Source organism: Ranitomeya imitator, chromosome 2 (genome assembly GCF_032444005.1).
Source record: "Ranitomeya imitator isolate aRanImi1 chromosome 2, aRanImi1.pri, whole genome shotgun sequence".
NCBI classification, from domain to species: Eukaryota; Metazoa; Chordata; class Amphibia; order Anura; family Dendrobatidae; genus Ranitomeya; species Ranitomeya imitator.
In genome coordinates, this window is record NC_091283.1 from 146,350,448 (window position 1) to 146,472,343 (window position 121,896).

The 121,896-nt window shown below is 45.4% G+C and overlaps 1 protein-coding gene across 1 annotated transcript; it reads left to right on the forward strand.

The window, feature by feature from the left end:
• Window positions 1–65,776: 65,776 nt before the first annotated feature.
• On the forward strand, window positions 65,777–120,663 carry LOC138662153 (heat shock factor protein 3-like). The gene is made up of 13 exons (XM_069747355.1): window positions 65,777–65,966; window positions 75,472–75,580; window positions 83,900–84,027; window positions 85,281–85,405; window positions 96,120–96,195; window positions 98,341–98,402; window positions 101,470–101,554; window positions 107,502–107,656; window positions 107,755–107,946; window positions 116,143–116,248; window positions 119,335–119,400; window positions 119,504–119,564; window positions 120,307–120,663. Exons 1-13 carry the CDS (start codon window positions 65,856–65,858, stop codon window positions 120,585–120,587), a joined length of 1,557 nt encoding a protein of 518 aa, XP_069603456.1. The 5' UTR covers window positions 65,777–65,855; the 3' UTR covers window positions 120,588–120,663.
• The last annotated feature ends 1,233 nt before the right edge of the window (window positions 120,664–121,896 follow it).

Genomic DNA, 121,896 nt, shown 5'->3' on the forward strand with positions numbered 1-121,896 from the left:
TCAACTTTCTTTTGCACTAGTTACAATTTCCTTTTCATAAATTTACTATCAAAATTCTTTATAAAATGACCAAGTGAACATCATTCGCAATTTAAGATTTTAAAAATAGCTTGTCAGATGCATTTGTCTTTCTAATCTTACAGCATGGTGTGGTGTCACTTGGGCATGCGGTAACCTAAATCTCTCCACCCTTGACATGATTATGGTCATTTTAGTATTCTTCCATCGAAATGTTAATAGGTAAAGTTCCCACTTGAGTGGTATTCTGTAGAATAAATACTTGCATAGGTTAGGAGAATATCAGACAATGTTAGTTAACTGTTTTTAACAGAAAATACATGATAGATCTGAGATGTGAGACGTTCATATGCTGTCCTTTTTTTTCTTGGACAGAACAAAAACCCACATTGTTCCATACACACATTCGTTTAAAAAAAACGATCCATATCTCCTGCCCATGAGACTCAGAACATGTCCTATTCTTATCCATTTTGCAGATCAGACTCGACCTTTAACCCCTTAAGCCCCGAGGGTGGTTTGCACGTTAATGTCCAGGCCAATTTTTACAATTCTGTCCACTGTCCCTTTATGAGGTTATAACTCTGGAACGCTTCAACGGATCCTAGTGATTCTGACATTGTTTTCTTGTGACATATTGTACTTCATGATAGTGGTAAAATTTCTTTGATATTACCTGCGTTTATTTGTAAAAAAAAGGGAAATTTGTGGTGAAAATTTTGAAAATTTTGCAATTTTCCAACTTTGAATTTTTATGCAATTAAATCACAGAGATATGTCACACAAAATACTTTCCCACATGTCTACTTTACATCAGCACAATTTTGGAACCCAAATTTTTTTTTGTTAGGGAGTTATAAAGGTTAAAAGTTGACCAGCAATTTCTCATTTTTACAACACCATTTTTTTTAGGGACCACATCTCATTTGAAGTCATTTTTAGGGGTCTATATGATAGAAAATACCCAAGTGTGACACCATTCTAAAAACTGCACCCCTCAAGGTGCTCAAAACCACATTCAAAAAGTTTATTAACCCTTCAGGTGTTTCACAGGAATTTTTGGAATGTTTAATTAAAAATGAACATTTAACTTTTTTTCACAAAAAATTTACTTCAGCTCCAATTTGTTTTATTTTACCAAGGGTAACAGGAGAAAATGGACCCCAAAAGTTGTTGTACAATTTGTCCTGAGTACGCTGATACCCCATATGTGGGGGTAAACCACTGTTTGGCGCATGGGAGAGCTCGGAAGGTAATGCAAAATTGACAGGAATTGAGATGGGACGCCATGTTGTGTTTAGAGAGCCACTGATGTGCCTAAACATTAAAACCCCCCACAAGTGACACCATTTTGGAAAGTAGACCCCCTAAGGAACTTATCTAGAGGTGTGGTGAGCACTTTGACCCACCAAGTGCTTCACAGAAGTTTATAATGCAGAGCCGTAAAAATAAAAAATCATATTTGTTCACAAAAATGAACTTTTGCCCCCAATTTTTTATTTTCCCAAGGGTAAGAGAAGAAATTAGACCACAAAAGTTGTTGTGCAATTTGTCCTGAGTACGCCGATACCCCATATGTGGGGGTAAACCACTGTTTGGGCGCATAGCAGAGCTCGGAAGGGAAGGAGCGCCTTTTGACTTTTCAATGCAAAATTGACTGGAATTAAGATGGGACGCCATGTTGCGTTTGGAGAGCCCCTAATGTGCCTAAACATTGAAATCCCCCACAAGTGACACCATTTTGGAAAGTAGACCCCTTAAGGAACTTATCTAGATGTGTGGTGAGCACTTTGACCCAACAAGTGCTTCACAGAAGTTTATAATGCAGAACCGTAAAAATAAAAAATCCTATTTTTTCACATAAATTATCTTTTCGCCCCAATTTTTAATTTTTGCAAGGGTAAGAGAAGAAATTGAACCCCAAAAGTTGTTGTGCAATTTGTCCTGAGTACGCTGATACCCGATATGTGGGGGTAAACGACTTTTTGGGCGCATGGCAGAGCTCGGAAGGGAAGGAGCGCCTTTTGACTTTTCAATGCAAAATTGGCTGGAATTGAGATGGGACACCATGTCGCGTTTTGAGAGCCCCTGATGTGCCTAAACATTGAAACTCCCCACAAGTGACACCATTTTGGAGACCCCCTAAGGAACTTATCTAGATGTGTTTTGAGAGCTTTGAACCCCCAAGTGTTTCACTACAGTTTATAACGCAGAGCCATGAAAATAAAAATTCTTTTTTTTTTTTTCACAAAAATGATTTATTAGCCCCCAGTTTTGTATTTTCACAAGGGTAACAGGATAAATTGGACCCCAAAAGTTGTTGTACAATTTGTCCTGAGTACCCTGATACCCCACATATGGGGGGAACCACTGTTTGGGCGCATGGCAGAGCTTGGAAGGGAAGGAGCGCCATTTGGAATGCAGACTTAGATGGATTGGTCTGCAGGCTTCACATTGCATTTGCAGAGCCCCTGATGTACCCAAACAGTAGAAACACCCCACAAATAACCCCACATTGGAAACTAGACCTCCAAAGGAACTTACATAGACATGTTATGAGAACTTTCAACCCCCAAGTGTTTCACTACAGTTTATAACGCAGAGCCGTGAAAATAAAATAAAAAATTTCACAAAAATGATTTTTTGCCCCCAGTTTTGTATTTTAACAAAAGTAACAGGATAAATTGGACCCCAAAAGTTGTTGTACAATTTGTCCTGAGTATGCTGATACCCCATATGTGGGGGGGAACCACTGTTTGGGCGCATGGCAGAGCTCGGAAGGGAAGGAGCGCCATTTGGAATGCAGACTTAGATGGATTGGTCTGCAGGCGTCACGTTGCATTTGCAGAGCCCTTGATGTACCCAAACAGTAGAAACATCCCACAAGTGACCCCATATTGGAAACTAGACCTCTGAAAGAACTTATCTAGATGTGTTGTGAGAACTTTGAACCCCAAAGTGTTTCACTACAGTTTATAACACAGAGCCATGAAAATAAAAATTCTTTTTTTTTCACAAAAATGATTTTTTAGCCCCAAGTTTTGTATTTTAGCAAGGGTAACAAGAGAACTTGGACCCCAAAAGTTGTTGTCCAATTTGTCCCGAGTACGCTGATACCCCATATGTTGGGGTAAACCCCTGTTTGGGCGCACGGGGGAGCTCGGAAGGGAAGGAGCACGGTTTTACTTTTTCAACGCAGAATTAGCTGTAATTGAGATCGGACACCATGTCGCGTTTGGAGAGCCCCTGATGTACCTAAACAGTGGAAACCCCCCAATTCTAACTGAAACCCTAATCCAAACATACCCCAACCCTAATCCCAACAGTAACCCTAACCACACCCCTAACCCTGACACACCCCTAACTCTAATCCAAACCCTAATCCCAACCATAAATGTAATCCAAACCCTAACCCTAACTTTAGCCCCAACTCTAACCCTAACTTTAGCTCCAACCCTAACTTTAGCCATAACCCTAACCCTAACTTTAGCCCCAACCCTAACTTTAGCCCCAACCCTAACCCTAACCCTAGCCCTAACCCTAACCCTAGCCCTAACCCTAACGGGAAAATGGAAATAAATACATTTTTTTTAATTTTATTATTTTTCCCTAACTAAGGGGGTGATGAAGGGGGGTTTGATTTACTTTTAAAGCATTTTTTTATAGCGGATTTTTATGATTGGCAGCTGTCACACACTGAAAGAGGCTTTTTATAGCAAAAAAGTTTTTGCGTCTCCACATTTTGAGACCTATAATTTTTCCATATTTTGGTCCACAGAGTCATGTGAGGTCTTGTTTTTTGCGGGACGAGTTGACATTTTTATTGGTAACATTTTTGGGCATGTGACATTTTTTGATCGCTTTTTATTCCGATTTTTGTGAGGCAGAATGACCAAAAACCAGCTATTCATGAATTTCTTTTGGGGGGTCGTTTATACCGTTCCGCATTTGGTAAAATGGATAAAGCAGTTTTGTTCTTTGGGTCAGTACGATTATAGCGATATCTCATTTATATCATTTTTTATGTTTTGGCGCTTTTATACGATAAAAACTATTTTATAGAAAAAATAATTATTTTGGCATCGCTTTATTCTCAGGACTATAACTTTTTTATTTTTTTGCTGATGATGCTGTACCATGGCTCATTTTTTGTGGGACAAGATGACGTTTTCAGCGGTACCATTGTTATTTATATCTGTCTTTTTGATTGCGTGTTATTCCACTTTTTGTTCGGCAGTATGATAATAAAGTGTTGTTTTTTGCCTCATTTTTTTTTTCTTACGGTGTTTACTGAAGGGGTTAACTAGTGGGACAGTTTTATAGGTTGGGTCGTTACGGACACGGCGATACTAAATAAAGTCGTCCTGGAAGCACTGAGACCCTGGACCTGGTGAACGGTCAGTGTTGGATTGTCCTGGTATGGGCTGGAGTCCTGGAAGCACTGAGACCGTGAGTCCTGCAATAGCCTGTGTGTTGGATTGTCCTGAAGTGGGCTGGAGTCCTGGAAGCACTGCTGAGGCTATAGACTGAATGCTCGAGGGTGTTGGATTGTCCTGGGATGGGCTGGAGTCCTACAAACACCTGGTAACAGTGTGAGTCCTGGAATAGACTGAGTGTTGGATTGTCCGCGGATGGACTGGAGTCCTGTAAGCACCTGGTTAGATCATGGACAGATAGCCTGTGTGTTGGAAGTGCCTGTGACTGGTCTTCCTGGAAGCTCATGGAAAGGCTGCATCTACAGAGCCTGGGATGGTTTCTGTGTGGGGGGGAAGCTACAGTTCCTTCGGTGGGTCTGGACTGACTAAGATATGCCGACAGGCAAGTTGGTGATCCCTGTGAGGCAGCTTACCCGGAAGAGACGACTGACAAGGAGTCAGCAGGTGGAGCAGGAGCTCCCATAAGGTACCATTGACTGTTGGTGCTTGTGATGTTCCATGAACTGTGTGGTCTCCCACGGTGACTGAATGGAGTGAGGTTCGGCATGTTTAGAGACTGCGACCCGGTGTCATATGCGCTGTATGTGACTTGGGACATTGGTGAAGTGTACGGCGTACAGACACCCATGGTAACTGGGCGAAGTGAGAGGTCCAGCATGTTTAGTGTCTGTGAGACAAAGCCGTAGCTGAAGTGTACAAGATAAAGCTGCAAGTTAAAATCACCAGTTGGTGCCTATTGTGTTCTATGGAATGTATAATATGAACTGCATAACCCGGTTTATGACACTTTAAAAAACCGTATGGACTGTTTTGAGTTCAAAAATCGTGCCTGACTACGTTAATCCCTTGCCAAGCGAGTGTCCCCAATACACTTAGTGAGAGCAATCTTACATTAGATAAAGAAATGTATTTATGGGAATAATATTTTTTTTTTTTTTATTTAGGAATTTTTTTTATTTATTTTTTTTACACATGTGGAAAATTTTTTTTTCACTTTTTCACTTTGTCCCGGGGGGACATCACAGATCGCTGATCTGACAGTTTGCACAGCACTCTGTCTGTTAGGAGTCGAGTTTCCTCTGCTGCACAGGGGGAATCTCGATCCGTCTCCGCTGCGGTCTCCCATTCTCCTCCAGCCGCAGTGGAGCCTGCTCAGTGGGGACGTCGATCCCAGCGTCTCGCTCAGTCTGACTCTGTGAGAAGAGTTACTGCTGCTTCTCCAACTTCTGCCTGTAAAGCGTATACTGGTCAGCAGCGAGTGGACTTCTCTGGGACTAAGTCCTTGTCTGCGCACACTGAGCATGCCCAGGGCAAGATCTCCCGTTGGAGATCGAGGGTCATGTGCTCAGACTCTGCAGCGCATTCTATTGGTCCTCTTGGCAGGTCTTGGAAGGGCAAAGTTTCTGTGGCCGCTTCCTGTCCTGCAACTATATAAACTGCGCATGACCGCACGGCCATGCGCTAGTGTACAATTTTATACGTGTGTTTGTTGTGAGTGCAAGTCGTTCTTTAAATACCCCTACCCTATTGTATGATTGTTCGCGTATGGAGTATGGCTGCTATCTAGCGCCCGACTTATCACTCAACGTGTCACACACGTGTCAGCGTCTACTGCTGTGACCGCCAGTGCGGTGCCACGCGCCAGTGTGCGCTTCCTGACCCACGTCTGGGTGCTTAGTGGTGCCTGCCAGCACGGCACAGTTCGCACTTTGGTGCCTTAATTATATTATTCCTTTCACACCCAGTAGCGGTGTAGTGCCAGCAAGGGTCTAATCGGACTACAATCCCTGTTGGGGTTTAGTTCGCTGACCACTTGCTCGCGCTCTATGTGCGGTACCGCGGTCCTGTGACGCAACAGGATCGCTTTCTTCACGCTGGGTGAGGTTTAACCCACGCGTGTATACTTTTGAATACCGCCATATTGTCTGTCATTTCCTAGCAGCAGGTTTCACCTGCACGGTGGACCCCGGACTGCGAACGCATCTATATCATCTCTCTTGGTGCGTTCCGCCAGTCCTAACACTGTCAGATCAGCGATCTGACATACAGGACTGCAGGCTTACCAAGCGCCTGCTTTTAGCAGGCGCTTGGTAAGCCACCTCCCTCAGAAACAGCTAATATAGAAAAAACTCAGAAAAAATACATACCATAAGATACGGCCTTCCCAAAACCCTGTCTGATGACAAATGCACACTTAGCAGGATGCAGCAGGCCTCCACTGATAAAGGCTAGGAGCGGCACAGGTGCAAACTACTTGATAAAAACAACCACCCCAACCAAACATTGCAGGGGTTGGCTGCCTAGCAGAAAAAAATGCACATTGATATAACTCACATAGGACGCCAGTCACACTGATAGGTGCGGTGCACAGTGTCTGTATGCAACCTATTGATGACGCCCCTCGTATTAAGAGGCGGGCTGCCCAGCACTATAAAATGCAGCGCACAGTGAAAGACGCCCCAGAAAAACCTAGCCAACACAAAGAGGCCTGGCCACATCCTGCAGAAAAGGATATGATATAGTGCAAAAAAATGCATGCATATGATAAATACATACACTATATGAGGTATTGGTTTAATATTTTGGCCAAAATAAAGTAAGCCCGCAACCCAACGTCAAGGGTCCCCATAATATTGCGGGTCCTAACACTAATATCAAAAACAGATATATCACATCACGTTGCTGCGGGGTCTCAGGGAAGCCTGCAGGGAGCCGCCTCCCTGCGCGATGCTTCCCTGTACCGCCGACACACCGCGATCATGTTTGATCGCAGTGTGCCGGGGGTTAATGTGCCGGGAGCGGTCTGTGACCGCTCCTGGCACATAGTGCCGGGTGTCAGCTGCGATAGTCAGCTGACACCCGGCCGCGATCAACCGCGCTCCCCCGTGAGCGCGGCTGATCGCATATGACATACTATCCCATCACTGGGAATTAAGTCCCAGGTCACCTTGACGGGATAGTACGTCATATGGGATTAAGGGGTTAAAGTGGGGATCTCCATAAAATGGATGAAATACAAAAAAACATACTTTGTACTTCAGTGTCTCTTCCGAGTTTCATCCGATTTTACCTGATCCATTGCTAAGAGTCAGTGAATAAAAATAATGTTCAGGCGGTCTACCGGCTTCAGTGTAAAGGGAACCTGTCACCCCGTTTTTTCAATATGAGCTAAAAATAGCGTTCAATAGGGCCTGAGCTGTGCTTTACAATAGTGCCTTTATTATCCCCTGATTCCCCACCTTTGCTGCCAAAATACCTTAGTAAACTCGCCGTTTTCAGCTGTCAATCACCCTGGACCGCGCCAGGAGCAGGTGAGTATTATTACACAGCTGCCGCTCCCCCTCCCCTGCCGACCCCTGGGAATGACTCGAGTATAAGCCGAGAGGGGGAATTTCAGCCTAAAAAAATTGGCTGAAATTCTTGGCTTATACTCGAGTATATACGGTAATTATTATACTTTTATTAGTGTTATGAATTATATTTATACATGAACCAATCAACTAGCACAGATTTAATGGTGAACCCTTCAGAAGAGACAATGCATTGTAAAATCTGGGGTAAATAAATTCAATAACCAATTTGTATAGCTGGATATTTCGCTGGTACACCAGCCCAGTGGAACTTCCCACTTCTTCCTGATCCTCATGAAGGTCCGGAGCGCCTGGAATAATGTCCTGTGTGTCACCTTCTACAGCAAGAAAAATACCAATGACAATTGTACATCAATATAGAGCTTCCTGTATAAATTGTGACAGAGTCACTGCTGAAGTGGAGGGGAGATACGAGTCACTGCGCATGATGGCATCAGTGATGTAAAACCAGAATTGTTTCCTCCAGCACGCTATGTGTTAGGTTGTTTTATTGAAAGTTATATTATTAGCTGGTTTTAGAGGACCTCCATAAAGCAGGAGGGAGGGGGTCCACGTATCTCCCCCTGCAGGGTCCTTAAGGGACCTATGTGATGTCAGGATCATGTGATCAGTCACATGATGGAGAGTCACATGGTCTGGCTTTAAATAGCTGAGCTCCAGGGTTAAGGTACCTTCACACTGAGCGACTTTAGAACGATAACGATAGCGATCCATGACGTTGCAGCATCCTGGATAGCGATCTCGTTGTGTTTGACACGCAGCAGCGATCTGGATCCTGATGTGAGATCGCTGGTCGGAGCTAGAAGGCCAGAACTTTATTTCGCCGCTGGATCACCCGCTGACATGCACCACCTGACCTGACCAGCCTGATTGACAGGCGAAAACGGCGACTTTGGTAATGTATTTCGCAGCATAGGTGGGGAATCAGGGTACACTACATACACTATTGTAACGCACAGCGCAGGCCCTATTTAACAGTATTTTTATCTCAATCTGAAAAAACGCGGTGACAGGTTCCCTTTAAGATCATTTCCACGCATGTACTTACCAGCCAGTCGGTTGGATAACTTTTATCAGTTGGATAATAGTGTTTTTAAAAATAAATCATAATTTGAAAACATTATACACATGTTTCACTTTTTGCTCATTTGTTTTAATTTTCCAAATTGATAATTGTATACCAACTATACTGTGGGATTTTGCAACATTTTGATGCCTTGTTTCTACTTACCCATGTATATTGTTTTGCGGCGGAATATCTAGGGGTAGGGCATGTCGGGTGAGTGTGTGCCTCGACTGCAGTGGGCAAGGGGATGATGGTGGCGCTGCTTTTGCCATGATGATCACGGCAGTTTAAAAATTCTCAGAGGGGCCGGCACTTTAGCCGAGCAGTCAGCAGTAATATCTAGCAGCTGCACATTTACAGGGAGAGACAATATAAGAATTGGGGAATACCCATGCTGGCTAATATGTGCAGCTCCATCACTGGGGGAGTCGGCAGGGAGAAGCTCCGCCCCCTATGCACTGATGACCTGGAATTAGAATGTCCCAACGGGTAATGAATTGCAAGTCCTATTTTGAGACAATGTGATTTGTGTCTTGTTTTAACACTAGATGTCCCAGAAATTTCGAGCTCCAAAATTTCCAAAGGTAGAAATGATAAATGACCCCTCTCTGAGACTTCTAGTGTTAAATTGATTTCCTTTTCATCAGTGCTGAAAAGGTTAAGGACTCTTTCCATGGTGGCAGGGAACATACAGGTGGCTGCTCCCAGCTGCAGTTGCTCACATAATCACATCTCCCTATATATACTGGTCCTGGGCATTTCTTCCTTGCTGGTGAAAGAATCTTCTTCCTGGGAAATGTTGAGCTGTGTAGAGTTGGTAGGAGTTATTGGAGAGTTCTGTGTGCAGTAGGTTTGTGTGATTTTTTTCTTATTGTCCTCATTCCTATTTGGTTTGTTTATTCCTCCCTTTCCCTACCTCCCTCCCTATTTTTGTTGAGTGTTTTGTATGATACTGGTTTTCGGTTATCCCAGTCTGACTTTGTGTCTGGTTTTCCTTACATTACTATCCCATGCCTCATGGGGTGGGAGTGGGGGATAGATTACGGTTTAACAGGAGTATAGTAAGGTCGGAAACTCAGGCCTCTCTAACATCAGGAGTACCACTGGGTCAGGGATAATTTGGGTCCCAGTTCTAGGAACAGTTTGAGGCCTCTTTCCATTACTTCAGACCATCACATCGTGACATGTACGCACTGCCAGGATTAAGCTCTGCTTGCCAGTTCCAACAGTATCACATGATCAATTATGTTTGATTTTCATATTTAGGTCGTAATTAAATGAGCGTATAAAGAAAATCTGTCCCATTCTCACCCAGGGGAGTGGGCGATTTTTTTCACTTTTCATCCGTGTGCTGTCCATGCTCTGTCCGCATACAATCTATTTTTTTTTTTACTTAGCAGCTATTAATTTTTTACAGGGCCATTTACAGTTTCCTATGTTACAGAATTGTAATGTATCCGTAAAAATTAGCAGGCCACACTGATGGTCTGTATGACATCGAATTTTTTTCTTGCACCCATCCAATTTCGAAGTCAAACAGCAAAATGCTACAATTTTTTTTGTCACGTCAAATACAGCTGGGAAAAAAAAAATGCAGCTCTGCACTGCCTCACTGAATAATATTGGTCTGAGTGCAATTCCTCTTTTTACCAGACTGCACTTGTCCGTGTGAGCGAGCACTTACCGTCACGTGCTGACTAGCTTCTCTTCCTGCTTCTCAAGTAAGCAGTTGGTGTAGTTTTTCACTGAGCATTCAGAGAATTAGGAAGAACACCTTGTCCGCACGTGACTGTAAGTAAGTAAATCACATATAAGCAATCACATGACTACTACTCAAATCGTTTAAGCTGCGAATAGGAGTGGCGCCAAATTGAATTCATGCCCCGGGTGCAGGAAAACCTAGATAGTCCTCTATGTTATGTGGTCGTTTTTGAGCAAGGAGAATTAATATGATTTACGGTAACCATAAATTTGCAAAGATGTGCATATCAAATCAAGACATTTAATTTTGCAGATCTTTAAAGGTAAAAAAAAGCAAAAAATGTGGAAGCACTATCTCTAGTTTGGCAGCAACTGTCCCAGCATTAGTAATACCAAGCGCAGGTCAAAAATGGCCTCCTTAACCCCTGACAAGGGCATTAATCGGGAGGGAGTGGAAGTCATAATTTAATGTACAGTCATGGTCAAAAGTGTTAACACCCTTTAAATTGTTCAAGAAAAGGAAGTATTTCTCCCAGAAAATTATTGCAATTGCACGTTTTGTCATACACTTGTTTATTTCCTTTATGTGTATTGGAACAACACCAAAAAAACATAGAAGAAAAGGCAAATTTGACATAATTTCTCACAAAACTCAAAAATGGGCAGGACAAAATTGTTGGCACCTTTCCAAAATTTGGTGGAAACAACTTTGTTTCCAGCATGTGATGCTCATTTAAACTCACCTGGTAACAGGTGTGGGCAATATGGAAATCACACCTGAAACCAGATTAAAAGGGGAGAAGTTGATTCAATCTTTATATTAGTGCAACACTAAACACTAGACATGATGAACAGTAAGAAGAGAGGAGAACTGTCTGAGGACTTGAGAACCAAAATTGTTGAAAAATAACAAGAATCTCAATTTGCAGACACTGTGTTTCGGGGTAGTGCCCCAGATCTCCACTTTGCACTGATGAGGGGCAGTACCCCGAAACACAGTGTCTGCAAATTGAGATTCTGAAGAGACAATTTGCATATTTCCCAGAGGAGCATTGTGGCTTTAAGTCTTCTCACCTCAACATGCTTATCATGTCACTCTCCGCAAGGAGAAACGATACTTCTTGGATCCCGGTCAGATGCCTCTCAATCAGCCAAAAAAGATCTCCACTTTGCACTGACGAGGGGCAGTACCCCGAAACACAGTGTCTGCAAATTGAGATTCTGGTTTGGCTATTATCCTAAGACATGTGACAAGGCTCGTTAAAGAGTCGACATTGACTGTTAGGATTGCTACTTCCAATAGGTGGCACTAGAGTTCTAGTCCTCTTCTTCTCTGAAGAGACAATTTGCATATTTCCCAGAGGAGCATTGCGGCTTTAAGTCTCCTTACCTCGACATGCTTCTCATGTCACACTCTGCAAGGAGAAACGATACTTCTTGGATCGTTGTGAGATCTTAAAATTGCTGTTTGGAGAAGACTGAGGTCTTAAACTAAGAATGTAAAGTAGCATTCAGTAAAACAGAGATAATAAATGTGCTTTTGAACTGCACCCTATTATACTTCATTTAAACCCATAATTCATCTTTCTTAGAAAAGAAGATAATGGCTCCAGTAATGGCAACAAAAATTGCAGTGGGATAGTGATTTAAGGTAAGGTCATCTAGGACAAGCACTTTATTCTGGTCTAGATACAGAAGGGGTCACGATCCGATGAAGTATGTGAAAAAGCAGAATTGATAGATAAATGCCTTCTGCAATATCCAGCTTTAAATTAATGCTGAAAAAGCTAAAAAACAATTTACTAAAAGCCAACAGAAGAGAAAGACTTTTATATATAGAATCCTCAGGAAAGCTTTTGCTCACCCTTAACCTTGCTATCGACATTGCTGATCCACAGCAAAGTAGAATCAATGGGAATGGGAAAAGCAAGTCTAGATACAATATATTGTGTACACAACAATTATGTGCAGAGAGGATACATATCACTTACTCAAGTCAAAGCTAAAAGATAAAGTGATCCTCGAATCAAAGTGCATATTTGTATGAATGTGACTTCTTGTCACTTCGTTTCAAGCAAAATGTTTAATAGAATTCATCTGTGTATTAATGGGACTAATGTCAATCTGTATGATAAGACTATATCAGGCCTCCTTCTGTCATTAAGTGGCGGTCTGAGCCGTCTTCCCCATTTTTGCGTTGATTTCCTCCCAAGACATACTGATAGGGAATACACATTGTGAGCCCCAATGGGGACAGTAATGATAATGTCTGTAAAGTGCTGTGGAAGTAGTGGCGCTATATATATATATATATATATATATATATATATATATATATATATATATATATATATATATACAGTTAGGGCCAGAAATATTTGGACAGTGACACAAGTTTTGTTATTTTAGCTGTTTACAAAAACATGTTCAGAAATACAATTATATATATATAATATGGGCTGAAAGTGCACACTCCCAGCTGCAATATGATAGTTTCCACATCCAAATCAGAGAAAGGGTTTAGGAATCATAGCTCTGTAATGCATAGCGTCCTCTTTTTCAAGGGACCAAAAGTAATTGGACAATGGACTCTAAGGGCTGCAATTAACTCTGAAGGCGTCTCCCTCGTTAACCTGTAATCAATGAAGTAGTTAAAAGGTCAGGGGTGGATTCCAGGTGTGTGGTTTTGCATTTGGAAGCTGTTGCTGTGAGCAGACAACATGCGGTCAAAGGAACTCTCAATTGAGGTGAAGCAGAACATCCTGAGGCTGAAAAAAAAGAAAAAATCCATCAGAGAGATAGCAGACATGCTTGGAGTAGCAAAATCAACAGTTGGGTACATTCTGAGAAAAAAAGGAATTGACTGGTGAGCTTGGGAACTCAAAAAGGCCTGGGCGTCCACGGATGACAACAGTGGTGGATGATCGCCGCATACTTAATTTGGTGAAGAAGAACCCGTTCACAACATCAACTGAAGTCCAGAACACTCTCAGTGAAGTAGGTGTATCTGTCTCTAAGGGTGGTTTCACACTTGCGTTTTTGTCTGCAGCGTTTTTTACCCAAAAAACGCATGCGTTTTTTTCCCTATATTTAACATTGAAAACGCATGCGTTTTTTGGTGTACGCGTTTGCACGCGTTTGTGAACGCATGCGTTTTTTTACTGCATGTGTTCATTTTCTAAAATGCAACTTGTAGTATTTTGAGGGGCGGTTTTTTTCCCCAAAAAAAAGCATGCGTTTACATGCGGGTTTTTTTGGACAAAAAATGCATTGGAGTCAATGGGGACGCATGCGTTTTTTTGGACATGCATTTGCATGCGTTTTTTTGACGCATGCGTTTTTTTTGGCACCATTGAATTAACTGTAGATAAGGATGTCTAGACACTGATAAGCCTCCCCCATAGCAGCAGGGTTATAAAAGGAAGGTTGGGGGAAGTTTCTGGTCACTTCTCATCAGACTCCAAAGAAGACAGCACCCTGCCCGGACACATTGTTGGACAAGACACAGAGCAATGTGAGTATATCCTATCCAATGCATTCATTTTCAATTTTTTGGATCTACATGTCCTAATTTCTTCAATTTTTTTCTTTCAACACGCATCAGAATGTCTTCTCCGGTTTCTTCGTCTGATGAGGAGTTCCAGCCACGGCAATCAGAAGTGGATCACGTGAGCGAGGTAATTTTTTTGTCCGTCAGCTTGGTAAGTATTGACTGTCACATCGACACATGAGGCAATTTTTTTTTTTAAATTTTATAGAGCACTTCAACTGAAGGACAGAGAGGGACTGAGCAGCGGAGTCAAGGTCCAGGTGGAAGACGGCAGCGGGTATGTATACCAGGCAGACTGTCCTTATTGTAATATTCTTTACTTTTCTGTACCCTTGTTTTTCTTTACATTTTTCTTGTATCATCCTTTTCTGAAAGTTGTCTTTCATATTCCTGCCCTTTCTCATCTTCGTGTCTTATTTTTTCCAAATGTGGTTGAGCAAACTTAAATGATTTTCTTTTAATTTTAGGTTTCACAACGGGACGACGACCGGATTGATAATGACCTGCTGATCAGTCTGGTCCAGGAGCGAGTCCCGTTGTGGGACAGCCGGGATCAACAGCACTCCGTCAATAGTGTTCTCCGTCGTTTGTGGAGTGAGGTGGCCCAAGCGTTGTGGGATGGCTGGGAGAATTCCCCGCCACGGGTCCGTAATGCATTTGGTAAGTATTGCACGGTAGTGTGAAGCAACAGACCTTGGCCATGCTCTCTTGACTGTGTGTGATGAAAGAAACTTTTCGTAGTTTCTGTCATCACACACAGTCACGAGAGCACGGCCAAAAGTCCTTATTCTGACCATTATATTTTATTGTTATTTCACAGTGGACAAAGTAAGGACACGTTGGCGTTCCATGAAGGACCGCTTCAACAAGGACCTGCGTGCAGAGAAGAGTGCAGCTAGTGGTTCCGGAGCAAGGCACCGGCTCTACAAATACCACCGTGTGTTGGCCTTCCTGAGACCGGTCCTTCTCATGAGAACGTAAGTATTTCTCACATGCCTCCGGTTGTATTGCATAGACATAATCTGTCATTTTTAATTCCACAGGATGTATCGTCTTGTTATAGTTTGGTATTAATTTTCTGTTTTCTTTTTTCACAGCACACACTGCACGACTGTCGCCACAGGTTCTGGAGCGGTCCTTCAGCCGGCAGCCACGGACCCGTCCCAGCCATCCAGCAGCGCAGCACCAGGTGGGTCTTCCACACTCACTGGAGACCAGGGGGCTGGCCCATCAGGTCTTCCCCTTTCGCAGTCCTCTTTCGCTGCACCCATTTTTGCGGGCTCATCCCGGCAGCGACAGAGGGCTTCGGATAGGTCCCTCATGCCCGAGTTTTTGCACTTGAGCTCGGTTTTACACGAAGCTATCAAGGCTTTAGGTGACAGAATGGATGTGTCCCATAACCTGTTAGAGTGCCGCATCCAGGATGTCGCCAAAAGCGTTGATCAAGTGAAAGCCGACCTCCAGAAGCCAGCTCATCATTTTTTTAATTAAATCGAACAGGGCATGTCGGAACACCTTAGCCCTGATCTCCAGCTGAGTGTGATGCAGGCCTGCAATGTTGCTTTTGTGCAGGCTATGCAGCAGAGTCAGAGTCGTAATGTGGCGGCATATCCAACTGTGCCGTCACTGTCACAAGTAAACACTATTCCTACCTCTGCTGCATACCACTGCACGGCCACCTCTATTCCCTCTACAGGTGTACTCCACTACAGCGCCAACACGATGACGAGTGCTGTTGGACATCCCACCGCCACCACCGTGATGACCGCTGCTCCGGCTTGGACCTCCTCCGCTCACACCACGATGACGCAGGACCCTGGCGTGGCTTATCGGCCCGGCACCCTCCCGATGCAGCAGGACCCATCCATGCAATATCGGACCGGCCCACCCCTGATGCAGCAGGACCAAGGCCTGGCATATGGGACCGGACCCACCCCGATGCAGCAGGACCGAGGCGTTGCTTTCCGGGCAGGACACCCCCCGATGCAGCAGGACCCATCCATGGCGTATCGCACCGGGCCCCCCATGATGCAGCACGACCAAGCCATACCTTTCCGGACAGGACCCACCCCGATGCAGCCCACCCCGATGCAGCAGGACCCATCCATGGCTTTACGTTCCCCCCCCAACGATGCACCAGGAACCTGGGAGGGTGTTATGTTCCCCCCCCCCCAACGAAGCACCAGGATCCTGGGAGGGTTTTTGTTTCCCCCCCCCCAACGAGGCACCAGGATCCTGGGAGGGTTTTTGTTTTCCCCCCCCCCCCCAACGAGGCACCAGGACCCAGGCGGGACTTTATCTTTTCCCCCATTGGACTCAGACATTGCCGAGCGCTCCACAATGGAGACTGACTGTTTAATTGTGGAGCCGGGTCCTGACGTGTCTCCCGCCTACACTTTACAACCTAGCCCCAGAAGACTTCCCCCAACCCGGAAAACCCAACGTAAAACTGGCAAAACTCATAAAAAACAAAAAACTTTGATTATTCCTCCCCCATCACCTACCGATGTGTCTCAACCTTCCAGTGTGTCTCAAGCCCCTCATGTTTTAAGCCCCATCCCCGAACTTCCAGACCCTTCAAGTTTTCTTGCCCATTCTCCTGCCACCTCTGCCTCCTCCACAGTGAGCCAGGCTTCAGTTCTGAATACCCCCCAGTTACGTCACTCAACCCCAAGCCGGCGTGGTTCAACCCGGCACGGTACCAAGAAATAAATTGTTGTTTTTCCTCAATAAAAAAAAAAGATTATTTGCAACAATTATGTTTGGTTTATTGTGTCTTTCACCGCTCTCAATACACACCAATAAAGTTTGTCACACACTTATTCTTTTGGCCTACACATATCTCCAGTAGTATAAAATACCAGACAACATCTATATGTGTTTCTTTAGTATACAGATATGAGTTGGCCAAAAAAATAGCAGTTATTTCCATACTCTTATTTTTAATTTTTAACTAGTGTAGTGTCACTGTCCAAAGAGAAAATGGTGGCAATCAAGTTCAGAAGTCAACTGAACCGGTCAGATGTCAAAATAGACACCTGACCTGTTTAGTTGATTACTGACTTGTATATTCACCCTATTCTATATAGCACATTATGTGACAATTTTTGTCAAACTGATAGGACAATGGTTGGCACACGCTAACTATCTATCCTCACCTGGGCAGGTGTAAGAAATTTTGAATTCATGATCATGTATATGTTCATCATGAATTCATTATTTCTTACACTTGACTTGACGGGTATAGAGAGCGTGCCAGTCTTGACGCAATGACGTCAAGAAGATTACCAATAAATAAATTTAAATCTGGTTACATTATTATAAGTATGCGTGTTTATATCATTCTTTGTAAACCAAAATAGGGAGTGCAACAGAGGTCAATTATGATTAAAAAAAAATCTAATTATTACCTCATCAACTATCACCCACTCCTGGTTTTGGATTACAAATTATGATATACATATCTACTGCCCATCTTTGTTCAACCTTTTTTTAGAGAGGAAAAAGACAGGAGACCTGGTGAACACAACAAAGTTTATTAATTAGAAAAATTTGTATCAGTATTTAATAATTGGTAAACATTAACATACAACAGGACATTTAAACAACATTGTCCTGCCATGAAACCCGTCCAATATCGGACACAAAATAGGCCGCAAATTGGTCCCGCATAAGACCAACGGCTGCAGTTGACCGCATCGGGTGATGCTGAAAATCTGGCAATGGGTGTGAAACTGGTTCATCAAGTTCAATGTGGGGTCGCTCCTTAGCCATTATATAATTGTGTAGAACCACACAGGCTTTGACCACTTCGTCCACAGTTTCCACTTTTAGATTGATGGCTGTTGCAAGAATGCGCCATTTAGCAACCAGAATGCCAAAGCTGCATTCTACGGTTCTTCTGGCCCTGGTCAGTCTGTAGTTGTATATTCTGCGTGTGTGGTCCAAGTCCCTACTAGAATAGGGCTTCAGGAGATTTTCACACATCTGGAAGGCCTCATCCCCAACCATAACAAATGGCAGCGGTGGGCCTTGAGTGTTGGGGAGAGGCTGTGGAGGGGGAAAATTAAAATTGTTGCCATATACCCGACGGCCCATATCCGAGCTCTTGAATGTCTGGGAATCATTGCCACGGCCAAAAACTCCAATGTCCACGGCGATGAAGCGACACTCCGCATCCGCTATTGCCATAAGCACTACCGAAAAATATTTTTTATAATTAAAAAACTCAGATCCGGTTCTGGCAGGTTTAACAATGCGGATGTGCTTCCCGTCCACCGCCCCTAAACAGTTTGGAAAATCACACACGTTCAAAAATGTTTTTGATATTTCCCGCCACATGTCCACGGTGGGTACGGGTATAAACTCCTCACGGAGTACATTCCATAACGCACGACAGGTGTCCACAACAATTCCGGACAGGGTTGAGATTCCAAGGCGGTATTGGAAGTGCAGGGAAGATAAACTCTCTCCTGTGGCCAGAAATCTAGAAGAAAAGGAAACAAAAACAAAAATTAAAATCTGCTCTTAATGGTGTTTTTAAATAAGAAAAAGGTAAAAAAAAAAAACCCAAAATACATGTCATAACCAAAAATTTGGACTGTCATTGGTTTAGTTTTGGAACGTACCGTAATGTCACTAACAGACGTTCCTCGGGTGGAATTGCTCTACGGAGCCGTGTGTCCTGTCGCCGTATGGAACCTTCTACACGAGACAGTAAATCCCGGAAAGAATCCTGAGACATTCTGGTGTAATCCTGGAATTTCTCCGGGCTGGCATTCAGCTCCGCATAGAGCGTGTGATATGCTCCACGGGTCTCACGCACTTCAATGATGGGGTGCCTCCAAAAACGCCGACGCTGTCTCCTTCTCCATCTTTGGCGGTTTCGGTCTTGCTCCCAAGCAAAAACACAGGCAAGGAAAATCTTGAAGCTGAACTCCAGTTTGAATTAAAAGTTCGCCATTGAAAGATCCATCATGACACCGTAAACAGTAGCAAGCTCTGAAAATTTCTGTTCCCCTAGGGTCTATATATTGATTGCCAATCATGTACGCCCTCTCTGTTCCCATTGGTTGTGTCTGGTAACCTTTTTTTTTTATTTTTTATTTTTTTTTTGTTTTTAAAATCCCCAAAAAAACGCAAACGCATGCAAAAACGCATGAAAACGCATGTAAACGCTGCGGTTTTTTGACGCACGCGTTAAACGCGTGCGTCAAAAAAACACAGCGTTTACACGCGTTTACATGCGTTTTTGTACCATGCGGTTTTTTTAAAAAACGCATGCGTTCAAAAACGCAAGTGTGAAACCAGCCTAAGTCAACAGTAAAGAGAAGACTCCATGACAGTAAATACAAAGGGTTCACATCTAGATGCAAACCATTTATCAATACCAAAAATAGACAGGCCAGAGTTAAATTTGCAGAAAAACACCTCAAGAAGCCAGCTCAGTTCTGGAAAAGTATTCTATGGACAGATGAGACAAAGATCAACCTGTACCAGAATGATGGGAAGAAAAAAGTTTGGAGAAGAAAGGGAACGGCACATGATCCAAGGCACACCACATCCTCTGTAAAACATGGTGGAGGCAACGTAATGGCATGGGCATGCATGGCTTTCAATGGCACTGGGTCACTTGTGTTTATTGATGACATAAGAGCAGACAAGAGTAGCCGGATGAATTCTGAAGTGTACCGGGATATACTTTCAGCCCAGATTCAGCCAAATGCTGCAAAGTTGATTGGACGGCGCTTCATAGTACAGATGGACAATGACCCCAAGCATACAGCCAAAGCTACCCAGGAGTTCATGAGTGCCAAAAAGTGGAACATTCTGCAATGGCCAAGTCAATCTCCAGATCTAAACCCAATTGAGCATGCATTTCACTTGCTCAAATCCAGACTTAAGACGGAAAGACCCACAAACAAGCAAGACCTGAAGGCTGCGGCTGTAAAGGCCTGGCAAAGCATTAAGAAGGAGGAAACCCAGCGTTTGGTGATGTCCATGGGTTCCAGACTTAAGGCAGTGATTGCCTCCAAAGGATTTGCAACAAAATATTGAAAATAAAAATATTTTGTTTGGGTTATGTTTATTTGTCCAATTACTTTTGACCTCCTAAAATGTGGAGTGTTTGTAAAGAAATGTGTACAATTCCTACATTTTCTATCAGATATTTTTGTTCAACCCTTCAAATTAAACGTTACAATCTGCACTTGAATTCTGTTGTAGAGGTTTCATTTCAAATCCAATGTGGTGGCATGCAGAGCCCAACTCGCGAAAATTGTGTCACTGTCCAAATATTTCTGGCCCTAACTGTATATACATATACATATATATATATATATATATATATATATACTGTGTATACAATGGGGAAAAAAAAGTATTTAGTCAGCCACCAATTGTGCAAGTTCTACCAATTAAAAAGATGAGACAGGCCTGTAATTGACATCATATGTGACCTTAAAAGGATGGTCCGAAACTCAAATGTATTTTCATTCCAATATAAAAGAAGGAAAGAAAGCGCAACATGTGCACATCAACCAAGACCACCAATGATAAAGGTTAGTCAAAGGCTCATCTTTAGTGGTTGTGCATCCAGGCACAACCGTGTGGTAAACGTGTGAATCAATAGGGCTGCTGCTCCACCCGCTGGATCCCCCACAGGATCCAGAACATGTAGGAGAGGGGGGTTTCTTGTTGAGGTGATCTTACAGCGCTACCGAGAAAGGCAGGTTTTAAAAACTTTATCTAAAGATAAGGATGTGAAGGCTTGTGTGGTCCTTCATAATTTCACTTCTAGATATGAACCACTTCTAGCTCAAGAGACTGGCTGTGAGTGTCAGTTAAAGGGAACCTGTCACATCATTTCAAGCATCTAAAATCTCCGCAGTGCGTTGTTAGTGATGCAATGCGTAGAGCGGAGAGCCACGCGGCTCCCCACTGGACACTGTGCAAGTGCAGCTTCCCTCTCGACACTATGCAAGTGAGGCCATCTCCACACTACGCACTGCACAAGCGCGGCTGCCCATTCAGCACTGCACAAGTGGGATTCCAAGCACACCGCACAAGCGCGGGATTCCAGTGATGCCAGCACAACCAGGGAAATGAATCAAATTGAGTGGGCAGCAACGGCCAAGACTGAACAGAAAATGAAGCACACCTCTATGGCTAATTGAACAGGTATGATCTAACTATATAAAGTGCCTTTTGGACACCATTACAGAGCTGTTTTTAATGAAAAAATGTGTTAATGGTGCACATTGCATCACTAACAACTCACTGGGGACAGTTTAGATGCTTTAACAGTTTAATGCATTCAGGAATTGGCCACAAGATTTACCATCATAGTTATGCAGAATCGTGAGGCTTTTGCAGAGGTGTAGCTAGGGTTTTGGTTCGGGGGGGGGGGGGAAACTTCTCAGTGGACCCCTAACCAGGTAACATTGATTACAGCTGGGTGACACATCCTAATAGTGGAGGAGAACCTCAGCAGATGACCGCGCTGTTACTGAAAATAATCTCTATATAAAGACCAACATGGATATTACCGCCATATGGTTAGTGGTAGATACCAGCCCTACAGAACATATAAGACATCACACCACAGTTACAGATAATGACTAAGGCTACGTTCACACTTGCGTACTGGGGCTTTGCAGACGGCTGCGTACTTCCTCCCTGAAGCTCTGCCCACTTCCGCACTTCTTCCGTTTAGGTCCACCCACTTCTGCATGCATCCTGCGTACCTATCTTTAACATTGGGATGGCCGGAAGTGCTTGTTATATGCCGTTGTCGGAGTTTGACAGCGACATTTAACTAGTTAATAGGCGCAGGCAGATCGCTATTCCGCCCGTGCCTATTGCGGGCACATGTCAGCTGTTCAAACAGCTGAAATGTCCTGGCTTTGATGCGGGCTCACTGCTGGAGCCCACATCAAAGCGGGGGTTCTGCCATGGGACGTACTATTCCGTCAGATGGCAGAAAGGGGTTAAAGGGGTTGTCCAGATTTGTCATGAAAGTCTGTAGTCACTGTATGTGACTGCAAACTTGTGAGTCTTCATATCACACACAGCGCACACTGTGAGGATTCCAAGCAGTCATGTATGCAATATGCGGACACCAGAGCTGCAAAGGAACAGGGAAAGGTAAGTATCTGAAGTTCCGAGGCACTGAGCAAGGGTTGGGCCCACTCTCGGCGCTGGCCCCAGGTTCCTCTGACTCACGGCCCCATATCGTGCAAGTGTCCCCAGCTTGCTTAGGACCCTAGCACTTACCCGGGTGCGCCGGGTGGTGACGCCAACCCTGTCTGTATCACAGTATATCATACACATGTCATGTATATACTGTCACATAAACAATGGATGCACTATACTTTTTATACTCAGATATATCATGTTGCTCATATATCATGTTGCATATATCATATGCTCTGGACTGATCAAACTTAGACCGGGCTGCAGGAAATAACATAATAACAGAACCAAATAGTATAATATATGAAGTCCTATAGGATTAGGAGTGATCAGCCAGTGCAGGATTCTGTAAAGTAGTGTCTGTGGTCGCTCTGCTGGGGCTCAGTGTGAGTTATTGCACCAGACAGAACTTTCCTCCATATGCTCCTTTGCCCCCTTGCCTAGCCCACCCTTGCTCTTCAACCGTAAGTAATAATTAATTATCTTTCATTTGCTTACCAGCTATAATTATTGTGGCATGCTATTCAGAAATCTTTTTAATTTAGAACTGTTAACTATGAATACAGCACTTTAGTCTCACACATCTACTTCAAAGTGTGTAACTGGGATGACAGACAGCCTAATTGCAGAATTTTATCAATTAATTTAATGAAGATTAATATTCTAAAATATTTCCTTCTATCAATTAGAGACATTAGTGGTAGACTGAATCTCCTGAAATGAAATGTTTAACAGAAAAATATAAAATTATACGCTGTGCTCATAAAGTGGTTGCGATGAGGGTGTCAGTGGTGCCAGGGCTAATCAAGGTAATTTTATTCATCTAGCAGGCCAGGGCATAACATGCTTAAATAAGGCCCACTACATTTTTCAATTATACCCCACACTCTCAGTATAATTTTCCTTCCTACCCTCTACTGCTCTCTGACCATATGTAAGATGTGTGTGACTGTCATACAGCCAAATCAGATCTCTTGCTTTGCACTAAGGAGGGGCAAAGCATGAAACATGTGTCTAAAAATAGAGATTCTGGTTCAACTTTTGTAGGACAGTGGGGGAAATAAGTATTTGATCCTTTGCTGATTTTGTAAGTTTGCACACTGACAAAGACATGAACAGTCTATAATATGAAGGGTAGGTTAATTTTAAAATTGAGAGAGAGAATATCAAAAATAAAATCCAGCTTCTTCTGTGCCGACAGAAGGGAGGATGAGGTATAGATTTCTGAGGGAGTGCAGGACGCAGGATTCCAGGGCCATAACTGACACTGATGGGAGTGGAGTAGTATTATAACGAAGAAAGGAGGCAGGGATTTCTTCCAGGCACCGCACGCCCCATAGCCTGGAAGAAATCATTAACATAAAAACAGAGTATAACATTTCTCAGCAACAAGACCATTAATATGAGGCATACAGGTAGGACTAGTGTAACATTTCTATCACCTGTATGCCTATATTAATAGCTCATATACGTCCCGGGGCGTGACAGATTCCATTTAACCAACACAATTCCTCATTATAATGCTATGATGTTCCCTTCTTAGTTAGAACATAAGAACCAATAGCGAATATGAAGGAGCAAATGATCAGAAATAATAGAAGTATATCAAATTTATTTTAGATATTATAAAACATAATTGATAAAAATATAGTTACTTACCGATAACTGTTTATCTCTGAGCCCATGATGGCACCACGGAGAGTGAGGGGATCTGCCCATGAAGGACAGGAAACGTATAGATAAAAAGGGTGGTACCTCTCTCCCACATCAGTTGTTTGAAGAGCACGAGAGGACCTCCAGGTTATTAACATAAACATTTAACATTACTATGAAGCTTAACAGAAAACACCATGTGACTACATATAAGCAATAAAGTTAACGAAAATAAGTGTGCACACCCACACGGGAAGCGAGGAAATGTACGGGTTCCGTCATGGGCTCAGAGAAATACCGTTATCAGTAAGTAACTATTTTTCTCTGTCCCCCTTGACGGCACCACGGAGAGATTGCAGAGATTGTACATTAGGGAGGGACCATCGCTTCCAGAACCGCAATCCCAAAGGTAAGGTCTGAAGAAAAGGCTAGATTCAGCCGATAGTGATTAAAGAACGTAAAGGGGAAGATCGCTTAGTGACTCTACATATCTGTTCTATTGATGCACCGGCTTTTTCTGCCCAGGAGGCTCCCACCTCTCTTGATGAATGGGCTCAATTTTCTCCGCGATGGCCTCTTCATGCGAGGAGTATGCCAGGCTGATGGCGTCCCTTATATCCATCTTGCCGGCATGCCCTTAGAAGCTTTTTCGCCCCTCTCGAGGACTCTGAAAGCACACAAAGAGAGACCTATGCTTCCTACGCTCCCGTTTGGCCGCTAGGTACTGGATTAGGCATTTCCCCACGTCTAGTGTGTGTAAGACTTTCTCTTCATTATCTTTGAGATTGGGACAAAAAGAAGAGAGGGAAATCTCCTGAGATCTGAGAGACCATGATGCCACTTTTGGAAGTTAGGCCAGGTCAATCTTAAGAATAACCCTATCCTTTAAGCTTTGTGTGAAGCGAGGGCTTGCTTGACAATGCCTGAATGTTACTGACCCTACGAGGTTTTATGAGAGCTACAAGAAGTGATGTGTTAAGGGACAGATTCCCAGTGAAGCCTCTGACAGGGGTTCAAAAGGAGGGTTGGATAGAGCTGTAAGGTCCAAGTTTAAATCCCAAGGAGGAGTAAACAGAGAGGGAATGGGTCTAGACCTGGCCAACGCTTTGATGTACCTGGATATCCCCCGATTTCCAGCTGGTTCGTAATTGTACAGGGCCCCTAAAGCCAAGACTTGAATTTTTAAAGTATTTGTGGCTAGCCCCTGTTCCAACCCCTTGTGCAGAATCTCTAAGACGGCTGTTATTGGAAACCCCCTCTTCTAACTTGGAACCTGAAAAGAAGTTCCTCCAGGTTTCCCCCATGCAGTTTGGTGGTTCCTATATGGTCTTCTCCACTCCTGGAAACATTCACAATCAATGTTATGGTTAATATGAGGAGTTGCACCAGTGAAGTCTGAGTCACCAGACTTTTGACCATTGCTACATATTAGGGCTCAGAGTACTGGCCCCCGACCACCTGCACCATATTTCCACGAGGAGAGGAATTGGAGAAGCGATCCGTACCTTTTCAAGCTGGATTACCCAGTCATGCACCGCAGCGTCTGCTCGCGTCATAGGGGCGCACTCACACCATGCGTGTGCACTAGCCTCCGGTCCTGGACTGTGGGAAGATCAAACCAATAACAGTTAGTACATTGATAATGGCAGAGCATTGGGATGTATGCACATTACTCATCCAGGAGATCATGTCTCTTTCGAAACCTTAGATGTCTAAACTCCAAGTAAGGGTTGGATATTATTGAAACTAAGGAATATGCAGTCTGGCAGGTAATATGTACTGACATTACAAAAATCGGTCTTCTCTTTAGAAGCACTGAAAGGGAAACGTGGATCATCCTGTTTTACTGATATTGCACACATATACATATCCTAAAAGGCATTCTTCTCAGTAATATTTATACACCCAGACAGCCATACTCTATGGATAGAGAAAAGTAGGTTTCTTCCCACCACAGAGGGAGATTATCTACTGTGAGGCAGTGGAACTATGGGATCTCAACTGTAAAAGTCCTGGATACAGTTTCATTTATCTTAGGAGCCCTAAGAGCAGAGAGTATGTGAACCTCTGCCACCTGACACAGTGCTGCTGATTCACCACAAGGTACCAAAGGCAGAGATGCCGTCCCTGGTAAACATAATTCAACAGACCTATAGGACAAGAATCTGTCTACCGGATGTTGATCAAGGCAACTAATCTGATTGCCGTATGTTGAGTCAGGAAGGATTCTTTCCATCCACCTCGTGGTATTTTCTGCTTCCAGGACAGTAGTATGTCCTTTTATAGGATGAACCAAAAAAAAGACATATGTCACCTTTTAAAGCTGATTAGACCTGCCTTTAGCACTCAAGGTAGTAGATCACTTGAGAGATCTGTTTCAAACGGAAGAGCTGCCAATTTACTAAGCCAATTCAAGCATAGCTGTTTGTTTGGCTAAGCCCTGTTTTAAAGAATGAAGCAACATGAGTTGGATCGGGATACAAAAACACTAGGACTCTATAACCAGAGTTGGGGCCCAAGACAAAAATGTGAAGTGGTAGGCCAACCATACAATGTGCAGCCACGCAACAAAACACAAGTCAGAAGGTCTAACCCAGAGGCAAAAAAAAGGCGCCAAGCCCGAGGTACAATGAAGCACAGTGGCACTATGACACACTAATGATACCCCCGGAGGCACAGGGGCACTAAAGCAATATGATGCAATAAGATGCACATAAGCACACATTTTGATGCATAGAGCCGCTATGAAGGCCTGATGCAATATGAAGCAAAAAAGCACAATGAAGCACTATGATGCAGTATGAAGCACTATGATGCAATACAATGCAACATGATGCATAAAGGCACTATGAAGCACTATGATGCAATATGATGCAATACGATGCAATGTGATGCATAGAGGCACTGTGAAGCACTATGATGCAATATGATGCATAGAGGCACTATGATGCTATATGATGCACAGAGGCACCATGATGCAATATGAAGCACTATGATACAACATGATGCACAAAGGCACTATGATACAATATGATACACAGAGGCACTCAATATGATGCATAGAGGCCCTATGATACAATTTGAAGCACAGAAGCACTCAATATGATGCATAAAGGCACTTATAATGCAATATGATACATAGAGGCACTATGATGCAACATGATGCACAGAGGCACTCAATATGATGCATAGAGGCACAATGATACAATATGAAGCACAGAGGCACTCAATATGATGCATAAAGGCACTATGATGCAACATGATGCACAGAGGCACTCAACATGATGCATAAAGGCACTATGATGCAACATCATGCACAGAGGCACTCAATATGATGCATAGAGGCACTATGAGGCAACACGATGCACAGAGGCACTCAGTATGATGTATAGAGGCACTATGATGCAATATGATGCACAGGGGCACTCAGTATGATGCATAGAGGTACTATGATGCAATACGACGCACAGAGGCACTCAGTATGATGCATAGAGGCACTATGATGCAATATGATGCATAGAGGCACTCAATATGATGCATAGAGGCACTATGATGCAATATGACTCACAGAGGCACTCAGTATGATGCATAGAGGCACTATGATGCAAAACGATGCACAGAGGCACTCAGTATGATGCATAGAGACACTATGGTGCAATACAATGCATAGAGGCACTCAATTGGATACATAGAGGCACTATGATGCAATATGATGCACTCAATATAATGCATAGATGTATTATGATGCAATATGACGCACAGCGGCACGCAATATAATGCATAGAGGCACTATGATGCAATATGATGCACCGAGGCACTCAATATAATGCACAGAGGTATTATGATGCCATATGATGGACAGCAGCACGCAATATAATGCATAGAGGCACTATGATGCAATATGATGCACAGCGGCACGCAGTATAATGCATAGAGGCACTATGATGCAATATGATGCACAGCGGCATGCAATATGATGCACAGCGGCTCGCAACATAATGCATAGAGGCACTATGAAGCAATATGATGCACAGAGGCACGCAATGTAATGCATAGCATAGAGCTACAGTCATGCTTGAAGATGCCAAACAGGCCCACAGTTACAAGCAAGAGAGCAATCTCTCAGAGATCCAGATAAATCTCCACTCTGAATAGTACATCTCATTTGTCAGACTGACCCCACCCGAAGGACCTAATTAATGAGCTGCAGCTGGAGGGCAGTCTTCATGGAGACAAAGTGCTCCATTAACACCATGTGTCCTCCCAAGGCATGGAGTAGTTAAGTTGCAAAAAAAAGTGAAACACCAGTTTATCGAACCAAAAAAAAAAAAAAATGAAAAGCATGCTTCCAAAAAGTCACTCTGAAGTCCAATCATAAGGCTCTGTGCAGACAAGACATGCAACTAACTGAAGTCAAATCATGAGATGTAGACTGGACATATGGCCCTTTTATAGCCTAGAGGTCCAAGGTCTAGCTGCGTTTATGTGAAAACATACCTCGCACAGGAGGCACTAGGCACAGCTTTGGCACAAAGGCATGAGACCATTAACAGAACATTCCACCATTCACTTACCTGTGCTGGCTCCATACCTGCTAAAAACAGGGGGAGCTGGTAATGCCAAGAGCCCATCATGAAGGGAAGCGGCATCCTATCAGGATTGCTGCATTGCTGTCAATCATTTTCTCTCCTGTGCCCCACGAGATCCAGGAAACTAGCCTGTTGCCTGTCTCGTTCCGCACTTACTACCGTGGAACGCAAGGCGACCTTATGCCCCGGAGTCCTGCTCTGACGTCAGCTAAAGTGCGACAGCCTTCTCCACCGCACGTCTTCTTCTCTGCCTCCTCTCCCCACACATCCTAAAGGCCTGCTGACCCCAGCGGTGGTGCCTCAGGATATCGCGCCAGCTGAGGCAGGGAACCCCCGCTGCCTGGATCGGTCTGGCCGAGCCTGGCAAGGAAAGTAGCGGTGGCTTGCCAGCGTCGGAGCCGAGAGCCTCCACTGTGGGAGGAAGCGGCTCTACCCAGGAGTCTCGTCCACTCACTGGTCTCTGTATCTGAGGTACCCCCACCCAGGAGGGTTTCAGCCCCGGGGTCAGCATTGGCATTCTCTAGAGAAGATTCTGGGAGATGCAGCATGCGGCACTCCTCTTCTCTGCCACCTCTCCCCGCATACCTAAAGGCCCACTGACCCCAGCTGTGGCGCCTCAGGATACCGCGCCAGCCGAGGCAGGGAACCCCCGCTGGGCCTGGCATCCCACGACGATCCTCAGGTATGATCCTTGTAGGTTCCTCATCAAGGACAGGAAGCCAACTGATGCGGGAGAGAGGTACCGCCGTTTTTATCTGTAGGTTTCCTGTCCTTGATGGGCGGATCCCCTCTCTCCGTGGTGCCGTCATGGGGGACAGAGAAATTGTATATTCAATGACACAGAAGTTTAGAACTTAAAATCACAATGGGACTTGATAGCAGGGACTATAAAGCAGGAACACACCTAATAATCTAAACCAGGGGAATTCACCACTATTGCAGGAACTGAGTTCACACTCTTGTCTGGACAAAAATGATTGAACATTAAGAGAAATCAGTCTGGAAAGGTCCAAGAGAATACGTATGGCCAGATAACTGATGTTATCATCTGATGGGGTAGTTATCTTTACAGTAATGGTGTTTTTTACATACCATGGTAATGAAATACCAAGAGCTTCAGATTTGTTAATCTTTATTCTAAAATTGGACCACTTCCCAAAATGAGACAATTCTGCCATCAACGAAGGAAGAGACATATGTAGAGTAGTGAGAGAGTGAGAAAGAGAACCGTGCGCACCACTATATGAGGTGCCAGGGTAGGCTCCAACACCGTTATCAATAATAAGAAGAAACCCGGCACTCAACTTTGAAGTGATCAATCTGGTAGTTTAATATGATTCACTGTAGTAGTCAAAAAAAGTTTCGGTCTTACATCAGATCTTCTTCAGTTACAAGTTACAGTGTTCCTATTGGTTTGATAGTGCCAATAGGTGCAGTAGCAGGTCACTGGATCCAGGGGACTGTGTATCCTGGAAAAAAAGAGTAATGAAGCCTGATTGCTGTTAGATGAGGAGTATGTCATGCCACAGTGGCTAGGAGAGGAAGCGGTGTCCCGTGGGCTCCTTCTATGAACTCAGCTTTAGCTCCTTCCATAAATGTTCTATTAGATTCAGGTCCGTGATGGGCTAGGCCATTCTAGCATCTTTATTTTTTTTCACTCGAACCAATTGAGTTTCCTTGGCTATGTGTTTGGGACTTAATCCCTGCTAATCAAAGGGTATAAATGTCCATCAGTAGCCCAGAGCACCTCCTTTCAAGCTGTGAAATTCCTGGGTCCCGTTTTGAGCCCACTTTAGCCTGCTCCTGCGTGCCCAGGGCTCCGCTACGTGTTGAGGCCTGTGTTGTCCTTCTCTGCTGGCTTTGGTACTCCGTTTGTCAGTCAGGACTTTGGTGGTGTGGGAGCCCCTGAGGGATAGATCTCCCTACAAATCTAAAACTGCACATGTGTAATGATATAAGTCTCTATATGTTACGTGCCAATTTGCAACTCAGGACTGATAACGGTCTTGATTTTACAGGTGCTGAAGTGGTGTGAGGTTTGATAATGGACAAAGTGGAATACAGATCAGTCATCAAATTCCTTTACTTGAAAGGCGCACACCAAAGGAGACATTCGATGAGATGAAAGAGGTTTACGGTGATGATTCTCCATCATATCATGTAGTCAAGAACTGGCATCATCAATTCAAATGTGGTCAGACTTCGGTGCAAACAGCTCCAATTCCAGGGCGACCTCGCTCTGCTATTAATGAACACACCATCCAGCAAGTGGAGGTCGTCATTTTGGAAAATCGCCGCATAACCATTCTCCACCTAGACCAAAATGTCAAGATTAGTGTGGGGTCCATGCAAAAAAATCATCCAAGACCATAGTTTCATTCTTAAGGTATACGCTCACTGGGATCCCTTGCTGCTCACACCTTTCCAGGAGCAGGAACGAGTTGAATGCTCTCAGGCGCTATTGATGATGTGCCATGGAAACCAGGAGGACTTTTTCAGCAGACTGATCACATAGGCTGAAAGCTGGGTCCATCACTATGATCCTGAGACCAAAGTCCAGTCGATGCAGTGGAAGCATCATGACTCACCGCCTCCAAAGAAGGCACGTGCCCAACCCTCAGAAGGCAAGGTCATGCTCACAGCATTTTGGGACCAGCATGGAATAGTATTGATTGATTTCCTAGCAAAGGGTACCATGATCACTGGGGCATACTATGCTTCACTGCTGCAGAAACTGCGGGAGGCCATCAAAACCAAAAGAGGTGGCATGCTCACTGAAGGTGTCTACCTTCTGCAAGACAATGCACCAGTTCACAACTCACATGTTGCGCAAATGGAAGCATGCTCTGTGAAGGACTAAATTAAGAAAAATTAAAGCGGGCTTCATTTTGTGCTTTTCAACTCCATTTTGCTGTTTTGAGATAAATTCTGTTACTAGGCTAAAGTTCATAGCTGTTATGAGACCTTGATTGTTTCAACCTGAACAAGATATGAGACTGAGGGTGTATTGTTCTACAAGACCTTGACATACAGGCTGTTATGTTTTTTTCTATGCCACATAGACACGGCCATATATGTAGTTTTCCGTTTTCCTGCATTCTTATAGGTTAAGAAATGTGAGCGTGTTCTTATGTTAATTGGCTGAAGTATAATCTGCAAAAATTATAAAAGTGCGACACAATAAACGGGATTAGGAATTTGACGTTGATCCCCCCAAACAGAGACATGTCTCCGTTTGGTCATTCTCAGTTGCCAGCAAGGCCCTGTGGATCAATTTGGAAATCACTGAGTCAACCGCGAAGGGTCACTTCAGATCCTCCCTCAACGTGGGGCCTCCAAATAGGAACGCTTCTGCCCCCGGGAGGACAACAAGACAAAGGACCCTCGGACCAGACACAGGCACTGGAAATTGACCATCCCCCATGACAACCAAGGTAAGTTGGCAGTTATACTGTTCAGACTGACCATTTGGTGTGGTTTTCCTGTGTTTATTGCTGCAAAGAGGATCTGAGGTTTGTCCCCGATGGTGGGGTGATTCTTGGGTGGAATCATATAGGGGTGTAGTTTCGTTGGGGGCCCAGTGTTCGAACCGTACCTCATAAGGGATGGATACCCCCGATTGACCAGAGATGTAATTCTCTTTCTAGTCAAAATATCCTGAAATCCTGATCACTGTTAGAATCAGGCGCGGTGAGGTGATCGAAGATTGGGTAGGATACGTAACTCAGGAATATATAGAGATATATATATATATAACCAAAGGTGTCCGGAGGGATAGTCTGAGACGCCCTCCTTCTTTCACTGACTACCACATTGGAATTTTGGGTTGTCCCAGTGGGGGATAGAAAGACCCTGTGGAACAGTCTGAACGGCCGCTCCAGTACTGTGCACAACTGAAGTAAGGATATTTAGCTCTAAAGGAGAATCATGTTTCCATGGCATAACCTATAATGTGAATTTGGACGGGGGAACAAATTAGAGTGGTGTTGCTTTCTGCAATGCTTTAAAAGTTTGGGCACAAAATGGATTAGCGGACCAAGCTACCTCCTTCACAGATGTCACACAGGACAAGGGGGAGACTGCCGAGAAGTTTTATGGACATCTTATGGTAGTGTTTAAAGATTTGGGATTCTCACTGTATAATAAAGCCCATTCACACCTTTTTGTGGCAGCTTTAATGTCTGGCCTCAAATCTGAATTGAAAGAGGCAATAATGTCAGTCAGACCTGATATTGAGACTTCCACTCCAGATGATGCATTGAAAATAGTAAAAAGTTTTCAGAAGAATTTAGCCCGCTCTGCATCAGCAGGAAAGGCAAAGGTTAAACCAGTAGCTGCAGCGATTCCTATTCCAACTCCAGCCCCAACCCAGCTACTAAGACACAGCTGGTTCCTTATCAGTGGCCTGCGCAGCAGCAGCAGACTCCAGCTCCTGCCCTCCTCCCGTACACAAATTCAGTTCTCTTCTCCAGTATCCCTTTTAAGCCTATGTCTGGGAACCCCCCTCCCCAGCCCCGCCGCACCAGTTCTTGCTTGCAGTGCTGGTGCTGTGGCCGACCTGCACACTTTTAGAGAGATTGTCATACCCCTGCTGACAGATGCTGCCCTCAGGTTCCCCGTTCCAGTCACAACCTGAATACTGGGAACTCTGGGGGATACTCTGGTTACAGAGAGCCCCAAAATCCTGATAATTGCTCATACTGAAGGGGTGGCCAACCAGGGTCTGCCATCACAATGTTCTCCACCAAACCTGGTGCCCCTTTACCCAAAGTCCGTCAATACCCTTTGAAACATGATCAGGAGCAGGCCTTCAAGGGGCAAATACAAACGTTACTCGATAATAGTGCCCTGGTACCCTGTGTTTCCCCATGTAACACGCCCTTGTTTCCCATTAAGAAAAAGACCCCACCCAGCCAACCCCCTGTGTACCGGAGGGTACAAGATCTACGGGCAGTTAATGCAGCTACTGTTCTGGAAACTCCGGTGGTGCCTAATCCACATACTCTTTTGTCCCAGAAACCTCAGGATGCTGCTTGGTTCACAGTTATCGACCCTGCCAATGCCTTCTTCAGCATTCCTTTACACCCAGATTGCCAGTTCCTGTTTGCATTCACTTATCAAGGACGGCAATTGACGTGGACAGTTATGCCACAATGGGCCCAAAACAGTCCCAATCAGTTTGCAAAAAATATGGGTGAGTGTCTTTTACCCTGGCAGTTAGATCACCCCTATGTCACACTGCTTCAGTATGTGGATGATCTTTTGTTGTGTGCACGAACAGAGCAGGAAGCCATTGCTGCCGCTGTTAGCCTCCTCAAGTACCTGGCAGATCTCAACTGTCGGGTTTCGGCCTCGAAACTTCAGTTCTGCCTTGGTCAAGTGATATTTTTGGGTCACTGTCTCCTTCAGGGTGTCAGACACCTCACAGAAGAAAGAAAGATAGCCGTCAGCTCCCTTCCTTTTCCGAAAGATGAGACTGAACTCCAGCGTTTTCTTGGACTATGTACTTAATGTCGTCAGTGGATACCGGACGCATCCCGCATAATGCAACCCCTTTACAATGCTTAAACTAGCCTGGCTTGAACAAATGGGTCAAAAACCAAAAAACCAAAAAGTACCAAAGTAAGCAGGTTTTTGAAAAAATGGAAACATTAAAACGTAACTTTTACTCTGTTACTCAATAAAAAGTGGTATAAACAAACCGTGCCACTAAGGTGATAGTGCTGACATATACAAAAACACAGAAACAGACAGACCATAAAATATCTCACTGCCCCGGATCACTCCAAAGGACCACGAAATGGTCACCATTCGGAAAGAAATGAACAGACCCAGCTAATAGTGGAGTCCACCGTGCCACATCAGAGGGAACCCCCCTACCAATATCATCAGATGAATAATAGTGATAACAAACTACCCCGTGAAAAATAGGGGCCACACACTGTAGAACGGTAGGTGTATCAGGGGATACCTCTCACGGAGCTCCTCTATGAGGGGTATAGAGTACAATATAGGTAGATCCTATAATGGCAGTGTACAAATGCGATATGCTGAATATGCAGACAGAAACATGACCTTACATGACATAGGTCCTGGGTGGACTGAACGTCTCCCAACAGGAGGCCACACAAACAATAACACCGTTTTCCACTGAGGGAAACCTCTTAAGGTGTGTGTCTATAAAGGTCACCTAGTGGGATTTATTCTTACGTCCACCTATTGAAAATATACTCATCTGCTTGTACTGGTAATCATCACAGTCCTCCTGCAGAGTTGAATATAACAGGACTCTCTAGCGGTTTTTTTCAGACATCCGCCTTAAGGTATCCTGCTTAGAATATGCCTCCTGACGTGTTTCTTCCTGAATAGATTCATCAGGGGATTATGGCATGATGGTGAGCAATCGCTGGTTTACTTACATGCTGCCAGCCCTTATAACAAAAAGTCACCGGCATTCATGGTCGCGCACTTCTGGACGCCGTGGTTCCTACTTCCGGTCTGAGAGGGCGCGCACATCCAGCGGCGGCGCGCACTCATGTGACCGGCCTTGTGTAACCCGTAGCACAACGTTAGAGTTCGGGTATGTCAAGGCGCATGCACCAAATTGTGACGCGCACAGTCTCCCTGGCAACCGGGATGCTCAGACCCAGTGGCGTAGCGTCATTTCCGGTTTTTTACCGCTCCTGAATCCCAATACAGTGGAGATCTGTGCGTACCGTATTCTTTAGAGATGAGGCGCACATACACGGTCATCCATTCATGGTGAACCGTTCACACCGTGCTGCCTCCCTCCACTATAAGACGGGTAAAAAATACCCCAAAGCCAAAAGATAGATATGTACGGGTAAAAAAGACTATCCCTAAAACACTGTTAATACCTCCATGGACAAAAGCCTCCATAACAGTACAAATGTCAGACGTAACCAAGACCCAGAATAAAAAAGAGAGACAAATCCAGCATAGAAAAATAAATGAATAAATAGATAAATACTCTATACGGAGTGACACGGCAGACCCTCAATAATGGAAAAGACAGAAAAGGGGTGAAACTACACAAAACCCTATTACGCCCTCCCTATCCTGATCCCTACATCACGCGGAGGTTGGCACCTTAAACCTGCGCAGTGGCGCCCCCACTCGACGGCGGCTGTCCCTAGACAAATTATGCCCTGATGCGCCCTGCTTCTACAGGAAGGAAGCTTAATTGGTCATTAAGACCATGTGGTGTTGTAGTTTTTAGTCGAAATATCCATTTACTTTCCCTTTGCAAAATGTTCTTGTCCCAGTCACCACCTCTTTGGGGCTGGTATACTCTATCTATCCCCATGAACTTAACGGCCTTCAAATTGCCTTGGTGTACCCTGTTGATATGGTTGGCCACAGGGGTATCTCTCCCTTTTATTGTGTCCCTGTGGTGTTCACCCACCCTCTTTCTCAGCTCTCTACTTGTCTTTCCAATATACTCCACTCCACATTCATAAGTCATCTTATAAATTACACCTTTAGTCTTGCAGTTTATGAAATGGTTAATGTGGAAGATTTTTCCTGTCACGTTGCTGGCAAACTCCTTTCCTTGGCACAATGCTCCACAATATTTGCAGCTACCACATTTATAGCAACCTTTCACTCTCTCGGCCAGCCATGTGGAATTCACTTGGGGAAGGGGGGAGATAAAATGGCTGTGGAACACTCTGTCTTTAATTGAACGGCCCTTTCTGAAAGTGATTTGTGGGGCCGGAGTAAGAATATCCTTCAAATCATCATCCATCTGGAGGATTGGCCAGTGCTTTTTTAAAAATTTCCTTAAGTTTGTAGCCCCATTGGTGTACCTAGTGATCAGTCTCACATGCTTATCCTCTTCCTTTTTAGGGGTAGGCGTTAAGAGGTCTTTCCTCTGTTTTGTTAGAGATGCACTATAAGCCTCCTTTAAAATCTTATCCGGATATCCCCGTTCTCGGAAACGTGCTCTGAGATCATCCGCCTGTTCACGATATGTGGAGGGCTCAGAGCAGTTTCTTTGGACCCGTAGGTACTGTCCCTTGGGGATACCCTTCCTGAGAGGAGCAGGATGATTTGACTCCCACCGCAGGAGGGAGTTAGACGATGTCAGCTTTCTGTATGTACTCGTGGTTAATTGACCGTCACAACCTTTTTCAATCAGGACGTCCAGGAATGGTAATCTGGTTTGGTCCATCTCATAGGTAAAATGTAAGCGCAGATCATTATTATTAAGGCCTCCTACGAAGGAAACAAAACTCTCCTCACCACCCCTCCAGAAGACAAAAATATCGTCTATGTACCGCCACCACATGACGATGTTGTCCTCAGTAGATGATGTTTCACTGAAGACGATATTTTCCTCCCACCAGCCCAGGAGCAAATTTGCATACGAGGGGGCACAAGGGCTCCCCATCGCAGTACCCCTGAGCTGGTGGAAGTACGTGCCGTCAAAAAGGAAATAATTTTCTGTCAAACAGAATTCCAGGGCCTTTTACAATGCCTTGAAAGACGGTATAATGAACTATAAGCCGAGATCACCTGTTTGTATGGAAAGCCTTCATCGTGCCTTCTCTGAATTAAAGCAGGTTATTGCTTCCGCCCCTGCCTTGGGCATCCCGGACGATACTTGACCGTTTCATTTAAAAATAATAATAATAATTTTATTTATATAGCGCCAACATATTCCGCAGCGCTTTACAAATTATAGAGGGGACTTGTACAGACAATAGACATTACAGCATAACTGAAATCACAGTTCAAAATAGATGCCAAGAGGAATGAGGGCCCTGCTCGCAAGCTTACAAACTATGAGGAAAAGGGGAGACACGAGAGGTGGAGAGCTTGAATCACTCCCGAGGGACCATCCCACCTACAGCCGGTGGAACGCAAAGATACTTGAATAGTAGGCTTACATTGATAGGTGGTGGTGGTGCACATGCGCTTTGGCAATGTACGGTGATGCCGGACTTCCGCTTTGTGGAATGCTTGCATTCCACAGGCCATAGTGGGATGGTCCCTCGGGAGTGATTCAACCTTCCGATGCGCCATTACGTCACTAAACATGGGCCAGGCCCACGGGCATAGGTGGATGAACGTTTGATTATTAACATTCTGATTCCTGATTGGACAATAGTCATTTAAAAGGTCTACTGGCCTCCTCACTAACACACGCCCCCGGAAGAAGAATAGGCGAAACGCGTGTCGGGGTGAGACGCAGCTCATCGGCACTTCACAACAGGTATTAGTATGTGATTTTGCACTTTATTTTTTAGGCACTTTTGCACAGAGACACCTTAGTATATCTATAGAAGGTGGTTGCTACAAACGGATTACCATTAGATGCAATGTTTTAGCACCTTCAGGTACTTTGAATAGATTTAAACAGAGGTGTTTTGTTGTTACTACAATATCACAATACCTATTCTGGTATATACCTGTATGTGAATTAAGGTGTCTTTGGCTGTGAGTCGTTAGTCGTTTAAATGAGGCATCCTGTTGTGAATTCTGTTGTCGAACTCCCTCCTGTGGTCATGAATGGTACTTCGGCGAGTTCTGTCCATGGACTCCCTCTGGTGGCTGTGAGTGGAGCTGCTGGTTCTGAGGTTCCTTCCACAGGTGACCTAGTTTAGTCTTTGGCTGGCTGCTCTATTTAACTCCACTCTGTTCGTTACTCCATGCCAGCTGTCAATGTTCTTGTACTGGTTCAGTTCGCTCTTGGATCTTTCTGGTGACCTGTCTACTCCAGCAGAAGCTAAGTCCCTGCTAGTTAATTTTTTGTTCATTGTTTCCTTGTCCAGCTTGCTATCATGATTTTGCCTTGCTAGCTGGAAGCTCTGGGATGCAGAGTGGCACCTCCGCACCGTGAGTCGGTGCGGAGGTCTTTTTGCACACTCTGCGTGGTCTTTTTGTAGTAATTTGTGCTGACCACAAAGATACCTTTCCTATCCTCAGTCTGTTTAGTAAGTCTGGCCTCCCTTTGCTGAAACCTGTTTCATTTCTGTGTTTGTGACTTTCATCTTTACTCACAGTCAATATATGTGAGGGGCTGCCTTTTCCTTTGGGGAATTTCTCTGAGGCAAGGTAGGGTTTATTTTCTATCTCTAGGGCTAGTTAGCTCTTAGGCTGTGAAGAGGCGTCTAGGTAGAGTTAGGTACGCTCCACGACTATTTCTAGTTGTGTGATAGGATTAGGGGTTGCGGTCAGCAGAGCTCCCACTTCCCAGAGCTTGTCCTGTGTGAGTTTAACCATCAGGACGTTCCGGGTGCTCCTAACCACCAGGTCCATAACAGCATCCATTATATACAATTTATGTGTTTTTACTGAATTTGATTGTAATAAACTTGAATTATTTTATGTACACTTCATGAGCCCTTTTCTTTTTGTGGTTCTGTGAAACAACTGTTATTTACAAAGTGTGACCTGATGTCTTAGGTTAATTGGACTAATATGTATATGTTTTTGCCTGACTACATCAAGTTGCATCGTTGTACTACAATCAACCCTGCTACTTTACTGCCGGTCCCCAAGAAAGATGGCAGTGATGAGGATTACCTCCAACATGACTGCTCCCAACTCCTGACTGAAGAGACAGCTACTCCATCAAATGTCAGCGAAAATCCACTTCCAAATCCTGATCTGGTGTTATACACGGATGGTTCAAGATATGCTGAGGAGTTTGGCAGATTCCACACTGGATACGCTGTTACTACGGAAGACACTGTAGTGCACGCAGCTGCGCTCCCGCCCTCACAGTCAGCACAAGAAGCAGAACTTCAGGCTCTGTCTACTGCATGTATTTTGGCCAAGGACAGGCGGGCTAATATATACACAGACTCACGGTATGCATTTAGTATTGCTCATGATTTTGGGCTCATTGGCTCTATGGGCCAATCGAGGGTTTATTACTACCGCCGGGACTCCAGTGAAGAATGCTGAAGCTGTTAAAACCCTCATGGACTCAATCAAATTTCCTACCCAGGTGGCCATTATCAAAGTTAAGGCGCATGGTCCTAGGAACAGTCCACAGACTGTTGGTAACGCCTTTGCAGATATGCAAGCAAAAGCTGCTGCTCTCCTACCCGTTGAACCAACCATAGCAGCTATGGTGACCACACACTCTCAGCGTAAACAGTTACAAGAAACACTGACTCTACAGGAACCTGATGATCCACGACAGAGTGAGGTTTTCTGTCGGACCCCACAAGACCGCTTAATGACGATGCAGAGAATGTCTCCAAAGGAAGAAGTGAAGCAGTGGAAGGCTGATGGAGCACGTATGGACAATGGTCTCTGGAAAAAGGACCAACTTGTTTGTCTCCCTAAGCGGATGTATCCTGCTATTGCCACGTGGGCACATGGGCCCACACATTGAGGGAAAAACCAGGCCCTTGCCCTGGTACAAAAATTCTACTGGGCTCCAGGTATTTCTACAGTCCTGACAACACTCAACCGACTATCCTTTCCAAAGGCTCCAGGTGGACCACATCACGTTGCCTAAGTCTGGAAGGTATGAATATTGTCTGGTGGTTGTCGACATGTTCTCCAGTTGACCAGAAGAATTCCCGGTTACCAACATGACTGCAAAAACCACAGCAAAGAAACTGGTGATGGAAGTCATATGCAGATATGGTGTTCCAGAAGTCGTTGAAAGTGACCAAGGCCTGGCCTTTTCTTCTAACGTGTATCAGGAGGTTCTGCCAATGCTTGGATCCACTGTAGCCCTCCATACTCCGAACCATCAACAATCCAGTGGGAAAGTTGAGAGGCTGAACAGCACACTGAAGTGACAATTGACCAAAATGATGCAGGAGACTACGGCTCCCTGGCCAGAGCTCCTACCCATTGTACTGTACCACATTCGTACTACCCCTATTGCAAAACATGGCCTGTCCCCATATGAGATATTGTTTGGTGCCAGGCCCCCAGTTGCAAATTTCCAGCCTCAGCAGTTATCAGAAGAAACTGACCGTGCTGTTCAATATGTTATTCAGCTTAGTAAAAATCTTGCTAACACCCATGTTCTAGTTTCTTCTTCCCTTCCAGATTCAGCAGAAACGACACTTGTCACAACTTGAAGCCTGGTGATTTTGTGGTCATGAAAAGGCATGTCAGAAAACACGGACTAGAACCCTTGTATGACGGTCCCTACCAAGTCCTCCTCATCACTCCTACATCAGTAAAGCTGGAAGGGAGGCCGACGTGGATCCACGCATCTCACTACAAGCTGATTAAACAGACTAGTGGCAGATAAACGGGCCTAATGTTTAATATTACTGTTGCTGTCCAAAACCAACTTATCATAGTCACTAATCAACATACTATAGTACTGGATTACTTAACAGCAGCACAGGGTGATATGTGTCAGGTTATTGGACCCACTTGCTTTCATTATATAGATCCCAATAGCACTATGAAGTTAAAGTTAGAAGACATTCAAAGACTTAGAGATCAATATAATAAAGACAATGATTGTAATAAGGACAGTTGGTGGGCAGACACCTTCTCCTTTCTCAGTCCAGCCAATTGGTTCAAAGGAATTGGGGACTGGATAGCTGGAATTTTGCAAAGTTTGTTACACATTGCTGCCTTTATACTTGTCATGTATGTAATACTAAAACTTGTTCTTTGGTGTATTTCTGTATTAGGAAATTCTGCACTAGGACAACTAATAATGATACCAAAAGCATTGCCACCCCTGCTCTTCTCTACACCGATTTCACAAAGTTACCTGATGAAGATGTTGAAGCCAAGTGCATGGCTACCTTCAAAAGATCTCCTCCACCGTCATCAAAAATTGTTATCCGTAAATTCTAGCATACAAGGGGGACGGGTATGCCGCAACAGCCATGGCTGGTAACATGGCACCAGTCATGTGAATACCGTACCCCTTGAGCTTATAGCTCGGGATAGTACCTCTGATGCTGCATATTAGTTAACAAAATATATCTAGGGGGGATTGTGAAGGACTAAATTAAGAAAAATTAAAGCGGGCTTCATTTTGTGCTTTTCGACTCCATTTTGCTGTTTTGAGATAAATTCTGTTATTAGGCTAAAGTTCATAGCTGTTATGAGACTTTGTTTCAACCTGAACAAGATATGAAACTGAGGGTGTATTGTTCTACGAGACCTTGACGTACAGGCTGTTATGTTTTTTTCTATGCCACGTAGAAAGGGCCATATATGTAGTTTCCAGTTTTCCAGCATTCTTATAGGTTAAGAACTGTGAGCGTGTTCTTATGTTAATTGGCTGAAGTATAATCTGCAAAAATTATAAAAGTGCGACACAATAAACGGGATTAGGGATTTGACGTTGATTCCCCCCAAACAGAGACATGTCTGGTCATTCTCAGTTGCCAGCAACGCCCGGTGGATCATTTTGGAAATCACTGAGTCAACCGTGAAGGGTCACTGCAGATCCTCCCTCAACAGCTCCTGTGGCTTTGAAATTTTACCGCATCCTCCTTATTCATCCGACCTCGCACCATCGGACTTCCGCGTCTTTCCAACCATGAAGTTATTTTTGAAGGGCAAGCATTTTCCAGATCATGAAACTCTGATTACCAAAGTCACAATGTGGCTTTTGGAGCAACCTGTCGACTTAATAATAATAATAATAATCTCTATTTATATAGCGCCAACATATTCCAAATTGCTTTACAGTATAACAGTTCATACACAACTTCACTTCAACAAGCAATGTGTTTACAGTTGCTTAAATAGATGGGAGCTGATGCCAAACTTTAAATATTTAAATGAGAATATCTTTATTCAATACATCGATAAAACCATATCAAAGTGGAGATACATATGCATACAAGATAGTGCTGCCATATACAGGTAACTAGTAACAGGACCATATAAACAATTTCCAAGTAAATGTAGTTGTTAATTCATACTGACATAGAGGCACATATAAAGAGCCCTTACAGAGACAATATAAAGATTCAAGTGAGGTCTATTATGCTATAGAGAGGGTATATAAATAAAGTTTTGCACCATATTCATAGCTGCATGCCTAATCTAAATTCCCTTCAAGTTAGCACAATCCAATAAGTAAAGCCAATAGTAGAACCATAGCTATCTCAAGTAAATACTAATATGTATACTAGCCTCACACAAACCTCAATGCCAGCTCAGATAGATAAATAAAGTTTAATACATAACCTGTATATGCGGCACCTTCCCCGACGCGCGTTTCGCGCGCCCAGTTAGAGGTGAGATGGATTATGAAAATCAACTCCATCCAACCACATGGTTTAAATAAAGTCCTTAGTTTTGCCCCTTTCCTGTAGTCTGTTGTTGTTTTTTAGCTCATGTTTTTATTTTACGGTTTTAATATATTCTCTTTATTTTTTAGTTTTATATGCCATCTATTTATATTATGAACTATTCTGCCCCTATGATGACCGGGAGGAAATATTTCTGGAGGGTTCTGGAAGGACTAGTCTATGATGCTTGGATACCATTCAAAACTAAGGAAAAGAGTATACATGTTAAAGACCTTGGGAATACTCATTTGGTGTTGTGCAATTTGACTACTATGTATATATACGCATTAATTTTTTCTAACCATGTGTGTGCCATTGTTATATGGCTTTTTAGATGTCAGTACATATATTCATGTTTTGTTTTTTTTGTTTTTGTTTTTTGTTTTTTTTTTCACAGTTTTATACACTCTTGTTAGGTGTATGAGAATATATATTTTTATATAGTTTTGCAGATTTTTGCAGTTTTTGTATATTTGCACTCTTTATATTTTCTTAAAAATGTGTGTTCATATACCCTGTTCCACTTTTGGTTTTTAATAGTGATCATATAGGTATTTTATGCACTGTTTAGCACTTTACAGTATATCTAATGTATTGTCTATCACTTTAGATAATTGTATATAGATAGATGTTTATATGTTTGCACATATTTGTGTATTTATTCATATCTGCACTTGTAGTATTATATAGTTATGCTGTATATGTTATGGCTTTTGAATGAGTAAAAATAGAGTGATCTGATGCACTGTCAGGCACTTTATTATATGTCTTATGCACTGTTAGTCACTTTAGTACAATGTTCATATATAGATGCAGTGTAATACTGTAAGATCTGCATATTCTTAGCTGGTATTTCCAACGTCTCTAGGATAGATTTATATTTATATAGTCTGTCCCTTATAATTAGATGTAGTCACCATAGTTTTCCTTTGGTTTAGTACCTGCGGGCAATGAATCAAGTGTAGCCGCGGTATGACTTACTAGTTTAGCGCCCGTCAGACCTATTTGTCTAGATTGTCTGTTTGTTTCCTCCAGTGGTGAGTGCGCTCCGTCTGTGTCCGGATGCCGGCGTCTCCGTGGTTACGCGTCTTTGCGCGTCATCTTCTCCGCCCCTCAATTCTGACGCGTCGGATGGGGGTGTGGATGGATGACGTTGGACGCCGATCTGCGCAGGCGCGGCGTCCCGGAACATGAACGCGAGCGCCATTACTATACCGCTGTCACCAATGCATTAGGTGGGCTATAAATAGAACGAGCGAATGATACACACTATACAGACCCCCTTAGAAGAAGCGGAACGCGAAACGCGCGTCGGGGAAGGTGCCGCATAAACAGGTTATGTATTAAACTTTATTTATCTATCTGAGCTGGCATTGAGGTTTGTGTGAGGCTAGTATACATATTAGTATTTACTTGAGATAGCTATGGTTCTACTATTGGCTTTACTTATTGGATTGTGCTAACTTGAAGGGAATTTAGATTAGGCATGCAGCTATGAATATGGTGCAAAACTTTATTTATATACCCTCTCTATAGCATAATAGACCTCACTTGAATCTTTATATTGTCTCTGTAAGGGCTCTTTATATGTGCCTCTATGTCAGTATGAATTAACAACTACGTTTACTTGGAAATTGTTTATATGGTCCTGTTACTAGTTACCTGTATATGGCAGCACTATCTTGTATGCATATGTATCTCCACTTTGATATGGTTTTATCGATGTATTGAATAAAGATATTCTCATTTAAATATTTAAAGTTTGGCATCAGCTTCCGTTTATTTATAAGGTGTACTTGAATTTGGGAAGTGCCATATGTGTAGCCAATCCCTTTATAGGAGATTTAAAAAGATGGGAGTAGTGTGTCCCTAGGTGGCACCCATGTAGAGAAGGATTAATAACTGTGCCAAGTTTCATTGCTTTCAGTCCACAGGAAGTGGGATATCTTAAATGAACGCCCATCGTAACTCACTCTCCTTCCTACCCCAGTGAATGCAATGCATAATATGATTCCTCCCTGAATTGTTTTTCCGGTACTGGGTAATAATCTCTGGACTGTTGGATAACTCACAACTGTCCTCATGCCGAAGCCTCGCAGAACAGCCTCTGCAAACCCTAACCTTAGAAATCGAGCCTCAAATGATCTTTGGATAACTATGTCCCTGAGACCACACTCACTAACCAAGTCCACCTTCTCCACTTCCCAAGACAGAGCGGACCCTGAAATGATCTTGGCAACCAAAATTAGGAATCCTTGCAACCTTCAAATGGACTAATCAGCTCTGGTATCATAATTTAAATTAATCTACACTCAGAACTGTCCAAAATGTCAGACAAACTGACTAACGAGCCATGCAAAGAAATGAACCCTTAAGTTCCAAGGCCATTCCTATGAACACTTTCCAGATCTGCACCCCCCCCCCCCCCACAACCATTGCGAAAAGGCGAGCCATGAAACCATACCTGGGAATTCTCCACTCCAAAACCCTGAAGTGCTGCTGGGGATTCTCATTGCAGCCGATTTTCACTCATGTGGACTTGGTGTCACGCAAATTGTAGGAAAGGCTAAGTGCATCACAAAGGGATAAGGGAAAGGGAACCAAACACTAGGGAAGGGGGAGTGGAGACCCCTAGACAGATCTAACGTCACCCTGCCTGCCCTATTGTCCCTATATAGGTTCCACACCTATCGCCAAGCAGGATACCTAATCCCTGCCTGACCCTGGCGATAAGCCTTGCATCGGGAAGGACAGGATGTGCGCAAGTCAGTCCCCACTTCCGCTAAAGACAGCTAGGATACACAAAACAATGGAATATTTAGCTTGAGTAGACTCAGAGAGAAACACCAGGTAGAGGTTAAAGTTTTATTCTCATGTGGGACTAGCTATCCCATTCTGTCTTGATCTCCAACAATGTGTTTAAGAGTATTTGAATAAAGTAAAAGTTTTTTATTATCAAGAAGATGTGCTGGTTCATTATGGATTAACTTTGTATGTGGGCTTGAACGCTATTCCATGCACCTTCGTGGATAACTGCACCTGCTGTGGACAATTCAAGGGTGAGCTGCTGAACTTTTTTCTTATATGTCAGAGAGAAACACCGTTGTCCTTCAAACGCCAAAGATAATGCTAGCCGACTGCTGCAGCTCCAAACCTCAACAGGGAATTGCAAATAGAAAATATCACTTGCAACTCCCAACAGCAAATTGGGAGTTATAAACACCCAGATCCAGGTGTGACCATTCGAGCCAGGGGAGGTAGCCATTGGTTCCTAGCGTCAGAAGGACCAGGCAGAAGCAGCGGTCTGCAGCCTCTGACACATCCGTGACCCTTGGTCCACACAGTCCTCTCTCCTGAAGGGCCAAAGGCTGTCTTACTAAACTACACCGCCTGGAGAAAGAAACCTTGTCTCCTCAACTCCCTCACAACATTCCAAGGATCGTCCCTCCAGGCCACATGACCAGCACATTCTTCACTGAATTTTAGGCAACTTATCTCCATTTTACTACATCTTCAGGATTGATAAGTGACCTACCTGTATTGAGTTACCACCTTTTGTAGACACTCGTTATGCCTTTCGGTTTACTTTTATATCTATGACCACAATTTATTTGTAATATTTGCGTTTACTATGCTGCCTAACACCCTTAGTTATAGTGGTACCCTTATTACAGTTGTAGAACTGTCATTCATTTGAGCCCACTGTTACACTTTATACCAAATGTTTCATGCTTTAGTTTCCACCCTGCAACTATTGTCCTAATCTTCTACTCTGCAGCCAAAATTCAGATTGTAGGCTTTCCTTATCAGGGTAGTCAAGTTTCGCCTTGTGACGCAAAAGTGACTTCTCTGCATATAGGACAAACTATCCATAAAGACGCAGTCATAAGTCATAATATATGCAAATGACAAAACCTTTATTAATCACAACAGGTAAAAACAGCAGATGGGAAGAGTCCCCATGCCACCCTCAGCACGTACAAAAAGGACAGGGGTGCGTGCAAATAGATTATGTCAATAGTAACAGCATAAATAGTGACCATATAAAGTGCACATCAATGGGTCAATACCACTATCTACACATTATGTTAGTAACTAGTATCAGCAAAGAGGACAAATATGCATAGTGTTAGGAGTCGAGTTTCCTCTGCTGCACAGGGGGAATCTCGATCCGTGTCTGCTGCGGTCTCCCATTCTGCATCGGCCGCAGTGGAGCCTGCTCAGCGGAGACGACGGTCCCAGCGTCTCGCTAGGACTGATACTGTGCAAAGGGTTACTGCTGCCTCACCAAGCTCTGCTATTGTCCCCTGCACTGATCTGCGGCGAGGAGGCTTTTCTGGGACTAAGTCCTGCTTTGCACACACTGAGCATGCCCAGGGTAATATCTCTCAGTGGAGATCAAGGGTCACATGCTCAGGTACTGCTGCAACTTCCATTGGTCCTTCTTGGAAGGTCCTGTAGGTGCTAGGACTAAGTCCTGCTTTGCACACACTGAGCATGTCCAAGGCAAGATCTCTCAGTGGAGATCTAGGGTCACATGCTCAGTACTGCAGCAACTTCCATTGGTCCTTCTAGGAAGGTCCTAATCGTGCTGCAACTATTTAAGGCTCGCATGGCCGCATGGCCATGCGCTAGTATCTTCCTATGTTATGTGCTTTGCGCCAGTGTGGTCATGTGTTTGTATGTGTTCAGGGACCCGGCTGAAATAAGCCCCTAGAATGCTGGCACGTCCGGCGAGGAGATTGTGTTTGTGTGTATTCAGGGACCTGGCTGAAATAAGCCCCTAGAATGCTGGCATCTCCGGCGAGGAGTTTTGTGTGCATGCATGACCACTGACTGCTCTTGTTTGGGTAGTTAGCTTGTGCCTCTGTGAAAGTCTAACAGGGCACAGAGCTTTGCTTTCTTGGCTGCTCTGTGAAGCTAACAGAGCTGGTTCTTACCACCATATAGTGCCGCCATTTACTTAGCAGCAGGTTCTATCCTGCACGGTGGATCCTGGGTTGCGAACGCACCAATCCCATCTAATAAATATATTCGTGAGTTCCACCAACCCTAACACATAGTATACATACCAGTCAATGTAAGGCCAATTTCACACGTCAGTGGCTCCGGTACGTGAGGTGACAGTTTCCTCACGTACCGGAGCCACTGGCACATGTAGACACAGTGAAATCAATGCATCTGTGCAGATGTCATTGATTTTTTGCGGACCGTGTCTCCGATTGCCAAACACGGAGACATGTCAGTGTTCGTGGGAGCGCACGGATTACACGGACCCATTAAAGTCAATGGGTCCGTGTAAAACACGTACCGCACACGGACATTGTCCGTGTGCCGTGCAGGAGACAGCGCTACTGTAAGCGCTGTCCCCCCCACTGGTGCTGAAGCCGCGATTCATATCTTCCCTGCAGCAGCATTTGCTGTAGAGAAGATATGAATAATCGTGTTTAAAATAAAGATCCATGTCCCCCCATAGGGGTGGAGCCGCATATTGATTACTGTAAATGAGCGGCCCCGCGTGACCGCTCATACAGTAGAAGGTGCGGCCAGGACAGGAAGCAGCGCCAGCCAGCGAGGGAGCCGGGTGAGTATTTTAATAACAGCGGGGGGCGCACAGGGAGTGGAAGGGGGGTAGGGACATGGATCTTTATTTTAAACACGATTATTCATATCTTCTCTACAACAAACGCTGCTGCAGGGAAGATATGAATCGCGGCTTCAGCACCAGATGCAGGGTACAGAGCTAAACTTTATTGGTCTCCTGCACGGTGCGTGTGGTACACAGTGGGCACACGGGCGGCACACGTGTGCCACACTGATGTGCCACAGAAACGCACCGGCACACGGACACGGATAATTCCGGTACCGGAATTATCTGGACGTGTGAGACTGCCCTAAAGGCACCAGTGTGCAAGCACCCCACACCCGTCCACCCCGACACGCGTTTCGGCAAATGCCTTCCTCAAGGGGGCAGGAAGATGTGTAGATAGTGGTATTGACCCATTGATGTGCACTTTTTATGGTCACTATTTATGCTGTTACTATTGACATAATCTATTTGCACCCACCCCTGTCCTTTTTGTACATGCTGAGGGTGGCATGGGGACTCTTCCCATCTGCTGTTTTTACCTGTTGTGATTAATAAAGGTTTTCTAAATTGCATATATTCGGACTTATGACTGCGTCTTTATGGATAGTTTGTTCTTAATGAATATGCAGTTTGTCCAATATGGTCCTATTCAGTCCCTTTACTTTTTGATATTTAATCCCTCATTGGGAATATAACTACGTTGGTGACTGGGATGTATTCCATAAAGTATTTATGGTTACTTCTCCGCATATGTAGCAAAAACTAAGTTTGTTAATGCAAGAATGATGCATATCTGAAAAAAATAGAAACATGTCAATATGTTAAGAAACTAAGTATAAAATCCTAAAACTGTATAGCTTACGTATAGCGCATTTATAAAAGTAAGGGATGCAACTGTAATTAGGATTATGTTATCGGAACTGAGTTAGTGTTTTTTGATTGGCCATCGTATGATGATAAAATACTGAAGGCTCAATTGGCTAAATTGACGATGTAAATGACTAGCTACTAACAATGCAATAATGATGATAAAATAATAAAGACAACATTTTTCTATAAACCTGCATAAAAGGTGCCATAATTACAGTCTCCTCTGGATCTTGAAAATTAAAGCCAATCAGCAAATGTAAGCTTTATATTTGTTTTCAGCACCACAAAATTAGTTAGGTTCAACTGTTTTAGTCTCTCAACCAATTTGGATGTAGCACAGTGTAATATACTCATATACTGAGTGTGTTTCTGGTGGTGTATTCTTGTACTGACGGTGGTTCCGGTGATGCAGTCAGTTAGATGGAGTACTCTTTCATTTATTAGATACTTGATCATTATGGGGTCAGTGGGCTGGATTGAAAATACAGCCATCCGAATAAGGCCATATATGTCAGCAAAACAAAAATTTGACTAAACCCTTCCTTCATACACTTAAGGCCATATTCACATGTTCAGTATTTAGACAGTATTTTATATCAGTACTTGTAAGCCAAAACCAAGAGTAGGTGAAAAATGCATGCAGAAGTGGTGACCTTTTTCTATTATACTTTTCCTCTGATTGTTCCACTCCTGGTTTTGGCTTACAAATACTGATGTAAAATATTGACCAAACACTGTACGTGGCCTTAGACAGCTGTCCGACCATTTGGCATGCACCGACATCACCCAACTCTCCCACACACAGAAGAATGTACTCTACAAATCGGTTCTGTGGGAGACATTGCCAAACATCTCTGGTGGCTTATTACTTAGAGATCAAAAGGATCTACAGTTGTAAACTGGACACGCTGCATTCTTATCTCCCCCAAAAATCATTATCGTCAGAGGCACCTATATACATTAGATTGTTGGCTATATCTGTCAAGTGTTACGGCTGCGACCGCAGACGTGGCCGAGCCGACGCCTCCACGTCGCCAGACATAGCGACGTGGGGCGAGCATCACAAAAAGGAACGCAATGTGGTCCCACTGGACCACAGAGTTACCTGGACCTACCCAGACTAGGGAAGGGCAGTGAGCAGGGTCTGTGGCAGCTGAGCATGTGAACAAGATGACGATATGCAGAACTAGACTACACCACACAACTTCAGGTATGAAGAAACAAAGATTACTTAAATGATAACACAGTATATAACAGAACATAATGATGTCAGGATCCCGATTCCACACGTCTAGGAAGGGTACACGTCTCAGACGTCGGACGAAGGCAGAAGGACATCACGGGTTGATGAAGTCCAGGGTTATCTGGCACGGGCATGCTAGGACGGCCTCTCTCTCAGGCCTCAGGCGCAGCACAGGCTCAGCAGGAGAACATCAGACACCGACCTCAGACGGACTTCTGTTGATGGCAAGGGTCATTACAGGTTGATGCAGTCCAGGGTCATCTGGCACAGGCTTACTAGGATGGCCTCTCTCTCAGGCCACAGGAACAGCACAGGCACAGCAGGAGAATATCAGACACAGACCCAGGACAGACGTCATCACAGGGTGGACCCCAAGGAACCGGTGGAACATCGGGTCACAGGCAGGACATCGGGACACAGGCAGGACATCGGACACAGGCAGGACATCAGGGACACAGGCGTGGCAGCCCAGGTCATCAGCTGGGACACTAGCTTGGCAGCCCAGGGCATCAGGTAATCGGACACAGGAAGAACATCCGGACATCTGGGACACTGGCGTGGCAGCCCAGGTCATCGGCTGGGACACTGGCGTGGCAGCCCAGGGCATCGGGTAATCGGACACAGAAGGCACAGGACCAGGTAGCGGTAGACATCAGGGTCCTAGCTACGGCCGTCAGGCTCCGGGAATCGGACCTAGGAAGGAACTCAAGCGTGATGGTGCAAACACCGCTGGACTGGAACTGGGCCAGACGGGGTTAGCACCGCATGGAAGGCTGAGCACAGCATAGTAAGAGCTCAGCAAGAACTCCGGACTCCATCTTTAAAAGATGAGCCCTGGAAGTTCAGTCACTGGGTGCGGGGTGTCAGACACAAAAGGACTTCAGGAACATAGCACAATGGACACAGTTCAGACAGGAACAGGTACTAGATATGCAGCCTCCAGGATAGGCGGGTCTGGGTACTCTGCCCGCAGATTAGGCGGAAAAACGAAACACAAGCGGCTCTGGATATGCAGCCTCCAGGACAGGCGGATCTGGGTAATCTGCCCCCAGAACAGGCGGAAAAAACAAAACACAAATGGATCTGGATATGCAGCCTCCAGGATAGGCGGATCTGGGTACTCTGCCCCCAGAACAGGCGGAAGACATGTATCAGCTCTCCCAGAACATACTGCAGACAGAACGGGAGCTGGATACCTCACAAGGCAAGACACAGAAACACAATGCAATGCTCTGGCCACGCCCAATAGGAAAGAGGGAGTTTATATAGGAGCTGCTCCTCAGCAATAGGCTGAGGAAGCAACACAGGTGCACACTCAACCCCTAATAAAAGCAGGGTAGGTGTGGCCGCGCACACCCTAAGCTCAAACAGAAACCATTACAGCACAGTCAGCTCAGGAACTGTGGCTTAGGGCACCTGGCAGCGACTGCTAGCCTGCACACACGTGGAAAGTCATGCACAGCTGCAGAGGACCTAGCAAGCCGTGGCTAGCTTCCACCGCGATAGCCAGAGACCGCACATGCGAGTGGCCATGCAGCAGAGCAAAGACATCACAGCACATGTACAGCTACGCAGCGATGGCAGGGAACTGAGCAGCGTCCACACAGGTAACAAACTACAGTATCCCTGCAAGTTAGGGGGAGAGGAGCAAGGGTTAAAGCAGAGACATGCAAAAGTAACGCCGAAGAATAAGGTATTAACCCAGCGGCATTACATCAAGATTAGCAGGTTTGGCCAATTTTAGTCTAATATGGGGCCATAACCACTACCTAAGCGGTATGGTCACTTTTAGGGTATATGCACGACATCTTTTAGATGCATGCAAACCTAGCAAGTTATTCAGGTGGAAGACACTTCAGGACCCATTGGTTGATTTAATCCTGAAGCAGTCAGTTAGATGTAGTATTCTTTCATATATTAGATACTTGATCATTATGGGGTCAGTGGGCTGTATGGAAAATACAGCCATCCGAATAAGGCCATATATGTCAGCAAAACAAAAATTTGACAAAAGCCTTCCTTCATACACTTAAGGCCATATTCACATGTTCAGTATTTAGTCAGTATTTTATATCAGTATGTGTAAGCCAAAACCAAGAGTAGGTGAAAAATGCAGAAGTGGTGACCTTTTTCTATTATACTTTTCCTCTGATTGTTCCACTCCTGGTTTTGGCTTATAAATACTGATGTAAAATATTGACCAAACACTGTACGTGGCCTTAGACAGCTGTCCGACCATTTGGCATGCACCGACATCACCCAACTCTCCCACACACACAGAAGAACGTACTCTGCAAAGCGCTTCTGTGGGAGCCATTGCCAAACATCTCTGGTGGCTTATTACTTAGAGATCAAAAGGATCTACAGTCGTAAACTGGACACGCTGCATTCTTATCTCCCCCCAAATCATCAATCAGAGGCACCTATATATATTAGATTGTTGGCTATATCTGTCAAGATTAGCGGGTTTGGCCAATTTTAGTCTAATTGGGCCATAACCACTACTTAAGCGGTATGGTCACTTTTAGGGTATATGCACGACATCTTTTAGATGCATGCAAACCTAGCAAGTTATTCAGGTGGAAGACACTTCAGGACCCATTGGTTGATTTAATCCTGAAGCAACATTTTTTTCTTCTTTTCTGTCGTTGTTTCCTACATCTTTTAGCTGACACTTTTTTTACTTAAATTGTACTCAATAAACTGAAGAATGGTGTGTTTGGAAACCTGAAGCAATTAAAAGAAGCTCAAAAGACTGAACACTTGAATAGCAAGTTGTTTCATATCTAGTGCATATGTTCATTCCTTTGAGCTTTTATTTAGTGTTTTTTAAGCAGGTTACAGAGTGGAATTGCTTTAAAAAGATGTGTGCGAAAAGCCTTAATGTGACTTACCAGTAGGGGAGGTGGACACCTAAAGTGACAGCATGGACCCCGAATACGGCCCTAACAACACCCAGAGTGTAATGTAAACACCAAACTTATTATGTATTATTACTCATTACGTATGTAGCGCCAACATATTCTGCTGCACTGTACAAATTGTCACCATTTACATCACAAACACAAACTCACACAACAATCTCTTGGAAAATGTCCATACCAATGGGTCATAATAACAGAACAATGTAAAAAATAAAATACTGTAATTATAACAAAGCAATAAAAAGGTCATTCGAAACTCCCGGGGTATTTGCAATAGGTCAGTTAAGAAGATATATTTATATTCGCCAAATAAAATATCTCCTTTTAACCTTTTTAACTGACTGAGTGTGCAAAATCGATATTTTGCCCCCATGGTTTTCCTGTAAAACAAAAAAAAGAAAATGTAAACAGGATTATTGATTGTAACACAAGTAGTGCATTGAGGCTATCAGCATGCGTCCTCCTCTCATTCAGAACTAACATGCGGTGGAACTGACATTTTTCTTCCGCTTACCGTGCATTCACAGAATGGTCAATAGACACCCTCCTATTTTGATTATACCCTGTGGACTGTATTATTTTGTGACATTTGATTTATGAATGGAGAGGATTCCAAGAATTTAACCTGTTCACGATGGAGCTATTTTTGTTTTATGCTTTTTTTCCCCTCCCTTTCATCCAAGAACCATAACTTTTTTTCTATTTTTCATTTTTGATGGCTTGTTTTTTGCTTGACAATTTTGAATGACGCCATCCATTTTATCATCCAATTTATTCAGGGCCGTATTTGGCATTCATGCTGCTATAGACGATTGGAAATGTGTCACAATTTTTTTGTGTTTTAAATTATTGATTATATAATCAATTATTTGTAATACAAAATTAAATGTATTGTTTCAACATTTCTTTATTAATACATTTTTTTTCTGCAGCCTCAGGGGGCTGCCGTTTTTTTTTTTTGCTGGGGTATAAGTATCGAATTACAAATACGGCAGCCTGTGCGCATAGAAGACTGCGGTCGGTGTCCAGACACATCTCCTGCACTGTGGCTGCCTCAGCTGTAAAATAGGCATGTCCGCTGGGCTGTCCAATTCACAGCAGTAGGGTGTAGACAGGCGCCGTGAGCTACAATTTCCCCCTGTCACCACTCAGCGTTCAGAGGGAGCTGTGACAGGAAGTCCAGAATGTGAGTGATGAGCTGAGCATTGGGGGTGGCGAGGGAGTGGTGAGAGGTGGTCGGCAACTTGACATTGAACTATCAGGCTACCGAGCTGTTCTCACTGCTGGAAAAAGTCACTACCCCCGTTCTACTCTGAGAGGTGAGAACACTGTACGGTACAACTTGTCCCGCAAAAAACAAGTCCTCATATGGATACGTCATGGAGATTTTGCGCGCACAGAAGCTGTGCACGAGCAATCGCCGCCAGGTGGCAACTGATTCTGACAGCTGACACCCGGGAACCTACTGCCTAGTGCCCACACCTCTCCTGGCACTTTAACACCCTAAATACTGTGATCTCTAGCAATCGCAGCATTTAGCAGGCATGCAGGGGGGAGGGATCCCCTTCGACGTCATCACGGGGGCCCAATCATTGCCATAGTGACCCAATGTCATCATGACGATATCTGAGACACCAGCAACTAGAAAATTAGTTCGATCATGCGCACAGCATAATCTAACTTGTGTCTGCAGGACTGACAGTTCTAATACATTGCAATGCACTAGAACTGCAATCGGACTGCAGAAAGTGAAAGTCCCATAGCAGAACTTAGTAAAAAAAAAGTTTGAAAAAAAGTTAAAAATTGTAAACATATATTAAAAAAAAAAAAAAATCACAAAATAATAATAAAAAATGTATAACAATGTATTGTACCCAGAAATATTTTTACATAAAAAAGTACACATATTTGGTATCTCTGCATCCGGAATGACCTGACCTATAAAACCGTCTCATCAGTTAACTCCTTCAGTCAACACTGTAGAAAAAAAAAACTAGCAAAAAAAGATGCTTTGTTCATCATACCGCTGAACAAAAAGTGGAATAAAATGCAATCAAAAAGAGGAAAGTAAATAAAAATGGCACCGCTGAAAACATCATTTTGTCCTGCAAAAAGCAACCTGCCATACAGCTCCATCAGCCGAAAAATTAAAAAAGTTACAGCTCTCAGAATAAAGTGATGTAAAATAATTATTTTTTTTATAAAATAGTTTTTATTGTGCAAATGAGTCAAAACACAAAAACACAATATAAATGAGGTATCGCTGTAATCGTACAGACCCGAAAGATAAAGGGGCCGTATCAATTGTACCACATGTAGAACAGCATGAAAAAAAAAACAATTCCAGAATTGTTGGTGTTTGCTCATTCTGCATCCCAAGAATTGGGCTGGCGACATATTACTGCTGCTGAGAACCTGAATGCTGGATCCAGACTGATGCTCAACTCGTTTCCTCAGATTTTCCCTCAGGTTTTGAAATGAGTTCAGAGCAGGAGACACTTGGCCACTGAAACCCTCTCACCCGCCTCTTCTTCAGAAAAGCAACAGTGGCCTTAAAGGGAACCTGTCACCCCAAAATTCACCTATAAGCTGCGGCCACTGGCATCAGGGGCTTATCTACAGCATTCTGTAATGCATTCTGTAATGCTGTAGATAAGCCCCCGATGTATCCTGAAAGATGAGAAAAAGAGGTTAGATTATACTCACCCATGGGGCGGTCCCGATACGATAGGCGTCGCGGTTCGGGTCCTCCCATCTTCTTACGATGACGTCCTCTTCTTGTCTTCACGCTGCGGCTTCGGCGCAGGCATACTTTGTCTGTCCTGTTGAGGGCAGAGCAAAGTACTGCAGTGCGCAGGCACCGGGAAAAGTCAGAGAGGCCCAGCACCTGCGCACTGCAGAACTTTGCTCTGCCCTCAACAGGGCAAACAAAGTACGCCTGCGCCGGAGCCGCAGCGTGAATACAAGAAGAGGACAGAGGACGTCATCGTATGAAGATGGGAGGCCCCGGACCCGGACTGCAGCGGGACCGCCCCTGGGTGAGTATAATATAACCTCTTTTTTTCGGGGGCTTATCTGCAGCATTACTGAATGCTGTAGATAAGCCCCTGATGCCGGTGGGCTTAGCTCAACTTCCATTTTGGGGGTGACAGGTTCCCTTTAACCCCTTAATCCCATATGACGTACTATCCCGTCAAGGTGCCCTGGGACGTAATTCCCAGTGACGGGATAGTACGTCATATGCGATCGGCCGCGCTCACGGGGGGAGCACAGCCGAACGCGACCGGGTGTCAGCTGCCTATCGCAGCTGACATCCGGCACTATGTGCCAGGAGCGGTCATGGACCGCTCCTGGCACATTAGCCCCCGGCACACCGCGATCAAACATGATCGCGGTGTGCCGGCGGTGCAGGGAAGCATCGCGCAGGGAGGGGGTTCCCTGCGGGCTTCCCTGAGACCCCCGCAGCAACGTAATGTGATCGCATTGCTGCGAGGGTCTCCTACCTTCCTCAGAGGTGGCTTCACAGAGCCTGCTCAGAGCAGGCGCTTGGTAAGCCTGCAGCGCTGTAAGTCAAATCGCTGATCTGACAGAGTGCTGTGCAAACTGTCAGATCACCGATCTGTGATGTCCCCCCCTGGGACAAAGTAAAAAAGTGAATAAAAGAATTCCACATGTGTAAAAAAAAATAGAAAAAAAAAAATCCTAAATAAAGAAAAAAAAATATTCCCATAAATACATTTCTTTATCTAAATAAAAAAATAAAATAAAAGTACACATATTTAGTATCGCCGCGTCCGTAACGACCCCACCTATAAAACTGTCCCACTAGTTAACCCCTTAACAAAAAAAAAACGAGGCAAAAAACAACGCTTTATTATCATATTGGCGAACAAAAAGTGGAATAACACGCGATCAAAAAGACGGATATAAATAACCATGGTACCGCTGAAAACGTCATCTTGTCCCGCAAAAAGTGAGCCGCCATTCAGCATCATCAGCAAAAAAATAAAAAAGTTATAGTCCTGAGAATAAGGCAATGCCAAAATAATTATTTTTTCTATAAAATAGTTTTTATCGTATAAAAGCGCCAAAACATAAAAAAATTATATAAATGAGGTATCGCTGTAATCGTACTGACCCGAAGAATAAAACTGCTGTATCCATTTTGAATACACATATATACAAAAATAAATATATAGCATGCATTTGAAAATTATACTAAACCTACAACATAATGCACAACTCAAAAAATCATGATAGACGTAATTTTTATTAATCATGAAAGTATCACATAACATATATAAAAGGGAAAACAAAAACCAGGTGGAAAAAAGTACGGGGTATCACAGAGACCAATGTAGTATATATTGTGGCTCCTAAAGTCAAATAGTAAATATGGGTATATCCCCAATGAACATTAAATCGTGTGCACACAATAACTCCTATGTTTGCATCCACAGAATATAATAATAACTATCATGTCTGTAAAGAGGATTATGTATTATCACAAAAGTTGTTATAGTGCCACAAGATGTTTATTGTGCAAAATCTATCATTTTAAAAAATCAGTAGTACCAGGATAATGTTCATTATATATAATAAAAATAAGATAAATAAAGACGGAGTGTCAAAGTTTCAAGCCGTGTGCACAGATTTATATAACAGCACAGTGCAATTGTTTATATGGCAACACAGCGTAAACAGTGCACACTGAATTTATATAGCAGCACAATGCAATTGTTAGTATAGCAGCACAGTGCAAACAATACATACCAAATAATATAGCAGCACAATGTGATTATTTGTATAGCAGCACAATGTAGTTATTATATGTCCGATACACCTAGAGCCCATAAGACAGACCGAAAAAGAGACTATGTAGTATAGTGGAATACTTAACCATATGAGTGGTCCTGTGGTGGCCCGCACCTGCCCGACGCGCGTTTCACCAGAGCTTTTTCAGGCGAAACGCATGACCTCTTTACAGACATGATAGTTATTATTATATTCTGTGTATGCAAACATAGGAGTTATTGTGTGCACATGATTTAATGTTCAATGGGGATATACCCATATTTACTATTTGACTTTAGGAGCCACAATATATACTACATTGGTCTCTGTGATACCCCGTACTTTTTTCCACCTGGTTTTTGTTTTCCCTTTTATATATGTTATGTTATACTTTTATGATTAATAAAAATTACGTCTATCATGATTTTTTGAGTTGTGCATTATGTTGTAGGTTTAGTGCTTTATCCATTTTACCAAATGCGGAACGGTATAAACGCCTCCCCCAAAAGAAATTCATGCATAGCTGGTTTTTGGTCATTCTGCCTCACAAAAATCGGAATAAAAAGCGATCAAAAAAAGTCACGTGCCCGAAAATGTTACCAATAAAAACGTCAACTTGTCCCGCAAAAAACAAGACCTCACATGACTCTGTGGACCAAAATATGGAAAAATTAAAGGTCTCAAAATGTGGAGACGCAAAAACTTTTTTGCTATAAAAAGAGTCTTTTAGTGTGTGACAGCTGCCAATCATAAAGATTTGCTATAAAAAACGCTAGAAAAGTAAATCAAACCCCCCTTCATCTTCCCCTTAGTTAGGGAAGAATAATAAAATAAAAAAAATGTATTTATTTCCATTTTCCCGTTAGGGCTAGGGTTAGGGTTAGGGCTAGGGTTGGAGCTAAAGTCAGGGTTAGGGTTGGGGCTAAAGTTAGGGTTAGGGTTGGGGCTAAAGTTAGGGTTAGGGTTGGGGGCTAAAGTTAGGGTTTGGATTACATTTACGGTTGGGATTAGGGTTTGGATTAGAGTTAGGGGTGTGTCAGGGTTAGGGGTGTGGTTAGGGATACTGTTGGGATTAGGGTTAGGGGTGTGTTTGGATTAGGGTTTCAGTTAGAATTGGGGGGGTTTCACTGTTTAGGCACATCAGGGGCTCTCCAAATGCGACATGGCGTCCGATCTCAATTCCAGCCAATTCTGCGTTGAAAAAGTAAAACAGTGCTCCTTCCCTTCCGAGCTCTCCCGTGTGCCCAAACAGGGGTTTAGCCCAACATATGGGGTATCAGCGTACTCAGGACAAATTGGACAACAACTTTTGGGGTCCAAGTTCTCTTGTTACCCTTGGGAAAATAAAAATTTGGGGGGCTAAAAATCATTTTTGTCTGTATTCCAAATGGCGCTCCTTCCCTTCCGAGCTCTCCCGTGTGCCCAAACAGTGGTTCCCCCCACATATGAGGTATCAGCGTACTCAGGACAAATTGGACAACAACTTTTGGGGTCCAATTTATCCTGTTACCCTTGTGAAAATACAAAACTGGGGGCTAAAAAATCATTTTTGTGAAAAAAAAAATTATTTTCATGTCTTTCCAAACGCAACATGCCGTCCCATCTCAATTCCAGTCAATTTTGCATTGAAAAGTCAAATGGCGCTCCTACCCTTCCGAGCTCTGTCATGCGCCCAAACAGTGGTTTACCCCCACATATGGGGTATCAGCGTACTCAGGACAAATTGTACAACAACTTTTGGGGTCCATTTTCTCCTGTTACCCTTGGTAAAATAAAACAAATTGGAGCTGAAGTAAATTTTTTGTGAAAAAAAGTTAAATGTTCATTTTTTTTAACATTCCAAAAATTCCTATGAAACACCTGAAGGGTTAATAAACTTCTTGAATGTGGTTTTGAGCACCTTGAGGGGTGCAGTTTTTAGAATGGTGTCACACTTGGTTATTTTCTATCATATAGACCCCTCAAAATGACTTCAAATGAGATGTGGTCCTTGAAAAAAATGGTGTTGTAAAAACGAAAAATTGCTTGTCAACTTTTAACCCTTATAACTCCCTAACAAAAAAAAATTTTGGTTCCAAACTTGTGCTGATGTAAAGTAGACATGTGGGAAATGTTACTTATTAATTATTTTGTGTGACATATCTCTGTGATTTAAGAGCATAAAAATTCAAAGTTGGAAAATTGCTAAATTTTCGCCAAATTTCCGTTTTTTTACCACTATCATGAAGTACAATATGTCACGAGAAAACAATGTCAGAATCACCGGGATCCGTTGAAGCGTTCTAGAGTTATAACCTCACAAAGGGACAGTGGTCAGAATTGTAAAAATTGGCCGGGTCATTAAAGGGACACTGTCACCTGAATTTGGAGGGAACAATCTTTAGCCATGGAGGCGGGGTTTTTGTGTTTTTGATTCACCCTTTCCTTACCCGCTGGCTGCATGCTGGCTGCAATATTGGATTGAAGTTCATTCTCTGTCCTCCGCAGTACATGCCTGCACAAGGTGCAATCTTGCCTTGCGCAGGCGTGTACTATGGAGGACAGAGAATGAACTTCAATCCAATATTGCAGCCAGCGGGTAAGGAAAGGGTGAATCAAAAAACACAAAAACCCCGCCTCCGTGGCTGAAGATTGTTCCCTCCAAATTCAGGTGACAGTGTCCCTTTAAAGGGAACCTGTCACCCCGTTTTTTCAGTATGAGATAAAAATACTGTTAAATAGGGCCTGAGCTGTGCGTTACAATAGTGTATTTTGTGTACCCTGATTTCCCACCTATGCTGCGAAAATACCTTACTAAAGTTGCCGTTTTCGCCTGTCAATCAGGATGGTCAGGTCAGATGGGCGTGGTGACATCGCTGTTTCTTCCCCCAGATCTTGCATATCTTTCCGTTGGTGGCGTAGTGGTTTGCGCAAGTGCAGTGCCCCAGAGACCTGGTCGTTGCAGTATGGCCCCAAGGCGAGAAGCGGTACGTCCGATGGCACTAAAGAGTTCTCCTGACCAGGTATCACCAGAACACATTACACTTCACACTCCGGCCACTAGAGGGAGCAAAAGGCTTTATTTATTGGGCCACTCCTCACACTGGTAAAACTAGGGGCTGGGGAGGAAGTTAGTCAGAAGCTGACTGGGTTGGAACCAGGCAACATCCCGTGGCAGAGGGTGTTGCGGGGAGAAGACACAGGGGGCTCCCTGTCAGGCGTGGGAACCTGACAGGTGCCTAGCGACAGAACGAAACGGAACCGGGCCTGCACACCTTGCGGTGGTATCCTAAGGAAGAGACAAGAGGGGAAGAATATTGTGGAACAGTGTAAATGAGATCAGCACAAAGGAGAGCCAGTAAGAGTCGTGCCGAGAGAGGAAGGCAACATCTTACTGAGGCGCGTAGTCGGTGGCCGGATCACCGTAGAAGTAACTGACTTCAGGCCTTACTTCAAATTCCGCTGGACAGTTGATTATAGGTTGGCTGGCTACCTTTTACACCTACGAAGACATAGGGGGCAACATTGGGAGAGGGGCGTCTCTAGGGTCCCGGAAGACCTCCAAGCCTTCCCGTCAAACGGGTGGCGTCCTAGCCATACTTTATCTGAGGGACGTTAGAAACTAGCAACATCTGGAACCAAAGAACGAGAGAGAGAGAGAGAGAGCTGTAGAGAACGAACGAAAGAGAACAGCAGTTGTGAGGACTATTCCGAATGCTCAGCAGGGTAGGACTACAACACACAGGCGCTATTGGTAGGCAACAATTTCCATCTGCGAGGGAAACTCTGGATGTGCCCATCGGACCGGCCGGTCTCTGATAGCCCGGTTGAACGTGCTCTGGACTGAGTGTACTGAAGCCTTCAGTAAAAGGTAAAGAGACTGCAACCCTGTGTCCTCGTTATTGCCTGCACCTCACACCATCCACCTTACTGGGAAGCCCTGGGGACATACTTCACCTGTGGGAAGGTATACCATCCAGCTGCCATTCCATCACCCCAGCGGACCCCACAGCAGCGTCGGTCGCCCTGACCGAACACCACAGGTGGCGTCACGAACTACTGACAGACTGTACTACCATTTTCATTGGACGCCCCTTAGCAAGGTCACGACCGGGTCCAGCCACCGTGACAACCGCAGAACAGAAGGAGAAGGGACCGGTACCGAGTGAATTGTGGCCCTGTGTTTGGGGGCGCTCCACATGCCCAACAGGCGAATCCACTGCGCAGCTGAAGGAAAAGAGCGCGATCTGCGCTATTCAGCCGTTTATCGGTAGGCGCGGCCATCTTCCTGAGGCCGCGCGTGCGCAGATGGTACTGCTTGGCTTCCCGGGGCTTCAGGAAAATGGCCGCGGGATGCCGTGCGTGCGCAGATGGAGATCGCGGCGGCCATTTTCCTGAAGCCGAGATGCGAACTCGGCTTCAGGAAAATGGCTGCCGCGATCTCCATCTGCACACGCGCGGCATCCCGCGGCCATTTTCCTGAAGCCCCGGGCAGCAGAGCACTCCATCTGCGCACGCGCGGCCTCAGGAAGATGGCCGCCCCCACCGATAACCAGGGGAATAGCGCAGATCGCGCGCTGTTTCTTCACGTGCGCACTGGATTCAGAAGATGGGCATGCGCAAACCACTACGCCACCAATGGAAAGATGAGCAAGATCTGGGGGAAGAAACAGCGATGTCACCACGCCCATTCGACCAGACCAGCCTGATTGACAGGCGAAAACGGCGACTTTGGTAAGGTATTTCGGCAGCATAGGTGGGGAATCAGGGTACACAAAATACACTATTGTAACTTAAGCAAAAGGCTGGCTAAAAAAGAATGTCAGTGGATTTATAGATTAGGAACAGTGGTCCCATACGGCCTTAATGAAAGCTTCGGCTTTGGAGCATTTTTGTAAAGTCATTGGAATGTTGCCTTGAGGTAGTGGGGTGGCAGGGGGTTATTTATGTTCAATAAGAGACATCATAGAACTCTCTTTTAATAGTTTTTGTTTTACATGTTTGTTGTTTCATTAATTTTGTTTTTTTTATATTCTTTTAGTATTGTTGCTTACCTGTATTTGATCACTGGGCATTGACATCTTCTTGGTGGATAAAGGATGGCCACATTTGAAGAGAAATTCTGAAGGCTCGTGCACATTGGGGTTCCTGAAAAGGACTGTATTTTCAAAAAAGGAAAAAGGAAGAAAAGGGAATTAATTCTCATCAAGAACAGGCCAACCTTAGAAAGTACCATGTGGGATATTTTAGTGTACTGTGATATTTTAGTGTATACTCTTGATAAGTCTATTTATATGGATATTGTACATGTCCCCTTTTTTTTTTTTTTTTTCAATATAAATGGGGGGTTTGCATATTACTTCCCTATTTTTATTTTAGGAAAGGCCATTTATTATTTATGATTTATTTATTATTTTTTGATAATTATAGGGATATGGATTATTGTGGACACATGTATTGATACACTATAGTAAAATAACACATTATTTTTCACTTATTAAGTTTTCGAACACAAGCCTTAGTGACATTCAGGACACCTCGGTTAAATAAGGATATACACATATAGTATGTATATTTATTCCAATACACTTAGAAATTTAGTGCTAGTTTGGCTATTATATAGCATATATATAGGCACACATATTCACATATATTCATGCCCACGCTTATTGGTATCAGTTATCTTTATTTACAAAAATTAATATTTTAAAATATTCAAAAAATATACTTTTTATTTTCACATTATCAGTTCACAACATTCCTTCCATATCAGTGTTATTATTTGATAGGGTTGGCAACCAATCATAATTATTGTATTTATTTTAATATATACCCCTTTCAGAAGAAATTCTTTTCTTCTATTAATTTACATTCAAGAATAATTATCACTTTACTAATTATGTATTCCCCCCCCCCCCCCCCAATGTTCATTATTGATAGTGCGCATGTTGGGATTGCGGACCTGGGGGGACCGGCAAGTGGTCATTGGGGGTGAGACATGGCGTGTCGTACTTTAGGACGACTTGCTATTTATGGCCCCTCGACCGCGATCCGGTCTTCCTTTACAACAGGATACCGCATATTCAAACATGCGCCAATTTAACCCATGTAATGAACTAATGTTTATACATTTGAATCTTTATTGGGACAGAATGTTCATTTGCACATCAAAGATCTGGTTCCGAGATAGGTACTCCATAATTATGGGATTTCCGATGTCCGTATGCCTTTAGGTTAGGAACACCGGAGCTCCACACACTTGAGCTCACACTAGGATAGGACAGGATACCCATACACCAGAGCACTGTATTGTTTCCGATGCTCTCACATCAGCGATATGGGACTTCCGGTGTCCGTACACCATTAGGGTGAATATATTAGAGCTTGAGCCATCTTGTTTCCGGTGTCCGTACATCACTAGAGAGGATACATCGGTTCTTCGGCCATCTTATTTCCGGTGTTCGTACATTGCGGAGATAGGACTTCCGGTGTTCGTACAACATTGAGACACGGGAATTTCCTGTTTAGCGTTTCCGCCCGCCGCATAACAATACGTCGGGATTTGAATATCTGACAGCGTGAACTATCATAGTCACTTATGTCCACCTGTTATCAATGCCCGGGGTTAATTAACATCATGCCCACTATATTTAAACCGGCAAGCCCCCTGCCCTGACACGCCTCCCGAAGAAGCAGTGCGAAACGCGCGTCGGGGCAGAGGGACGCCGGGGCATACATCCACGTGGCTGACCTTAAGGTAATGCATCTATCCTAACATATGATTACTATACCGGCTTTTTGATAGTCATAGGTCATACCAGAGGATGAATATAGCTCGCCTCCGTATGGCACTGATTATATAAAGTAAATTTCCATGGATGATGTTTCACCATATATTATGATGCATATAGGGTATAGTTAGTATGGATGTATTTAATATGCATATATGTTAAGCTAGTCCACGATTTGGATGTAGCCTATGGCTTTTAGTGTCCCTCCTTTTAGGTCCAATACCTTCTTTTTTGTAACATGTTTATACTGTTTTGGATTTTCAATAAACTGTTTTATCAGTACCACAGTCTAGGTCACTTATTGTTTTTTCAATACTAGGTGATCAAGCCTTTTGTGAAATAACTATTGTAACGCACAGCTCAGGCCCTATTTAACAGTATTTTTATCTCATACTGAAAAAACGGGGTGACAGGTTCCCTTTCACGTGCAAACCACCCTTGGGGCTTAAGGGGTTAAGTAGGTGTCTGCCAGGACGGATAGTCCCATTGCCGGAAACTGTGCACTGCGGGGCTATAGTGACGCCTTCTCCTGAGGACACGCCCACACTACACTGCCGTAAGCCCCTCCCCCACTTGTAGGAGCCGCACACTCCCCACACCGTCGTACGCTGCAGCGCCCACAATCCTCGCTGCCAGCAGCGCTCATCGACGTCACTGAAAGGGGCGGGGCCTAAAGGTCTACTCTCCAGTCTGACCCAATGAGCGCCTCTGGCTCGGTATGTGGGCGGGACACATTCATACCGGAAGCGCTAGCGTCGTCCCTGCGTCGTTGCTATCCCCGTCCTGCTGGGTAGTGGTGTCCGTCCGCTCGGGTGACGGGATGAAGGAGCCCAGCGCTTCTGTCGGATCTCCGACCGTGTCTGCCTTCCTCATGAAGCTGTGGGCGCTGCTGGAAGAGCCGAGAAACAGTGATGTCATCACATGGAGCTCGGTAATCACTCCTCAGGTCACGGGCTGAAGGGTCCAGTGTGCTCTCCCGGACAGCAGTCTTATATACACCCCTATATCAGGAGGCAGATGGTAGGACCGGTAGGGTCAGGCTGTACACCCCTATATCAGGAGGCAGATGGTAGGACCGGTAGTGTCAGGCTGTACACCCCTATATCAGGAGGGAGATGGTAGGACCGGTAGTGTCAGGCTGTACACCCCTATATCAGGGGACCGAAGGTAGGACCGATAGTGTCAGGCTTTACACCCCTATATCAGGAGACAGATGGTAGTGTCAGGCTGACACCCCTATATCAGGAGACAGATGGTAGTGTCAGGCTGACACCCCTATATCAGGAGACAGATGGTAGGACCGGTAATGTCAGGCTGTACACCCCTATATTAGGAGGCAGATGGTAGGACTGGTAGTGTCAGGCTGTACACCCCTATATCAGGAGGCAGATGTAGGACCGGTAGTGTCAGGCTGTACACCCCTATATCAGGAGGCAGATGTAGGACTGGTAGTGTCAGGCTGTACACCCCTATATCAGGAGGCAGATGTAGGACCGGTAGTGTCAGGCTGTACACCCCTATATCAGGAGGCAGATGGTAGGACCGGTAGTGTCAGGCTGTACACCCCTATATCAGGAGGCAGATGGTAGGACCGGTAGTGTCAGGCTGTACACCCCTATATCAGGAGGCAGATGGTAGGACCGGTAGTGTCAGGCTGTACACCCCTATATCAGGAGGAAGATGTTAGGACCGGTAGTGTCAGGCTGTACACCCCTATATCAGGAGGCAGATGGTAGGACCGGTAGTGTCAGGCTGTACACCCCTAGTACTGCTCCCATCAGCCTACGCCTGCTGCCGCTAATAACAGTGAGAGCAGGTGGTGTCTGATAGGAGTACTCATCTGCCAGTACCTGGTCTCTAAATAATGAAAACATTGAAGAAAAAAACGATGTGCGTTCCCTTTTATTTTTTGATAACAGCCAAGCAAAACTGACAGCTTGGGGCTGCAACCCTCAGCTATCCGCATTAGCAAGGTTGGTTGTGGGGTCCCACTCATTTTTGACAACCAGCCTTGCTAAAGCAGACAGCTGGGGGCTGGTAATCTCAGGCTGGTAAGCGGCCATGGATATTGGATCCCCCCAGCCTAAACCTAGCAGCCACCCAGAAAAGGTGCATCTATTAGATGTGCCAATTCTGGCGCTTTGTCCGGTTCTTCCCATTTGCCCTGTAGTGGTGTCAAGTGTGGTTCATATTTCTGGGGTTGATGTCACCTTTGTATTGTCTGGTGACATCAAGCCCATGGCATAGTAATGGAGAGGTGTCTATAAGACACTTATCCATTACTAATCCTGTAGTTATATGGTAAATAAAGACACAACCAGAATAAAGTATGACACAGACTCCTTTAACCCCTTCCCGACCTGTGACACAGCGTATGCGTCATGAAAGTCGGTGCCAATCCGACCTGTGACGCATATGCTGTGTCACAGAAAGATCGCGTCCCTGCAGATCGGGTGAAAGGGTTAACTCCCATTTCACCCGATCTGCAGGGACAGGGGGAGTGGTAGTTTAGCCCAGGGGGGGTGGCTTCACCCCCTCGTGGCTACGATCGCTCTGATTGGCAGTTTCACTTTCAACAGCCAATCAGAGCGATTTGTAATATTTCACCCATTATAACGGGTGAAATATTACAATCCAGCCATGGCCGATGCTGCAATATCATCGGCCATGGCTGGAAATACTAGTGTGCCCCCACCCCAGCCCACCGATCGCCCCCCCCAGCCCCCCCGATCTGGCCGGTACACTGCTCCGGCTCCCCTCCATCCAGTGCTCCGCTCCCCCCCGTGCTCTTGTCCGCTCCCCCCGTGCTCCAATCACCCCCCCGTGCTCCAATCACCCCCCCTGCATTCAGATCCACCCCCCCGTGCTCCGTTCCAGCCCCCCCCATGCTCCGTTCCAGCCCCCCGTGCTCCGTTCCACGCCCCCCGTGCTCCGTTCCACGCCTGCCGCGCTCCGATTCCCCCCGTGCTCCGATCCCCCCCCCCCCCCGTGCTCCGATCCCCCCCCCCGTGGTCCCCCCCCACCCCATCATACTTACCGATCCAGCCGGGGTCCCGTCCGTCTTCTCCCTGGGCGCCGCCATCTTCCAAAATGGCGGGCGCATGCGCAGTGCGCCCGCCGAATCTGCCAGCCGGCAGATTCGTTCCAAAGTGCATTTCGATCACTGAGATAGATTATATCTCAGTGATCAAAATAAAAAAAATAATACATGACCCCCCCCCCCTTTGTCACCCCCATAGGTATGGACAATAAAAAAATAAAGAAAACTTTTTTTTTCCACTAATGTTAGGGTAGGGTTAGGGGTAGGGTTAGGGCTAGGGTTAGGGTTTCGGTATGTGCACACGTATTCTGGTCCTCTGCGGATTTTTCCGCTGCGGATTTGATAAATCCGCAGTGCTAAACCGCTGCGGATTTATGGCGGATTTACCGCGTTTTTTTCTGCGCATTTCACTGCGGTTTTACAATTGCGATTTTCTATTTGAGCAGTTGTAAAACCGCTGCGGAATCCGCACAAAGAAGTGACATGCTGCGGAATGTAAACCGCTGCGTTTCCGTGCAGTTTTTCCGCAGCATGTGTACAGCGATTTTTGTTTCCCGTAGGTTTACATTGAACTGTAAACTCATGGGAAACTGCTGCGGATCTGCAGCGTTTTCCGCAGCGTGTGCACATACCTTTAGAATTAGGCTATGTTCACACGGTGCGGATTTGGCTGCGGATTGGCCGCTGCGGATTCGCAGCAGTGTTCCATCAGGTGTACAGTACCATGTAAACATATGAAAAACCAAATCCGCTGTGCCCATGGTGCAGAAAATACCGCGCGGAAACGCTGCGTTGTATTTTCTGCAGCATGTCAATTCTTTGTGCGGATTCCGCAGCGTTTTACACCTGTTCCTCAATAGGAATCCGCAGGTGAAATCCGCACAAAAAACACTGGAAATCCGCGGAAAATCCGCAGGTAAAACGCAGTGCCTTTTACCCGCGGATTTTTCAAAAATGGTGCGGAAATATCTCACACGAATCCGCAACGTGGGCACATAGCCTTAGGGTTAGGGTTGGAATTAGGGTTGTGGTTAGGGTTGTGATTAGGGTTATGGCTACAGTTGGGATTAGGGTTAGGGTTGTGATTAGGGTTATGGCTACAGTTGGGATTAGGGTTAGGGGTGTGTTGGGGTTAGTGTTGGAGGTAGAATTGAGGGGTTACCACTGTTTAGGCACATCAGGGGTCTCCAAACGCAACATGGCGCCACCATTGATTCCAGCCAATCTCGTATTCAAAAAGTCAAATGGTGCTCCCTCACTTCTGAGCCCCGACGTGTGCCCAAACAGTGGTTTACCCCCACATATGGGGTACCAGCATACTCAGGACAAACTGCGCAACAATTACTGGGGTACAATTTCTCCTGTTACCCATGTGAATCTAAAAAAATGCTTGCTAAAACATCATTTTTGAGGAAAGAAAAATGATTTTTTATTTTCACGGCTCTGCGTTGTAAACGTCTGTGAAGCACTTGGGGGTTCAAAGTGCTCACCACATATCTAGATAAGTTCCTTGGGGGGTCTAGTTTCTAAAATGGGGTCACTTGTGGGGGGTTTCTACTGTTTAGGCACACCAGGGGCTCTGCAAACGCAATGTGACGCCCGCAGACCATTCCATCAAAGTCTGCATTTCAAAAGTCACTACTTCCCTTCTGAGCCCCGACGTGTGCCCAAACAGTGGTTTACCCCCACACATGGGGTATCAGCGTACTCAGGAGAAACTGGACAACAAATATTGGGGTCAAATTTCTCCTGTTACCCTTGGGAAAATTAAAAAATTCTGGGCTAAATAATTATTTTTGAGGAAAGAAAACGTATTTATTATTTTCACGGCTCTGCATTATAAACTTCTATGAAGCACTTGGGGGTTCAAAGTGCTCACCACACATCTAGATAAGTTCCTTTCGGGGTCTAGTTTCCAAAATGGGGTCACTTGTGGGGGGTTTCTACTGTTAAGCCACATCAGGGGCTCTGCAAACGCAACGTGACGCCCACAGAGCATTCCATCAAAGTCTGCATTTCAAAACGTCACTACTTCACTTCCGAGCCCCGGCATGTGCCCAAACAGTGGTTTAACCCCACATATGGGGTATCAGCGTACTCAGGAGAAACTGGACAACAACTTTTGGGGTCAAATTTCTCCTGTTACCCTTTGTAAAATAAAAAATTGCAGGCTAAAAGATCATTTTTGAGAAAATAATTTTTTTTTTTTATTTTCATGGCTCTGCGTTATAAACTTCTGTGAAGCACTTGGGGGTTCAAAGTCCTCACCACACATCTAGATTAGTTCCTTTGGGGGTCTAGTTTCCAAAATGGGGTCATTTCTGGGGTATCTCCAATGTTTAGGCACACAGGGGCTCTCCAAACGTGACATGGTGTCCGCTAATGATTGGAGCTAATTTTCCATTTAAAAAGCCAAATGGCGTGCCATCCCTTCCGAGCCCTGCCGTGCGCCCAAACAGTGGTTTACCCCCACATATGGGGTATCAGCGTACTCAGGACAAACTGGACAACAATATTTGGGGTCCAATTTCTCCTATTATCCTTGGCAAAATAGGAAATTCCAGGCTAAAAAATCATTTTTGAGGAAAGAAAAATTATTTTTTATTTTCATGGCTCTGCGTTATAAACTTCTGTGAAGCACCTGGGGGTTTAAAGTGCTCAATATGCATCTAGATAAGTTCCTTGGGGGGTCTAGTTTCCAAAATGGGGTCACTTGTGGGGGAGCTCCAATGCATAGGCACACAGGGGCTCTCCAAACGCGACATGGTGTCCGCTAACAATTGGAGCTAATTTTCCATTCAAAAAGTCAAATGGCGCGCCTTCCCTTCCGAGCCCTGCCGTGTGCCCAAACAGTGGTTTACCCCCACATATGAGGTATCGGCGTACTCGGGAGAAATTGCCCAACAAATTTTATGATCCATTTTATCCTACTGCCCATGTGAAAATGAAAAAATTGAGGCGAAAAATTTTTTTTTGTGAAAAAAAGTACTTTTTCATTTTTACAGATCAATTTGTGAAGCACCTGAGAGTTTAAAGTGCTCACTAGGCATCTAAATAAGTTCCTTGGGGGGTCTAGTTCCCAAAATGGGGTCACTTGTGGGGGAGCGCCAATGTTTAGGCACACAGGAGCTCTCCAAACGCGACATGGTGTCCGCTAACGATGGAAATAATTTTTCATTCAAAAAGTCAAATGGCGCTCCTTCCCTTCCGAGCCTTACCATGTGCCCAAACAGTGGTTTACCCCCACATATGAGGTATCGGCGTACTCAGGAGAAATTGCCCAACACATTTTAGGATCCATTTTATCCTGTTGCCCATGTGAAAATGAAAAAATTGAGGCTAAAAGAATTTTTTTGTGAAAAAAAAGTACTTTTTCATTTTTACGGATCAATTTGTGAAGCACCTGGGGGTTCAAAGTGCTCACTATGCATCTAGATAAGTTCCTTGGGGCGTCTAGTTTCCAAAATGGGGTCACTTGTGGGGGAGCTCCAATTTTTAGGCACACGGGGGCTCTCCAAACGTGACATGGTGTCCGCTAAAGAGTGGAGCCAATTTTTGATTCAAAAAGTCAAATGGCGCTCCTTCCCTTCCAAGCCCTGCCGTGCGCCCAAACAGTGGTTTACCCCCACATATGAGGTATCAGCGTACTCAGGACAAATTGCACAACAACTTTCGTGGTTCAGTTTCTCCTTTTACCATTGGGAAAATAAAAAAATTGTTGCTAAAAGATAATTTTTGTGACTAAAAAGTTAAATGTTCATTTTTTCCTTCCATGTTGCTTCTGCTGCTGTGAAGCACCTGAAGGGTTAATAAACTTCTTGAATGTGGTTTTGAGTACCTTGAGGGGTGCAGTTTTTATAATGGTGTCACTTTTGGGTATTTTCAGCCATATAGACCCCTTAAACTGACTTCAAATGTGAGGTGGTCCCTAAAAAAAATGGTTTTGTAAATTTCGTTGTAAAAATGACAAATCGCTAGTCAAATTTTAACCCTTATAACTTCCTAACAAAAAAAAATTTTGTTTCCAAAATTGTGCTGATGTAAAGTAAACATGTGGGAAATGTTATTTATTAACTATTTAGTGTCACATATCTCTCTGGTTTAAGAGAATAAAAATTCAAAATGTGAAAATTGCAAAATTTTCAAAATTTTCGCCAAATTTCCGTTTTTATCACAAATAAACGCAGAATTTATTGACCTAAATTTACCACTAACATGAAGCCCAATATGTCACGAAAAAACAATCTCAGAACCGCTAGGATCCGTTGAAGCGTTCCTGAGTTATTACCTCATAAAGGGACACTGGTCAGAATTGCAAAAAACGGCAAGGTCTTTAAGGTCAAAATAGGCTGGGTCATGAAGGGGTTAATGATTCTAAATTAAACCATACTCGCCTCACGCCCATTCCATTGAATCCATTGTCTCCTGTAATAAAATAATATTGCTCACCTGTCCGTCTTACCTGTCCCACACCGTAATCCATGCATGGGAATCAACCTGGACGGTGCCAAGATGTCACCATCCAGGCTGAGAACCACTGTTCATCTGGAGAAATTTCTCACAGTGAACTCTGAGCTCAGCACTGCACCTTGAAACTTTCTCACTGTGCTAGCGGGGATCTCACTGAGGTCCCCACAGTTCAGGAGTCCGGCCGGGAACTCCGCCTCAGTGACCTGTGGTAACCTCGATGACGTCACCGCTGTCCACTGATGCTGCGCTCGCAGCAGCTCATTCACCAGTGGTTCTCAGCTGACGCCAGTGACCTGAGGTAAACGTTTCACCTCCGATCACAGGTGCGGGCTCATTGCAGCTGTCTGGCTGGTGTTAATGATTTAGTGTTTGCTGCGCTATCATGCACATAACACCATGGCAAACGCAGGATGTTCGGGCCCCCCATTCAAGTGAATGGCGTCCAGGTACTGTTCCGGTACCCGAACCCGACCTTTTTTTTTTTTTTTTTAACTGTTCGGCTGAATCAGTCGGACCCGAACAACCAGGGATCCACCCATCTCTTCTTGTAGTCACTCTACCTACAGAATGTATGAACGCTTATAATTGTACTAGTTGGTAGCCCGGGTAACACATCGGGTATTCTAGAATATGTATGTAGTTTATTTATGAAGATTTTAGAATAATACATTGAATACACAGGATTCGGCCGGCCACGACCAATTAGCGAAGCCTGGTTCAAATCCCGGACCAATTCGCGGCCAGCCACGCCGTATATAGCACAGCCCATGCCGTATATAGCACAGCCCATGCCGTATATAGCACAGCCCATGCCGTATATAGCACAGCCCACGCCGTATATAGCACAGCCCACGCCGTATATAGCACAGCCCACGCCGTATATAGCACAGCCCACGCAGTATATAGCACAGCCGGCATCATATCCCTGTAAAAAAAAAAAAAAGAATTAAAATAAAAAATAGTTATATACTTACCTTCCGTTGGCCCTCGGATCATGGCGAAGCGGTTACCGACGCTCCTCGCGCGCTCCGGTCTCAAGAGTGCATTGCGGTCTCGCGAGATGATGATGTAGTGGTCTTGCGAGACTGCTACGTCATCATCTCGCGAGATCGCAATGCATGGAGCGGTCACCGGAGCGTCGCGAGGAGCGGGAAAGGCCTGTTCTGGATCCAAGGGGCCGACGGACGGTGAGTATATAACGATTTTTTATTTTTAACATTAGATCTTTTTACTATTGATGCTGCATAGGCCAGCGATGTGCCAAAACCAGTCACCAGGAAGACAACACTCCGTTTATCTGTTCCCCTAATAAGAGTCTCCCACTACCAGCACCAGTCTGGGCTGCCCTGCTCTCTTATTTCTCCCCTTACTTGAGCGGACGCTCTTCTGGCTGTCAGACGACATGTCTTGCTGCAACAGTTCTTCCCATTAGGCTAGAAAGATATTCTTATAGCACAGATTTCATAGCAGGGCTGAGAACAAATCCTACAGCGCTGTTCTCTCCATGTTTAAAGAGGCTAAGTTAGAGTAGTGGAGTACTCCCATAAACTTTACATCACCAGAAGAAGAATGGAGTAAGCCATAAACCACGAGGCACGAGTATAAAAGACCACATTTTATTAAAGAATTGCAACAAATTAAAAAATGTTCTAAATACAAAATAAAAATGTCAAAATCTACGGAGGAGACATGGGGGTAGGCAAGGAGAAGAGGGAGATCAATAAAATTTGGTGTTTTATGGCTTATTCCATTCTTCTGGTGAAACAGTGCCACCCCCATCATCTGCCAAGTTGGCAAACTTGTTGGGGTGTGTCCGATCAGGAGCCCCCCGGACATTCTTCCTTCTACCCCGCCTATAGCCTAGCTGTTCTCACTCTACCCCTTTATTTTCACACTCGTTGATACCTTTTATTTCTATCTGTATAGTTATTGACTGGGAACCGATTGGGCCAGCTCCAATGACTCCACCTATGGCTGGGCCATACACTATAAGCACTTCTTAACTTTTGTCTATTCCCTCCTTTTCTATAGATTGTAAGCTCTTGTGAGCAGGGTCCTCCCTTCTCTTGTCTGAATTGGTCAGTTAAGTGTCACTCTGTAGACGTAACCTCTGAATTGTAAACCACTGTGGAATAAGTTAGTGCTGTATACGTTCACTATGTCGATGGGAAATATGCCTCCTGCAGTTAAGTGAATAATATCAGTCCAAATTAGAAAGTTTATACTTCATATACTTTCCCGTTCTGTTCTGTTCCAGATCTAAGGATCTCGGCTTTTAGCTGAGATGAATCTGTGCTGCACTTTATGCACATGCTCAGTAGTGACCAGCGCGGTGGAGTCATAGATGAGATGAATCTGTGCTGCACTTTATGCACATGCTCAGTAGTGACCAGCGCGGTGGAGTCATAGATGAGATGAATCTGTGCTGCACTTTATGCACATGCTCAGTAGTGACCAGCGCGGTGGAGTCATAGATGAGATGAATCTGTGCTGCACTTTATGCACATGCTCAGTAGTGACCAGTGCTGTGGGGTCATAGATGAGATGAATCTGTGCTGCACTTCATACACATGCTCAGTAGTGACCAGTGCTGTGGGGTCATAGATGAGATGAATCTGTGCTGCACTTCATACACATGCTCAGTAGTGACCAGTGCTGGGGAGTCAGGGAAATTGAGTGGGAGGTTTGTCTTAACGACCCCACAACCCTAATTGCACGTACACAACAGTGACTTACATATTGCTTGAAAGACTGAGGGGAATCGTCACAACCCTGGCTGAATAAATAAGACACTTCTGTTTTGGAGCGCTACCATTCCTCAGTGTTTTTTGCTGGGTCTGGCTGTGTGATCCTGCTAATGAGAATCCATTTCTCTCACTTTTCTTTGGTGTTTACTTATAAAATGTCTGAATTCTGTCTTTTGCAGAACGGTCAGAACTTTTGTATCCTGGATGAGCAAAGGTTCTCCAAAGAGATCCTGCCGAAGTACTTCAAGCACAACAACCTGTCCAGCTTCATCCGCCAGCTTAATATGTGTATGTATAAGGTCTCCACCAGAGTCTAAGGCGGAAAATGGAGTACAATATCTAATATGCATTCACAATGTTTTTGATCAAGGTTCATATAATCTTGCCATCCACTATGTGTTTTTATAAGGGTCGTCCTGGTTCTAATAAGTTATAGGCTAGTTATGACTTTTGTCAATTGTTAAGTAAATGTATTTCTTTATCGCCTCTCATTGGGGGACACAGGAACCATGGGGTGTATGCTGCTGCCACTAGGAGGCTGACACTATGCAAATAAAAAAGTTAGCTCCTCCTCTGCAGTGTACACCCCACCGACTGGCATTATACTCTTCAGTTTAGCTTAGTGTCAGTAGGAGGTGGACACGGGTCTTTCATTAGACCCTTATCTACCTCAATGTGCGTCGTTTCTTTTCAGGTTTTTTCCGGAGGGATACAGGGTGAGCAGTCACACCTGTATTCCCACAATGCGGACTATGAGTACGGCGTGTACTGCCACCCCGTATCCTCATAGATCCCTCTCCAGGACCAAGATCCTAGCACAGAAGCGTGCTCAGAAGTCCGGTCCTGGCTCCGTCCCCCACCCACTCGCCTACCAGAGCCTGTCGGTTGGAGGAGACGAGGACGTCCATCACAGCTCCGTGGACGTCTCATTCCCCTCAGGTTAGTAACGGCGTGGGATGTTTAGGTGAGTATTTCCCCTCCATTCCCCCGGGATCTTTTCTCCAGATGTCCCCCTGTCCTCCCTCATGGCGTTTATTTTAGAGGGATCCCAGGGACAGCCATAAGCTCTTCTTCCTTAGCGGCCGCAGTTCTCTCCCTGCAGCCGCACAGCCCCTTACAGAGTCACAGCCTAGCAGGCTGCCGCGCCGCTTCCCCCTGCGGTCTCTCTGCTCGGGGGCCACAATGCGTCCTGTGTCTGCACGGCGTCCTTGGCAGGATGCTGTGCCACTTACTTTCTGCGGCGCTCCGACGCCGCGATTCTCCGGTGGCGCTCCGGTGCCGCGATTTTCCGGCGGTGCCGGCCTCTAATTTAGGTCCCGGCTTCTGCCGGGGCCTACTTCTGGCGCCGCGACCCCGCCACTTCCGCTTTCCCGGACAGCCTTGGCAGGCTGCCGCTCTTCTCAGTCCCTGTGGCGCACTGCTCCGGCGCCGCGGTTCCCTTCTCCGGCGGCGCCGGCCTCTAATTTAGAAACCAAAAAACACCAAGCGCACAACTAATAAATTGTATAAAATAGGTGTCAGCCGGGGTGCAAAAAGTGGCCAATATACAACCAGAAAAAAAGAGAAAAAGGAGCCACTATATATATATATATATATGCACACCACGGACATATGAAACAACAATAACTCATATAAAGTAACAAGAATTTTATTGGCAAACCACACAAAGAAAATTTAAAACATAATTAAAAACAATGCATATAAACAACTTGGTCCCTCCGTTATTATAAACATATAGTGTTATAGTACAAAATCATATGCCCGCAAAACAATGTAAAGGGAAAACCTATCCCCTGGCTCATGAGGTCAAAATGGGGACATACCCAAAACCTGGACACAAATACTGACTGCCCTGAGCCACCAAACTGATGGAAAAGTGCATGCAAAAGAGCGGAAAACAGTAGCTAACTGCACAATAACATAGTGACCTACAAGCGATCACTCATAACGGACGCATGGGGGAAAAACCCCAAACAAGAAATAGGCAGTAAGACAGTGCCCAGTACGATTAGCGGGTTAAATAACTCATAATAGAGCCAAGAGGTGCAGTATTACCCAGAGGAGTAACAGAGGACAAAATCCCCATGTGCAGGCACACCGGAACCAAGGCAACGCGACCCCACGCGTATCGCCCTCTGAATAGGGCTTCGTCAGGGGAAGATCGTTCTTCCCCTGACGAAGCCCTATTCAGAGGGCGATACTGTGGGCACAGCTCTATCTGCGCTGAATACAGTTCCTCAGGGCACTCCATCGACAAGTGGGACATCTTCCAGGACCGGGTCCGTGAGTAGCTGCACTGCAGACTGACACCCCCCTCTGCCCACTGTCCCCTAACCCACTGGCATCTTCAGGGTCCCTAAAAATGTCTACCTCTAAAGGGGGCCGCTCTCGTCCCCCTACCTCTTCATCTTCTGCCTTAGTCACGTACTTTGCATGTTCGTCCTGTAACAGCAAACTTCCCTCAGGTCAGTCCTCACCGCTGTGTCAGTCCTGCAGCAACCCGATTGTTCCCACCGCCCAGGATCCCCCTGTTCCGCCCGAGAGTGATCCCCCCCATCCCAGGCTGGGCCGCCTCTCTGTCACAATCGGTGGCCGATTTAACACGGGTATCTCAAACCCTAGTGTCCGCGCTGGATCGGTTACCCCTGCAGACCCCTGCAGTGGCCAGCGGGTCGCAGGAACCGCCGCCCGAGCCCTCCTTGATAAGCCACAAAAGGTCCAGACAGGAACGTCGGTCTGAGTCCTCTTCGCGCTCCATCTCGCCGCTCGGCCCTCCCCCGCGGTTGGTGTCCCACCGATCCTCCTCCCCTGAGTCAGGCGAGGCATTATCTGATGCGCCTTCGGAGGATACTTCGGAGCTGGATCCTAACCAAATCGCCACCATGAGTGAGACCGTCCAGAACCTCATTGGGGCAATAAACCAAACATGTGGCATCAAGGATCCCTCTACGGAACCCGCAGATCAGGCGGTTTCGTTTAGACGGGCCAAACCACCTTCAAAAATTTTCGCTCCTCATCCTGAATTCGAGGAAATCGTGTCCAGAGAGAGAGAGAACCCCACTAGGCGTTTTCAGAGGGGAAAACGCCTGGGTGTGTTATATCCTTTTCCTCCAGAACTTACCGCCAATTGGACGGCCTCTCCCTCGGTGGACCCCCCTGTTTCCAGGCTGTCCACCAACACGGTGCTTCCTCTGTCCGGCGGAGCATCTCTGAAGGATTCTAACGATAGAGTTATAGAATCCTTCGCGAAATCTGCTTTTGAAGCGGCTTCAGCGGCTCTATGTCCAGCTTTTGCGTCCACTTGGGCTTCAAAATCCATCTCAAAATGGGCCAAGGATCTTCGGCGAGGTATCCTGGATGGGGCGCCTCCCGCGCAATTAGCGGAACTTGCCAACCAGATTTCCCACGCTGGTGAATACCTGGTTTCCGCCTCCCTGGATGCCGCGTCTTGTGCGGCTCAAGCTTCCAGCAATGCCGTTGCCATCCGCCGGACCGTTTGGCTCAAGGCCTGGCAGGCGGACTTGTCCTCCAAAAAGTCCCTCACTAGTCTGCCCTTCCAGGGCTCTCGCCTCTTTGGTTCCCAGCTGGACCAAATAATTAAGGACGCCACCGGGGGTACAAGTTCTCTTCTCCCCCAGGCTAAGCCTCGTCGCCCTCCTCCTAGACGACAGTTTCGTTCTTTTCGGCCTTTTCGTCGCTTCGCTGCGTCAAACTCCTTTTCCCAGCAGCAACAGAGGCCACAGGCACGTCAAGAGAAAAAGGCGGTGTCCTTTAGGCCCACTCCGTCCTGGCGTCCTCGTTTCTCCCAGGGTAGATCCTCCAGGCCCAGGACTGGAAGATCCACCTCGGCATGACTCTCGGCAAGACTCCAGCCCAACTCCCAGATTGGGCGGCCGTCTTCTCCTTTTCAGGGACGTCTGGATTTCCGCAGTAGAGGATGCATGGGTCAGGGAAGTTGTATCCTCGGGATACAAAATAGAGTTCGCTTCCCGACCTCGGGATCGTTTCTTCCAATCCCGTCCTCCAAGAGACCCCGCTCTAGTTCCGGGCTTCTTCTCAGCCATCGCTTCTCTGCTCAAATCCGGGGTAATCGTTCCCGTCCCAGAAAAAGAACGCTTCACGGGTTTCTACTCGAATCTTTTTGTGGTACCGAAAAAAGACGGCAAAGTTCGCCCCATTCTGGACCTCAAATTGCTGAACAGGAGAGTTCGCCTGAGACACTTCAGGATGGAATCCCTTCGTTCAGTAATTGCTTCCATGGAGGCTCAGGAGTTTCTATGCTCAATAGATATCCAGGACGCCTACCTCCATGTCCCGATATTTCCCGGACATCACCGTTTCCTGCGCTTTGCAGTGCAACGAGATCATTTTCAGTTCGTCGCCCTGCCGTTCGGTCTCGCAACCGCGCCAAGAGTGTTCATGAAGATCATGGCGGCGCTGATGGCCATCTTGAGAGTCAGAGGCCTGGTCCTATTTCCATATCTCGACGACATCCTCATCAAGGCTCCGTCCTTCGCTCAGGCCCACGAAAGCCTGTCCATTGTTCTCGACACCTTAGCCCGTTTCGGGTGGCTGGTAAACCGGAAGAAGTCCTGTCTTATTCCTTCTCAGCGCATCATCTTTCTGGGCATGCTTTTCGATACTCGTCAGAGCAGAGTCTTCCTTCCCACAGACAAGAGATCCACTCTCTGTCGGGACATACGCTTGCTCCAGGGTCCTCGACCTCCCTCCCTCCGTTCAGCCATGAAGGTTCTGGGGAGGATGGTAGCTACATTGGAAGCGATTCCCTTCGCCCAATTCCATTCGCGACCCCTTCAGCAAGCCATTCTGTCTCAGTGGGACAGGTCGGTCTTCTCCCTGGATCTGCCGATCAGACTCTCCTTTCGGGTCAAGCGGTCTCTCAACTGGTGGTCGACGTCACCTCTCATCTCCCAGGGCAGGTCCTTCCTTCCGGTTCACTGGCAGGTGGTGACAACGGACGCCAGCCTGATCGGCTGGGGTGCGGTTTTTCGCCACCTGACGGTTCAGGGCCGCTGGTCGCCGCAGGAGTCATCTCTGCCGATCAACGTCCTCGAAATTCGGGCCATCTTCCTGTCCCTCCGCCACTGGGAAAGGATCCTCAGGGGCCTTCCAGTCCGGATCCAGACGGACAACGCCACGGCTGTGGCATATGTCAACCATCAGGGGGGGATTCGGAGCTCCTTGGCCCTTGCCGAGGTATCCAAGATCCTCCTTTGGGCAGAGGCAACGGTTCCGGTGATATCCGCGGTGCATATCCCCGGCGTGGAAAACTGGGCCGCCGACTTCCTCAGCCGCGAGGGCCTCGCGGCAGGGGAATGGTCCTTGCATCCGGAGGTCTTCCATCAGATTTGTCTTCGATGGGGAACTCCGGATGTGGATCTTACGGCGTCCCGAGTCAACAGGAAGGTTCCGCAGTTCGTCTCCAGGTCCCGCGATCCTCTCGCAGTGGGCGTCGATGCTCTGGCCATTCCTTGGTCACAGTTCGAGCTGCCCTACCTGTTCCCACCCCTTCCATTACTTCCCAAACTGTTGAAGAAGATCAAAGCGGAAGGGGTGCCGGTCATCCTGATCGCCCCGGATTGGCCCAGGAGAGCTTGGTTCGCGGAGCTCGTCAACCTTCTCGCGGACGCTCCCTGGCGCCTTCCAGACAGGCCCGATCTGCTGTCCCAGGGTCCGATCTGCCACCCGAATTCTCGGTCGCTCAGTTTAACGGCGTGGCTGTTGAGACCGCGGTTCTGAGAGCGTCCGGCCTTTCGGACCGGGTGATTCACACCATGATTCAGGCTCGGAAGCCTTCGTCTTCCAGGATCTACTACCGCACCTGGAAGGCCTACTTCCGGTGGTGCGAGTCCAACCACGTTCCGCCTATGGTTTTTTCCCTGCCTTCTCTTTTGGCCTTCCTTCAGGCAGGACTGGATTCGGGCCTGGCTCTTAGTTCCCTGAAGGGTCAGGTCTCTGCGCTTTCCATCCTCTTTCAGAAGACCTTGGCCTCTCGGCCACAGGTTAAGACCTTCTTTCAGGGGGTAGCCCACGCCGTCCCGCCGTACATGGCCCCTGTGGAGGCATGGGACCTAAACCTGGTACTGGACGTTCTGAAGGTTTCTCCCTTTGAACCTCTTAGGGAGATTCCTCTATCAGTTTTATCATGGAAGGTAGCCTTTCTTGTGGCCATCACGTCCATTCGCCGCGTTTCCGAGCTGGCGGCCCTGTCTTGCCGCCCTCCGTTTTTGGTCATTCACCAGGACAAGGTGGTCTTCCGGCCCCCACCTTCTTTTCTTCCTAAGGTGGTTTCCACCTTCCACCTCAACGAGGACATTGTTCTACCTTCCTTTTGTCCAGCTCCGACTCATCCTCTGGAGCGATCGTTGAACAAGCTGGACCTTGTCAGGGCTGTGAGGATCTATCTGGACAGAACGTCCACTTTCCGGAAGACGGATTCCTTTTTCGTCATTCCTGATGGCACGCGCAGAGGCCAGCCGGCTTCTAAAGCGACTATTGCTCGATGGGTCAGAATGGCAATCTTGGAGGCTTACCGGGTCAAGAACAGAGTGCCCCCTCCTGGGATTAAGGCTCACTCTACCCGGGCAGTCGGCGCCTCCTGGGCGGTGCACCACAGGGCTTCCGCCCTGCAGCTGTGCAAAGCGGCAACTTGGTCTTCCATCCACACGTTCGCCAAATTTTACAAGGTCCATACCTACGCATCGGCGGACGCCAGCCTAGGCAGAAGGATCCTGCAGGCGGCAGTGGTGAGTCCTCTGACCTGATGGAAGTCTGTTTCTTCCCGCCCTTGGGACTGCTTTGGGACGTCCCATGGTTCCTGTGTCCCCCAATGAGAGGCGATAAAGAAAACAGGATTTTTGGTTGCTTACCGTAAAATCTGTTTCTTGAAGCCTCCATTGGGGGACACAACACCCTCCCAATGTTTTTGTTATATGTTCTCTGACTGTTCTCACGTTTACAGTTCTCAAGTTTGTGGTTATGGTTTTTCAACCTTGTTCTTTCTCCTACTGCTTTCTCACTAACTGAAGAGTTTAATGCCAGTCGGTGGGGTGTACACTGCAGAGGAGGAGCTAACTTTTTTATTTGCATAGTGTCAGCCTCCTAGTGGCAGCAGCATACACCCCATGGTTCCTGTGTCCCCCAATGGAGGCTTCAAGAAACAGATTTTACGGTAAGCAACCAAAAATCCTGTTTTCATACACCAACAACAAATGTATGCACACTGGGACCTCCCAACAATCGGAAAACCCTGTGTGCCTGAAGAGGGCGCAAACATTGGGGACCACCACTCCCATGGACAGGAAATAAAGCAGTGGCTGCCGATTCTGGCTCCATTTGCACTCGGGTCTTCCTTCATGTATTAGAAAAGAAAATGTGGTGCTCCACGCCACTGGTTTGTGTCCTGTTGAGTGTCATGGTCCGGTGGGATTGGGTAGAGAAAGTTCCAGATGAAAGAAAGAATTGCCGTCTCTCTGGAGAATATGGATATTATTTTTCTAAAGTATATAAAAAATATGGTTTATATTGAGTATAAAATATGACAAACCCCCTATAAAAGATAAAAAACAATAAAGTAAAACACTGATATCAAAATCTAGTCCTAGAAAAATGACTATACACGAATAATGAAATCTAAAACCATCTAACTGGCGTGGCCCTTGTAAGTATTATAAGATATATAATGCAGTCGACTGGTATTGGGAACTAATGTTGAAGCCATCAATATATATCGGACACTGCACAGATGGAGTTAAACGATGCCCAAGTCTTCCATGTGAGCTATCCACAGCGTAGCGGATGGAGGCTGTTAGTATAAAGGGGTTCTCCAGGTTTGGCACAAAACTCTTCAGTTACCCTGCCGTCAGACTTGTGTATCCTCAGTGTACTGTCAGGATTCTCCAGTGGCAAGACAAAACGTTCATGAAACTGCAAGGATGCGAAGTGCACACTTCCAACTAGACGTGCACGGCCTCACTCCGTTCACGTGCATGCGAGGATTCACAAGTCTGCAGGCATATAGATTGGCTGCAGACTTTTGTGACAAGCCTAGACACCCCTTTAAATGCAGTATTGCATGATGGCAGAGCATGGCGTGTGGTAGGGAGACTCGTGGTTTCAGTTGCACCAAGTAGAGACGTATAACTAATGTGCATGGTGTGATCACTATTCCAAATATTTAAAATTTGTGATGACTCTGTCCATCTGTAAAGTAAAACTAGACTTTCAGCTTTAGTTTGGAGTAGGGATGAGCCGACCCGTGGATGTTTGGGTTTTGGTACCCAACCGAACTTTAGCCAAACTTGACCCGGAACCCCATTGAAATCTGTGTTGACCCAAACCGTCAGGTACATACCCCCGAACTTTAACGTCCTGGTTCACTCATCTCTGCGTACTACTGATCCGTTCAGTGTGATTAATGGAGCGAGGTCCGGCATGTGCACTGCTGCTCCTTTCCACCTCTATGGGACAGGTGGAAGCGCCTACACCTGAACCGATTGATATCCCAGCGCTGAATCAAGTGATCAGAGAATGTGCTGTCTACAAATAGTTCCCATTTTTGTAACAACTTGATTTGCATTTTTATAGATGGCTTCAAGAAAGTGTTGAGTCTCGAGAGTGGACTTTTGAAATGTGATGGTGGCTCAGGAATTGAGTTCCAACATCAGTTTTTTAAAAAGGGGAAGGCCGAGCTTTTAGAAAATATCAAACGAAAGGTATGTATGAATGTTAGTGTAAAGCCTTATTCTCAATCCATGATGACCTGTATGCTGCCTAATGAAATGTGTTGTGTCCTTGTGGTTTGGTGGATTCCCTCAGTACAGAAGCATTTAATTCTTTTAAAGCCAATTACATCTATGTAGCAAGTGTAGGGTTCCCAGGAGACTGTTCTGACAAAATAATAGTTTTATTATGACACATTTCTCTGCTCAAACATCATGTATACAAAACCGACGCGTTTCAGCAAAGTGCCAAAATCATGGTGTGTATCACAGCCTACTTCCCCCATTCCCCACACAGGTGAGTTGTACAGAGACTCGATAATGACAACAAATTTTAACCTATAGGATGGGGTTGGAAAGTGCAAACGGATTACACAGACAAATATTGGAAAACGGTAAAGGAAAAAACGACTGATAAAAACAGAACATATTATGCATAGATAAAGGTGATAATAATAGCAGAGAAAATAGTTATTCTATGAAAACTACGCCAAGCAGCCCAGTAAGTGATGCATCCCTGGAATCAGGCTTTCTTGCCCGTTTAAAGGGGTTGTCCATATTTGGAATGCAAGTCTACAGTCACTCTCACAGTGCACTGAATGCTTTCAGGATTCTCCCAGTGCCGGTGGTGAGAGCGGGCAGTGACATGACAAGTATGCGATTTGAGTAGATGAGGTGACTTGACGTACTCCGCTTTGCTCCATTCGCTCCTATTGAGTGAGACCATGCACGTCTAATCGGAATGTGCCAGAAGTATGCAAATCATGTACTTACGGATACATGAACACCCATGCTCTCCACCGGCATCAGAGAATCCGGGCAGTATGAGATCTGCACGTTTTGAGAATTTATAAGTAATGAGTGCAGACTTTCACCACAAACCTGGACAACCTCTTTAAGGATTTATTCACAGATCATAGTTGATAAATGCATTGGAAAAAGTGTCGAGCAATATAATACAAGTCAACTCAATTGAACACGACATATGAAATCAATCCTGCTTTTTCAATTTCATGTGATTGAAAACATAGCCTTAAATTATTGCCACATTCTCCTTAGCAACGTAATAGTATCTGCCACCATGAGCAGCTGTTGGTTTTTGTCTTTCTTATTTCTGAGACTATTTTGCGAATAAATTCAGAATTTTTGGTCTTAACATTTTAGCGTAGCATTTTCACTTTCATAACATACCAAATAGTTATACTTAGTCAGTGGATTAATACTTCTGGACTTCATTTGTATTTTAGATGCCTCCAGTGAAGGCGGACGATCCTAATCTCACTCAGGAAGATCTACAGAAAATAGTTACGGAGTTGCAAGATCTTAAACATGTGCAAAGCAATATGGATACTAAGCTGGAAAATATGAGACGGTATGTGGCAAATGGATTCCATGTTAACTTAGCTAGTGAAAATTAATAAGTTGTATAGTAGTCAGCACTTAAAACACATATACATATATATATGTGTATATATATATATATATATATATATATATATATATATATATATATATATATATATATATATATATATATACACACTGTATTTCTATACACAAATAACAATAGTGGCCAGTAAAAGGGTGAACATAAATGTGTGCTGAAAGTTGCTGGCAAACCAACAGGCCCTGTGTGCTGACCCGTGAGAAATTGTAATGAATACAGAGTAAAAACTATGGTACTGCTGCACTTTTGTAAATGCAAATGGCTAAAATACTTTCTCTTATAGTATGAACGTGCTAGTAGAAAACGAGATAAAAACAAAACATCAACATCACTTTTTGAACAAAACAGAGGAATACACTGAAGCACAAATTTGAGTTTATTCAATATTGCATCAAATTTATTTTAACACATTTACTTATGATCAACAATTTTACTTTCAGATCTGGGGTACAGCCATGGGGTCCAGGTTTGCCCCTAGCTAATGAGTCTATTGGGAGGAGTCTGACATATATATATTTTTTTTAACTCAAGGTAGGGTGAGGGTGGGCCTGGTCCTACGGCGCCGGTTTATCTATTTATCTGGGAAGGTTCTAGATTCATTGATAAACTTTTTTGAGGAAATTAATCACGACAATTATGGCCTACTCTTCTACATTCCGTTCTGTCAGTGTTAATATTTTAGATTTGACTATTTTTGTGGACTGGGATTTTTTATCCATTAAGACCTATTGAAAGGAGGTGGATTCAAACAGCTTTATTTTTATCACTAGCTGTCACCTCCGTGCATGGCCTACTAATTTTCCCAAGGGTCAATTGATTTATATCTGTCCCTGAGTTCTTGATGAAACGATTTGCAAGCAAAGGATATGGCTCAAGCCTGATAAGAACCTCCTTGAAGGAAGTACAATCTGTGTGAAGAGCTAATTTTATTCATACCTTTTAAACCCCCTCACATCCCCCGTCTCCACATACCCGTCAGTATGCAGCAGCAGTATGTCGTAATCACAAGGCTTTCAAGAAGATTAAAATGATTGAGGAGTTCCTTTTGGATCATCCCGAGTTCGTATACAAAAAAGCACAAATTCTGGGTAAGGCTTCTTTTACACATACCGTTGTTTTGCAGCCTGTTTTTTTGGCCCCAGTAGATTTCTATTGGGCCGCAATAATTTCACGGTGAGCCGTATTTAGGGCCGTGAAAAAAGATCGAGCCTGCTCGATCTTTTTCACAGCTTACGGACATGGCCCCCATTGAAAATCAAAGGGGCCACAAAAACAACGGAAGCTTGTTTTTGAGGTGCACCGTGACGTCCGGTTTTGTGGAACGTGTTTTTTTTTTTCCAATACTATTTCCTTAGTATTGGAAACCTGAAAAACGGCGATCTGCAAGTTTTTTGCGGTCCGTTATTGTGGCAGACCGTGAAAATTGCTTTGATAAGGCCCGCAATAACAGGCCGTAAAAAACCCGGTATGTGTAAAAGACGCCTAATACAATAACACCAACTCAAAGGGTACACGGAAAGAAGACCTGAAGGCTAGTACCCTCTTCCTAGCCAAAATGGTGGGATTCACACCATGAGGGAAGTGCTCTTGTTAACAATCTTCAAATAACAGAAACATTCAAAAACAATTTCTCCTACGCCTCATTGGGGGACACAGGTCCATGGGTGTTATGCTGCTTGCCACTAGGAGGACACTAAGTAAACACACAGAGTTAACTCCTCTGCAGTATACACCCCTTGACTGGCCAGTCACGACTCAGTTCTTGCTTAGTGTCTGTAGGAGGCACTTGGGTCTGTTCAGACCCCACCATTTATTTTATTTTTTGTTTTCTGTAAATTTTTATTTTTTATCTAATGGAGTGAAGGGGGTGACGGACTCCTTTTTAGGGTCCGCTCTCCCTCGAACCATCAACAGGCGAGCACGGCGAGTATACCTCTCCGTACCTCTCCTGCGACGAATGGGGCACGCCTAACCTAAACCCAGGGCGACTGTTCCTACTCGTTCCTGATCTCCCCCATATAGGTGGGCGAGCACATAGAGTATACCTCTCATGTGCATCTCCCGGGCTCCACCGCACTCAAGCCCCCTCCTCGGTGTCTTGTAGTCCCCACGGTAGCCATAAGTTCTCTGCGGCAGGCACATCAGCACGGCGGCACAGCCATAAGTCCCCTGCGGCAGGCACACATATGATGCTCTCCATCCTCCGATGCAGGGAGGACCGATTGAGCTGGAGGCCGCACCGAGGCTCGTTGAGTAGTCCCCTCCTCACGCTGCAGCGTGGGAGGATGCGGTCCGGGTCCCTGGGGAGAGGCGCCGCTGATTGGTGACAGCGGCGATCGTTCGGCGCTACACCGTGCCCGCCGGCGCGCTCCGCCGGCTTGCTCCACAAATTAAGTCCCCGGCTTCTGCTGGACTAGACCGCAACTTAAAATTCCCACCCACTGTTGAAGCCCCGCCCACTACTAAGGCGCTTCTCACTCTGAACGAGAAGTGCCCTGCCAATCTCTTGCGCCATCTTGGGACTCCACTTCTGCTGGGAACATCCAGCCGAAAACGCTGCCTTCCCTCTCTGCCTCCCCGGGGACACCACAGGACCGTGGGTAAGCTGCTCCACTCCTTAGGGAAAAGCTTAACCCCTTCTCTGCTCCCATAGCCCTGGTTTCGCAGTCTAATTGGAGTATAGACATACACTATGTCTCAATCTAAGGACGCAAAAAGGGGCAATAAAAAGCACAGTGTTTTTTACTTCATGTGCCACTTGCAATTCTGCGTTGCCACGTGCCCACAATACCCCTTTGTGCCAGAACTGTGACCCGGCCTGTGCGCAGCCGCCTTCTGCCGCCACCTCCAATGTCTCCACCGAGCCTAACCCTCCTGAGTGGGCCGCGTCCTTGTCACGCTCAATGGAGTCCGTGGTCAAGGCATTGGACTTTTTCCAAGGGTCCTCCTTAAGCCAGAACTCCCCTCCGTCGGCTGCGACGGAATCTGGCGACGGTGCGGGGCCGTCCGACCTCGGGGCGTACCGTTCTATGGGACCCTCGGGGTGCCAGAAAAAGGACCCTTCTCTCATATCCTGTCTATGCTCGAGCTTCAGCATCTGTCACTCATCTTCTCGCTCCCCCTCCCCTGCGGGTCGCAGCGTACATGACTCAGTATGCGAGTCGGAGGAATCTTTAACCCAAGACTCCTCTATCGGTCAGGAGACACTTGACTCCCTTATTGAGGCAGTCAACAAAACACTAATGGTGGACGACGAATCCGTTTCCTCTCAGGAACACGTATCTTTTAAAAAGTCTAAACGCATCCAAAAGATATTTGCTAATCACCCTGAGTTTCAGGACATTTTCCAAAAACACAGGGAACACCCGGAGAAGCGTTTTATGGCTCAAAAAGCCACGGAAGTTAAATATCCTTTCTCCAAGGATCTGGTGAAGGAGTGGCTTCTCTCTCCTTCTGTGGAACCTGCCGTATCACGACTCGCATCCAAAATAGTCTTATCCCTGTACGACGGTTCATCAGTCAAAAATCCTTCTGACCGTTAAATTGATTATCTAGCTCGCTCAGTCTTTGAGGCCTCAGAAGCAGCTCTCCTTCCATCTTTTGCAGCTACCTGGGTGGCAAAGGCAATGGTGGCCTGGGCAGGTGTTAACTTCTACCGTCCATGGCAGTAATATTCCCCCAGAGGCGGCCAGACTAGCTAACCAGATAGCTCAGGCCGGAGATTTCGTAGTCAACGCTTCCATAGATGCGGTGAATTGTGCAGCACAAGCGGCTGCAAACGCAATTTCCATCAGGAGGGTCTTATGGCTCCGCGATTGGCGAGCAGATTCTGCTTCCATTCTCTGCCTTGCCAAGCGGGCCGTTTATTTGGGGAGAAACTAGAGCAAATCATTTCTGATGCTACTGGAGGGAAGAGTAAATTTCTTCCCCAGCAGAAACCTCCCCGGCTTTTTCGGAATCAACAGCAGTTTCGATTCCGGTCCTTTCGTAACAACTCAAGTTGGTCCTCCTCTTCCCCTGGTTTGGGACGACGGGAAAACAGAAATCCCCAGTTCTCATACAGACCAAATCGTTCCTAGAAACCCAGACCGAGACCTTCTGCCCCTAAACCATCCGCATCCCTTCTGCATAATGACTCGTCGACGTGTCCAGCGGACACCAACAAAGTAGGCGGACGCCTTCTTTCGTTCCGGCAAAATTGGCTCTCGGTCGTTCACGACGAGTGGGTCAGAGAGCTCGTGTCTTCCGGATACAAAATCGAGTTTTCTTCCATCCCCCCTCCGCGCTTCTTCCAGTCTTCTCCCCCCAAATCAAGAGCGTCACATCTTCAGGCCATACAGGTGCTTCAAAGGGACGGTGTCATCGCTCCGGTACCTCAACACCAAAGGTTCAAGGAGTTTTACTCCAACCTCTTCGTGGTCCCAAAGAAGGACGGGACTCTACGGCCCATACTGGACCTCAAACTGCTGAACAAGTTTGTACGGGTCCGACACTTCAGGATGGACTCGCTCCGTTACGTTGTCGCGTCCCTGGAAAAAGGAGAGTTCCTTGCATCCATAGACATCAAGGATACTTATCTACATATTCCAATTTTTCCCGCTCGTCAGCAGTTCCTGCGCTTTGCAGTCCAAGAAGAACACTTCCAGTTTGTGGCCTTGGCCTTTGGACTTGCCACCGCCCTCAGTCTTCACGAAGGTCATGGCGGCTGTCATGGCCATTCTTCACGCCCAGGGAGTGGTAGTTCTGCCCTATCTGGACGACCTATTAATCAAGGGTCCGTCCCAGTCTGCCTGCAAGAAGTCTGTAAGTATCACCGTGGATTCTCTTTCTCCCCTGGGTTGGAAGATCAACTTCGAGAAATCATCTCCAGTGCCGGCTCAGCAAATCTGCTTCCTGGGCATGATTTTGGACTCTTCCCGCGGGCTAGTCATTCTCCGTCCAGAGAAGGTCTTGTCCTTACAACAGGGAGCACGCAAGCTCTCCTGCCCAGTCTCACTCCATTCGCTTCGCAATGCGCATCCTTGGGAAAATGGTGGCGGCAATGGAAGCCATTCCGTTTGGGCAGTTCCATCTCCGTCCCTTGCAACAGGTGCTTCTGTTAGCCTGGGACAGGAGCCCGGTTTCCCATCGACCGTCGTTTTTGCCTGCCCCCACAGGTCAGGCAGACCCTCAGGTGGTGGACGCTATAGTCCTCCCTGAACCAAGGGAAGTCCTTTCTTCCAGTGCGCTGGTTAGTGGTGACACCAATGCCAGCCTTTTGGGCTGGGGCGCAGTTTTCAATCACCACACGGCACAAGGTCGTTGGTCCACAAGAGTCGAGCCTCCCAATCAATATCTTGGAGATTCGAGCGATCACTCTTGCGTTACGCAACTTTCACCACCTTCTCGCAGGCCATCCCATCAGAATCCAATCCGACAACGCCACAGCCGTGGCGTATATCAACCGACAAGGGGGAATCCGCAGCAGGGCAGCCATGCTCAAAGTCTCCCACATCCTGCGCTGGGCCGAGACCAATCACTCGCTCATCTCGTCGATCCACATACCGGGCGTGGAGAATTGGGAAGTGGACTTCTTCAGTCGCCAAGGTCTTGCCTCGGGCGAGTGGTCCCTCCATCCGGAAGTCTTCCAGCAGATTTGCCTTCACTGGGGGTCGCCGGATGTGGATCTCATGGCCTCAAGGTTCAACAACCAGGTTCCCCAGTTCATTGCGTGGTCCCGCGATCCTCGCGTCATCGGGGCAGATGCTCTGGTCCTGTCGTGGCATCGGTTCCAGGTGCCATACATATTTCCGCCTCTTCCTCTGGTCCCGAGAGTCATCAACAAGATCAGAACAGAGGGGAGACCGGTGATTCTCGTCGCGCCAGACTGGCCGCGCCGAGCATGGTACGCGGAACTTGTCCAAATGGTCGCCGACGTCCCCTGGCGGCTTCCAGATCGCATGGATCTTCTCTCACAGGGCCCGATTTGCCACCAGGACTCCGGGGCCCTGTCTTTGCCGGCGCGGTCGTTGAATCCTGGATTTTAGCCCAAGCCGGATTCTTTCCAGGGGTTTCTTCTACCATGATTCGCGCTAGGAAACCCGTATCCATGCGCATTTATCATCGCACCTGGCGCATCTTCTTTTCATGGTGCAATACCCATGGACGTTCTCCTTCGGTTTTTTCCATTCTGGAGTTTCTCCAGTCAGGTTTAGAGTCAGGCCTTGCCCTGAGCTCGCTCAAGGAACAAGTGTCCGCATTGTCTGCTCTATTCCAACAAAAGATCGCTTCCAGACTGCCGGTTAAGACATTCATCCAAGGAGCCTCCCGGGTGGTCCCTCCCTATAGAATGTCTTTGGCGTCATGGGATCTTAACTTGGTTCTCGGAGTTCTTCAGGAGGCCACTTTCGAACCATTGCAGGACATCTCTCACCCTCCTTTCATGGAAGGTGGTCTTTCTCTTGGCGATTACATCAATCAGGAGAATTTGAGTTGATGGCACTCTCTTGCTGACCCCCCCTTCCTTATTTTTCACCCAGACAAGGTAGTTTTGAGAACTTCTCCCTCTTTCCTACCTAAAGTCATCTCCTCCTTTCATCTAAATGAGGACATTGTCTTGCCGTCATTCTGTTCGGCACCAACCCATCATATCGAGAAAGCTCTCCATACTCTGGATGTGGTTAGAGCTCTTCGGCGGTACATATCTCGCACGGCTCCCTTCTGTAAGTCGGATGTCCTGTTCGTGCTTCCAGAGGGACATAGGAAAGGTCTACCTGCCTCAAAGGCCACTCTAGCCAAGTGGATTCGCTCCACTATTCAGGAATCCTACCGCGTCAGGAACACCCCTGTCCCAGCAGGGATTAAGGCACATTCGACTCGGTCGGTCAGTGCTTCTTGGGCCATTCGGCATCAGGCTTCCGCACAGCTTTGTAAAGCTGCGACTTGGTCCAGTCTGCATACCTTCACGAAGCACTATCACATTCATACCCAGGCTTCGGCAGACGCTGCCCTTGGCAGGCGCATTCTGCAGACAGCGGTACCTCAGTAAGCCAATGGTACATGGGGTTTTAGCAGTGCAATTGCTCCCCACCCAGGGACTGCTTTAGGACGCCCCATGGTCCTGTCTCCCTCAATGAGGCGTAGGAGAAAAGCATATTATTGTGTACTCAACGTAAAATCTTTTTCTCCGAGCCAATCATTGGGGGACACAGCACCCACCCTGTTAGCCTATTGGCTGTTTGTTGTTGTATTTTGTTCCTCAGTATTGGACATAGTTTACTTGTCTTGGTTTTACTCCTACTGCTTTACTACCGAACTGAGTCGTGACTGGCCAGTCAAGGGGTGTATACTGCAGAGGAGGAGTTAACTCTTTGTGTTTACTTAGTGTCCTCCTAGTGGCAAGCAGCATAACACCCATGGTCCTGTGTCCCCCAATGATTGGCTCGGAGAAAAAGATTTTACGGTGAGTACACAAAAATCTCCTTTTTCTAATTTGGACTCTACAGAACAATTTACCATTTGTACGGCTGTCTGACTGCGCCCAAAGGCAAGTGTATTAGTCAGCTTGATTGGCTGTATTTCAATCTAGAAGGAGGGTCTCGACAGGGCTTCTCCTTGTCACTGATGCAGTTTCCCTTGGCGACAGGACCAGTTGCCTTGAGAATTGGACAACATATAAAGGCATTGACTTGACTGATAGAATGGACAAAGTAGGGTCGTATGCAGATGACCTTGTTTTGTTCCTGTCACCCTTGGACCAATCTTTACCTGGAAGAATAGAGTTGACTAATCGGTTTGGAGTTTATTCTAGTCTTCAAATAAACCGGAGCAAATTGGTTGTAATGCCATTGACTGAGACAGTGGATAGTACTGTCATGGCTAATTGTACAACCAGAGATTTCTTTACTTGAAATTGTGAATGACGAATTATGGCCACACTGTGATAGGACTTTCCCCCCTGAAGTTCTTTTTATGGCCAGGAAAGCTATAGCTATGAGATGGATGAGGGAAATGCCTTCTCTTTTTCAAGGGAAAAATGTTAAACCATCATAATTTCGTATGAAAATATAGTGTGTAAAAAAAAAAAAAAAAAAAAAAAAAAAAAAAAAAGGGGTTGCTCTCTGAAGTTCCTGGGATGTGGTGTGACTAGTGTCCAGCGTTACACTATCCACTGCTATGTCTCATTCTGATATCTATGTACTGGAAGAGATTGTAGACGGCTTGTTGGTGACTGTAATTCCCTGAAGATGAGCTGTGCGTACAGGTATAAAGGCTGCTCTGTGAAGCGATGTGGTCACCCTCTGCTTCTCATTGAGATATTTGTGATGATGTAACTGTTGTATATCTGATAGATGGACTACTGTACGTTCCTGTAAGCTCATTCTTGGAATATGCTTACGACACTGTCAGAGATAAGCATTTGTTGACTTGTTTGTATTGAAAAAATCTTGGGTACTTGCAAGTAGCATTCAATAAAAGAAAACAAAAAAATTGTCAAAAAACTCCATAAAACATGCCATTTTGGCTTGCCTGTCTTAGTGGATTTGGCACATCTTTTACTGAATCATATGAAATGCCATTCTTAATTAATCCCCTCTCCCCAAATTGTACGATACACAAGCTTCCTTCTTCTAATTGATCTGTTCATTCAAGTGCAGCCTTCTCCTGCCGGATCAGAGGAACGTTGCATACATTTAGTTGTCGGACATTTACCGCAGACCATTTTTAACTAAGTCTTCAATTGGAAAACTCACCATGAAACAGGGTGGATTTGATTTAAATCTAACTGATTTAAATCACGATTTAAATCACTAGTCAATAAGGCTTGATTTAAATCAGTGATTTAAATCAAAGTTTCTACCTAACTGAATTTGACTCCGCAGAGGTCCCAGCCTCTTCTTCACGGCAAAAATGTTACAACATGAACAGAGTTGAGAAAAAGACCTTAATCCTAATGTTCTACAAACCTATGAATACAGAATCAACCCCTTCAGTGCCAAGTCCAAGAAGTTAGACAATATGTTTTTGATTGTTTGGAGTGGAATAGATCTGCACAACACAAGAAGAATGTGAATCTAAGTGTGAGGAGGAGGAAGGGCAAGCAGACAAGAAAATGAAAGTGAAACTTTGAGCACAATACTGCAGCATAGCCACAGACAGACAAGTCTGGATCTGTTTGTGTGTACGATCTGAGGTTTATTACATTCTTTCCTTATAATGGCAGCAGGCCGTAAAAGAGACCCAGTTTGGGAATATTTTAATGAAGCTCATCTTCATCACCGCACTTCTCATGATGTTGCCTCATTCGCGCCACCAGGCCTTGCATCTCTTTGTTGCATCGTTTGCATTTTCCACGCATGCCTGCCTTACCGATAGGCGAAGGAGCTTCATTAAAATATTCCCAAACTGGGTCTCTTTTACGGCCTGCTGCCATTATAAGGAAAGAATGTAATAAACCTCAGATCGTACACACAAACAGATCCAGACTTGTCTGTCTGTGGCTATGCTGCAGTATTGTGCTCAAAGTTTCACTTTCATTTTCTTGTCTGCTTGCCCTTCCTCCTCCTCACACTTAGATTCACATTCTTCTTGTGTTGTGCAGATCTATTCCACTCCAAACAATCAAAAACATATTGTCTAACTTCTTGGACTTGGCACTGAAGGGGTTGATTCTGTATTCATAGGTTTGTAGAACAATAGGATTAAGGTCTTTTTCTCAACTCTGTTCATGTTGTAACATTTTTGCCGTGAAGAAGAGGCTGGGACCTCTGCGGAGTCAAATTCAGTTTTGAGAACTGCGTAAGTAAAGCGAGCGTCTGTGATAATATAGGAGAGAAACTGCCCACTAATCCTACAGAAACCTCTGGAAGAGCATGGCATTGTGAATGTTACACATATACAGCCTTTATTCTACAGCCTTTATTCTACTGAGTTAAACAACTCAGCTTTATCTCATGATGGAAGAACCTTTGGATGGTAAAATATTTTCCTCAAAAAGCAGTTTATTAAAAAAAATCCGATTTAAATAAAAAAAAATCCGATTTAAATCAAAAAAATCAGATTTAAATCAAAAAAATCCGATTTTTTTTTTTTTTTTTTTTATTTAAAAAAAAAAAACATTGATTTTTATCCACCCTGCCATGAAAGATATTTTTCACCCCTCCAAAACCAGCTGACCCATTCTTTGCGATAATGTGGCCAACCTTGTGCAAAATTTTAAAAATCAACTTGTCTCATAAATCTGTTTATCCCCTGCTCCTCATGAGATCAGTCATTGAGCTTTCCTTCATAGATGTGTATATAAAGATTATCTAATGGCTTTCAAGGTCTACCTCTACTTGTGCCGTCATCAGGTCTGCTGATTTATCTATTGTATGTGCGTTTATAGAACCAAATCGCTTTACAGACATCAGCATTGCTGTCCCCATTGGGCTCACAGTCTACAATCTGCATTTCCTATCCGTATGTCTTTGGAGGAACTCCCCGCTAGCATGGGGAGGTCATACAAACTCTGTAGATGTTTTCCTTGGTGGGATTTAAACCCACATGATCAATGCACGATCCTAGCGAAAAGACAGCGGTTTTTGTTTGCTTTTTTGCTTTTATATTTTTAGCATTTTATACTTAAAATAAATGTCTTATTTTAATACAATTTTTGTAGAGAAAACCGAGATCTCTGGAAAGAAGTATCTTCACTAAGGAGAAGACACAGCCAGCAGCAAAAGCTTCTGTCAAAGGTGACTTATGCCGTTCTTGCTGGTGGTGGTAGCACAAAGTTATGGTGTGGCTTGACATTGTGTGTGACCATTACTCATTAATAAGTGTCTCAGTTTTTAACCCTATGCGACAATTAGCATAAATACACAATGCCGCTGCTAAATGCTTGGGGAAATCAAATATGTCCACTAGGGAAGTTCTACATCTCCTGAACCTTGTGACTGGGTAGAGTTGGCTGTTGTTCCTGGCAGTAGACCATCTATACATGTCACCAAGGGGAGAACCCACCCTCCTACCCCACCTCATTGGAGACTGCTGCACTTGGCTGGTCATTTCTCACCTGTATATCACAGCAATTCAGAACCATTGTCTAGGACAGCCACAATTACTGGCAAGTATTTAGGTGGTGGAAACGTTGGGAGTGATGCCATTAGATTGCTGCCATGAACTGCAAGAAATGACAGACATTTTAACAACCACACCAACACTCTGCACACATCACTCCAGCATGCAGCACTGCTGTATGCTATGCTAAGCTAGCTTGGTGATTGCAGCAGATGTCTGGGTATACGGAGTTTAGCAAATTTCAAACTCTTCCATCTTGGCACACATTACTAATGAGCATTTTTGAAAATGGGTGCATAGGTAGATGTTATGGCATACTTCAAGAGACACACTGGCCCTAAAAAAAATCTGAAGCTGCTGATACCACGACAAACGCTGTTCTAACTTTGTCAGAGTGAAGAAAAACGTACATGAAAAGTAGTATGGATATCGTGCTACAGCTATGACCTAGAAAATACCTAATACCAAAAAGAACCGCCTTGAGTAGAATGTCTAATTGAAACTACTGCTTAATACTGTTCTAGATAATCAGCTCCAAATTGTGAATCTTAACCCTGACGCTTGTGCACAAAATAGGTTAGTCCCACTGCACCCGCCAAAGAGTGTGTGTGGTGTATAATACCAGGTATCAATTCCACCTTGCACACACTGAAAAATATAGGTGTCCGGCGCTAATGCTAAATCGTGCCTGATGGTATGTAGTGAACGAGTGTAGGTACCACTATACACACTAGAGACTGAGTAACAAGCACCAGTGTTATGTGATACAGGAGTGATGCTTTCTCCAAATAGTGCTATAAACGTTCCGGATAGGATAGGCATAAAATGTATACGCTTATAAGCATTGGCAACGTATGTTGGTCAGTCAATGAGGTATCCAGACCAAAGCTGGTTTCTTACCTACTTGGCATTAATAAGCTGTTCGATTCATAAGCGCAGGTGGTGAGCGAGTACTACCGCTTGGTGCTCCGGTCCCAATATGACCGGTATCTGCCGTGCAGAGCCAGAAGACGCCCCGACCGGCGGCGTGACTGGATGCGCGGGGAAAAAAACCGAGAGAAAAGCGGCTGCTAGTGGTCGCTGCAGCGTGTGACGTCACTAGGCTAAGGAGCCTTGCTAGGACCAAAAGAGTCCACCAGCGCGTTTATGAATACTCAAGGCGGTTCTTCTTGGTATTAGGTATTTTCTAGGTCATAGCTGTAGCGCGATATCCATACTACTTTTCATGTACGTTATGGCATACTTGCTTATGCATTGCCTTTATTGACCATCACTGCCTTCCTGAGCTGGTCTCCCCACCTAGCACCAGCACTGCCTCCCTGAGCTGGTCTCCCCGCCTAGCACCAGCACTGCCTCCCTGATCTGGTCTCCCCGCCTAGCACCAGCACTGCCTCCCTGAGCTGGTCTCCCCGCCTAGCACCAGCACTGCCTCCCTGAGCTGGTCTCCCCGCCTAGCACCAGCACTGCCTCCCTGAGCTGGTCTCCCCACCTAGCACCAGCACTGCCTCCCTGAGCTTGTCTTCCCACCTAGCACCAGTATTGGGTGGGAAAGCTGCCTGGGGAGGCCCATGCTCGGGAAGTGCTCTGTCTCGCCCAGAGCACCTAATATCTAATATTCTTATACATTAAAATGCTAATTACTCTGAGATGCTGCAACAGATAAGTTGTAAATCTTTTGTAGGATTTGGTGTTCAGACGCGCCTGCCGATATATGCAGTTTGGCGGGTTAATCTTACTGTCATATTCCCTTTAACAAAAGCTACTTTATGGTATCACATGCTAGTATCTAATCTGTTCAGTTGTTTTCCATCTGTTTCTAGCTGCTTCAATTCATCCTGAGCTTAATGAGGGGCAATATTGTGCTGGCACCAAACAGGAAAAGGTATTTCCAAGTTATTGTTTTGCTTTTGAAATGTCCTTTTCCCTTATTTATTACATGTAATTAGCTGTTTTTTGCTCTTTCTGTATTTTCATAGATATGGTCATGTAAATTATAATATTGCCTTTTTTTTTCCTTACATTGTATTTTTGCCACATTTTTTGTTACATTTGTCTATAATATTGGGATTAATTTAAGAGCAAATGTACCAAGTTGTGGATAATTCGTGTAGAATGTAGAGAAATACTAAAATGTTAAAGGGAACCTGTCACCAGTTTTTTCCCATATGAAGTACTGCCAGAACCATTAGGTCCTTTTTACAGCATACTGGAATGCTATGAAAAACAAGTCCCCAATCCAGTCTGCAGATGCCAAAAAAATACCTTATTATGGTCACAGTGGAAGGCATTGTGCCGAAACGTACGTGTGGGTTGGCACCATGTCCCATTGCAGGTGACGTACTTGAGAACGCTCTCCAAGTCTTGATTTAATAAGTACACGTCCTGTCAGTGATCTTTTCTATATATGATATTATGTATAAATAGTGTGGTAGGATGTATATATTTTGAACACCCATTGGATTGAGAGATAATATAGACTATTTAATTTATATTTATTTTTATTATATGAAAATGTTTTTGTATTTACCGTAAATGTGATATGTTTTTTGATCTATACGGTTCTGATGTACATTTTTTTCTATCTGATTGTATGTTTCTATGGGAAAACCTGATGACTGGTTCCCTTGAAATTTGAAGCTAAATAACATGTAACTATACACTTCAAAATAAGAAAATAATCCACCGCACTCACTCTTGTGATTTTTATTCCATAAAAGTCCTCTATTATTCTATGAACATTTAGAGGTGGGATTACAAACCTCACAGAGAGTCTGAATAACATGTGAATTGAACGTAGGCGATCTGTGCTCTTTGTTATATAGACTTCGAAATGCCTTGAATAAAACCACCATTCCCTATCATCAATACGTCCGGATTTCCATTTGTTCAGCAGCGTGGACAATATCCACAAAAATCCTTTGTATGGTCTCTGTTATCCAGCCACTGTATGTGCACAAAATATAGAGGACTTTATGTATTTAAAGCAAAAGGGTGAGTGCCAGAAAATATTTCTATTACTGAAATACTTTATTGTATGCCTTAAATTGTTAATATACACGCAAACTGCAAAATAAAGATTCTTTCTTGAACTTTTTTTGCTTATCTCCTTCTGCTCCTCTGTGCTTCTAGTTTCACATAGCTGTAACCATCTGACAGATTAATGATGCAGATGCTGCTCTGTTGATGCACATGGCAGAGGATTATCTTCTGCCATGTGCATCAACAGAATATCATTCACAGTTTCACATCGTGTTGGCTGTCCAAAGTTCTGTTGTGCAGGCAGAGCGCAATGGAGGACTTAGTCTCTGCTGGAAATAATAAGCAAACAATGTAGATAGCCAAGGATGAAATTGGACTGACAGGCTACTTTAAAGGACTATACAGTGAATTGATAAACAGTGATTTCTAAATCTAGAATACTCTTATGTCAGTGGATCAGTGGAGGAGACATAGAAGAGCTATACTGGAAGTCAGCTGGAGGGTAACTAGAGTCTTGATGGGCATATTTAGGTGGATATGTGCAAAGGGGGCAGATTTATCTAAGTTATATCGGCACATATGGAAAAAAAAAATATATGTGTGTATATATATCTACTATATAATTGTCTAAGGGTCACTTCCATCTTTCTGTCTGTCTCACAGATATTCATTGGTCGCGGTCTCTGTCTGTCATGGAAATCCAAGTCGCTGATTGGTCGTGGCAAAACGCCCACGACCATTGCCACGACCAATCAGCGACGGCCATAGTCTGCCAGCGAAATGGCCGCTGCTTTACTGCCCTGCAGTCAGCGCTGAGCGCTCACACAGGGTTAATGCCAGTGTTAACGGACCGTGGTGTAATGCACTCCGGTAACGCAGCTATTAACCCTGTGTGACCAACTTTTTACTATTGATGCTGCGTATGCTATATGCCACATTGCTATATACTACGTGGGCTGTGTTACATACTGCGTGGGCGCTGTCATATACTACATCTCTGCTATATACTATGTAGCTGGGCAATATACAACGTGACTGTGCAATATACTACGTCGACTCTGCAATATACTACGTGCTCTTATATACTACGTAGCTGTGCAATATACTATGTGGCTGTGTCGGTTCTGTTACATACTACGTCGCTGACCAAATACGTAGCTGTGCAATACACTACGTGACTGTGTTATATACTACGTGCCTGTGCAATATACTACGTGGCTCTACAATATACTACGTGGCTATGTTATATACTACGTGGCCCTGCTATATACTACGTGGCTGACCAATATACTACATACCTGTGCAATACACTACGTGGCTATGTTATATACTACGTGGCTTTGTTAAGCTCTGCTATATACTACGTACGCTGTGTTACATACTACGTAGCTCTGTTATATACTACGTAGCTATGTTAGATACTACGTCGGTTGTGTTATATACCACGTCACTGTGCAATATAGTACGTAGCCTGTGCTGTATACTACCTACATATTCTAGAATACCTGATACATTAGAATCGAGCCACCATCTAGTGTGTGTGTGTGTATGTGTGTAATATATATATATTACACACACACACACCCTAGAAAAAGTATTCATACCCAGTGAACTCTTTCAAAAAAATTTTAACATAAAACCCACAAACTTAAATGTATTAGGATTTTTTGCAATAGTCATTCAGCAAATGATGAGATTTAAAGCTATCTTTTAATACATTTTCTAAAACAATGTGCTGCCTTAAAAAAAAAAAGAAATAGGCTGTAGTCTTGGTAGGTGCAAGATGGTGGTATGTGCACACCCCCTAATACTATAACCTCTTATGTATGACCTTTTAATAATGTGTACATTTTATTTCTAACTTCATGGTATACTTTCCACACACCTATAAGCCCTGAGCTGGCATTGTACAGGTTTCTTCTCCGTGGTGCATACAGTGCCTTTTATGTCTCCTTTTGCTTTGCTTGCAGACAGTTAACTCTGGAGCCAACTCAATCTCCTTCGCCAAAATACAGTCGGCATATATTAGGAAAACCAAAGCGAGTGGAGGAAGAGGTGAGATGTCCACCATATAGAACTTAATAAATTATGGGGGGGTGCTTTTGTTGTTTTTTCACCTATTATTCAAGGGCAATTTTTCAGAATCTGCTGTTGTATGTTATTCAGCTTCCTGTGACCTCCATGCCCCTATAGACGGCTCAGGAGGGATGATCCTACTGAGATTCCATTTAAGATTCATAGCAAATGTAATTAATGATGGAATATCCACTTGTGATCAGGAATGCTTGTTTATTCCTCTACCTAATAATGTATTTTCTCCTTCGCCTCATTGGGGGACACAGACCGTGGTGTATGCTGCTGCCAATAAGAGGCTGACACGAAGTGATACAAAAAAGTTAGCTCCTCCCCTGCAGTATACACCCTCCTGCTGGCTCTCAGCTCCTCCCCTGCAGTATACACCCTCCTCCTGGCTCTCAGCTCCTCCCCTGCAGTATACACCCTCCTGCTGGCTCTCAGCTCCTCCCCTGCAGTATACACCCTCCTCCTGGCTCTCTGCTCCTCCCCTGCAGTATACACCTCCTGCTGGCTCTCGGCTCCTCCCCTGCAGTATACACCCTCCTGCTGGCTCTCTGCTCCTCCCCTGCAGTATACACCCTCCTGCTGGCTCTCAGCTCCTCCCCTGCAGTATACACCCTCCTGCTGGCTCTCAGCTCCTCCCCTGCAGTATACACCCTCCTGCTGGCTCTCGGCTCCTCCCCTGCAGTATACACCCTCCTGCTGGCTCTCGGCTCCTCCCCTGCAGTATACACCCTCCTGCTGGCTCTCGGCTCCTCCCCTGCAGTATACACCCTCCTGCTGGCTCTCGGCTCCTCCCCTGCAGTATACACCCTCCTGCTGGCACTCGGCTCCTCCCCTGCAGTATACACCCTCCTGCTGGCTCTCAGCTAACCAGTTCTTGCTTAGTGTCTGTAGGAGGCACATGGGTCTGTTTCAGACCCCAACGTTTTTATTTTATTGTTTACTTTTCTGTAAATTTTTATTTTTTAATTAACGGAGTGAAGGGGGCGACGGATCCTTTCAAGGTTCCGATCTCCCCCGAACCATCAACAGACGAGCACGGCGAGTATACCTCCCCGTACCCTTTCCTGTGACGTGGGAAGCCATGCCTGAGCTCACTTCAGGGGCGACGGTTCCTTTCATGGTCCCGATCTCCCCACACCAGCAGCAGGCGAGCACATGGAGTGTCGCCTCCATGTATCCTCTCCTGGAGCCAGGCCTAATGCCGGACAACTGGCCCTGTCCACCCGGACTGAGCTCCGTGGATGTACAGAGGCCCCTCTCTATGGCGTCCGAGCAGCCCCCACTGTCCCACCACTGTGAAAGCGGATGGCACAAGGAGGCGGACGGTTCCTCTCCACCTCCCTAACAAAGGGATGATGGATTGAGGTTTATCCCTGCACCGTCCACGCTGCACAGAACAGCGCTGAAACCCACATCCGCGGTGGCTCCATGCCGGGACGCGCACCAGTGGTGAGTGGATCCATCTTCAGTGGGATATCCACATGCTGACAGGCAGCCTCAGCCACTTCCCTGTGGCCCACCTCTCTGAGGTAACGCTCTGGATGGCTGCAAAAATTTAGTCCCCGGCTTCGGCCGATTTGTAGGCCGCATCCTGGAAGTCTTGCCTGGAACGCCCCGCTGGTGTCGCCCGCCGGCTACAGAAATTTAGGCCCGGCTTGGGCCTATTCAACATCGTGCTTGTGGCTCCGCTCCCCAAATTGGCGCTTCTCGCTCTCTGCGAGATTTTATCAACTCTGCAGCTCCCGGTGGCCATCTTGGTCCACCCGGCCAGCTCACACTGGGGTGACATTATTTTTGCATTAAAGGGGCACATCGACTCTACATCAGTACCCGGGTAAGGAAGTACCTGGTCTTAAAGGCACATGACCAGTATTCTCTGGTCTTAAAGGCGCATGACCAGTATTCCCTGGTCTTAAAGGCATATGGCCAGTATTCCCAGTCTTAAAGGCGCATGACCAGTATTCTCTGGTCTTAAAGGTGCATGACCAGTATTCTCTGGTCTTAAAGGTGCATGACCAGTATTCTCTGGTCTTAAAGGTGCATGACCAGTATTCTCTGGTCTTAAAGGTGCATGACCAGTATTCTCTGGTCTTAAAGGCGCATGGCCAGTATTTCCTGGTCTTAAAGGCGCATGACCAGTATTCCCTGGTCTTAAAGGCGTATGACCAATATTTCCTGGTCTTAAAAGCGCTTGATCAGTCCGAGGAGCCCTCCGCCGCCGACCCCAGCTTTATCCTTTAGTTCCCCTCAGTGGACTTCTTCACTGACCAATCCATGGTTCTCTGACCAAGAGATTGAATCCCTCTGTGTACCCTCTGTGTTTGGAGTGCTCGCAGGACCAATATACATGGTCCCTATCCTACATGGGAGCCGTCGGCTAGCAGGGGCCGCAAGTATTCTAGAAACGTGCAGGCGTCTAGAAACATACAGGTATCTAGAAAACGGAAGTTTTTCGTTTCCTGCTCCCTCACCAATGATTTGATGACAACAAGGCTCTGAATATGGATTGGATATTGCCTGAGCTTGCCAGAGCTTCAGAGACTAAACTCCCTCGAGAGCATTTGCCATTCAATTCGGATAAGCGATTCACTGGACAGAAGCCTCTACTTGGGATGCCATGCCTGGCCTGTTTTTTAAGGGCGACGGGTCCTTTTAAAGGGCACCAATCTCCCCACACCATCAACAGACGAGCTCACGGAGTGTCGTCTCCATGTTTCCTCTTCTGCATCCAGGCCTAACGCCAGACAACCTGTCCTGTCCACCTGGAGACCTGTACTCTGTGGACATATAGAGGCACCCTTTTTGGCGTACGAGCTCCCCCCTCTGCATCACCACTATTTAGTGGATGATGCAAGAAGGCGGACAATTCCTCTCCACTTCCCTGTTAAGAGGTTGATGGATCGAGGGTGCCTAATTTTTATCTCTGCACCGTGAAAAGAGGAGATGGCAAGAGACTATGACCTGCTGGATGCAGCCGCACATTCTGCCATGGGGCAGATTAACCGGGTAGAATCTCCTGTGGTATTCCTACCAGTATCCCTACCTGATGGGTCATCAATTAAAAATACCACGGACTGTCAGATAGCAAATCTGGTTCGTTCCGTCTTGCGGCTTCGAGTCCAGCGCTCTATCCTCCCTAGCGGCCGCATGGATTGCTAGAGCAATGGTCTCCTGGCTGGAGACCTTAACTAACTTGATTCACACCAGCAACAACTGGCCAATCAAATCCTTTGAGCGGGAGACTCACAAAGGATTGTATAAGGATTGTCCAGCACAGTCTAGATCTAAGGGATCTTGGTTCCAAACAGGGGAACGAAAAGTAAGATCGACCCTGGACCTCAAACTTCTAACAACCTTTGACATGGTCCTCCTTCTTTGGATGGAGTTCCTCCGCTCAGCCATTACTTCAACAGAAAAAGGTGCAGTTTCCGGCATCCATCGACATTCGGGTTGCTTGCCCTCTGCAAAAATTCCTTCGCCTTTCCATTCGTCAACAGCATTTTCATGTCACAACCTTGTTCTTTGGCCTTGCTTCCGCACCCAGAGTGTTCGCTCGGGTCATGGCGGATGTCATGTTTCTCTTGCACGTCTATATCTCTTGCGATACCTTCTCTCCTGGGCTGGCAGCTACACTTAGACAAGTTCTCCTCATTTCCAGCCCAGCAGATATCCTTTTTGAGGATGATCCTGCACACTTCTAGAAGGATGGTAATTCTTCCTCGAGACAAGGTCATGGCCCTTCAACAGGGAGCTCGCGCAAGGAGAGTTCTGAGGACTTGATTACTCACCCCTCATTTCATTCGATTTGCTAAGAGAGTTCTGAGGAAAAATGGTGACGACAATGGAAGCGGTTTCCTTCGCTCCGCTCGTTTTCAGCAAGTCAAATAGACTTTCAGACAATAGTCTCTGGGCTCCTTCTTTATCCAGGGCCTTTCTCCCGGTTCAATGGTTATTAGTAACTACCAATGCCAGTCTTCTTCTCCCCATCATTGTTCTGGAGATCCGAACGGTAGTCTTACAGCAGGTCCACTGCCTTCTGGCGGGTCACCCTATCCGAATTCAATTGGATAATGCCACGGCGGTGCCTTACGTCAGTCATCTAGCAGGTACCCACGATCAGGCGCCATGACCGAGGTACCTCACTTTCTCTGATGGGCCGAAGTCTATTATTCGGTGATCTCGGCAGTATATATCCCAGAAGTAGAACTCTGAACGGCAAACAAATTCAGCCGTCAGGGTTCCACCTCAAGTCAGTGGGAACTTCACCCCGAAGTCTTCCATCAGATCTGTCCTTACTGGAGCTCTCCAGTTGTAGGTGGGATGACATCCAGACTGAAGGCCAATTACTCGAGTTCGTGGTTCGGCCTCGAGATCCAAGAGCCATCGCTCTCCATGCTCTGGTTCTGCCGTGGTACCAGTTTCCATAACTCCCCTTCCACTGCTTCCGAAAGCCTTTCGGAAGCAGAAAGGGGCCCCAGTGATCCTCAGAGATCCGCACTGACCACGTCCGTTTTTTGTTTGCGGAGCTAGTATCTTCTCGCCTTATCGCAGCACAACTGCAAGTAGGGACTTTCTCACAGGGAGTTTTCACACGTAGTTCTTCCCTATCGCATACCGTTAGATCATTGGGACCTTATTATTCCTAGGAGCCTTACAGTAGGCTCCTTTTTCATCCGGGCAGACTTTACTATCAGGGAAAGTCGTCCCGTTCTCCTCTGCGATATTCACTCTGACGAGTCTTCGGAGCTAGCTTCTCTGCTCTTTCAGACTTTTTTCCCTTATTACCTTCGAGGCAAGGTTGTCCTCAGGCCATCTTCATCCCTTGTTACCAAGGTGGTACTGTATTACCACTGTTATGAGGGCATAGTTCTTCCCTCATCTCTTTTGGCTCCAGTCCACAAAATGGAATAAGATCCCCCATATTCTGGACGAAGTGAGTGCTCTGAGTAGGTACGTCTTGAGGACAGCGTCCTTCTGAAGGTTGGACATTTTATTTGGGCTTCCTGACGGTAGAGGAAGGCTTCCTGAGATTTTCAGGAAGGGTTTAGCCGTTTCATCGACCATGATAACATGGTGAATTCTTTTCACCATCCAGGAGTCCTTCCGTGCTAGATGTCAGCCTATCTCCCTGTCTATCAAGGGTTCTAGGCACCAGGCGTCAGCAAGGCATGCCTGCAAGCTTGCGGATTCGTCCAGTCCGCATGCATTCTTGAAGCACTATAATTCCCACACTTCCACAGATGTGAGTCTGGGCAGGCGGACTCTGCAGGCCGCGGTGGCGCACTTGTAAGTAGCGGTTACACAGGGCCTGATCTATTGTTGTCCCCACCCAGGGACTGCTTTGGGACGTCCCACGGTCTGTGTCCCCCAATGAGGCGAAGGAGAAATAGGGATTTTTGTGTACTCACCGTAAAATCGTTTTCTCCGAGCCATTCATTGGGGGACACAGCTCCCACCCTGTTATTAGCTTATGCTTGTTTTTTAGAATATGACATGCTATACGCTCATATATTGTTATTGATCTCCTACTGCTTTTGCACCGAACTGGTTAGCTGAGAGCCAGCAGGAGGGTATATACTGCAGGGGAGGAGCTAACTTTTTTTGTATCACTTAGTGTCAGCCTCCTATTGGCAGCAGCATACACCCACGGTCTGTGTCCCCCAATGAATGGCTCGGAGAAAAGGATTTTACGGTGAGTACACAAAAATCCTTATTTTTGTAAGCCTAAAGCATGTCCTTCTAACAGTGGAGATGTTAGTATTTGGTGACGGGGGTGTTGTCTTCCTTCCTCCATATTTGTTAAATATTGGTCCATTAATCTGATAACAATTTTTTTTAAGTTATGATTGATTTATATATTTATATTTATTTTTTTTTAACCCTTCACCTTAATAATGACACCTTACTTGTTTTTACATAGGTACGCTATTCCTCTCCAAGCCCTCAGGTATCTATTGACAACATGCTAGAGATCCATGAGATCATCAGTCCTGGAGAGGGCACCTCAGACGCTTCCATTTATACACTAGATCCAGCACAGATTGTCACTGTTAGTCCACCATCTTCACATCTTGGGTAAGGAGGACAGCTGGATGAAGTAGTAGTGGAGGTTTACTGACTATGTATGAAATGGGGTCTGAAGAATCTCATGACTGACTCTTGTCTTTCTCTAGGGATTCAGATCAAGAAGTTGACGATCCAGTTCTACAGTTGCAAACGTTTGCTGATCAAAACCTAAATCCAAGCAAGCCTCCTGAGCTGGCACTAGATATTGTGCAATCAAACGCCTCTGAAGACCCAGACAGCGTCATTAACTCTATTCTAAGTGAAAACTGTACAGGGAACAACATTGATCTCCTGGACCAGTAAGTATGAAAATTAGATGGAGGTAAAATGCCTAGTTGGATCTTTTAAAATCTTGAATCTTGACTGTTCCTACTTGTTAGGCAAGCTCCTTGACATTACATTACATTATTGGTGAAACCTAAGGCTGCGTTTTCCATGTTGAACGTTCTGGAATACATATATTGGATTATGATTAAACCCTGAGGAACTCCCCATAGTCTGAGGAGAACAAGAGTTAGTGACAGATACACTGAAGGAGTGAGAAGAGGTAGGAGAACCAAGAGAGAAATAAAAAGCACAGCCAGGACAATAAAATGAAAATTCCCTAAATAATTCTATTATAGACATAGCAAAAAGGCAATGGTATTTACCAGCCAAGGTCAGAAAGGAAAATGCAGAAACAGAATACAGCGCACCCCCTAACTAAAGGGGGTAACACAGGTGCAAAATACTGATGAAACAACCACTCTCAGCCTACCAATCCATGGAGGGGGTGATTGTCTAGTATTAGAACTGCACACAGATGAAGCTTGCAAAAGAGCTCAAGTCACACACAAATATATAGCACAGTGGCCAGCTAGCAGCCTATTACATGTGCCAACTATTCGATAGTACGGAACACTTAATCTGCCGATAGTTTGTCCAATAGTGTATGTGGCGTATAGAGAAAAAATGGTTATAGAAAATAATTACAAAACCTTTTTTTTTTTTCTGTCTGTACTTTGTATATCGTATAGAAGTAAGCAGAGAGAAATCTGTCACTCCAGGGCAGGGAGAAGCTGCCGCAGACCCGTTTGTCTGACAAGTACCCCACGTGACTTAGTCCCCAGTGGTTATTAAACTATGTTTTTCACTAAAACAGTGCAGAGTTTCAAACTTAAAGAGGTATTCCCATCTCCTCCAAGACCCTATTCCAATATGTAGTAGGTGTATTTAGCGTCTCCCACACTACCGCCTCATCCTATCTTCTCTGTCGGTATCCCTCAAGGCTATATCTTGGGACCCCTACTCTTCTAAATCTATACCTTTGGCCTGGGACAACTCATAAAGTGCCATGGTTTCCAGTACCATCTGTACGCTGATGACACTCAGATCTACCTCTCTGGCCCAGAAGTCACCTCTGCTGTCCAATGTCTATCAGCCATATCCTCCTTCTCTTCACACTTCCTAAAGCTCAAAGTAGACAAAACAGAACTCCTCATCTCCTCCATCTCGCCTAACCCCGCTACCTGATCTATCCATCACAATAAATATCATACTTCCCCCTGTACCGAAAATCTGCTGTCTCAGAGTAACCCTCGAATCTGCCCTGTCCTTCAAACCACACATCCAAGCTCTCGCCAACTCCTGCTGCCTCCAGCTCAAAAATTTTTCCAGAATCCGTGTTCTCCGAACCCTGACTCTACTAAAATTCTTGTGCGTGCCCTCATAGTTTTCACCTCAACTAGTGCAACATCCTCCTCTGTGGCCTCCCCTCTAACACTCTCGCTCCTCCCCAATCCGTCCTTAACTCTGCTGCCCGACTAATCCAACCTTCTCTTCAATGCGTCTCTGCTTCTCCCCTGAATTCCTTCATTGGCTCCCAATTCCCCAACTCAAGTTCAAACTACCAGCATTAACCTACAGAGCCATCCATAATCTCTTCCGAGTATCTCTAAACTAATCTGCCAATATATTCCAACATGTAACCTCCGATCCTCTGAAGGCCTCCTCCTCCAACTGCCTCTAAGGCTTCTCCCAACTGGAAACCCACAAGGTCAGGGCCCTCTCCTTTTTGTACCAGTCTGTTAGTGTTAGTTTGTTCTCTATAATTTGTTCACTGTAATTTTTTATTTTGCATGTAACCCTTTCTCATGTACAGCATCATGAAATCAACGGTGCTCTAAAAAGAAATATTATCAAATACCACCAAATGTAGTGTAGTAGAAATGTAGTATAGTTCTTCTGATTCGCTATTTTACTTACCCCATGTGCAGGGCACTACAGTAGCTTAGGTATCCATGGTTATGACCAGTAACAGCTAGTGAACAGTCACTATATGAATGGAAGTAAGCATGGATACTTCAGCTACTGCAATGCCCTGCACATGGGGTAAGTGACATAGCAAATTAGTAGATATACCACATTTCTAATTGGAGATATAATAATAGTATTAGCAAATATCTACTACATATTGGGATAGGATGTTGTCAATTGGAATTTCTCTTTATTGACATGTCCGAGTTCATACAGCCAATGCCTGATACATGCTGGCCGTGGATTACTTCGCATATATCAACTGTTGGGTTCTGTTAAATTTTGTAATTTTCTGTTTTTAATTGGTCACCATATTCTGAGAACCATAACTTTATATTTCTGTAGGCAGATGTAATACCAGAAATGTTTTTGGGTGGGGAGTCATCCTGAGAACTGTAACTTTCATTCTTTTGTTCAAGGTTCACTTTTACTCGCTTTATTCCCCATTCATGTAAATGGGTGAAAAATGTTGAAATTACTTCAAATCTGCTAGGAAAAAATAATAAGCGTGTGCACGAGACTTCAGAAATCTCAATTACCCTGCTGGTACTGGAAAATGCTGCGTACCCAATGTTTAAGATGGGGTACGCAGAACGCATGCAGAAGTAGGTGGAGCTGATGGAAGAGTGGCGCCAGTGGGCGAGGCTTCACGAAGGATGAAGGCTGCCATCCGCAAAGCCCTTGGCCACAAATGTGAAACCAGCCTAAGAGTTGTGAATCTACTTACCGTTCGCCGTCTTCCCCGGTTTCCGCTGTCGCCCTAGTCTGATCACTGGACTGCGACTCTAACTAACCGAATCACGCAGGGGATTGTGAGCCTGATGCTGGCTGCTCCATACACTTACATTGGAAAAGTGATAATGATGAGCGAACGTGTCTCTGAAAATCCCTTTTCCCAGCACGTTTGCTCATCACTAAAAAGCGACATTCGGCTCACACACCCCTGTGTCATTGGGTCAGTTGGAATTGCAGTCATTTGAGTGAGAGGATTGGTGCTGTGCTGGAAACCGGGAATCCTGCGATCGGTAGGACAGAATAAGTTTCATGAGATAGATTCATACTTCTATTTATTTGCCATATTTGTTCTGAGCTCAGTAGCTTGGAAAGTACAAACATGTTGTGTTCTAATAAGAGCCATAAAATATCAGTCTTTTTGTTTGAAGACAGGGTAAATGAGTATGAATCTATACAGCCGGTAATGGACCAAAGGGCTAAAACCACCGGTCATTACGAACGTGTGATTATACATGTATTTGCAAGGGTTTGTAAAGTACCTCTTCAGAGAGGAAGAAAACTTGCACTCTAGTGCCAGCTATTGGAAGTAGCAATCCTAAAAGTCAATATTGACCCTTTAACGAGCCTTGCAATATGACTTTGGATAAAAGCCAAACCAGAGTCTCGATTTGCAGACGGTCTTTCAGAATATTGCCTCTCATCAGTGCAAAGTGTGAGATCTGATTTGGCTAGGTGAGAGGTTTAAGACTATGATCTAAGGGGTAACGTTTCTCCTTGTGAAGACAAGCCGGGCTTGACATGTCAGAGTGAGAAGAGTTATGCGCCATGCATGCTCCTCTGGGAATATACGGAAATAGCAAATTTACAAGGGTACAAAACACTGATTCACCAGCCATGTCATCTGAAACCCATTTTACCTACTTGTTTTCTCTATCGCCTCTCATTGGGGGACACAGGAACCATGGGTGTATGCTGCTGACACTATGCACAAAAAAAGTTAGCTCCTCCTCTGCAGTGTACACCCCACCAACTGGCATTATGCACTTCAGTTTAGCTTAGTGTCAGTAGGAGGTGGACACGGGTCTTTCATTAGACCCTTATCTACCTCAATGTGTGTTGTTTTGTTTCAGGTTTTTTCTAGAGGGATACAGGGTGAACAGTCACACCTGTAATCCCACAATACGGACTATGAGTACGGCGTGTACTGCCGCCCCGTATACTCATAGATCCCTTAGCAGGACCATGATCCTTGCACACAAGCGTGCTCAGAAGTCCGGTCCTAGCTCCGTCCCCCACCCACTCGCCCACCAGAGCCTGTTGGTTGGAGGAGATGGACGTCAATCACAGCTCCCTGGGCGTCTGATACCTTCACCGGTTTGAGGTTAGTAACGAACTGCGTGGGATGTTTAGGTGAGTATTCCTACTCCCCTTCCTCTGGGTCCTTCTCAACTAGTGGGGTAGCATGGGAAGAGTCATGTCTCCTTCGCGCGGCGGCCCCTTTGGGCGGCTGCGCTGCTCCCCCGCACTGTCTAGGCATCCGCACTGCCCTTTTTACTGCGGCCACTCCTTCCTCTCTGGTGCGGCAGCACGCATGTCTCCTCACGCGGCGGCCCCTTAGGGCGGCCGCGCTGCTTCCCCCGGACTGTCTAGGCAACCGCACAGCCCTTTTTACTGCGGCCGCTCCTTGCTCTGAGCGGCGCAGCTGCTCCTCCCTCTCTGGCGCAGCGGCACACAGCCGCGCCGTTTTCTACCGGCGACCGCACTTTTCTCTAAGGCCAGTGCAGCAGACCTACAGGCAGCCGCGCCACTTCCCTGGTGGCTGCACGTCCGCCGTCGCCGCGGCCCTCTCCGGCCTTCTAATTTTAGGCCCCGGCTTCTCCCGGGGCCTACTTCCGGCCGCGACTTCGCCCACTTCCTCCATTCCATCGGGTGGGTTTTTCTCCCGCCCGACTGGTTCAATTCGGCGAGCTCCGCCCACCGGCACTATCTTGGCGGTACTGACCCGGCGGTTAGCCCCGTCCACTTTCTCCTGCGCCCCCCAAGTTATCCTCGGGATGCAAAATAGAGTTCGTTTCACAGCCCTGGGATCGTTTCTTTGAATCTCGACCTCCAAGAGACCCCGCTCTAGTTCCGGGTTTCTTCGCAACCATCGCTTCTCTCCTCAAAGCCGGAGGTAATTGTTCCTGTCCCAGAAAAAGCACGGTTCACAGGTTTCTATTCCAATCCTTTGTGTGACCGAAAAAAGACGGCAAGGTTCGTCCCATTCTGGATCTCAAATTGAACAGGAGAGTTCGTCTGAGACCCTTCAGGATGGAATCCCTTCGTTCAGTAATTGCTTCCATGGAGGCTCAAGAATTCCATAGATATTCAGGACGCCTACCTCCATGTCCCGATGTTCCCGGGACGTCACCGATTCCTGTGCTTTGTGGTGCTCCAGGACCTTTTTCAGTTTGTCGCCCTGCCGTTCGGTCTCGCAACCGCTCCCAGGGTTTTCATGAAGATCATGGTGGCACTGATGGCCATCTTGAGGGTCAGGGGACTGGTACTTTTTCCGTACCTCGACGACATCCTCATCAAGGCTCCGTCCTTTTCTCAGGCTCGTGAGAGCCTCTCCATTGTCCTCGATACTCTAGCCCGTTTCGGGTGGCTTGTCAACAAGAAGATATACTGTCTTGTTCCTTCCCAGCGCCTCTTTTTTCTGGGCATGCTCTTCGACACTCTTCAGACCAAAGTCTTCCTTTCCCGAGGGCAAGAGATCCACCCTTCGTCGAGACGTACACTTGCTTCAGGGTCCTCGGCTTCCCTCCTTCCGATCAGCCATGAAGGTTCTGGGGAGGATGGTAGCAACATTGGAAGCGATACCCTTCGCCCTATTTCATTCACGACCTCTTCAGCAGGCCATACTGTCACAGTGGGACAGGTCTGTCTTGTCCCTGGATCGTCCGATCCGACTCTCTCCCCGGGTCAAACAGTCCCTCAACTGGTGGCTGACGTCACCTCTCATCTCCCAGGGTAGGTCCTTCCTTCCAGTTCTCTGGCAGGTGGTGATGACTGACACCAGCCTGCTCAGCTGGAGCACGGTGTCCCTGTTCAGGGTCGTTGGTTGGTGCAGGAGTCTTCTCTGCCGATCAACGTGCTCGAGATTCGGGCCATCTTTCTCCCCCTTCGTCACTGGGACAGGATTCTCAGGGGTCTACCTATCCTAAACCAGGCGGACAATGCCACGGCGGTGGCATATGTCAACCATCAGTGGGGAGGACTCTGAGTTCCTTGGCCGAGGTATCCAAGATCCTCCTCCGGACAGAGGCAATGGTTCCAGTGATATCTGCGGTGCTTATCCCCGGCGTCGACAATTTAGCCGCCGACTTCTTCAGCCACGAGGGCCTCGCGGCAGGGGAATGGTCCTTGCATCAGGAGGTCTTCCATCAGCTTTGTCTGCGATGGGGGACTCTGGATGTGGACCTCACAGCGTCCCGAATGAACAGGGAGGTTCCTCTGTTCGTCTCCAGGTCTTGTGACCCTCTCGGAGTGGGCGTCGACACTCTGGCCATTCCTTGGTCGCTGTTCTTGCTCCCCTATCTGTTCCCAACTCTTCCCTTGCAAGCTATTGAAAGAAATCAAGGCGGAGGGGTGCCGGTCATTCTGATCGACCCGGATTGGCCCAGGAGAGCTTGGTTTGCGGAGATCGTCATTCTTCTCGCGGACGCCCCCTGGCGCCTTCCAGACAGGCCCGATCCGCTGTCTCAGGGTCCGATCTGCCACCCGAATTCTCGATCGCTCAGTTTAAAGGGGCATGGTTGTTGAGACTGCAGTTCTAAGAGCGTCCGGCCTTTCGGATCGGGTGATTCACACCATGACCCAGGCTAGGAAGCCTTCCTCTTCCAGGATCTACTATCGTACCTGGAAGGCTTACTTCTGTTGGTGTGAGTCCAACCGCGTTTCGCCTATGTCCTTTTTCTTGCACTTTCAGCTTGGCCTTCCTTCAGGCTGGACTGGATTCGGACTTTGCTCTTAGTTCCCTAAAGGGCCAGGTCTCTGCGCTCTCTATCCTTTTTCAGAAGACGTTATCTTCTCAGCCACAGGTTAAGACCTTCCTTTAAGGAGTAACCCATGCTGTCCCTCGGTACATTTAAATCTTGTGCTGGACGCTCTGAGGGGTTCCCCCTTTGAGCCTCTCAGGGAGGTTTCCCTGTCAGTTTTATCTTGGTTTGTGGCCATCACTTCTATCTGCCACGTTTCCGAGTTGGCGGCCCTTTCTTTCTGACTTCCTTTCTTGGTTATCCACAAGGACAAGGTGGTCTTGAGGACTCTGCCTTCCTTCCTTCCCAAGGTGGTTTCCACCTTCCACCTCAACGAGGACTTTGTTCTACCTTCCTTTTGTCCAGCTCCGTCTCATCCTCTGGAGTGATCGTTGAACAAGCTGGACCTCGTCAGGGCAGTGAGGATCTACCTGGCTAGAACGGCCGCTTTCTGGAAGACTGATTCTCTTTTCGCCATTCCTGATGGCGCGCGTAGAGGCCTGCCGGCTTTTAAGGAGTTTATTGCTCGCTGGATCATAATGGCAATTTTGGAGGCTTACCGGGTCAAGAACAGAGTGCCCCCTCCTGGGATAAAGGCTCACTGTACCCAGGCAGTCGGCGCTTCCTGGGCGGTACACCACAGGGCTTCCGCCCTACAGCTTTGCAAAGCGGCATCCTTGTCTTCCATCCACATGTTCGCCAAATTTTACAAGGTCGGCGGACGCCAGCCTAAGCAGAAGGATCTTGCAGGCGGCAGTGGTGAGTTCTCTGACCTGATGGAAGTCTGTTTTTCCCACCCCAGGGACTGCTTTAGGACGTCCCATGGTTCCTGTGTTTTTCCCACCCCAGGGACTGCTTTAGGACGTCCCATGGTTCCTGTGTCCCCCAATGAGAGGCGGTAGAAAAAACAGGATTTTTGGTTGCTTACCGTAAAATCTGTTTCTCGGAGCCTTCATTGGGGGACACAGCACCCTCCCATGTTATTCAGTTTCTGTTGTTCTATGACTGTTCTCATGTTCACAGTTCTCGTGTTTGTGGTTATGTTTCAACCTTATTGTTTTTCTCCTACTGCTTTCTCACTAACTGAAGTGCATAATGCCAGTCGGTAGGGTGTACACTGCAGAGGAGGAGCTAACTTTTTTTGTGCATAGTGTCAGCCTCCTAGTGGCAGCAGCATACATGGTTCCTGTGTCCCCCAATGAAGGCTCCGAGAAACAGATTTTACGGTAAGCAACCAAAAATCATGTTTTCTTGATTGATCTGTTTTGGAGCTTTGATCATTGATATCACATATCATGGAATGTAAACACACACTAGAGCGTTGTTAAAGGGGTACTTGGCTTACAAAGTACCTCAAGGGTTATGATCATGTGTTTTTCTGAACATTGTAAGCACAGCATTCAGGCTGAAAAACTTTTGTTTTTGTGTTTTTTTTTTGTTTCCTAGAGATGAACTCCAAGACTTCCTTAGTTGCATTGATGCTAGTCTAGAGGAGCTACAAGGCATGTTGTCCCAAAAAAAGTTAAATCTAGACTCTGATGTTACTGATGAGGTAAGACCACTTTTGCTAACTGAAAATGCTGCATCCATTATTGCTTCTGTCTACCTAACTTTATGATGGCCTCTCAACCGATGACGTCAGGAAAAAGCAGGATCATTTTACATTTAACAACTGTTCCTTTCATTCTCCACATCAAAAATGCATGTGCAGTGGAAAAATAAGTATTTGATACACTGCCGATATGGAAGTTTCCCTCCTACAAAGAATGGAGAAGTCTATAATTTTTATCGTCGCTACACGTCAACTGTGAGACAGAATCTAAAAATAAAAAAATAGAAAATCACATTGTATGATGTTTACATTATTAAATTGCATTTTATTGCATGAAATAAGAATTTGATCACCGACCAACCAGCAAGAATTATGGCTCTCACAGACCTGCGCTCATTACCTGTATTAATTGCACCTGTTTGAGCTCGTTACCTCAATAAAAGACACCTGTCCACACACTCATTTCCACTCCAACCTCTCCACCATGGCCAAAAACAAAGAGCAATCTAAGGACACCAGGGACAAACTTGTAGACCTGCACAAGGCTGGAATGGGCTACAGGTCAATAGGCAAGCTGCTTGGTGGGAAGGCAACCACTGTTGGCACAATTATTAGTAAATGGAAGAAATACAAGATGACTGTCAATCTCCCTCAGTCTGGGGCTCCATGCATTGGGGGGGGGTTAAGGTGGTTCTGAGAAAGGTCAGGAATCAGCCCAAAACTACACGGGACGACCTGGTCAGTGACCTGAAGAGAGCTGGGACCGCAGTCTCAAACATTACCATTAGTAAAACGCTACGCCATCATGAATTAAAATGCTGGAGGGCATGGAAGGTTCCCCTGCTCACACCAGCACATGTCCGGCCCATTTGAAGTTCACCAATGACCATCTGGATGGTCCAGAAGACGCATGGGAGAAGGTCATGTGGTCAGATGAGACCAAAATAGAACTGTTGGGTATCAACTCCACTCGTTGTGTTTGGAGGAAGAAGGATGAGTACAACCCCGAGAGCACCATCCCAAGCATGTAGTATGGTGGGGGAAACATCATGCTTTGGGGGTGCTTTTCTGCAAAGGAGACAGGACGACTGCGCTGTATTGAAGGGAGGATGGATGGAGTCATGTATCCCGAGATTTTGTCCAACAACCTCCTTCCCTCAGTAAGACCATTGAAGATTGGCCATGGCTGGGTCTTCCAGCATGACAATGATCCGAAACGTACAGCCAGGGCAACTAAGCAGTGGCTCTGTAAGATGCATTTTAAGGTCCTGGAATGGTCTATTCGGTCTCCAGACCTGAACCCAATAGAGAATCTTTGGAGGGAGCTGAAACTCAATGTTGCCCAATGACAGCCCTGAAACCTGAAAGATGTGGAGAAAATCTGTATGGAGGAGTGGGCCAAAATCCCTGCTGCAGTATGTGCAAACTTGGTCAAGAACTACAGGAAACGTCTGACCTCTGTAATTGCAAACAAAGGTTTCTGTACCAAATATTAAAGTTCTGTTTTTCTATTGTATCAAATGCTTATTTCATGCTATAAAATGCAAATTAATTATGTAAATATCATACAATGTGATTTTACATATCAAAATTACAGACCTCTCCATTCCTTGTAGGTGGAAAAACTGGTAAAACCGTCAGTGTATCAAATACCGTATATACTCGAGTATAAGCCGACCCCCCTAATTTTGCCACAAAAAACTGGGAAAACTTATTGACTCGAGTATAAGCCTTGGGTGGAAAATGCAGCAGCTACCGGTGAATTTCAAAAATAAAAATAGATGCTCCATACCGTTCATTATGGCCCCATAGCTGTGCCATATAGTGCTCTGCACCGTTCATTATTGCCCCATAGATGTACCATAGAAAGCTGTGCCATATAGTGCTCTGCACCGTTCATTATTGCTCCATAGCTGTGCCATATAGTGCTCTGCACTGTTCATTATGGCCCCATAGATGCTCCATAGAAAGCTGTGCCCCATATAGAATGTTCTGCACCGTTCATTATTGCCCCATAGATGTACCATAGAAAGCTGTGCCATATAGTGCTCTGCACCGTTCATTATTGCCCCATAGCTGTGCCATATAGTGCTCTGCACCGTTCATTATTGCCCCATAGCTGTGCCATATAGTGCTCTGCACCGTTCATTATTGCCCCGTAGCTGTGCCATATTGTGCTCTGCACCGTTTATTATTGCCCCGTAGCTGTGCCATATAGTGCTCTGAACCGTTCATTATGGCCCCATAGCTGCCATATAGTGCTCTGCACCGTTCATTATTGCCCCATAGCTGTGCCATTTAGTGCTCTTCACCGTTCATTATTGCCCCATAGCTGTGCCATATAGTGATCTGCCATATAGTGCTCTGCACCGTTCACTATTGCCCCATAAATGTACCATAGAAAGCTGTGCCATTGCTGCTGCTGCAATAAAAAAAAAATGCCATACTCCCCTCTCTTGCTTGCAGCTCCTCAGTGTCCCGTCCCGGCGTAGCCGTCTCTCCGCACTGACTGTTCAGGCAGAGGGCGGCGCGCACACTATATGCGTCATCGCGCCCTCTGACCTGAACAGTCAGTGCAGGAGGACGCGAAGACAGAGCGGCACCCGGCGTGTGGAACGCGGACAGGTAAATATGACATACTTACCTGCTCCCGGCGTCCGCTCCTTCCCCCGGACAGCTCTTCTTCGGTGCCGCGGCCTCGTCCTCTATCAGCGGTCACCGTTACCGCTCATTAGAGAAATGAATATGCGGCTCCACCCCTATGGGAGTGGAGTCCATATTCATTTCTCTAATGAGCGGTCCCACGTGAAAAAATTTGGGCTGAAAATCTCGGCTTATACTCGAGTATATACGGTACTTATTTTCCCCACTGTATATGTACAAGGGGAAACTATCTGGTCAGAGTATGGGGGCCTTTGTTTCTGAAATGAAAATGTTTGCCCCTGATCTTGTCTCGGTGTCCAGCACACTTGTCTGTTTAGATCACGCATTTCTATATTCTCTAATTTATACTGCTTAGTGCCATTTAGCTAGAACATAAAATGAATCTTGTGGACAAATCTCCTTTGTTCTCCAACTTTTTGCAGCTTTTTAAACCTGACTTGTCATCCTCAGATACTCCAGTTATTGATACAAACACCAGCATAGTCGATGTGAGTACATCTACCATTCTTTTGTATATATGTTTATGATATACATACTGCATGTTTGCATTTAAATGTATTTGATTTGTAAGCATGTGTACTTTTTCTGTAGGATCTAACACAGACCCCAGAAGAGATTGTGGTGTTGGACAGCGATGATCATATGAATAAAGGTTCGAGTTAATTAATAATTGTTCAGTTGACAATTGACAACCAGTGTTTTGGATTGTGAATAATGCCCTTAGAGGGGTCCTTTTGCCCTCCGTTCTGCATTTGCCATGTTTAAATGTATAGGAGAGCGCAGCAGTGAATACCTATGGTGGATAAGTGTCACTGTCCGTCGTATACCCCATGAGCCCTATACACCTGACAATAGCCTGATCCATGCCCGTATCATGCGATACTTCCATGTCCTCCAGGACGGCGTATGTGCCCATTTTTGTGTGGCCTCATCCATTGAATATGAATGCACTACTTAAACTGCTGCACCCTGGAAGTCTCAACCCCCAGACGAAGGCTAGCTGCGAAACACGCGTTGGGTTGGGTGCCATCCAGATGGGAATTCACCATCATAGTAGGAATGTCATGGTACTCCATCATTATGCATATTGTGGCTAGATATAGATCTTGATCTCTTTCATTATAATATTGTATATTTGGTTGTAATCCATGGTCTATTTCATGTAGATGCCTGATATTGCTTTGTACACAGTCCCCTGTTTGGGTCTGTGCCCCCTTTTCCCGCATACCTGCAATTTTATTGTATTGATACACAATAAGTTTGTTTTTTTTAATCATTTTATTAACTCCTGATTCAGCTTTTTCTTTCTGTGGTATGCTGTAACTAATGTATAGCATAGGTTTACTATAATGCTTAGTTTGGTACTGTACTGATGGTTTGTATTTTGCCTGTAGATAAGCAGCTAATGCAGTACATGGGGAACCCTTTGCTTTCTCTTTTTGACCTTCCGTCAAACCATCCTGCATCATCGTCTATAGATCCAGGGGCCTTCATGACCACTTTAGAAGATGACCTATATCCCTACAGCTCATCGGCACAGAGTGACACCGCTCCTCAGAATAATTCAGAGCTACCTGAAGATTTCGTTGGTCCCGGTGAACTCCAACCAATATTTGTCCTTAGCCCAGTCAACAAACTTATAGAGGAAGTCACAGACTCAGAAACTGGTCACTAACTGTGACTTTTTTTTTAATTAAACCTGTGTGTTGGGTGATGGATGAGTTTTCAGAATATGGAGAATTTCATACGAATTTCTTGAAATAGGTTCTTGTCTTTGCGACCTTGGCATATTTAACTGTTGTCTCATGTTAAGCTCTTTGCCCCTCCGATATCTGCTGTACATGTGCAATGCGTTACCGCCAACCTCCAAAAATGTATGGTGCAATGATACGTCTGAATGCTACAGCGGCTGCGATCGGTGCTAGTGCAGATTACTCCATTTATCTCTTTAGTTACAGCACCATCTAGATGGTTATTTGATGGCGGGCTCCCCCTCTATAACGCCTTAGGGGTGCAGAAGATGGCCATGGCAACCCGAGGTAAACTAATAGCCTCAGGGTTAACAAGCTATGGTGGCCTGGTAAGCCGGCCATAAACGGGTCCCTAGTCGGTGTAAGACTAACAGGGCTAACAGCCTACAAAATATAAGTATTGCAGAGTAATAAACCACCAATCAGACTAATGAAAAACAAGTCCCATAGTGGAACGAAGTACTAAAGATGTAAAAACAAAAAAAGTCCAACAAATTTTTTTTAGTTATGATAAAAAGAAAAAATTATGTAAAAACATCGCCATGTCTTATATCATACATTTTATAAATATAGCTGAAAATATGTGAAAAGAAACACGCAGTAATAAAGCTCTGCCAGCGGGAAAATAAGTTATCGCTATCAGAATATAGCAATGCAAAAACAAATTATTAGGTGTCAAAGTAGCAAAGAAAAACATGTAAATGTGGTACTGGTGTAATTGTACTGGACCAGTTATCACTTACCGCACAATGAATGGCATAAAAAAAAATAAAAGCAATTAACGAATTGCTGTTTTTTTCTCACTCTACCAACCAAAAAGAAGCCATTAAACAAAGGTTACATACTCTAGTACCAATAAATACTTAAACTTGTCCTGCAAGAAGCAGGGTAGCGTATTCAGCAGAAAAATAAGCTTCACAGAATATTGCGATGCAAAACCAAATAGGTATGTGTGTCAGTGTTTTAATGTGCAGAAAATTGCAGAACCTTAAAAAAACAAAAACCTACATAACCCTGGCATTGCTGAAATCTAATCTTCCCAAAGTCATCTTATTGGTGATCGGCATAAAATATGGGCCTTTTCAAAATTTCTGTGTTTGTTAATTCTGTCTCGCAAAAATCAGAAAGAAAAATGATTTACATAAGGTTATCCCCTACTGCCACCCACCAATAAAAACTCTGTCATCCCGTAAAACCAAAGCCCTCACTCAAAATATTAGTAGCTTAAAAGAG

Excerpts from the sequence above, each read along its gene's own strand:
- LOC138662153 (XM_069747355.1), top strand. The coding sequence starts at position 65,856 with ATGAAGGAGCCCAGCGCTTCTGTCGGATCTCCGACCGTGTCTGCCTTC. Across the intron at positions 85,406-96,119 it reads AAGCTGGAAAATATGAGACG|AGAAAACCGAGATCTCTGGA; the intron begins GTATGTGGCAAA and ends CAATTTTTGTAG. Across the intron at positions 119,401-119,503 it reads CAAACACCAGCATAGTCGAT|GATCTAACACAGACCCCAGA; the intron begins GTGAGTACATCT and ends CTTTTTCTGTAG.